This window comes from Bubalus bubalis, chromosome 4 (assembly GCF_019923935.1).
Source record: "Bubalus bubalis isolate 160015118507 breed Murrah chromosome 4, NDDB_SH_1, whole genome shotgun sequence".
Classification (NCBI taxonomy): Eukaryota; Metazoa; Chordata; class Mammalia; order Artiodactyla; family Bovidae; genus Bubalus; species Bubalus bubalis.
The window spans coordinates 74,594,814-74,738,992 of record NC_059160.1 but is presented as its reverse complement, the minus strand read 5'-3'; the positions used below and the strand labels follow the sequence as shown (position 1 = coordinate 74,738,992).

The 144,179-nt window shown below is 39.1% G+C and overlaps 1 long non-coding RNA gene across 1 annotated transcript; it reads right to left on the bottom strand.

Annotated features, from left to right (window-relative positions):
- Nucleotides 1-70,900: 70,900 nt before the first annotated feature.
- LOC112584567 lies at nt 70,901-136,817 on the bottom strand. Its single transcript, XR_003108855.3, has 4 exons — nt 136,663-136,817; nt 99,452-99,587; nt 81,916-82,027; nt 70,901-70,950 (listed from the first exon to the last, which is right to left on the bottom strand). It is a non-coding gene; the product is annotated as an uncharacterized LOC112584567 (long non-coding RNA).
- Nucleotides 136,818-144,179: the final 7,362 nt, after the last annotated feature.

Genomic DNA, 144,179 nt, shown 5'->3' with positions numbered 1-144,179 from the left:
CCTATCCTATCCTATTCATCTATGATAACATAGGTGAATGAAATATGAATCTTGACATAGGAAAATGTTTAAGTTAATAATTATTTTAACCAACCATTCCCAAATTTGGTGGCTTTAAACTATAGCAGCCATTTATCATTTCTCGTAATTCTACCAGTGACCTGGTTATTCTTCTGCTGGTCTTGGTTTATCTCTCTCATGTGATTGCAGTGAAATGATGTCTGTGGCTGGAGTCCTGTGGAGCCTCATTTGGGATGTTGATACGACTGGGCTCTTCTTTTTCATACATTCACAAAGCTTCTTCCTTCCCACATGGCCTATTTGGTGTCCTGCTATCAGGTAACTGATATCTGTATGCTGTGCTTCGTTGCTCAGTCATGTCTGACTCTTTGCAACCCGCCAGGTTCCTCTGTCCATGGGGATTCTCAAGGCACGAATGGTGGAGTGGTTTGCCATGCCCTCCTCCAGGGAACTGGTCACTCTACATGATGGCAAAAATCAGCATTCAAGATAAATAACATGGAATCTGCTAGTTCTCTTAGAAGCAAAGTTCTGAACTGACACAGCATCATTTCCACTGCATTCTTTTTGTTAATGTGAATCATAAACCAAGGTATGTTGGGAAATTAGCTCTCTAAACAGAAAAATCCCACTAGTTTGTAGTGCTACAAATGTGACATCACTGAACACAAAATGGGAAGAGATGTGTACAGTTCTCTCTCAAGAGCTGATATGAGCTGGCTCTGCATACCCCTGGCCAACCAAAAGTCATCATGGGAGAGGACTACCAGTCAAGACTACCAGAAGATGTGGTTCACTGAAGGCCATCTTTGGAGACCATCACAGGAGCAAACAGTTGAATATAAAAGACAGTTTCATAAATATCTCATTATGTTATTAGTATTCAGCAAAATGTGGTAAAATATCATATTAAATGGGTATGATCAGAAAGCTATAGGAGTATAGAGAAAATGACTTATTCTGCCAAGGGATATCAATAAAGATTCACAGTACAGACAGTGATTAAGCTGAGTCTTTAAGAGTTCAGCAGGGAGAAAATAGGAAGAAGATATCCAGTTAAGGGGGACAGTATGTACAAGTCGAGGAATTGTTACAGTAAGATGACTTGAAGAATGTATAATGTTTCCTTTCTCAACTGATTGTAGTGGATTAATCTTGGCTAGTTGAGATTTCTGTCCATTGTTCACATAAATCAGACCATGTGGCTCAACTTCTGAAAAAGTATCTGGTCCTTATAAGTAGAAAGTCCCTAGAGGGCAGATATAGACTAGGAGGCTAAAAATGTCTTCAGTGATAAGACTATGAAAATTCTTGAATGTAGTTTTAAAAGTCTAGAATTTATCCTATAGGTAATAAGACTTTATCAGATAATTTCAATTAAAGGAGTGGCATGAATTTATATTTCCTGTAGTTGCTATAGGGCTTTGGTGGCTCAGATGGTAAAAAATCTGCAGGAGACCGGAGTTTGATCCCTGGGTCAAGAAGATCCCCAGGAGAAGGAAATGGCAGCCTACTCCAGCATTCTTGCCTGGAGAATTCCTTAGGAGCCTGGTGGGCTGTAGTCCATGTGGTCACAAAGAGTTGGACCCGACAGAGCAACTAAGACGCATAGATTCTGTAAAAGATTATCATATGCTTAATGGCTTAAGAAAACAAAAAACAAAAAACAAAACTTGTTATCTTACAGTTTTGGAAGTCAGAGGTTCAAAATCTGCCTCACTGGGCTAAACCAAGGTGTCAGTAGGGCTGGGTTTCTTCTGGAGGCTCTAGGAAAGAACGTTTCCTTGCCCTATTCAGCTTCTAGAGGTTCCCTGCATTTCTTGGTTCATGACTATTTCTCCATATCACTCTATGCTCTTGCTTCTGTTATCACATCTTCTACTATACGCTTTGACCCTCTTACCTTCCTCTTTAAGGGATCTTTGTGACTATGTTGGACTCTTGAAGATACTACAGAATAATTTGCCCATCTCAAGATTCTTAACCCAATCACATCTTCAAAGTCCCTTTTTCCTTGTAAAGTAACATAGTCAACAGGTTTCAGGAACTAGATTGTGGACCTCTTTGGGGGAGCCATTTTTCAGCCTACCACACATGATCAAATTTGTGTTTGAGGAATATCACTTTGGCAGTTAAATGCAGAATTGATTTGAGAGGCATGATACAGAAGGTTAGGAAAATAATTATAGGCTGTTGTAATAGTCCAGGTTTAGCCTTGAAATAAGATGTAACAATAAGGAGAGAAAGGGGCATATGAATTTCAAAGTTATCTAAGAACTGTGATTAACATAGTTTTCATGACCAGGAAGAAGTAAGGAGTAAAGCAGTGGAAAGAATCAAAGCTGACTCCAATTTTTGTCTTCACTTAGGTGATTGTGACATAGTTAAACTATAGAGGATGCATGAAATTTCAGGGTAGGAGGACAGTTAGTTCCATTTGGGCCATGTTGTTACTCCGATACTTTCACCACCTGATGTGAAGAGCTGATTCATTGGAAAAGACCCGGATGCAGGGAATGATTGAGGGCAGGAGGAGAAGGGGACGACAGAGGATGAGATGGTTGGGTGGCATCACCGACTCAATGGACATGGGTTTGGGTGGACTCCGGGAGTTGATGATGGACAGGGAGGTCTGGCGTGCTGCGATTCATGGGGTCGCAAAGAGTCAGATACGACTGAACTGAACTGTTTGAGTAGCTTCTGGAACATGATGGTTGTGAGGGCAGAGGCCATTGGAAATTCAGACCTAGAAAAGCCCTAAGAAAGAAGATCATTCATGGAGAACACATGGAGTAGGAAAAGAAATTCCAGAATAGAAACCAGCACCTCCAGTATTTGAGAATAATTGCCAGCTAAGGAGGCAAAGATAAGAAGAAAGAGAGGTGTCCCTGAAGGGAAGAGGTGAGAGGATATCAAGGAAGGAGCTGGCAATGATAATCAAATGTCTCAGAGAGTAAAGTGAAATAAGGCCTGAAGTCTTTTGGACTATGCAGGCAGGTAGAAGGTTTTTGTTGTATTTTATTTGGAGAAGTTTTAGAGGGGCTGTGAATACTGGGGCAAGATGAAGGGTAGAGGGTCACTGGGTAATGAGATAGTAGAGAAGATAACTGCAGGAATTATTCCATGATGTTTGGCTATAAATAGAAGTCAAGATGCTGTATAGTCTGTGTATAGAGAAGCCTGTTTCCTCCAGTGATGGCAGTGGCTCTCCCATTTTGTAATTTAAGGGAAACTTGTTGAAGAGGAAGACAGTGAAAATAAAGGTTCAAGAAGATACAGAAAGATATCAAATAGAGGATGAAATGGGTCAAGAACACATGTTTAAGGGTTACCTCATGGACAGAAGTGGAGGAGGAGGTACATCCATGATAAATAAGCACATGTATGCATACATTAAAGGGCAATATGGCAAAGATGCAGAAGCTTAAGCTTGACACACTTCTTTTCTTCTCTGAGGGGGATGGCAGGAGCACCTCTCTAACCAAGGGATCCAAACTTGAGCTCACAAGCTCTGTCTGAGATAAGCATGCAAAGATTTGGATCCCAGTCCCATGTATTCCCAGCTGGATGACTTCTAATGAGTTTCTTAATTCATCTCAGTCTCAGTTTCCATATCTGCAAATTGTGGATGCTAAGATTATTATAAGGTCGAAATAGATAGTCAATGTAACATGCTTAAACAAGTGTTAGACATTATAATTATTGGTACAAACTCGAATTGACTCTCTTCTATCTTTTCTTTTACCTTCTATGATATTTTGAAAATGCTTATTTGGTTCATTTATTTATTTATTCATTTAACATTTTAAGATTTCTTCTAACAAAAAGCTTTTTAAAAATTTTAACATTTAACAATGTACCCTTTGAATATATCTGACCTTTGGCTACAACATAATTTATTTAAATAATTACATCCAGCAGAACAATCCCTCAGAGATATCTGAGAGACTGTATCCTGGGCTTATGTCCTCAAATAAATGCCCCAAATAAAACGTAATGCTCAAAAAAGAATTTAATCCATAAATATCATTTTAGCTCAACACACAAGAATATTAGACTCATGGGCATGCCATGACATTTTAAGATTAACAAAATCCTGTCTTAAATCCATATCTGGGAGAAAATTTGATATAATCTTTATGCCTGGAGCAAGGAAGTTTTACAGATTAATTTGTATGAGATTTTCATCTTATTACTTCTAATTTTGGATAGGCCTAAGGCTATCTGTGACTTTATGGGAGGGAGCTCAGGGTCTGAACTGAAATACCTCTATAAATCACTCTAACCGGCTGGCTAGCCTCAGATGCCTACTAGGTAGGTTTCCACCAATCCTACATTGAATTGAGTCTAGGCATTGAATATGGCTTAATTTATCTAGAAATAATTTTATCCCAGCAAGGCACTTTGAAAAATGGCACATATTTATAGCCTTTCATGCATGTGTGTATAAGAAAGACAGAAAGAAGAAGAGAAAGGGAGAAAGAGAACAAGAAAGGAAGCAAGAAGAAATGGGGAAGGTGCACAGAGAGGGAATAAAGAGACGTTAAAGAATTGTTTTCTAGCCTTATGTTTAAACTGTCTATATTCTTCTTTTTCTCAGTCCAGAAAGTCCCAAGATAATATGGGAGCTCTTATGTTTTAATCGTCAACGGAGTTTGAATACTGGGTGAGCAAAAGTTGCTGAGTGTTACCAAAAATATAACTCTCATGGAAGGGAGAAAGGACGTGTATCAGGAGACTAGGTAGAAAGTATGTTATGGACATAATATGCCTAAAGTTGCAAAGATAATGGTGTTGGAGCCAGGATTTGACCCCAGTCAGTCTCTGAATCCTGAGCAGTGCTCTTAGTTATTCCACTATAGGACCTCCCATTCAGATGTTGTATTAGTAATACTAGGTCAAAAATAGATATGATAATGATAGAGTGACTTCTCTCACTGAAGTTGGCCATAGTGGAGTGACCACAGTTTGATCCCACCATCAGTATGCACTGACAATGCCTATGTGGAGTTATGGAGTTGAACTATTCTTCCCTAGAGCCAAATATGTTTAGAACTTTAGAGTTATTATAATAATGATAACCCCTTTTTGTGGTATATACTCTTTTAAAATGCTGTTGAATACTTTCCAGTGTTCATGATTATTAGATTCTTTTTCTTGCATAACAATCATAAGTGACATTGTTTCTAGTTTTATTTTTCTGGTAGCATTTTTGTTAGATTTGGTTTCACTCGTTTGCTGATTTTACAGAAAAAATTTGAAAAGTTTTTTTTTTTCCTTCTCTGTGCCCTGGAACAGTTTAATATTCTAATCACTTTTCATTTAAAATTATTATAGAATTTACCCATAAAGCTGTATGTTTACAGTGACTTTTTAAAGGATACACTCTAGCAGTTCTTAATACTTAGCTACAGTAATTGGTTTATTGATTTTATATATCTTCTGGGGTCAATTTGGGAACTTTTTAGTTTTTTAGAAACCATCCAGTTCTTTGTTACTGAATTTATGTGCATAAAGTTGACCAAGTTATTATCTTACAATTCTAACCTGTGACAGTGGCTATTTCTCAATTTTATTTTCTCCCTCTCTAATTGCTTAGGCAATGCATGGTTTCCATATTTTAATGTTTGTTCATTTTTCAAAGAACAAGTTTTTAAATGCATTTATTTGTTCAAATATTTTCCTGTTTTCTGATTGATTAATTTTGGATTTTACTTTTGGTATTTGTTTTCTTCTGTTTACCTGATAATTATTTTGAGTTTCCTTTTAGATTCTTTTTTTTTGTTCTTGTTTAGTAGTTTTTTGTATTTTAGGCTATGAATTTTCTTCTGACTTATAGATACATTAAACTTTCATTTATTTCATTATTTTTAGGTATTCTGTAATGTTTGATTTAATTTTCATTAAATTTCCATTTGAATTCCTCATGAATTGAGAGATATTCTAAAATTTTCGAGTGACAAATTTTTTTTAAAAATTGTCATTAGTTTCTAATTTTACTGAATTGTGATGAAAGAATATGATCTAAACTATTTTTACTTTCGGTACTGAGGCTTTCTATCTAGCCTATGTGGATTGAATTATATCCTTTGATAAGATACGTTGACATTCTAACCCCCAGTATCTGGGAATATGACCTTATTTGGAAATAGGGTCTTTGATGTAATGAAATTGAAATGAGGTCATGCTAGATTAAGGTGGGTCTAATCCAATGATTGGTCCTTTTAAAAAGAAGAGTGATTTGGACAGAGAGATACACAAAAAAACACCTGGTAATAGTAGAGGCAGAATTTGTGATGCACTCACAAGCCAACGAACCCTGCAGATTGCTGGCAACCACTACAAGCTAGAGAGAGGCAAGAAAGGATCCTCCTCTGGATCAAGTGTCCAGTTCAGTTCAGTTCAGTTCAGTCACTCAGTCGTGTCCAACTCTTTGCGATCCCATGAACCACAGCATGCCAGGCCTCCCTGTCCATCACCAATTCCTGGAGTCCACCCAAACCCATGTCCATTGAGTCGGTGATGCCATCCAACCATCTCATCCTCTGTCGTCCCCTTCTCCTCCTGCCTGCAATCTTTCCCAGCATCAGGGTCTTTTCCTGTGAGTCAGCTCTTCTCACTAGGTGGCCAAAGTATTGAAATTTCAGCTTCAACATCAGTCCTTCCAATGAACACCCAGGACTGATCTGCTTTAGGATGGACTGGTTGGATCTCTTTGCAGTCCAAGGGACTCTCAGGAGTCTTCTCCAACACCACAGTTCAGAAGCATCAATTCTTCGGTGCTCAGCTTTCTTTATAGTCCAACTCTCACATCTATACATGACCACTGGAAAAACCATAGCCTTGACTAGATAGACCTTTGTTGGCAAAGTAATGTCTCTGCTTTTTAATATGCTGTCTAGGTTGGTCATAACTTTCCTTCCAAGGAGTAAGCGTCTTTTAATTTCATGGCTGCAGTCACCATCTGCAGTGATTTTGGAGCCCAGAAAAACAAAGTCAGCCATTGTTTCCACTGTTTCCCCATCTATTTCCCATGAAGTGATAGGACTGGATGCCATGATCTTCGTTTTCTGAATGTTGAGCTTTAAGCCAACTTTTTCACTCTCCTCTTTCACTTTCATCAAGAGGCTCTTTAGTTCTTCTTCATTTTCTGCCATAAGGGTGGTGTCATCTGCATATCTGAGGTTATTGATATTTCTTGCAGCAATCTTGATTCCAGTTTGTGCTTCCTCCAGCCCAGTGTTTCTCATGATGTACGCTGCATATAAGTTAAATAAGCAGGGTGACAATATACAACCTTGACGTACTCCTTTTCCTATTTGGATCAAGTGTAGTCCTGATGATATTTTGATTTTGAACTTTTAGACTCCGAATTTGTGAAAGAATAAATTTGTGTTTTTTTAAAGCCACCTAGTCTGTAGTACTTTGTTATGACAGCCTCAGAAATGAATGCTGTTATTGTTGTTCAAGTGATCAGTCATGTCCGACTCTTTGCAACCCCGTGGACTGCAGCACAACACACTTCCTTGCCCTTCAGCATCTCCTGGAATTTGGTCAAACTCATGTCCATTGAGTTGGTGATACTATCCAACCATCTCATCCTCTGTTGTCCCTTTCTCTTCCTGCCTTCAATCTTTCCCAGTGTCTGGGTCTTTTCCAGTGAGTTGGCTCTTCGCATCAGGTGGTCAAAGTATCGGAGCTTCAGCATCAGTCCTTCCAATGAATATTCAGGCTTGATTTCCTTTAGGGTTGATTGGCTTGATCTCCTTGCTGTCCAAGGGACTCTCAAGAGTCTTCTCCAGCATCACAGTTTGAAAGCATCAGCTCTTTGGCGCTCAGCCTTTTTTTACTGTCCAGCTCTCACATCCATACATGACTACTGGAAAAGCCATAGCTTTGACTGTACAGACCTTTGTAGGCAAAGTAATGTCTCTGTTTTTATTACACTGTCTAGGTTTGTCATAGTTTTTTTTTTTTTTTTTCCAAGGGGCAAGTGTCTTTTAATTTCATGACTGGAATATAAATATGGGAATTCTTTGTATATAAGTGATGGCTGAAGTCCTGGGTTAGTATGAAGCTACCAAGGAAAAAATAGACAGCTGCAGTGTCTGATAAATAGCCACTAGTCACATGTAATTTTTTAAATTTAACCTTGAGCTAATAGGCTTCCCTGATGGCTCTCAGATGGTAAAGCATCTGCCTGCAATGAGGAGACCTGGGTTCAGTCCCTGAGTGAGGAAGATACCCTGAAGAAGGAAATGGCAACCCACTCCAGAATTCTTGCCTGGAAAACTCCATGGACAGAGGAGCCTGGTGGGTTACAGTCCTTGGGGTTGCAAAGAATTGGACACGACTGAGTGACTAACACACAATTAAAATTAAATAAAATAAAAAATTCAGTTTCTTAGTTGTATTAGTCACATTTCAACACTCAAAAGCTGCATGTGACTTATGGTTACCACATTGGATAAGTACAGATTATAGAACATTTCCATCATCATAGAAAATAGTATTGGACAGCAGTAGTATAACAGAGTGAAAAAAGCAGAGGTTTGAAATATATCAGAACCCTAATATTATTTATATCTGTGTGATCACTAAAATAGCCTAACAAAAATAGAATGAGAAGGCACCTTCATCCATTAAGTGCCTTTTAATGGGCTAAGACTAAAGGCTTTCATATGTTATTGCTGATTCTCAAGCTCTTCTGTAACTTTGGTAATATTCATTATTTTTTTATTGAGGTTTGTTATGGTTAATTTTCCTAAGACCTCAAACTAGTAAGTGAGTGTGTTGAAATTATAACCCAGGTGTACATAATATTTCAAATCCAATGATTTTTTAGTTGCCACAGGTTGCCCATCTTAAGGGGCCTCCCAGGTTGCACTCGAGATAAAGAATCCACCTGCCAGTGCCCGAGACTTAAGACATGTGGGTTCAATCCCTGGGTCGATAAAGTCCCCTGGAGAAGGAAAGGACAACCCACTCCAGTGTTCTTGTCTGGAAAATCCCAGGGACAGAGGAGCCCGGTGGGCTGCAGTCTGTGGGGTCACAAAGACAGACACAACTGAATGACTAAGCACATTCACACTGAGCACACCCATCTTAAGAAAACACAGAGAAAATGATGCCAAGAAAAAAGAGACTTTCATGAGTGTGAATGATAAATGGCACCAAGGATTCAAGTAAAGTCAGATCAAAAAAGTGTTCATTGAATTAAAATGTTGTCACAGACTTTGTTGAGAACATTTTCAATATAGTGTAGGGACTGAAAGCCCTATCAGACTGAACTGAGAGTAGCAATACAGCCATTAAGAGCATAGGCCATTTTAACTTGTTTTTTTAAGAGATTACATGTAGGTGATTCTTCCTTTACACAAAAGATGACTCACTGAAAAGCCATTTCAGATTTTTATAAATTATATATTAAATGGCCTAAGGTTGCATCTTTCACCTGGTCTAGTCACTGAACTCTCCAAAATATTTTTTCTAGTCTGTGCACAGGGATTGGAAGTATGTGCCTTGCTTACCTAATGCAGAGTCTTGAGTATCAAATGAAATATTTAATAGTGAACTGAGAAGTGGTAGGAAATATAATTTACTATTCCTAATTGATCAGACAAAAACAGTACTTAAACAAGAATTTTATGTATCTAGTGGACTTTTCGTTTAATGTTATCAGCTCTGTATCTCTGGAGAAGAATAGAAAAATACATGAGCATTTGCTGAATTCTCCCAACCTGCCTTCCAGCTTGACATTTGAGTTTTTGATCCATGGACATCTGTGAATAGTTCTGATTTAAATTTTATTCTGGACTTCCCTGGTGGTCCAGGTGGTTAAGAATCTGCATGCCAATGCAGAGGACATGGGTTTGATCCCTGGTTCAGGAAGATTGCACATGCTGTGGAGCAACTAAATCCGTGAACCACAACTAGTGAGCCTGTGTGTCACAACTACTGATGTCCATATACTCTAGAGCCTGTGCTCTGCAGCAAGAGACACCATTGCAATGAAGAGTCTGCACACAGCCAAGAGAGAGTCCCCAGCCCACAGCAATGAAGACCCAGTGCAGTCAAAAATAAATAAGAGAAATTTTTATTCCTTGACTGATCCCATCAAAGCTGGAAGAAGAGACAACTTTTCTCCTCTCCAAGATGTTTAAAATAAGAGGAAAATAGTTTAAACTTCCTTTCTGAGAAAACTCAGCTTGCATGATATGTATTTCTAATTGTTTTGTTAACTAGATAAGAACCTATATATATAGAACCTGTGGAAAAACTTAACATTAGTTCTAAAGGAAACAAATTCCATTGATTACATTAACTGGAGAACTCATAGAATTGTTTGTTTGAGCTGTGCTAATGACTGGAGGGCAGAGTGTTGTTAGGAACTACCATGATTTTGTTAAAGTGAAGATAAGCGGGAAACGATGTGTATTTGTCACTACACCATAGAAAAACCTGAAAGGACTTCTCAGGTGCTTCTCCAGACCTGAAATTATCAGCTGAGAACATTTCCTGTCCTGAAGAAGTTTAACTCTCACTAAAGTCTTACTGCGTGTATCCTAGCTATGTCTGAAATAACTCCAAGGAAAATCCTTAATATTTTCAGTCAGAATAAATCAGAAAAGGAGTATAAATTTTGTTAGTAAAGTATTTCTTAGTATCTTCTGAAATTTTTCTAGTTGGCTTAAGGCATATGGAACCCACAACAAGTTTACTGGAAACATCAGTTATTAAATAGACATCTTACCGTAATTGAACGTTAGTGTCACACAGTTCAGACCACAGGCCCTGCCAGCCCAGAGAAAGGGTTGTTTGTAGCAAACTGCACTGACAGGAAGCAAACTTCTCAATAGGTCCCCCCGACAGTGTTCTGGCCTTAAGTTGCAAGAGAAAAGAATTACAACCACTGCCCCAGCAAGTCACCCCTGAGTTGCTATCATAGAAACAGTCTATGAGGGCCAGGTAAAATATGAAGGAAACAAAAGTCCTGGTGGGATTTTTTAAAAATCCATTATATATATATATATACACACACACATATATATATACACACACACATATATATATATATATATATATTTTTTTTTTTTTTTTGCTTGAGGTTTGTCATGTTACTGATAAATGGTCACAGTAAGGTGTTGAGGAAATCCCCAACCTCAGTCACGGGGGTAGGCCATATAGATTTGGTAGGCCATTGATTTGGACTCTATTTACTGACATTTTAGCAGAAGTGATATGAAATTCCTCCTTTTTAAAATGTGGTTTTAAGTTCCCATCTAATGACCACAAATCCATATAAGTTTGAGTGTTAGTCTCCTGACTCTCAGACAAATAGGGGAAGCTCATTATCTATGCCCCAGATAGAATATCACTGTTATGTTGGCTGTGATCCTTGACTGGCTTTTGCATGTCCCTAGTCCTAGTAGCAAGATTGATTTATGAAGTGATGCTTAATTAGCCCTTATGACAACACGGTTTCTGCCTTTCTATTTAGAGTTTATCCTCTTCTCTGTGTATTGCCCCACCTCTGGCTTCCTTGGGGTGATCTACATTTCATTCTTCTGAACCTCGAAAAGTACTCTATTCTCCTCCAATGAATAGAGAAAAAGCAAATAAATGACCCTTCTACATATGTTCACTCACCTCTACTAATAGTATCTTAAATTACAAACCCAGTAACATTATTATCTAAGGAGAATGTTTATATTTTGCCAGTCAGAACCTGTGTCCCCTGAGCCAAATGCTAATGTATCAGAGATGAGCCCTGAATGCTGTCATAGTCTTTGAGTCACAAGTTGACTTAACCTTGTGTAAAGTAAGCCCAGAGTGCGGACTTAGGCTTTTTCCTTGATCCTGGTCTGCATTGATTCTCTGTCTGGTGGCTCAGAATCCCTTCTGTGACTGGTAGTCCTTCATATATCCCAAATCCCCTAGGGACTAAAACTACAGTGCCTTGATTACTTCTTGAAAGCTCTCTTTCTCTAGGTCTGGATTTGACTTTTGTCTCTAGTGGGGATTCCTATTACATATGGACAGATTTTCTGCAGTACATCATTGTCAACTGACTGTTACACATCATACATGTCATATCATGTAGTGTATCATCAAAATAGTAGCTACTGTGTGTCTGCTGATGCTACTAAGTCGCTTCAGTCGTGTCCGACTCTGTGCGACCCCACAGACGGCAGCCCACCAGGCTCCCCTGTCCCTGGGATCCTCCAGGCAAGAATACTGGATTGGGTTGCCATTTCCTTCTCCAATGCATGAAAGTGAAAAGTGAAAGTGAAGTCGCTCAGTCGTGTCCGACTCCTAGCAACCCCATGGACTGCAGCCTACCAGGCTCCTCCGTCCATGGGATTTGCCAGGCAAGAGTACTGGAGTGGGGTGCCATTGCCTTCTTCGACTGTGTGTCTAAGGTTATTACTAAAATGAAGATAGTATTTGGGCTTCATGAATTTTTTTTCCTGAGCCAAATGCTAAGTAAGGAAATGATGAGTTTGGGTATTCTCAGGAGCCTACTGTCTTTGTTTTGTGCCTGCCAGGATTGCTAGATGTGAATGGCTGAGCTGTTGCCATTTTAAAGAAAAAAAAAAATTGTGCTCTGGTTTCCTTTTTTCCTACTCTGGATCCATCCTGGCTTGGAAGGGAGCTTGGCCATTACCAGCCCTCAACACTGGAGAGGACATTCTTTTAAATCATGTAGACCCTAAAACAACAATGTCACCACTCCCTTGGCTCCTAGCATTATGGTGACTCCTGCTTTCTGGTGACTCTTGGCTTCTCTTTCATGTTGAAGTCAGTTTGGACTGCTTCTGCATTTGTCATGCATTTGTTGTTTAATTATTAAGTTCTGTCTGACTCTTTTGTGACCCCCATGGACTGTAGCCCAATAAACTCCTCTGCCCATGGGATTTCCCAAGCAGAATACTGGAGTAGGTTGCCATTTTCTTCTCCAGGGGATCTTCTTGACCCAGAGATTGAACCTGTGTCTTCTGCATTGGCAGGTAGATTCTTTACCACTGAGTGACCAGTGAAGCCCTTGTCATGCATATCCCTTTGTAGTTATGATTTGGGGATACTGACTGCCTGCATATCAGGGATCATTCATAAGCGAGTCTCTACAACTTTTTCTTACCCCTTCCCCGTTTCCTCTCTTCACCATCTGTCCTGTGTGTGTGTGTAGGGGGGGGGTGGAGGTAGCGGGGGGTAGGGGGGTGGGGGGTGGGTAGTGGGGGTGGGGGGGTGACAGTTCCATCTAAAGTATGACCATTTCCTCTTCCAGGTTCAGCTCAGCATTAAAAAATATGAAGGAAAAAGGCAGAAAAAAACACTTTAATAAGCAAAATGAGTTAAATGTAGTAATGATGATGGTTACTTACTCAGAGAAGATATGCCATTATCTATTTGTCTTTAATGTGTTGATAGTAACATTAATACAATAATAGCAATTAATGCTAGTAATCACAAGTACTACTTTTGCACTGTCTCCTTGATTCTTCACAACATCCTGTGCTATGATTGTTTGTGTTTTTCTTGTTCGGAGGAACTTGGGGAAGTGAGTTGCTTCATCTAAGCCACAAGTCAGTAGTGATGGAATCAGGACTTGGCTCTAATTTTGTTAGATTCTATGACCTAAATGAGCTCTTCACTTCTACACCTAAGTAACCAAATGGGAAAGAGTCCTAGAAAATCTAGTGTTGGCTGGCTAAACAGAGCCATTTAAATCTTAGCCTGAGAAGTTTGTGTTTGATTCCACAGGCAATAGATGGTTAACCACAGATTTTTGAGTCTGTGGATAATGGGGTAAATTCACTTTAAGAAGACTGATTGGATATTAATGGATAGGAGAGACAACCAGATGAAAGTCAGAGATACAAAGACTCTGAAAATGTATTACAATAGAATACATAGATCTTATTTGAGAAAGTTATAAAACCTTATACTGAAAAATATCTCTAAATGGAGAGATATAGTGTGTTTTTAAACATTTATAGACAAGAAGACTCATCATTATAAACTCAGTTCTTCCCTCTCCAGTCGAGCTATAGAATCAATGAAATTCAGTCAGTACCTCACAGATTTTTGTAAAATAGTTCTTTACATATTCTAAAATGAATATGTCAAATTAAAGCAAAAAAACCCAAAACACTGCTGTAGAACACTAACTACTTGGTTATAAGACATTATGGCTTATGAGTATACATCTGAGCTTTGAACAACATAGGAATTAGGGGTGCCAATCCTCCCTGAGGTTGAAAATCCATGTGTAACTTTACAGTCAGCCCTGCATAGCCACAGTTCTACATCCTTGATTCAGCCAACCATGGATGGTGTAGTATTGTAGTGCATGTTTGTTGAAAACAGTTCACATATAAGTGTACCTGCACAGTTCAATCTCATGTTATCTAAGGATCAGCTGTATAATAATTAAGACAGTGTGGTATTTGTGCACAATAGCAGACACTGGAGACTCTAATAACAAATCAAAGTATATATGGAAACTTGATATATTACAGAGGTGGCATTAAAGGATTAAATATTAAAAAGGGAATTATATATTTGACTACATTAAATTTAAGAACTTCTATTCATCAAAGAGTCTGATACACTGTAACTGGGGAAAAGCTGATAGCTAAAGTATTACCAAGAAAGCCTTAGTATCTCAACTATATAAAGCACCTAAAGTGATAAAGAAATAACTGCTCACTTAGTAAATGAGCACAAGAAAAAAGTAGGTATTTTATAGAAGAATAAATATTTGTGATAAATATATCTGTGTGGAGGGGTGCTTAATCATCAATAATCTGAAAAGGCAAGTTAGAACCATAGTGAGATGTCATTTTACATCTGTTAATTGGAAAAAATTAAGAAGTCTGGTGGTACTAGGTGTTTTAAAAAATGTGTATTAACACTTTATTGGAGCAAGTAGCGTAAAAACATTGAAAAACACGCTTTCAATGCTATAAAAAGCATTGAAAAACAATTCAGCTTTATTTTGTAAATCTATTTATATTCCAGGGGCTTCCCATGTGAAGCTAATGGTAAAGAACCTGCCTGCCAATGCAGGAGATGAAAGAGATGCAGGTTTGATCCCTGGTTTGGGAAGATCTCGAGGAGGGCATGGCAACCCACTGCAGTATTCATGCCTAGAGAATCCCATGGACAGAGGAGCCTGGTGGGCTATGGTCTGTGGGGTCTCAAAGAGTTGGACACAACTGAAGCAACTTAGCATACACATACACACACTCATTCATATTCTGTGACCCAGAAATTATAGGCATACACCTTAGAAAAGTTTTTCTCAGATTTTAATGCTTATAGTAGTCTTGATAAAATACAGATTTGCAGTTAGCCAAAAAAAGATAAAATTTTCAAAATCCATAATTAGAAACACTGTAGAGAAACTGAAAAACATAATTTATTCATCTACTGAACAAATATTTATTGAGCAGAGCACTTACTGTATGCCAGCTAATTTTATAGCATTAAGAATACAACAATGAAAAGAAAGAAGGAAAGACAAAACAAGCCCCTGGCTGCATGAAGCTTATATTCTAGTCTACATGTTGTAAGAGAAGGGGTATTAGGCACCAAATAAATAAATATATATAGTTTATCTGATAATATGTCTAAATGCTTTGCAAAATATTTGACAGAGAAGGGAGATAGGGAATTGTGCAGATGTAGTAGTTGTAATTTTAAATATACTAATAGTTATTAGGGCAAATCTCCTTGAGAAACTGAAAATTGACTAAGAACCTGGAAGAGGTGAGGGAATGAGCCATGTGATTATCTGAGGGGCAAATTCATGTGCAAAGGCCGTAAGGAGAAATTATGCTTTGTGTGATAGACAAATGGCAAGGAAATTAGTGTGGCTAGATATGAATGATTAAGAGGAAGATAAACAAGAGATAAAATCAGAGAGGTAGAAGGGCCTCAATCATGTAAGAGCCTTGTAGACCATTAAAATGATTTTGGTTTTTATTCAGAGTCAAATGAAAAGCCACTGGAGGCTGTTAAGTAGATGAATGATATTATGTGGTTCACAGAAAACAGCATCATTCTGGTTACTGTGTTGAAAATACACTAATTGGACGAAGGCCGAGTATAAAATCAAGGAGAACAAGTAGGAAGCTACTGTAATAAGCCAAGAGAATGATGATGGTAACTGAAAGCTGTGAGAGTGACAAGACATGGATTTTTTGGTAATATTTTAAATGTAGAGCTGGTGGAATTTTTGAAGAACTGAATGTGAGGTCTAAAGAAAAAGGTTTCCTTTTGTCCTAAGACAATGGAAAATAGTGTTGCCTTTTACTGAGATAGGGAAGACTGACTGCTGAAGGAACACATTTGGGAAAAAGAGTGAAAATCTTATGGTTAGATTTGGGCGTGTTATGTTTTAGATGTTTTAAGAGGACGTGTTTGTTATATAGGGCTTCCCTGATAGCTCAGTTGGTAAAGAATCTGCCTGCAGTGCAGGATACCTGGGTTCAGATAATTGATTATGCCAGTCTGGAGTGAGGGAGAGGTCTGGGTTGAAGGTATAATTTTGGAAGTCATTACCATTTAAGTGGTATATATAGTTGTAAGACTGGCTGTGTTTTTTGAGGGCAAACTCCAGGAGATGGTGAGGGACAGAGTGGCCTGGCATGCTGCAGTGCACGGGGTTGCGAAGAGTTGGACACAACTGGGCAACTGAACAACAATAACAAGACTGGCTGAGATATCTAAGAGAAGGAGTGACAGGAGAAGACATCTAAGGTCTGAACATTCCAATGCTTAAAGCAAATATCTTAAAGGCAAATAAACAGAAAAGACAAATTGCCTACAAATGACCAATATACTTAGAGATGACTTTTCAAGAGCAACAGGGGAAGCCAGAAGAAATGGAGTAATATTTTTAAAATACTGTAAGAAAGCAAAATTATATTTTTAGAATAAAAATAGAGACATTTTCAAGAAAAATAGGGTTTACCACCAATAGGCCACTCTGTATCAATGTCTAAAGGATGCATTTCAGGAAGTAAGGAAGAACATCTGAAATCAAAGAATAGACTGACTGGGGAATAAAGGAAGATCCTCAGGTTTCCCGGCAGATATCTTAACAGTGATACTTCAGACATCAACCCATTTGGATGAAATTGGAAATCTCTTACCAAATATCAGAATTGTTCATTCCCAGAGACTAAGCTATTGAGAATGTAGATTTCTAATTGATTTTGAATTTACTGTTTGTCTTCAGCATGATAAGCAAAATGTTTATGCTGCTTCTAAATGTTATTATTTATTACCTTTATTAAATAAGTACATAATAGTGTGCACAGTTTTTTAAAACAATTTGATGCTGTTTTATTGTTGATGTTGAGTCACTCAGTCATGTCCGACTCTTTGCAACCCCATGGACTATAGCCCGCCAGGCTCCTCTGCACATGGGATTCTCCAAGCAAGAATACTGAAGTGAATACTGAAGTGGGTTGTGAACTTCCAGATGTTCAAGTTGGATTTAGAAAGGCAGAGGAACCAGAGATCAAATTGCCAACAGCCGTTGGATCAAAGAAAAAGCAAGAGAATTCCAAAAGAATATTTACTTCTGCTTTATTGATTATGCTAAAGCCTTTGACTGTGTGGATCATAACAAACTGTGGAAAATTCTTCAAGAGATGGGAATACCAGACCACCTTACCTGCCTCCTGAGAAATCTGTATGCAGGACAAGAAGCAACATTTAGAACCAGACATGGAACAACAGACTGGTTCCAAATTGGGAAAGGAGTACATCAAGGCTGTATATTGTCACCCTGCTTATTTAACTTACATGCAGAGTATATCATTCAAAATGCTGGGCTGGATGAAGCACAAGCTGGAATCAAGATTGCTGGGAGAAATATAAATAACCTCAGATATGCAGATGATACCACCCTTATGGCAGAAAGTGAAGAGGAACTAAAGAGCTTCTTGATGAAAGTGAAAGAGGAGAGTGAAAAATTTGCCTTAAAGTTCAACATTCAGAAAACTAAGATCATGGCATCCAGTCCCATCACTTCATAGCAAATAGATGGGGAAGCAGTGGAAACAGTGGCAGACTTCATTTTTTTGGGCTCTAAAATCACTGCAGATGGTGACTGCAGCCATGAAATTAAAAGATGCTTGCTCCTTGGGAGAAAAGCTATGACCATCCTAGACAGCATATTAAAAAGCAGAGACATTACTTTGCCAACAAAGGTCTGTCTAGTGAAAGCTATGGTTTTTCCAGTAATCATGTATGGGTGTGAGAGTTGGATTATAAAGAAAGCTGAATGCCGAAGAATTAATGCTTTTGAACTGTGGTGTTGGAGAAGACTCTTGAGAGTCCCTTGGACTGCAAAGAGGTCAAACCAGTCAATCCTAAAGGAAATCAGTCCTGAATTTTCATTGGAAGGACTGATGTTGAAGCTGAAACTCCAATACTTTGGCCACCTGATACAAAGAACTGACTCATTTGAAAAGACCCTGATGCTGGGAAAGATTGAAAGCAGGAGGAGAAAGGGACGACAGAGAATGAGATGGTTGGATGGCATCACCAACTCAATGGACATGAGTTTGAGCAAGCTTTGGGAGTTGGTGATGGACAGGGAAGCCTGGTGTGCTGCAGTCCATGGGGTCACAAAGAGTCAGACCCCATTGAGCGACTGAACTTAGAACTTAGGCACCAGGGGATCTTCCCGACCCAGGGATGGAAACGGTATCTTCTGCAAGTCTCCGATTCTTTATCACTGAGCCACTGGGAATTCCCAAGAAGTTGACTGGAAGTTTAAAAATAGCATATTTAAGTTAAAGTGTTAAGTCACTTGAGCTCTCTCTTCTAATCAGTTACCTGGTGGGAAAGTATTCCATTTAATAAACCCTGTACCTATTTCTAAGGGGGAATTTGGGAAAGTCCTGCAAGGTATTAAAGATGAAAATGTAGGTAATGATCAGTACATAAAAATGGCATGTTAAGATTTTGAAAATAATTTCTGATGAATTAATAAATTGTATTAACTCTTCTGTTGAAAGAAGAATATTACTAGCAAAATTCTTTACATTAACTAGATGAAAGGAGGAAATCCATTTAAATTAATATTGAACAGGTATTTGTTAATCTTTAACATTTATTTACAGTTGGTAAGTAAAAACTTCATAGCAAACAGAAGAAAATTCTTGAAGAGTATACCAAAACCTTACAGTTAGCATTATGCTCCGTGATGCCACATTTGAAGCATATCTACTACAGTTAGAAACAATGTCAAGATGCATTGTATCACAGTTACTGCTTAGTACTGTACTGGGGGCCTGTTCAATGTAATGCCAAAACAAAAATATACAAGAGATGTAGCTGTTATCAACAAAGGCACAAGAGATTGTAATTTATATAACATGTCTGATAGGGTATGTAAAAACTCCAAGAAACCAATACAAAAATTATTAGAATGAATTGGAGAGATTTAAAAGGGGATATAGATCAACATGTAAAAATCACCAGCTCTTAAAAATGCCAGCAGTGAGAGGCAGGGTACAGACAAGAGGCTGGAGATGTGGCATTGTGGCCCTGTGGCCCTGGCCCCCTTTCCCAGGGAGGATGCTCAGGGTCGGAGGGGTGGCAGTATGTGTGTGCTGCCATCATGTGTCTGCACCTGAGTCCTGGGCCATCCCTGGTGCCCGGGGTTTGATGGAGGACACAGCCATTCACAGCCCCTTGGGCTCTAAAAAGAAAAAAAAAATAAGTGCCAGCAATGACCAATTTAAAATGTATTGGAAAAAATATTTGTCATTGCAGGAAAATGTGAAATATTTAGCAACAAGCCCAATAAGGAATATTCAAGATATTCATGGGAAAACTAATGAAAATTTACTAAAGCCTATAAAAGAGTACCAGATATATTGAAAATAAACAGCTGTACACAGTATTTGAGCATGGAAAAATTCAGTACAGTTGATCCTTGAACAGTATGGGTTTGAATTGTGTGGGTCCACTTATATGTGGATTTTTTTCAATAAATGCTTACTATGGGACTACACTGTCCATGGTTGGTTGAATCTGTGAATGTAGAATCATGGACATGCAGGTCTGATCATGAAGTTATATACAGATGTTTTTTGGTACATGGAGTACTATATAGTCTGTGGTTTTTGGTTGAATCTGAGGATAAAGAACCATGAATTTAGAGGACCAACTATGGAACTTGATCATGTGCAGATTTTGGCATCTGCAGCAGGTTCTGGATTCAATCCTCAGTAGATACCATGGGAAAACAGTACCTATTTTCCCACTGTACGGGGGTCTAAGCCCCTAACTGCTGAGTTGTTCAAGGATCAACTATACTTTAACAATGTCACTTATACCCAAATTATGAATTCAATACAATCCCAATCAAAATCCTAAAAGAAATTTCATAAACTAATTCTAAAATTAATATGGGAGAATAAATGACAAGAATAACCAAGGAAATTGAAAAAACAAAATGAACAAAAAAGATCATATGCACCAGGAAACAAAATATTTAGTAAATCAGATCAGATCAGATCAGATCAGTCGCTCAGTCGTGTCTGACTCTTTGCAACCCCATGAATCGCAGCACGCCAGGCCTCCCTGTCCCTCACCAACTCCCGGAGTTCACTCAGACTCACGTCCATCGAGTCAGTGATGCCATCCAGCCATCTCATCCTCTGTCGTCCCCTTCTCCTCCTGCCCCCAATCCCTCCCAGCATCAGAGTCTTTTCCAATGAGTCAACTCTTCGCATGAGGTGGCCAAAGTACTGGAGTTTCAGCTTTAGCATCATTCTTTCCAAAGAAATCCCGGGGCTGATCTCCTTAGTAAATATATGGTAGTAAAAATAATGTGGTATTTGACTAAGGGAAAGAAAATAAATAGGAATGGGATTAAGAGTCCAGGAGTGAGGCATGCGTATGTATGAGACAGTTATCCATTATAGATAATACAATGAAATTTTATCAACCCCTAATGTAATCATGAAAATAAATCCAGGTGGATTAAATGAATAACTCTAAAATCTTTAAAATATTAGAATATAGGAGGATATGTTTATGACTTTGTAGTGAAGTGATCTTAAAGTAAATACAATAAATCCATGATGAAAAAAATATCATTTTTCAACATATTACTGAACTCCTGAATAACACAAAAGACCACATGCACAGAAAAAAAACAGACAGCGATAAATAGGAAAAAGTATTGGCAACCTATCAAAGACTATTCAGAATTTATAAAGAACCACTGATGATACATACGGGAAAAGCAATCCAACTGAAAAATAGGCAAAGGGTATGAGAATGAGTCACAGATAAAGAGTTACAAGTGGATCATAAACATACAAGATGACTCTACTTCTGGTAATGAAGGAAATGTAACCAACAATGGTGACATTTATTTATGGCATTGAAACGTTTTTTGAGAAATTCTCTTTTTCCCTACAATGTGATTTCAGTTAAGAACAATGGAATAAGTCTGTGCATATTGATACAAAAGCTTTCCAGGAAAATTGTTATTCTAAAAAGCTTCATTATGCTACATTATGTGTATGCATATTATGCTAACATTTATGTAAAACTGGCTTTCATATGCATATATGGATATATAGAGATACACTTAGTTGGATCCTATGCAAGCAGAGCCTGAGACAGTGATTGTTCTTCAAGCAGTTTATCAAGAAAGTGTTGCCAGGATAGGGGATGTGAGAAAAGCAGAGTAGGACAGGGGAAGGAAAGCAAAGCAGGAATGTGGTCTTGGGTGGAGACTTGCTCAGTCAGCCGTGGTGCTCTGGAGCACAAATTGCTCCAAGATGGTTTCCACCTTGAGGTGATTTTATGTCCCTGTGTGTCAGTTCACTGTTGATTAACTGTGGCCTACTTTCATACTCCAGGGGTATGGGGAGTAGTCACAACTCTCTTTTGGCCACAAACAATTCTTCAGAGAAAAAAGTTCAAAGTTGCTGTCAGCCAACTCTGACAGCAGCAGAAAAGGAAATCTGGGCAGGGCATCTATGACACACGTGCACACACAGGTGCAGACACACAGACGAAAGTAGGTGAGCTTTAGTTTTGCATTTGCTTTTTTAATAATCACAGTACATTTTATTTCTGATGTAATTAGAAAATAAGCTTTTTAAAAACATGTGTTTTACTTTCTCACATAGGCAATGACTCCATTGTCCCAACCCATCCAGTCTTTCTTGGCTTTCTTATCTCAAATGTATTAAAGGAACCACATTAAGATTCCAGTGAGCTTTATTCATTCTTGGATTTCTTAGGTCAAGACAGTTACAGAATAGTTCTTTGAAGCAGATATTATTTCAATTTTCTGTTTAATAATGTGATCATTCATAGTCCAATTTGTGAAATATGAGAAACATGTAATAACTAAAACAGAAATCCACTGAATATATAGTGTTCTTTCTTCCAGTACTCAGTGACTTTGATTAGAGGTTCTTATGCTGAATGTCTTGGTGCAAATATTAATAGCAAATCACTATTAATCAGTGTCCCTTTCTGCTAAAAAGGCGGGGGTGGGGGGATCTGATACTGTTCCCAGTGAATTTAAGGTTCTTGCCTCGTCATGGAAAGAATTCAAAAGTGAGGGAGGGAGGTTAGGAAAGTAAACTGAGGATTAATTTAACAAGAATACATGAGACAGGTGAGGGGACCTGGTGTCCTGCATTTCTTTGGAAAGCCAGTTATGAGGGGAATACAAATGAAGGGGCCAAATAGTCGTTGCCAAAGGAGGAATTTGAGTTTCATTCTAGTTTCATCTTCCAAAGGGAAGAACGGATTTTCGTCCATATTTACTTTAGATACAGAGAAGATAAGAAGTGTCATGGTGTTGGTGCATGATGGTATTATCTGCAAGGCTTATCTTATTTTAATGAGAGCATAATGAGCAGCAGGTTACAGTTGGACACAGGAGAGTCCTGCCTTTCCTCGCCTTTTTTGTCTTCCCCCCTCCCCACACACATCACTCAAATGTGTGGTTTCCTGTCAGTCTGGAAGTTCCTGCTTTTCTTTGTCTGCTCGTAGACCCCTGATGTTTACAAGATGCATAATTTCCTGCCACCTGCCCCCTGCCCCGCATTTCTCTGCTTATATGTAGCTACCTGCCTGCTGTAATTATACTAATTTTTATCTTTTTATTGAGGTATCGGGGCTTCCCGGGCTTCTCAGCCATCAAGAATCCATATGCAATGCAGGAGAGGAGTTTGGTCCCTGGGGTGGAGAAGATCCGCTGGAGGAGGAACTGGCAATCCACTCCAGTATTCTTGCCTGAAAAACCCCATGGACAGAGGAGCCTGGAGGGCTACAGTCCACATGGTTGCAAAGAATTGGACACTACTGAGTGACTGGGCATGCACAGTTAATTTAAAATGTTGTGTTTGAGTGTACAGCAAAGTGCTTCAATTATATGTGTGTGTGCTGTGCTTAGTCACTAGGTCGTCTCCGACTCTTTGTGACCCCATGGTTTGTCGCCCACCAGGCTCCTCTGTCCATGAGGATTCTCCAGGCAAGAATACTAGTGTGGGTTGCCATGCCCTCCCCCAGGGAATCTTCCCAACCCAGGGATCAAATCTGGGTCCCCTGCATTGCAGGCGGATTCTTACCATCTGAGCCACCATGTATGTGTGTATTGTGTGTGTGTGTATTCTTTTACAGATTCTTTTCCATTGTAGGTTATTATACAATATTGAATATAGTTCCTTGTGCTATACAGTAGGTCCCTGTTGTTTACCTGTTTTATATATAGTAGTGTGTATATAGTAATCTAAAATTCCTAATTTATCTTTCCCCCCTGCCTCCCTGGCACTTTCCCTTTTGATAATCATAAGTTTATTTTCAGTGTCTATGAGTCTCTTCTGTTTTGGAAATATATTTTGTTTATAATTTTTTAGATTCCACAAATAAGTGATATCATATGATATTTATCATTTTCTGTCTGATTTATTTCACTTAAAATGATAATCTCTAGGGTCATCCATGTTGCTTCAAATGGCATTATTTCATTATTTTCTGTGACATATATTCCATTGTGTATATGTACCACATCTTCTTTATGGACATTTAGGTTGCTTTCATGTCTTGGCTATTGTAAATAGTGCTGCTATGAATATTGGGGTATATATATTTTTTTGAATTAGAGTTTTCTCCAGTTATATATCCAGGAGTATGATTTCACAATCTTATGGTAACTGTTTTTATTTTTTAAAGAACCTCCATATTCTTCTCCCTAGTAAGTGCATCAATTTACATTCCCACCAACACAAAGCAAAGGAGGGCTCCCTTTTCTCCACACCCTCTCCAGCACGTATTATTTGCAGACTCTTTGATGATGGCCATTCTGACTCATGTGAGGTGATACATCATTGTAGTTTAGATGTGCATGTCTCAGGAGACATGGGTTTGATCCTTGATTGGGAAGATCTACTGACACAGGAAATGGCAATCCACTTCAGGATTCTTGCCTGGGAAATCCCATAGACAGAGGAACCTGGAAGGCTACAGTTCTTGAGATTGCAAAAGAATCAGACACAAATTAGTGACGAAACAACAATAACAAGAATAATTAGAGATATTGAGCACCTTTTCATGTGCCTGTTTGCCATCTGTATGTCTTCTTTAGAGAAATGACAATTGAGGTGTTCTACCCATTTTTTCGGAGAAGGCAATGGCACCCCACTCCAGTACTCTTGCCTGGCAAATCCCATGGACGGAGGAGCCTGGTAGGCTGCAGTCCATGGGGTTGCTGAGCTGGACATGACTGAGCGACTTCACTTTCACTTTTCACTTTCATGCATTGGAGAAGGAAATGGCAACCCATTCCAGTGTTCTTGCCTGGAGAATCCCAGGGGCGGGGGAGCCTGGTGGGCCGCCATCTATGGGGTCTCACAGAGTCGGACATGACTGAAACGACTTAGCAGCAGCAGCAGCCCATTTTTTGATTGAGGTTTTTTTTTTTTTTTATATTAAGCTATATGAGTCCTTTGTATGTGTTCTTTGCTGACAAAGGTCCATATAGTCAAAGCTATGGTTTTTCCAGGAGTTACATGTTGGAAATGTTCTCAAAATGGAGTTGGCAGAATAGAACAGACAATCAAAAATGGCTCGGGCAAGGCAGTTTTCACTTCTGCAGAAGGGTGTGCTGCAGATAAAAGATCTATACTGAGTGGGCAGCCCACTTGGGTTTTATTCCTAAGATGCAGGTTCCCTCCCCTGGCTCCTCATAAGCCAAGAAGCACAGAGTCCCAATCTTCCCAGATACTGTCTAGGATTCTTATTGGTCTATGGGGTCATGAGTAGTACTTGCAAGCCCTGAGTGAAGGACTGTATTCTGTACCCCTATAGTTCTCTCTCTGCACATGCCCAGGGTAAAAGCCTGTGAAATTATCCCACCAAATAGTTTTTATGAGGAAGGGGAACCAGGAAGGGGAGAAGACAAGGGACTGGCAATGAGCTATTTTTAGAAATCTTATTCAGAATCTGGGTACACACACACACAAATATATATCTTCCTATTCAGCTAAAAAAATGGATAGGAATCATTTCTCTATGCCTCATATCTTCCCCTTTGGTAGAAAACACTATATTTTCCTACATCATGTATGAGTGTGAGAGTTGGACCATGAAGAAGTTTGAGCACCAAAAAATTGATGTGTGGTGCTGGAGAAAGCTCTTGAGAGTCTCTTGGACAGCAAGGAGATCAAACCAGTCAGTCCTAAAAGAAACCAACCCTGAATATTTATTGGAGGGACTGATGCTGAAGCTGAAGCTGCAGTGCTCTGGCCACCTGATGTGAAGAGGTGACTCACTGGAAAAGACCCTGATGCTGGGTAAATTTGAAGGCAAAAGGAGAAGAAGGCCACAGAGTTAGATAGCATCACCAACTCAGTGGACATGAATTTGAGCAAACTTTGAGAGATAGTGATCGATTAGGAAGCCTGGCATGCTGTAGGTCATGAGGTCACAAAGAGAGGACTTAGCGACTGAACAACAACAACTGTCACATCATTTGCAAATATTTTCTCCCAGTCTTTCAGTTGCCTTTTCATTTTGTTTATGGTCTCCTTTGCTTTGTGAAAACTTTTAAGTTTGATTAGGTCCCATTTGTTTATATGTGTTTTAATTTCCACTGCTCTAAGAGATGGATCCAAAAAAATATTGCTGCCTTTTATGCCAAAGAGTGTTCTGAATATGTTTTCCTCTAGGGGTTTTATGGTATCTGGTCTTAACATTTAGATCTTTAATCCATTTTTAGTTTATTTTTGTATATGGTGTTAGAGAACGTCCTAATTTAATTCTTTTACATGTAGCTGTCCAGTTTTTCCAGCACCACTGATTGAAGAAACTGTCTTTTCTCCATTATATGTTCTGGCTGGCTGTGTCATAGATTAAATGACCATTGGTATATGGGTTTATTTCTAGGCTTTCTATCCTGTTTCATATATCTTTGTGTCTGTATGTCTGTTTTTGTGCTAGTACCATACCATTTGGATAACTTTAGCTTTGTAGTGTTGTCTGAAGTCATAGCATGTGATTCCCCCAGCTCTGTTATTCTTTCCCAAGATTATTTTGGCTATTTTGGGACTTTGGTGTTTCCATACCAATTGAAAACCTTTTAGTTCTAGTTCTGTGAAAAATGCCATTGGTAATTTGATGGGATTGCACTTAATCTGTAGCTTGCCTTGGGTAGTGTGGTCATTTTAACAATATAGATTCTTCTAGTCCAATACCATGGTATATCTTTCTGTTTGTGTTGTCTTCAGTTTCTTTCATCAGTATCTTATAGTTTTTGGAGTACAGGTCTTTGCCTCCTTAGATAGATTTATTCCTAGGTATTTTATTCTCTTTGATGATGCAGTAAATGGGATTGTTTACTTAATTTTGCTTTCTGCTATTTTGTTGTTAGCATATAGTAATGCAAACTTTCTATATATTAACTTTGTATCTTCCAACTTTAATGAATTCATTGATGAGGTCTAGTGGTTTTCTGGTGGCATCTTTAGTGACAGTTTACTTCTTTTTTTCCAATTTAAATTACATTTATTTTTTTTCTTCTCTGATTACTGTAGCTAGGACTTCTAAAACTGTGTTGAATAATGGTGGCAAGAGTGAGCATTCTTGTTGTGTTCCTGATCTTAGAAGAAATGCTTTCAATTTTTCACCATTGAGAATGCTGTTAGCTGTGGGTTTGTCATATATAAGATATATATATGACCTTCATTATGTTGAGGTAGGTTCCTTCCGTGCCTACTTTCTGGATAATTTTTTTCCCCCCATAAATTGATGTTGAATTTTATCAAAAGCTTTTTCTATATATATTGAGATGATCATGTGGTTCTTATTCTTCAGTTTGTTAATGTAGTATATCACATTGATTGATTTGTGGATATTGAAAAATCCTTGTGTCCCTGGGTTGAATTCCACTTGATCACATTATATGATTGCTTTAATGCATTGTTGGAATTGGTTTGCTAGTATTTTGTTGAGGATTTTTGTATCTGTGTTCATCAGTGATATTGGCCTGAAATTTTCTTTTTCTTTTTTTGATAACTTTGTCTAGTTTTCATATCAGAGTGATGGTGGCCTCATAGAATGAGTTTGGGAGTGTTCCTTCCTCTGAATATTTTGAGAATAGTTTCAGAATGTTAACTATTCACTGAATACTTTGTAAAATTCACCTGTGAAGCCATCTGGTCTTGAAATTTTGCTTATTGGGAGTAATTGTTTTAGTAATTGTTCTGTTCATGTTTTCTGTTTCTTCTTGGTTCAACCCTGGGAGATTTTACCTTTTGAATAATTTGGACAAAGCTTTTCTTCTAGATTGTCCATCTTACTGGCATATAGTTCATTGTACTGGTGTCTTATGACCCTGCAGTGCTGGTTGTAACTTCTTTTTCATTTCTGATTTTACTGATTTGAGCTCTCTCCCTGTTTTCCCATAATGAGTTTGGCTAAAGGTTTATCAATTTTGTTTATTTTTTCAAAGAAGCAGTTTTTAGTTTCATCAATCTTTCTGTAATTTTTTTAGTCTCTATTTCCTTTATTTATGTTTAACCTTTACAATTTCTTTCCTTCTGCTATCTTTGCGTTTTGTTTGTTCTTTTCTCTAGTTGTTTGAGGTGTAAGGTTAGGTTGTCTATTTGAGATTTGTCTTGTTTCCTTAGGTAAGCTTTTATCACTGTAAACTTCGCTCAGAACTACTTTTGCTGCATCCCATTGGTTTTGAATCATTGTGTTTTCATTCATTTATCACTATGTATTTTTTGATTTGCTCTTTGATTTCTTCAGTGATCCATTTGTTGTTTAGTAGCACGTTGTTTGGGCTTCCCAGGTGGCTCAGATGGTAAAAGAATCTGCCCACAATGTGGGAGACCTGTGTTCAATCCCTGGGTTGGAAAGATCCCCTGAAAGAGGGCATGGCAAGTATACTCTAGTATACTTGCTTGGAGAATCCCCATGGACAGAGGAGCCTGGTGGGCTACAGTCCGTGGGGTTGCAAAGAGTCAGACACAACTGAGAGACTAAGCACAGCACAGCATACAGCATGTTGTTTAGCCTGTGTGTGGTTGTTTTTTGCAGTTTTTTTTTTATTGTAGTTGATATCTAGTGATATTGATATTTTGTGACATCATAGTTGGAAAAGATGCTTGATATGATTACAGTTTTATAAATTTACTGCAGCTTGTTATGTGGCCCAGCATGTGATCTGTCCTGGAGAATGTTCCATGTATATTTGGCAAGTCTGGGTATTTTGCTGCTTTCAGATAGAATGCTCTATAAATATCAATTAAGTCCATCACATCTAATATATCATTTAAGCTATATTTAACCTATATTTCCTTACTGGTTTTCTGGATGGTCTGTCCATTGATGTAAGTGGGATGCTAAAGTCTGCCAGTATTATTGTGTTACTGTTGATTTCTCCTTTTATGTTTGTTAACGTTTGTCTTATATATTGAGGTGCTGCTATGTTGGGTGCATATGTATTTACAGTTGTTATATCATCTGTTCGGATTGATCCTTTGATCATTATGTATTGTCCTGCTTTGTGTCTTATAACAGTCTTATTTTTTAATTTAAAAATAAATTTTAAATTAAAAAATGTTAAATTTTTGTAAAATTAAACCTAATTTAGAATTTTAATTTAAAAACTTAATTAAGAATTTTTTAAATTTATATATTTGTTTTTGTGCCATATGGCTTGAGGATCTTAGTTCCCTAATCAGAGATCAAATCCATGACCCCTACAATGGAAATGCTTACTACTAGCCACTAGGCTGCCAGGGAATACCCAAGAGTCTTTATTTTATAACTTTTAATTAGAGAATAATTACTTTACAATATTGTGATGGTTTTTACCATACATCTACATGAATCCACCATAGGTATATATATGTCACCTCCCTCTTAACCCCCCCTCCTGCCACCCTCCTAGGTTGTTACAAGGCACCAGCTTTGGGTTCCCTGCATCATACATGAAACTAGATACCTGTTTTACATATGGTAATATATTTCTCATTGCTATTCTCTCAAATCATCCCACCTTCTCCTTTACCCACTGTGTCCAAAAGTCTGTTCTTTATGTCTGTGTTTCCTTTGCTGTCCTGCAAGTAGGATTGTCACAGTAAAGGACAGACATGATAAAGACCTAACAGAAGCAGAAGAGATTAAGAAGAGGTGGCAGGAATACACAGAAGAACTGTTTAAAAAAAAAGGTCTTAATGACCTGGATAACCATGATTATGTGGTCACTCACCTAATGCCAGCCATCCTGGAGTGTGAATGCAAGTGGGCCTTAAAGAAGCATTATTGCAAACATGCTAGTGGAGGTGATGAAATTCTAGCTGAGTTATTTAACATCCTAAATGATGATACTGTTAAAGTGCTGCACTCAATATGCCAGCAAATTTGGAAAACCCAGCAGTGGCCACAGGACTAGAAAAGGTCAGTTTTTCATTCCAGCCCCAAAAAGGAGCAATGCCAAAGAATGTTCAAAGCTACTGCCCAATTACACTCATTTCACATGCATGCAAGGTAATGCTCAAAATCCTTCAAGCTAGACTTCAACAGTATGTGAACCAAGAACTAGATATATAAGCTGGATTTAGAAAAGGCAGAAGAACTAGAGATCAAAATGCCAATATCCAGTGGATCATAGAAAATACTAGAGAATTCCAGAAAAACGTCTATTTCTGCTTCATTGACTTTGTGTGGATCACAACAAACTGTGCTGTGTTTGGTGCTCGGTTGCTTCAGTCCCGTCCAACACTTTGTAATCCCATAGACTGTAGCCCACCAGGCTCCTCTGTCCATGGAATTCTTCAGGCAAGAATACTGGAGTGGGTTGCCATGCCTTCCTCCAGGGAATCTTGCCTATGCAGGGATTGAACCTGCATCTCTTGCATCTCCTGCATTGGCAAGTAGGTTCCTTACCACTAGCACCACTGGAAAATCCTTAAAGAGTTGGGAATACCAGACCACCTTGCCTGCCTTCTGAGAAACCTATATGCAGGACATGGAACAGACTGGTTCAAAATTGGGAAACTGCTACTGCTACTGCTAAGTCGCTTCAGTCGTGTCCAACTCTGTGTGACCCCATAGACGACAGCCCACCAGGCTCCCCCATCCCTGGGATTCTCCAGGCGAGAACACTGGAGTGGGTTGCCATTTCCTTCTCCAATGCATGAAAGTGAAAAGTGAAAATGAAGTCACTTAGTCGTGTCTGACTCTTCAGGACCCCATGGACTGCAGCCTACCAGGCTCCTCCATCCATGGGATTTTCCAGGCAAGAGTACTGGAGTGGGGTGCCATTGCCTTAAGGAGTACATCAATTGGGAAAGGACTACACGTATTGTCACTCTGCTTATGTAATTTCTATGCAGAGTACATCATGTGAAATGCCAGGCGGATTAAGCACAAGCTGGAATCAAGATTGCTGGGAGAAATATCAACAACCTCAGATAGGCAGATGACAGCACTCTAATGGCCGAAAGTGAAGAGGAACTGAAGAGCCTCTTGATGAAAGTGAAAGAGGAGAGTGAATAAGTTGGCTTAAAACTCAACATTCGACAAACTAGGATCATGGCATCTGGTCCCATCACTTCATGGCAAATAGATGGGGGAAAAAATGGAAACAATAACAGACTTTATTTTCTTGGACTCCAAAATCACTGCAGATGTTGACTGTAGCCATGAAATTAAAAGACACTTTTACCTTGGAATAAAAGCTATGACCAACCTAGACAGCATATTAAAAAGCAGAGTCATCACTGCCAACAAAAGTCCATATAGTCAAAGTTATAGTTTTTCCAGTAGTCATGTATGGATGTGAGAGTTGGCACTCATGGAGAGCTGTCAAAGAATTGATGCTTTCAAACTGTGGTGTTGGAGAAGATTCTTGAGAGTCCCTTGGACAACAAGGAGATTAACCCAGTCAATCCTGAAGGAAATCAGCCCTAAATATTCATTGGAAGGACTGATGCTGACGCTGAAGTTCCAACACTTTGGTCACTTGATGTGAAGAGCCAACTCATTGAAAAAGACCCTGATGCTGGGAAAGATTAAAGGCAGGAGGAGGAGAAGGGAGTGACAAACAATGAGCTGGTTGGATGGCATCACTGAGTCAATGGACATGAGTTTGAGCATACCTGGGAGATAGTGAATAACAGGGAAGCCTGGCGTGCTGCAGTTCATGGGGTCACAGAGAGTCGGACATGACTGAGACTGAACTACAACAACAAATGATGGTTTTAATCCTAGTTTTTTTGTTTTTTTTTGTAGGAATATCCATACTGTTTTCCATAGTGGCTGTATCAATTTGCATTTCCTCCAACAGTGTGAGATGGTTCCCTTTTCTTCACAGTGTCTCCAGCATTTTGTTTGTAGACATTTTGATATTGACCATTCTGATCAGTGTGAAATGACCCCTCATGGTAGTTTTGTTTTGAATTGCTCTAGTAATGAGCAATGTTGAGCATCTTTTCATGTGTTTATTAGCCATATGTATGTCTTCTTTGGAGAAATGTCTTTTTAGGTCTTCTGCCCACTTTTTTATTTGGTTGGTTGTTTTTCTGGTATTGAGCTGCATAAGCTGCTTGTGTATTTTGGAGATTAATTGTCAGTTGTTTTGTTTGCTATTATTTTCTCCCATTCTGAGGGTTGTCTTTTCACCTTGCTTGTAGTTTTCTTCATTGTGTAAAAGCTTTTAAGTTTAGTTAGGTCCCATTTGTTTATTTTTGCTTTTATTTCCGTTACTGTGGGAGGATCTTGCTGTGATTTATGTCAGAGCGTGTTTTGTCTGTGTTTTACTCTTAAGAGTTTTATTGTTTCTGGTCTTGTGTTTAGGTCTTTAATCCATTTTGAGTTTATTTTTGTATAAGGTGTTAGGAAGTGTTCTAATTTCATTCTTTTATTTGTAGTTGACCAGTTTTTCCCACACCACTTGTTGAAGAGATTTTGCTTTTTTTCTATTATGTTTTTGCCTCCTTTTGAAAGGTTGTTGTTGAATCACACAAAGACACCAGGATTCTTGTCCCCCGGAGGAGAAGAATTCAATCCGGGGCTAGAGACGAGGCTTGATCGCTCAGAGCTTTTGTGTAATAAAGTTTTATTAAAGTATAAAGGAGATAGAGAAAGCTTCTGACATAGGCACAGAAGGGGGCAGAAGAGTACCCCCCTGCTAGTCTTCAGCTGGATGTTATATAGTCACTAGCAGTCTGTTAATGAAAGAAAGGAATGTCTTAAAATTCAGAATGGCACCAGGCCCCTCACCCATAAGATGCATTTTGGGATAATCTTGGCATTAAATGGTTTATCCTGGGCCATAAAATGATTAACTTGAATCTTGAAGAAGGGCAGACCACCATACAAATAGTGTCATTTACATAGATTAGGGAAACAATATCTGAGTATAACATACTGGTTTGTCAAGCAGGTTCTGAGCCAAGAGGTGGACCGACTTGAAGACAGAGTTTGGGGGTAAATGCATAGTACATTAGCATAGCTTAAGACAAACATTTCCATAAGAAAAAGGCATAGGTTAACTTCAGGAGAAACCAGGTGTCTTGTGGCAACACAGCATTTTAAGAGAAACCTCCTTTTAAATATGTATAGAGAAGGAAAAAAAATATCGATAATTTGTTTCCTCCTGCCACTTAAGAGAGATAAAAATGTCTGACACTTGCAGGCTATTTCCTCCGTTTGGAGACCCCTGGCCTTCCTGCCTGTTACGCTCTCACTTTGTCAAAGATAGGGTGTGCATAGGTGCATGAACTTATCTCCAGGCTTTCTGTCTTGTTCCATTGGTCTATATTTCTGTTATTTTGTGCCAGTACCATCCAACAGTCTTTATTTTAAAGTCTATTTTGTCTGATATTGCAACTCCAGCTTTCTTTTGATATCCATTTGCATGGAATACCTTTTCCCATCCCCTCATTTTCAGTCTGTATGTGTGTCTAGATCTGAAGTAAGTCTCTTATAGGAAGCAAATATATGGGTCTTTTTTTAGTGATACTAATTCTTTACCTTTTTATGTAAATGCTGTGAAAACCCACTTCTTTGCCCTCTTACTTGTTTTAGCTTGCTCATCTGCTAATTACTAATGTAAACAGGAAGGGCCCCCAACCTCTAAGCAGGTCCCTCTGAGCTTCTCTATCTAACCTCAGCCCATGGTTGTAGATACCATGTGTGGGTTTATGGGTCCCAGATGTTAGTTTCTCCTCAGCCTTTTTCAAGAAGTCTGTATTCAGCCTCCTGGTTGACCTTTCAACTTGTGCACCTTCAGTTAGCACCTCTATCTAAAGAGAACTCTTGATTCCTCTTCTACCTTCACCTTCTGCATACCTGTTCCTCATCCATCTCAGTAGAAATCATCATCATTTATTCATTTGCCTAAGCCAAAAATCTGAGTAATCCTTGATTTCTTTGTTTTCATCATTTCCCCCAGACAGTTCATCAGAAAATCCTCTTGAAGATACCCCTAAAATATCTCAGTCTTTTTTTATAGCTCTAATTACTCCCTCATCCAAGTAGCATAATATTTTCTCATGAATTATTATAATAACCTAATTACTCCCTTTCATGTTTTGCTTTCTGTTGTATACAGTAACTAGAACAGTCTTTTAAAAATGTAAATTGGATCATGTTTTCTGGATAAAACCTTGTGCTGCATTTATCATAAAATTCACATACAAAACTGTGGTTCCAACATCCCAAGAACTTTTCCCTGCTCTTTTCCCTTCATTTCATGTCATACTCCTCCCTCACTGTGCTTTAGCCATACAGGGCCTCTGCTGGTTCCATAGTACCTGCCAACACAGTTCATCATTAAGTCCTTGGTCTCTGTTAGATAGCACCTTCTCAGAGAGGTCACTGCCCTTCCAATTCAATGTAGCTGCTCAATTTCTCTTTATGATATTACCCTAGTTTAATTTTCTCTATCGTAATTTTTACTTCATATATTTTTCTTGTTTTTTTACTATCCCATCTCATTTAAATTTAAACCCTAGAAAAGTAAAGATTTTGTGCAGCCCATCTCCTCAGCATATATGTAGAATGAATTCTGCACATATGGTGGATGAATGGATGGGTGAATGCATTTAAACACGGCTGCTTTGTAAAAGGCGTTGTGGAAGATACATAATTAGTATTAACAGGGTGGTCCCTGTCACATATAGAGCTTCCAGTCTGTTTGGACACCCAAACAATAGAGGATTGCATGACTAAGCAGTGAGCTATGTGGTATTGACCATAAGTGATACAGGAGTTCAGAGAAGAGTGTGGGAAATGCAAGAGACCTAAGTTTGGGGCCTCTGTTCCAGTATTTGTGTACTGCTCCAGTATGCAAATCATTTAACTGAATGTATAGAATTTCCATTCTCATCAGTGTGGTTGCAAGCAGGAGATGAACGATGCTAAAACTGTCCTGTGGTAGTTTATGCCCCAACAACCTCTCCAGACAACATTTTTCCAGTGACATTCAAGTATGCTTTCAACAGAAATATTTTGAGTAAGTTTTAAACCTTATTCAAACTGGATATATGCTTTAGCAAATATCTGCCCTTTTTAAACAACATGCTGTTTGGGGATGACCTTAAAGATTTTTTACATTAATTCTTAGGCAATAAATTAAGGAGACATAGTGAAAACTTGAAGATATCAGCATATAAAGAACATTGGGATATATCTTTTTTTTTTTTTTTCACTTAATTGGCTAATTTTTTTCAGTCTTAATTGATTATACTACTTTGGCTTTTTGAAACATAGCCCGTTCTCTTTAGATTTCCTATTACTCATGTATTTAACACCTGTTGGAATTAAAGCCTTATTGGTATTTTAAGCCAATTAATAGTCTTGTCATTTATTCATGTGGAACTTGTACTCACTTCCCAGGGAGTTCTTACTGTTTTTACAATAGATACAACAGTCAACAAATAAATACCCCTAAAAGTTAAAAATGATTGTCTTAATCTTATGGTTTTCTGTTAAGGAAATAAACAAGGTTTAAAGAATCTGCCTGGAAGAAATGAGTGAGCAAGAAAGACACTGGAAGGAGAAGCTTAGTGTTTCTTTATCTTCTCTTTTGTTCTGGAGTAATCCTAACATTGTGAAGTCTTCAAAAATTTACTGCCTTTGCTTTTCAAATAAATGACTTGGGTGTGAAAAGCAGCACATCCGCCCTGTGGTTGAGCATTTTTTCTGAGTTGACTTATCTTTGAACTTCTCTGTAGTGGTGGGCTGGTGGCACTCCCCTGGCCTCTCTTGGAGATTCCTTTTCATTCAGTTACTTTCAGTTTACTGAAAGACCCCAGGATGGCCCCAAGAAGACTCCTCATTTCCTGATTTCAGGCTGCAGTGATCACACCTTCAAAACCAAAATTCTATACTTAGGGAAGTATATTGTTGTTGTTTAGTCACTAAGTCGTGTCTAACTCTTTGCGACCCCATGCACTGTAGCTCTCCAGGTTCCTCTATTCATAGGGTTTCCCAGGCAGCAATACTAGAATGGGTTGCCATTTCCTTCTCCAGGGGATCTTTCCCACCCAGGGAGAGAACCCTCGTCTGTTGCATTGGCAGGTGGGTTCTTTACCACTGAGCCACCACGGAAACCCCTAAGGAAAGTATACCCATGTCCTATCCTATCAGGAAAGTGAGATCCCTGTTTATTGCATTTACAACTTCATATAATGAAATCTCCAATAACCCAATCTATTCCCGAATCTTTGATCAATAGTCCCCCCTCCTAAATTCAGTTTCTAGGGAAAGTAGAAAATAGGAACTGTTTCAGGAATATATTCATTTACTTTTAAAGTATTATGATAAATAGGCATAAAATATAATGATTAATTTTTAAAAGTAAGACTCCACACTCTGTTCCGATTTATAATAAAATGAAATTATTAGTGATTTCCTCCCATCCTTCAGGGTTCTAAATAAAGAAAATATATATGAGGAGTATAATTAGATGAAAGTTAAAGTATTACTCTATTAATATTAGTAAAAGCCCTATAATGCCTAAAATGAAGCTTCTAGTAAACAAACGAGGCCCTTAAAAGCCAGTGTTCAATATATACTTTTTTTTTTGCAGACATGGGGTTAGTGACCAAGGTGAAATTGGGAGTGGGACAAGATTGTATTTACTCTTTTCTCAACTCTCCAGTCCTCCCCACACTCTTTTCTTAAGGTTTATTTTTCAAGTAATACTAGTTTATAAAATTATATTTCACATGTACAACATTATATTTCTATTTCTGTATATCCTACAGTGTGCTTACCACCAGAAGTTTAATTTTCTATCTGCCACCATACAGTTGGTCCCCTTTACACACTTCACCCCACCCCCACCCCTTCCCCTCTGGTAATCACTACTTTGTTCTCTGTATCTATGTGTTTGTTTTTGTTTGTTCATTTATTTTGTTTTTTTTTCTTGTTTGTTTTATTTTTTTATATTCCATGTATGAGTGAAATTATATGATATTTATCTTTCTTTGTCTGACTCATTTCACTTACTGTAACATATACTTTTTTCATACAAATTGAAGAAAGTACACCTGTGCTATGCTATGCTATGCTAAGTCACTTCAGTTGTGTCCGACTCTGTGTGACCCCAGAGATGGCAGCACACCAGGCTCCCCCATCCCTGGGATTCTCCAGGCAAGAACACTGGAGTGGGTTGCCATTTCCTTCTCCAGTGCATGAAAGTGAAAAGAGAAAGTGAAGTCGCTCAGTCATGTCCGACTCCTAGCGACCCCATGGACTGCAGCGCACCAGGCTCCTCCATCCATGGGATTTTCCAGGCAAGTGCACTGGAGTGGGGTGCCATTGCCTTCTCCAGTACACCTGTAGTGCAAACTTACTGATGACTTCATCCATCTAGAAGTAAAAAGATGGTGGTCTCTTCCCATTTCTATTCCTAATCAGGGAAGTCCCTGACCAGAGGTGCAGAAACCTGAAGAGGACTTATTAATTTTGAGTAAATGGACAGGGACCTAACTCCTCTAATAAAATATGCAGCACTGAGTATTCAGCTCCAAATGATTAGAGCAAAGAAAGAAGGATTCCAGGGTGGAGGTGAAAGATATGACACACACAGTCATATAGTAACACATATAGTCATATAGTAACATATAGTCTTAAAGTAACACTTTACCAAGTGTAGAAGAGAGAGGCATGTTGCCATCTCTGATGGTACAAGTTGTGCACTGAATAGAAGGTGCACAAGGGTTTCATTTATATAGAATGTGAGGTCAGTATGTCCCTGTGGACTGGGCAGTAACAGGAGAGAGTTTTACAGATTTCTTAGGACCTATATAAGAAACTAAGTAGTTATGTTACCCTGACCAAATGTTAATAATTAAATCTTCATTAGCCTCTGTTTCTTTGGTTAGAGACCACTGTTTTCCTAGTCAATAATCATTCTCCTCTATTTCCTTAGTAATAGATCCCTATTGATAGGGATAGATTTGTGTCTACATTTTTTTAAAAAGTTAAAGGCCAAAAAAAAAAAAAAAAAAAAGGTTAAAGGCCATTTCTTAGCCTTCCTTGCAGAAAGGAGTGGCCAATGCGGAATCTCTAAACGAAAAAAGTCAGTTGGGAGATATACCCTTTCTCCTTTCTTCCTCCTCCTTCCGAGAGCAAGACTGTGATTGCTGGAACTCCTGTAACTATACAGGAGGTCACCTTGTGGGTGGAAATCCACTGAAAATGAGGAAGCAGAAAGACTCTGGATCTGGGTCCCTAATGTCAGTGGAGCCACCAGATCAGCCTTGTACTCCAAGGCTTCCTGTTTACATTAGATAAAAATACAGTTCTATGTTGATTAAGCTATTGTTGGTTGAGTTTTCTCCTGTATGTATTTAATCATAATTGATAGATACTTTATCTCCAAAAATACTTTTGTGGGTGAAGAGGAATAAGCGAGAGAAAATTGGGAAACACTTTGTTAAGTATAAAATGCCACATTAATGTAATGACTTTGTAAAAATCTGGGCTCCAAAAATACCGCTTTGGGGCACAATCTTGATGAGAAAGATTAACACAAAACGGTGACGTGGGTCATTTTATTCCTGCCACCATTTTGCCCCAGACTATAGGGCATCTTCCCTAAGGCTTACCATGCTCATTCCCTGAGGTCACATCTGCCTGACCTGGTTGCATTTTCCGCACCTCAGCAGAATTGGTCTTGAGATCTTTGGGAGGAGCTAGAAAGAGAACAAATATAGAAGTAGACTGATCTTGAGATTAAGGGCTTGCTTTCCCCTAGATTTCCCAGCAGTAGAAGTCAGAGCTCTAGGAGATGCTAAGAAAGATCCTGAAGTTGTGCTGATGAGACTAGACCATAAAGACTTCCATACATGACCTAGAGGATCCTTGAACATTTAGATATTGTAACTTGGTCATCTGATAGTGATGTGTAAAAATGATCTAAAGTGAGAAAAGGAGAAATATTTATCTCTTCCTGGAGATCCCAGGAAAACTATCCTCATCCTTGGGCCTAGAGGCTGGTCAAGAAGTCCACTTTCCCTTGAAATAGGGGAAAGAGGCTATATTGCTCTAGTGAAAGCTTTGTCCTCAAGATCCTGCTGAGGACAGGAAGAGATAGGGATATCCTGGAAGCTGTTACATGAATCTCCTTTTCTTTCATTAAAGTATACTTGGTTTACAATATTATATTAGTTTCAGGTATATGGCATAGTGATTCAGTATTTTTACAGATTATTCTCCATTAAAAGTTAAGATAATGCTATAATTTCCTATTTTATACAATGTCCTTGTTGCTTATCTATTTCATATGTAATAGTTTGCATCTTTTAATTCCATTCCCCTGACTTGCCCTTCCTTCCTTCTCTCTCCTCATTGTAAATACTACTTTGTTTTCTGGATCTGTTTTGCTATATATATATTCATTTTTATTTTTTAGATTGTGCATGTAGGTGATATTATATAGTGTTTGTCTTTCTCTGTATGACTTATTTCATTAAGCATCATATTCTCTAGGTCCATTCATGTTGCTGCAAATGGCAGAATTTCATTCTTTTGTGGCCAAGTATTCCATCTCTCTCTTTCTATACACACACACACACACACACACACACACACACACACCCCTTCATCCATTTGTCTTTTGATGGACACTTGGGTTGCTCCCATATCTAGGCTATTGTAAATAGTGCTGCTATGAACATTGGGGGGTGCATGTATCTTTTTAAATTAGTGTTTTCACTTTTTCTGGATATATATACCCAGAAGTACAGTTGCTGGATAATATGGTAGTTCTATTTTTAGATTTTTGAGGAACCCCCATACTGTTTGCAACAGTGGCTATGCCAGTTTACATTCCCACCTAAATGAAAGATTTGATGCTGTAAAGTTTGTAGAAGAGAATATAGGCAGAGCACTCTTTGTCATTGATCATACATAAATCTCTTTCTGCAGTGTCCTCAACAAGCTGTCATCTAATCTCTGTATACTAGCAGAGGTAAAGGGTTTAGGAGAGTTGTAGGATTTACTGCCCTTTGAAGAGACCAGTCTGCTTTTGAGCTTCTTTCCTTTTGGTAAAACTTGTATTCTTTATAGTAAACCTCAAAGAACTTCTCTGTAGCTTCTGCTCATGGGATATAGATCTGTTTTTGAAGGAAATGAAGAGAGCCTCAGTTCAGTTCAGTCACTCAGTCATGTCCGACTCTGCAACCCCATGGACTGCAGCATACCAGGCCTCCCTGTCCATCACAAACTCCTGGAGTTTACTCAAACTCATGTCCATTGAGTCGGTGATGCCATCCAACCGTCTCATCCTCTGTCGTCCCCTTTTCCTCCCACTGTCAATCTTTCCCAGCATCAGGGTCTTTTCAAATGAGTCAGTTCTTCACATCACGTGGCCAAAGGATTGGAGTTTCAGCTTTAGCATCAGTCCTTCCAATGAATATTCAGGACTGATTTCCTTTGCTGCTGCTGCTGCTGCTAAGTCGCTTCAGTCGTGTCCAACTCTGTGCGACCCCATAGACGGCGGCCCACCAAGCTCCCCCATCCTGGGATTCTCCAGGTAAGAACACTGGAGTGGGTTTCCATTTCCTTCTCCAGTGCATGAAAGTGAAAAGTGAAAGTGAAGTCGCTCAGTCCTGTCCGACTCTTCATGACCCCATGGTCTTCAGCCTACCAGGCTCCTCCGTCCATGGGATTTTCCAGGCAAGAGTACTGGAGTGGGGTGCCATTTACTTTAGGATGGACTGATTGGATCTCCTTGCAGTCCAAGGGACTCTCAAGGGTCTTCTCCAACACCACAGTTCAAAAGCATCAGTTCTTCAGCACTCAGCTTTCTTTATAGTCCAATCTCACATCCATACATGACTACTGGAAAAACCATAAGCTTTGACTATACAGACATTTGTAGGCAAAGAAATGTCTCTGCTTTTTAATACACTGTCTAGGTTTGTCATTGTTTTTCTTCCAAGGAGCAAGAGTCTTTTAATTTCATGGCTGCAGTCTTTGTCCACAGTGACACTGGAGCCCAAGAAAACAAAGTCAGCCACTGTTTCTATTGTTTTCCCATCTATTTGCCATGAAGTGATGGGACTGGGTGCCATGATCTTTGGTTTTTGAATGTTGAGTTTTAAGCCAGCTTTTTTACTCTCCTCTTTCAGTTTCATCAAGAGGCTCCTTAGTTCCTCTTCACTTTTTGCCATAAGGGTGGTATCATCTGCATATCTGAGGTTATTGATGTTTCTCCCCATAATCTTGATTCCAGCTTGTGCTTCATCCAGCATGGCATTTCTCATGATGTACTCTGCATATAAGTTAAATAAGCAGGGTGACAATATACAGCCTTGACGTACTCCTTTCCCAATTTGGAACCAGTCTGTTGTTCTGTATCTGGTGCCTACTGTTACTTCTTGACCTGCATACAGATTTCTCAGGAGGCAGGTAAGGTGGTCTGGTATTCCTATCTCTTTAATAATTTTCTACAGTTTGTTGTGATCTACACAGTCAAAGGCTTGAGTGCAGTCAGTGAAGCAGAAGTAGATGTTTTTCTGGAATTCTCTTACTTTTTTCTATGATCCAGTGGATGCTGGCAATTTGATCTCTGGTTCCTCTGCCTTTTCTAAATCCAGCTTATACATCTGGAAGTTCTTGGTTCACATATTCTTGAAGCCAAGCTTGAAGAATTTTGAACGTTACTTTGCCAGCATATGAAATGAGTGCAATTGTGTGGTGGTTTGAACATTCTTTGGGATTGACTTTGACTTTGATTTGGCTTTGACCTTCTTTGGGATTGGAATGAAAACTGACTGTTTCCAATCCTGTGGCCACTGCTGAGTTTTCCAAATTTGCTGTCATATTGAGTGCAGCAATTTAACAGCATCATCTTTTAGGATTTGAAATAGTTTAGCTGCAGTTCCATCACCTTCACTAGCTTTGTTTACCTCCTAATCTTATCAGCACCCCTACCTTTGAACCATTGCTATAAAATTCTTCATCAAGTCCTCCCAGGTTGGGACACCCAGTTCCATGGACAGGACCCTGCTGTGGCCCCCTTTGCCTGGCAGAACAATAAAGCTTTTCTTATTCTGCTACACCTAAAACTCTGTCTCTGAGATTTGATTTGCCACCAGTACACAAGAGGCCACACTTTCAGCATCAGCATCATAGTTTATTTACACATTTACAAATTTCCTAAGCTTTATGCCATTGAGAGAAATTACTTATAGATAGGAAATACAAAGTCACTTTGAAATTGAATCTGTGAATCTGTAGAAGGAGAAATTGACACTGATACTGTGTTTTGCTCCAATACTGCCTGCTGATGGAGGCTGCAGGTCACACTATGTCATTATCTTCCAGTAATTTTTTCCTGTAGATTACTTTTAGGTACAACAAGCCACTAGTTGCCAGAAAGAAGCTACAGAAAAAGTCTTTTTCTTCTTTTTTTAACCAAAAATCTATTCCTGACTCCATCAATGTTTTTTGATAATGCTGCTGCTGCTGCTGCCACTGCTCAGTCGCTTCAGTCGTGTCCAACTCTGTGCGACCCCAGAGATGGCAGCCCACCAGGTTTCCCCGTCCCTGGGATTCTCCAGGCAAGAACACTGGAGTGGGTTGCCATTTCCTTGTCCAGTGCATGAAAGTGAACAGTGAAAGTGAAGTCACTCAGTCGTGTCCTACTCTAGCGACCCCATGGACTGCAGCCTACCAGGCTCCTCCGTCCATGGAATTTTCCAGGGAAAAGTACTGGAGTGGGGTGCCATTGCCTTCTATAAATCATTTAATCTTTTGGCCCTTGGATATCTGAATTATAAAATAGAAACAAAATTCTCTGTGCCTCCCAACTCACAATATTTCAAATTGCAGAAGCAAAGTTGCTTATTTCCAAAAATGGGCTATGGCAATTGGAGAGCCATCTATAGGGAAAAACAGAGTCCATCTCAGTTCATACACCAAATAAAATACAATTAACTCAACATTTAAATGTATGAAATAAAACTATAAATTACCAGAAGATAGACTATTTTTATAGAGAGGCTGTTGAGTTTTAATATTCATCTTTATTAATTTAAACCTGAGTATGCATAGGAGGTGTTCTGGGTAGGAGGGAGATTTCTTGTAATTACCTCACAATATAATAATAAGTGAGATAGTTCACTTATCCCAGATCTTACCCTAGGGGTAATGAAGTGAAAGCTAGGCCAAATGTCCTACGAGAGTAGCTATACACGACTGTGGGTTTTTTATTTCTATTTATGTACAGGAAAGAGCCATCTGGTAAAAACAAAACATACAGCCATCTGGAAAGAAAAAAACAACTTAGTCTCCTTATTGAGGTATAGAAAGAATCCTAAGTTCTCTAATTGTTTTGGAAGGTAATTATGTCCTCCCAAGGGTCAGAGAAACCGTGGGTGTGTCCACTGTATACTCTAATCTGATCAGCACCTGTATGCATGTAGGCTAGGTCACTTTAGTCATATGCAACTCTTTGCGACCCTGTGGACCGTATGTAGCCTTCCAGGCTCCTCTGTCTATGGGATTCTCCAGGCAAGAATACTGGAGTGGGTTGCCATGCCCTCCTCCAGGGTATCTTCTGGACCCAGGAATCGAACTTGCATCTCTTATATCTTCTGTATTGGCCAGTGGGTTCTTTACCACTACCACCATCTGGGAGGCCCCATATGAAGATGTGTCCAAAGTCTGGACTTCATGCCTTTTAAAACGTAAATACTTAGAGCTCCCATCCTGACTCCATGAGGACTACCCTGGAGGCCTAGACCAGACTGTAACCATTTGAATTAGAGCAGTTAACTAGACAGTTGGTTACAGAATCTAATTCTCTTGGTATGTGCAGAGCACAGTTCTTCTAGGGAAAATGAAAATAAACGTACCCTATCTTAGATACATGTCCATGTCTCAGGAGGCTTAGGACATTTTTACAAGGGCACTGAGAAATCAGGGAAATTTTACGTACCTATAGTGGAGAATATTTTTCTAAAAACATAAAGGCCAACACACCCCTAAAATAACTGACAGATTTGATGAGAAAATAATGAAAAGAAAGTTGAAAGACTAATGATAAGCTGGAAACCCTCTCAGATTTATAGTATATATGCTTGGCACAAAATTAATCTCTCTTAACTCTTAGAAAAGCAAACAAAAAAGACCTTTAAAATTTTTGCAGAGGGCACTAATTTTCTTTGCAAAAGAAGAATAAAACTCTATAGGAAAGGTGCTTAGGCTCTTTAGTAATCAAATAGGTTCTAAAAAAAGACTATTTGTGATATTGTCCACTGACAAACTGAAAAACAATGCCTAGAGTTAGTGAAGTAGTGGTGAATAGTCCTTTTCATACTGTATTGGAGAGAGTGTGATGTTTCTACAGGACACTTTGGCATTATGTGTTGTGGGAGGCAGATCCCAAAACCCTAAAAATGTCCACATCCTAGTGCCCAGAACCTCTGAATATATGTTATAGGGCAAAAGGGAATTACAGGTGGAATTAAGGTTGCTTAATCAGATGACCTTAAAGGGGTTATTCTGGATTGCCTGGGTGGGCCCAGTGGGATCACAAAGGTCCTTAGAAGCAGAAGAGGGAGTCAGAAGAAGAGGTCTGAGTAGAATGGTGTAGGAGGCTCTGATTTCTTGTTGCTGGTTTTGAAGATGGAGAAAGGAGGTAGAAAAGCCAGAAGCTGGCAAAGACAAGGAGACAGATTCTTCCCAAGAGCCTTTTAAAGGGACATGATGTTGCCTGACAGAATAATGCCATCCCAGTGAGACCAGTGTCAGACTGCTAGCCTATAGAACCGTAAGGTAATAAGTTTATGTTATTTGGCACCCCACTCCAGTACTCTTGCCTGGAAAATCCCGTGGACAGAGGAATCTGGAAGGCTGCAGTCCATGGGGTTGCTAGGAGTCGGACACGACTGAGCGACTTCACTTTCACTTTTCACTTTCCTGCATTGGAGACGGAAAGGGCAACCCACTCCAGTGTTCTTGCCTGGAGAATCCCAGGGACGGGGGAGCCTGGTGGGCTGCCGTCTATGGGGTTGCACAGAGTCGGACACGACTGAAGTGACTTAGCAGCAGCAAGCAACTAAATTCATAGCAATTTGCTATAGCAGTGATAGAAAACTTGTATGTTTAGATTTTAAAAAGTATTCAGTCTTTGAGATAGATATTCCATTGCATATATATTCCATGTCCTCTTTATCCATTCATTTATTGATGGATAATTAGATCCTTCTATATCTTGACTATTATAAATAATGCTGCTATGAATGTTGGGGTCCATATATCTTTTCAAATTAGTGGTTTTTTCCTTTGGAAAAATGCCCAGAAGTGGAATTGCTAGATAGAATGACAATTCCATTTTTAATTTTTTGAGGAACCTCCATACTGTTTTCCATAGGGGCTGCACCATTTTGCACACCCACCAACAGTACATGAGAGTTCCCTTTCTCCCCATCCTCACCAATATTTGCTATTTATTATCTTTTTTGGTGATAGCCATATCCCTAATTCTTTGCTCACCTTGAAACCAAAACGTAGTGAAGTTATCTATACTTGTTGTCAAAATTCTTTTCTTCCCATTACTTCTTGAACCATGTCTAAACAGGCCTTTGCCTCCCACTACTCCATAGATGCTGCTTTTGCCAAAGTCTCTAGTAACTGTCAGTTTCTTCAAATTCAGTGGTCATCTCTCTACCCTCATCCTATTTATCTGTTAACTGCATTTAACATAATTGATCACTCCTTGCTTCTTGGATATTCTTCACTTTCCTAGAAGATATCATTCTCCTGTTTTCCTCCTACTTCAGTGGCTACCTCAGACTCCTTTGCTAGAGCCTCTGTATTTCCCCAATCTCTAAATCTCCATATATTTGAATCTCCCATGAATTCAAATTCTTTTAAAAAATATTTATTATTTTATTTATTTTTGGCTGTGCTGGGTCTTTGTTGCTGCTTGGGCTTTTCTCTAGTTGCAGCGAAGTGGGGCTACTCCCTAGTTGTTGTGCATGAGCTTCTCGTTCCAGTGGCTTCTCTTGTTGTGGAACACAGGTTCTAGGGTGCCCGGACTTCAGTAGCTCTGGCCCATGGGCTCAGTAGTTGTGGCTCCTGGGCTCTAGAGCACAGGCTCTAGAGCACAGCAAAGGCTCAGTTGCTCCACAGTATGTGGGATCTTCCCACATACTATGTAGGAAGGGATCGAACCTGTGTCTCCTGCATTGGCAGGTGGATTCTTTAGCACTGAGCCACCAGGAAGCCCCTTGGAAATTCAGAATGTTCAAAACAGAATTCCTCTATCTTACTCCTCTCCTGTTCTTCAGCATTTACTCAGGGAAAGATTTGACTCTCATATACCATGTTCATTTCCTTAACAAATCCTGAAAGCTCTAATTTCAAAATACACACAGAATTTACCCACCACTTTTTTTTTTTTAAATAATAATAAACAGCAACATCTTCTCTTACCATCCTGGTCTCATCCACCAAGACTCTGTTACAGAAGATTCTTAACTATTCTCTTTATTCTCGTCCATATTTGTTCTCAACAAGGCAAGCCAGAGCAGTCCTTTAAAATGCAAGTCAAGGCACTACTCAGCAACTATCCCGTGATAAAGATCTATTTAAAAAATTTCATTCCATCATGGATTGATGCCTCTGTAAAATACAGTACAGAATGAACTACTGGAAAAATAAATTTAAAAAGACAAGCAGAGCACATCACTTATTATTTGATTCAAAAAGTATAAAATTAAATTTCAGTTACAGGTTGCTTTGTCACCAACTGATAATACACCACTTACAGATGGCAGAGACCCATGGACCCCACTTTGGGTAGCATCAGCTTTGAGAAGGCAATGGCACCCCACTCCAGTACTCTTGCCTGGAAAATCCCATGGACGGAGGAGCCTAGTAGGCTGCAGTCCATGGGTTCGCTAAGAGTTGGACATGACTGAGCAACTTCACTTTCACTTTTCACTTTCATTCATTGGAGAAGGAAATGGCAACCCACTCCAACTCCAGTATTCTTGCCTAGAGAATCCCAGGGACGGGGGACCCTGGTGGGCTGCTGTCTATGGGGTCGTACAGAGTTGGACACGACTGAAGCGACTTAGCAGCAGCAGCAGCTTTGATCATGTTAGTTCCCTGCTCAAGCCTACTAGTGACTTTCTCCTTGCCCACGGCAATAGTCAAAGACTTAATGGCGGCCTCAGAGACCTCTGTGATCTGGCCTCCTATCATATTTTTCTGCCTTTTTTCTGGCAGCTTGCCTCTTGGCCAGCCATATTAGGCTCCTGCTCTTTTCAGAACAGGCCACGCATCTTCTCACCCCTGATCTTTGCACTTTAAGTTTTCTCTGTTCAGAATGAGTTCTCCTCAGAAAGTCATATGTATCTTTCTCATCTCCTTCAGGTTGCCAATTAATGTCTCTTTTAAACACTGCCCTCTTTCACTAGTTATTTAAAAGAAGCTATATTTTCATTCCTGGGTTTCAGCACACAATACAAGACAAAAATTGCCATTTTCACCCCTTCCCCCATACATTTAACTTTATTTATTGCCTGTCTTTCCACAGTAGAACATCAGCTCCTCAAAGTTGGGGTTTTTCTGTTTTGTTCACTGCTATTTTTCTAGTGTTTAGAATATAGCCTGGGATATAGATACTCAAAATATTTATCGAGTGAATAGATAAATTGAATAAATACAGCTTAGGAGTATACCATAAGGATATACCTGGGTCTCCTGCATTGCAGGCAGATTCTTTACTGTCTGAGCTACCAGGGAAACCCAAGGATATTATCAGATAAGTGCCAAAAGTTAAATGTATAAGAATGTTCAGAGTATCGGTAATTTAAAATATTTATTGAGAATTTACAGCACTAAAAATTGTAAGCCTCCTATATGGTCATTTATAGGATATTGACTATGTGAATTATGATGAACATCTATACTTTTGTCTGCTGAGTACCTTTGTTCTTCCAGGTCCTGCCTCTGTCCATTCCCATGGCTACTATGGAGTTGCTGCATTCTAATAGCTGATTGGCACAGGTGTGGAAATTAAGTAATGAGCCCCTTCCTTGAGATTTTGAACATTGTAGCCTAAAAAGTATAGTCAGTACAGTCAGAGCAATGTTTCCTGCTGTGTGGAGAAATCCATACTTCTTTGAAAGAACATGAAATGGACCCAAGAAAGAAAACAGATGAGGAGAACAGAACTCTTAATGTTGTTTCAGTCCCTCCTCCTAAGTTTTTCCTGAGGTTCCACTGCATCCTTGCCCTTTTCTCAGTTATTTAGCCTTTCCTTGGATTCCACGATCTAATTCACCTCCTATTTTGTTAAAGTCAGTTCATATTTGTGTTCTGTTACTTGAAGACAAATGCACATACAACACTGTACTGTGTAGTGGCAGAAAAGATGATGTATATCAATGTTCATGGATTTAAGAAAATTTCCATAATAGATTCCTGGGTGGAAAAGCAAGTTTTAAGTAAACATGACCCTATCATATAAAGGAATATATATTTTAGCTTCATATGTGCATTTGGAAATGAATAACAATAAATATATGCCAAACTATGGTTATCTTTGGGTAGTGAGATTTTTGAGGACTCCTGTTTTTTTTTTTTTTTAATCTTTTCTTTTTTTGAATTTTTTTATAGTGAACATTATAAAGATAATAAATATTTAGAAATACAAAAGACTAGGCATAACTTCTCTTTACCGAGTTTATTATCCTGATATTATCACTAAAAATGCATCATATATAGGGGAGAAAGGGGAAATTATGCATAATTTTTCTGGGATTTGATCCATTTACCCTCTTGGTTACTTTAGTAATTTGATATTCATGCATACTGCCTCCTCCAGTCTCTTCCCCCAATTTCCTAATGAAAGATTCAATTAAAAATGCAATTAGAACATATATCTTGTGAAATGTTCTTTTATTGCTCATTTCTTCTCTTTTTAGAGCAAAAGATTACATGGGATTTTCTTAGAATTAAAGATATTAATTTTTTTATGCCCCAAACATGTAAATATCAGGCATTTAGAAGAGGGACACAGGGTTTCTGGCAGGGATGGTCAGGGAAACTTCATGGGAGAGGTTGGATTCAAGCAGGACAGAGAAAAAAGAATGGACACTTCAGGTTGGTGTGTGTGTGTGTAGGAGGCTCTAGAGCGAACACAGATGAGCATGTGAGAATAGTACAGAACATTTTGGGGGCCAGTGAAAATACTACTTCAAATGGAGCCAAAGGAGGTAGTTTGTGGCCAGATTGTAAGTCCTTTATGACAGTATAATTTAAAGTTTTTATTTTGTATTGGAGTATAGCTGATTAACAATGTTGTAGTAGTTTAAAGAGAACAAGATGGCATAGGAGTAGGTGGACGTGGAGTGCATCTCCATGGATACATCAGGAATACATGTTCAGACACAGAAGTGCATGCAGAACACCAGCTGACAGCAGACAGGAGTACCTAGCCAGCGGAAACGAATATATAGACCCACGCAAAACTTGGTAGGATGAAGGAAAAACCAGGAGTGTTAGTGTTGTAGCCACGCATTCTGGGAAACAAACTCACTCAGAAGGACAATGCAGATAGTGGAGTGCAGTTTATTACACCGGTGGGCCCAAGGCAGATTCTCCTCTTAGCCAAGGACTCTGACCAGTTTTTGTGAAAACCTTATATATACCCTAAGTGTACGTGCTCAAACCCACCTCCCCAAATTCCTTGAAACTAGTCTGGACAAGGTAAAAGAGAGATACAATCAAAGTTAACCCATGATTCATGTGTCATAAGCCGATAGTTAAACAGTGGACATATATCAATAGCCCTGTGGTCATATCCTGATAAACATAATGGAATTTATGACTTTGTTCTGTTACAGAGATAATTAGCATATTCTTTTAGGCAATGGAGAGTCCAAGTACAAGTCCTGAGGCTCTTTTATCTGGGAGGTCTGGTTTTCCATTGGTATGCTATTTCCGTAGACACCAGGTGCAAAGTTCAAAGTCCATTGGAGGGTGACCATGCATGTAGCCTAATGTTTGCAGCCTGGCCTGAGATGCAGTCCAGCTCTGTCTGTTTCCTCCTTCGTTAGTAGGACTGGACCTGCCCTCAGCGGGTGGGGGAACTGAAGCAGGGGTCCGGTCCCTGCATCGGGGCAGTTGCCTGAGTCAGAGGAGAAACATTTAAGGTGGAGAGTGAATCAGCTGATCTGTGGCAGCCTAAATGGAATGAGAATCAGACAGTCCTTACCACAGCCATACGTACCCCAGGTAGGGATTAGATGCCCTGGAAGGTGCAGCGGCTGGGAGCTGGAGTTTAGGAATTGTGGAGCAATCCCAGGGCAAGGGCTGCTGTTGACTGCGGAGAGACAGATCGAGGGGATGTGAGGGAGGAGATTGTGGTGGGAAATGCCTGTGGAGGAAAGCCGGGCAGCCATGGAAGCAAGGCGATACTGCTGAGTCACACGTAGCAGGTGGAGCCATCACCATAGCCTCTATCCCCCAACACGCCAGTATTGGCAGCTGAACAATAGAGAGGCTGGCCCATCAAATGCCTGACACACTGAACTACAGAGTAGGACCCCACCCAGTGTGTCCCATTAAGTGCCTGATGTGCCAATTACAGAGTAGGACCCCAGTCAGGGGGGTCCCTCTATGTGCCTGATGCACTGAACAACAGAGAAGGAACCCAGGCAAGGAAGCCCTCTTACGTGCCTGAATGGGCAGAGCTATGGAGAAAGACTGGCCAAAGAGGCCTTCTGATTGCCAGCTACAAGAGGCTTGAAAAAAGACTCCAAAAGGGCCATAACTCTTGTGGTGGAGGCAGTCCGTGTCCCTGCGCATGTGGCGCCGCCAGGGTCCCCGCAAGCCAAGCAGCTGTGCCACCTTCATGTTAAACTCTCACTGGGGCACAGCTGCCACAGGCAAAAGAAGTCTTGCATCTATGCGTACAGGGTTGCTTTGGTAGTGTCCAACTCTTTGTGACCCTGTAGACTGTGGCATGCCAGGCTTCTCTGTCAGGGAGGGGGGTCCTCCAGGAAAGAATACTGGAGTGTATTGGCTATTACTGGTTGCCGTACCCTTCTAGAGCACTATATTTCCTGCTGCCCTAGGCGCCAACTCCCCTGAGTACCTGGTGCTGCCAGAACCCCTGTGACCCAAGCAGCTGCACCACCTCCACACTTGGCCCTCACAGAGGCAAACCCAAATCCTCCAGGGCAGCCTCAGGAGCAAACCCCAGTGGACCACCCACATGTAGAGGTGGAAATAAAACCACAATTCAAATCCAGAGGCAGTGTGACTAAGAAAGAAGACCCAAAACCCCAGATTAAATCCACATGATCAACTAGGCAGACTCTGTGCTTATGGAATATATAAAAGGTCATTGAGAGCTCCCACAAAAGAAAATGCACTACTTCTGATAGCTGTGGACATTGGAGGCAAGAACATAGAGGAGTAGGACCAGATTAGAATCTGAGCTGCCCCCACAACAGGTCCAGAGATCAGCACAGTGTTGGAGGGCATCCTAGGGAGGTGAGGTGGACTGTGACTCCCTCCCCACAAGGGAAAGGACTCTCTTAGAAGTGATTCAAGAAAAACATTTATTAGTCTTATGTTTTGACTTGTTCTGTAGATTCTTTTGAATTTTTTTCTTTTTTCTCCCCCCCACCCCCGTTGTAGTCATCAATTTTATTGGCACTATGAAATCTAATTAAGCCTTTGAGCTTTTTTCCTCCTCAGTCACATTTTTAATTGTTGTTATAAACCTCTGCCTCTACATTGGGCTTTTGCAGTTCTGGGGAGTTTTCCTTTTCTCTTTTTTTAATTTTAATTTTTAGCTTTTTAAACCTATTATTATTTTTTCTACATTTATTCCTTTGCTTTTCCTACTGTTCTTTTCACCTTGCAGTTAATCTTTAATGTATATAAATCTTTATCTACCTCTATTTAACTTTGCATATCTATTCTTTCTTTCCTTTCCTCTCAACATATTTGTTAGTTTTATTTTCATTGCTTTATTCCCCAATTGGCACCTTGCTTTAGTTTTGTTTTCCAGTTTGTGCTTTAGTTAGCTTTGTCCAGGTAGATATAATTTTTGGTTTCCTTTGTTCTCCAGGTCAATCTATTGTACTTTATTTTTGTTAGACTGTTCTGATTTTGTTTATGGGTGTATATGTATATGTGTATATTAAGTCATACTTTTTTATTGTTGTTATAAACCTTTGAATCTACGTTGGGCTTTTGCAGTTCTGTGGAGTTTTCCTCTTTTTTTTTTCTTTCTTCTTCCATTTTTTTTCTTTTCTCTTTTTTTATAATTTTAACTTTTAATTTTTAAGCCTATTATATTTTTATACATTTATTCATTTGCCTTTCTTACTGTTCTTTTCCCCTTGCAGTTAATCTTTAATGTGTATAAATCTTCATCTACCTTTATTTAACTTTGCATGTCTATTGTTTCTTTCTTTTTATTTTTCCTTTCCTCTAACATATTTGTTAGTTTTGTTTTCATTGCTTTATTCCCCACTTGGCACCTTGCTTCAGTTTTGTTTTCCACTTTGTGCTTTAGTTAGTTTTGTTGTTAACTGATAAATATAACTTTTGATTTCTTTCATTCACTGAGTCAATCTATTGTACTTATTTTTGTTTGACTGTTTTGACTTTGCTCATGGTGTATATCGGAGAAGGCAATGGCACCCCACTCCAGTACTCTTGCCTGGAAAATCCCATGGATGGAGGAGCCTGGTAGGCTGCAGTCCATGGGGTCGCTAAGAGTCAGACATGACTGAGCGACTTCACTTTCACTTTTCACTTTCATGCATTGGAGAAGGAAATGGCAACCCACTCCAGTGATCTTGCCTGGAGAATCCCAGGGACGGGGGAGCCTGGTGGGCTGCCGTCCATGGGGTCGCACAGAGTCAGATACGACTAAAGCGACTTAGCAGCAGCAACAGCATGGTGTATATGTATATGTGTATATTCCATGATTTTAATTATTATTTGCCTGGTTTTGTAACTGCCATTTGTTTGGGGTTCGTCTTTGGTTCCTCGTTTTTGGATATTTGTTTTAATCTCACGTAATGCCATAACAGACCACTTGTGGAATCTTCATTCCTGACCAGAGAGCAAGCCTGGACCCTTTGGAGTGTGAGCGCTAACTCCAAGACCCTAGACTCCTGGAGAACTAACCCTAGGGAGTATCAAATAGTGAGAACTCACACAAAGGAAACCACCTGAATACAAGACCTGGCATCACCCAAGCACCCAAGCACAGTAGTACCCTGTGAAGGACACCTCATCTAAACAACAAACAAAACAGAAATACAAACCCAATCATCAGCAGACAGGATTACCACCTCACGAAGCCTTGCCCATAAGAGGAAAAACAAACAAACAAAAACTCAGCACAAATCTCACCCTATAGGAAGCTTACACAAACCACTGGACCAACCTTAGGAGGGCAGAAACCAAAAGGAAGAAAGAATTCAACCTTTAAGACTGGGAAAAGGAGACCGCAAACACAATAAGTTAAAAAAAATAATGAAAAGGCAGAGAAATGCTACACAAATGAAGGAGCAAACTAGAAACACAGAAGTCCAAATAATGAAGAGGAAATAGGCAAACTCCCTGAAAAAGAATTCAGAATAACGATAGTAAAAATGATCAAAAACCTTGAAAGGGAGGAGGAGCCAAGATGGCAGAGGAGTAGGATGTGGAGAACACTTTCGCCACCACAAATTCATCAAAAGAGCATTTAAACGTCGAGTAAATTCCACAAAACAACTTCTGAATGCCGGCAGAGGACATCAGGCACCCAGAAAAGCAGCCCAACTCTTCGAAAGGAGGTAGGAAAAAATATAAAAGAAAAAAAAAGAGACAAAAGAGGGAGGGACAGAGTTCCGTCCCGGGAAGGGAGTCTTAAAAAGAGAGAAGTTTCCAAACACCAGGAAACCTTCTCACTGCCGAATCTGTGCCGAGCTTTGGAAGCACAGAGGGCAACATAAAAGGGAGGGAAAAAAAAAAAATAAACAATTAAAAATTGCAGATTGTGAGCCCTATGGTAACTCCCCCAGTGGAGAAGCAGCATAGACGCCTGCACACGGCATTAGCAAGCGGGGGCTGGGCAGGGAAGCGCGGCGCGGGCTGTGTCCCTTAGTGTAAGAATCGGGCCAAATGTCCTGAGCGCTATCTGAGTGAAATAATTTGGGCTAGCAAACCAGCCTGTGGGATATCTACCACGTGAAAAGCCAGCCCTAACCTAAGACACCGACAGGCCCGCGCACAGAACAAAGGACTGAACAGAGATAGCCGGCTGCAGACCTTCCCCCTCCGGTGACAGGCAGCCAGAGCTGGAAGGGGGCAATCGCAGCCCCAGAGAGACACTATCTATAAAACTGTAAGCAGGCTTCTTTGCTAACTAAAGCTTCTTGGGGGTCTGGACGGTCAACATCTGCCTGAGAAGGTGCGCCGGTTTTACACCCAGATAACCGAGTGGCGGGGAGGCGATAAGTCGCAGCATTGGCACCCGCCAAACACCTCATCACCTGAGCTGCTCGGATCTGGGAAGAACACAAAACGCAGGCCCAACCGAGTCTGCGCCTCTGAGGACTACCTGAGTGCCTGAACCTGAGCGGCTTGGACCTGGGAGCTCAGCCCAGGCCCTGCCTCTGGCTGTTCCCTGCGGAACAACCTAGAGCCTGAGCAGTGTGGGCAGGGAGGCTACACGCGCCGTGAGCGGGGGCAGACCCTTTGTGGCTGAGGCACTGCGAGCGCACGCCAATGTTATCTGTTTGCAGCATCCCTCCCTCCCTCCCCACAGCACGGCTGAACAAGTGAGCCTAAAAAAAAAAAAAGAAAGAAAATAGTGTCCTCAACCGTTCCCTTTGTGTCAGAGCGGGAACCAGACACTGAAGAGACCAGCAAACAGAAGAAGCTATAACAGAGAGAAACGCCTTGGAAGCTACAGGCCATAGATTAAAACCCTGTGGTTACTACGGATTACATAGGAAGGGGCCTATAGATCTTGAGAAATATAAGTCAGACTAAGGAACTAGCCAAAAATGGACTGAACCCACAATACTCACAACAAAACCAGAGAAAGACCTAGATATATTTTTACTATTTTTACGATCAATCTTTCTTTTTTTTTTTTAAATTAAAAAAAAAAAACTTTAAGTCCTCTATTGTCCTTTAATTTTCACTTTTATAACTATTACTTTGCAAAAAAAAAGACCCTATTTTTTTTTCTTCTTCAGCAAACTTCATATGTATATTTTATAATTTTTTGACCGTATTTTGTTTTTTTTTCTTTTTTTCTTTTCTTTAACATTGTATTTTTGAAATTCCAAACTCTACTCTAGATTTTTAATTTTAGCCTTTTGGTATATGTTATCAATTTTGTACCTATAGTTTTTTTTTTTTTTATAATTTCTGTGACTTTTTTTTTCTTTTTTTCCCCTCTGTTTCTTTCTCTTCTTCTTTTATATAACATCATATATCTGCAATTCCAAACTCTACTCAAGATTTTTAATTTATGCTTTTTGGTATTTGATATCAATTTTGTACCTGTATTTTCTTTATAATTTTTGCAACATTGTTTTTGTTGGTTTGTTTGTTTTCTCTCTTTATTTTTCTTCTTTTTTTTAACGTTGTATTTTTGAAATTCCAAACTCTACTCTAGATTTTTAATTTTTGCTTTTTGGTATTAGTTATCAATTTTGTACCTGTAGTTTCTTTATAATTTTCGTGACCTTGTTTGTTTTTCTTTGTTCGTTTTTTCTCTCTTTCTTTTCCTTCTTCTTTTCATTAACATCGCATTTTTGAAATTCCAAACTCTACTCTAGATTTTTAATTTTTGCTTTTATGTATTTGTTACCAATTTTGTACCTTTAAGAACCCAATCTTCAGGACCCATTTTTCACTAGGGTACGAGATTACTGGCTTGACTGCTCTCTCTCCCTTTGGACTCTCCGTTTTCTCCACCAGGTCACCTGTATCTCCTCCCTAACCCCTCTCTACTCTACCCAACTCTGTGAATTTCTGTGTGTTCCAGATGGTGGAGAACACTTAGGGAACTGATTACTGGCTGGATCTGTCTCCCTCCTTTTCCTTTCCCCCTTTTATCCTTCTGGCCACCTCTGTCTCCTGCCTCCTTCTTCTCTTCCCTGTATAACTCCGTGAACATCTCTGAGCGGTCCAGTTGTGGAGTGCACATAAGGAAGTGACTACTGGCTAGCCCACTCTCTCCACTATTGATTCCACCTCATCTCATTTGGGTCACCTCTAACTCCCTCCTCCCTCTTCTCTTCTCCATGTAACGCTGTGAACCTCTCTGAGTGACCCTCACAGTAGAGAAACTTTTCATCTTTAACGTAGATGTTTTATCAAAGGTGTTGTATAGAAGGAGAAGTTTTGAAACTACTGTAAAAATAAGACCGATAACTGGAAGTAGTAGGCTTAAGTCCAAACCCTGACTCCAGGGAACTCCTGACTCCAAGGAACATTAATTGACAGAAGCTCATCAAACGCCTCCATACCAACACTGAAACCAAGCACCACACAAGGGCCAACAAGTTCCAGGGAAAGACATACCAAGCAAATTCTCCAGCAACAAAGGAACACAGCCCTGAGCTTCAAGATACAGGCTGCCCAAAGTCACCCCAAAACTATAGACATCTCATAACTCATTACTGGACATTTCATTACACTCCAGAGAGAAGAAATACAGCTCCATCCACCAGAACATCGACACAAGCTTCCCTAACCAGGAAACCTTGACAAGCCACCTGTACAAACCCACACACAGTGAGGAAACGCCACAATAAAGAGAACTCCACAAACTGCCAGAATACAGAAAGGACACCCCAAACTCAGCAATTTAAACAAGATGAAGAGACAGAGGAATAGCAAGCAGATAAAGGAACAGGATAAATGCCCACCAAACCAAACAAAAGAGGAAGAGATAGGGAATCTACCTGATAAAGAATTCCGAATAATGATAGTGAAATTGATCCAAAATCTTGAAATTAAAATGGAATCACAGATAAATAGCCTGGAGGCAAGGATTGAGAAGATGCAAGAAAGGTTTAACAAGGACTTAGAAGAAATAAAAAAGAGTCAATATATAATGAATAATGCAATACGTGAAATTAAAAACACTCTGGAGGCAACAAATAGTAGAATAACAGAGGCAGAAGATAGGATTAGTGAATTAGAAAATAGAATGGTAGAAATAAATGAATCAGAGAGGATAAAAGAAAAACGAATTAAAAGAAATGAGGACAATCTCAGAGACCTCCAGGACAATATTAAACGCTACAACATTCGAATCATAGGGGTCCCAGAAGAAGAAGACAAAAAGAAAGACCATGAGAAAATACTTGAGGAGATAATAGTTGAAAACTTCCCTAAAATGGGGAAGGAAATAATCACCCAAGTCCAAGAAACCCAGAGAGTCCCAAACAGGATAAACCCAAGGTGAAACACCCCAAGACACATATTAATCAAGTTAACAAAGATCAAACACAAAGAACAAATATTAAAAGCAGCAAGGGAAAAACAACAAATAACACACAAGGGAATACCCATAAGGATAACAGCTGATCTTTCAATAGAAACTCTTCAAGCCAGGAGGGAATGGCAAGACATACTTAAAGTGATGAAAGAAAATAACCTACAGCCCAGATTATTGTACCCAGCAAGGATCTCATTCAAGTATGAAGGAGAAATCAAAAGCTTTTCAGACAAGCAAAAGCTGAGAGAATTCTGCACCACCAAACCAGCTCTCCAACAAATACTAAAGGATATTCTCTAGACAGGAAACACAAAAACGGTGTATAAATTCAAGCCCAAAACAATAAAGTAAATGGCAACGGGGTCATACTTATCAGTAATTACCTTAAACGTAAATGGGTTGAATGCCCCAACCAAAAGACAAAGACTGGCTGAATGGATACAAAAACAAGACCCCTACATATGTTGTCTACAAGAGACCCACCTCAAAACAGGGGACACATACAGACTGAAAGTGAAGGGCTGGAAAAAGATTTTCCATGCAAATAGGGACCAAAAGAAAGCAGGAGTAGCAATACTCATATCAGATAAAATAGACTTTAAAACAAAGACTGTGAAAAGAGACAAAGATGGTCACTACATAATGATCAAAGGATCAATCCAAGAAGAAGATATAACAGTTATAAATATATATGCACCCAACACGGGAGCACCGCAGTATGTAAGACAAATGCTAACAAGTATGAAAGGAGAAATTAACAATAACACAATAATAGTGGGAGACTTTAATACCCCACTCACACCTATGGATAGATCAACTAAACAGAAAATTAACAAGGAAACACAAACTTTAAATGATACAATAGACCAGTTAGACCTAATTGATATCTATAGGACATTTCATCCCAAAACAATGAATTTCACCTTCTTCTCAAGCGCACATGGAACCTTCTCCAGGATAGATCACATCCTGGGCCATAAAGCTAGCCTTGGTAAATTCAAAAAAATAGAAATCATTCCAAGCATCTTTTCTGACCACAATGCAGTAAGATTAGATCTCAGTTACAGGAGAAAAACTATTAAAAAATCCAACATATGGAGGCTGAACAACACACTGCTGAATAACCAACAAATCACAGAAGAAATCAAAAAAGAAATCAAAATTTGCATAGAAACGAATGAAAATGAAAACACAACAACCCAAAACCTGTGGGACACGGTAAAAGCAGTCCTAAGGGGAAAGTTCATAGCAATACAGGCACACCTCAAGAAACAAGAAAAAAGTCAAATAAATAACCTAACTCTACACCTAAAGCAACTAGAAAAGGAAGAAATGAAGAACCCCAGGGTTAGTAGAAGGAAAGAAATCTTAAAAATTAGAGCAGAAATAAATGCAAAAGAAACAAAAGAGACCATAGCAAAAATCAACAAAACCAAAAGCTGGTTCTTTGAAAGGATAAATAAAATTGACAAACCATTAACCAGACTCATCAAGAAACAAAGGGAGAAGAATCAAATCAATAAAATTAGAAATGAAAATGGAGAGATCACAACAGACAACACAGAAATACAAAGGATCATAAGAGAGTACTATCAACAATTATATGCCAATAAAATGGACAACGAGGAAGAAATGGACAAATTCTTAGAAAAGTACAACTTTCCAAAACTCGACCAGGAAGAAATAGAAAATCTTAACAGACCCATCACAAGCATGGAAATTGAAACTGTAATCAAAAATCTTCCAGCAAACAAAAGCCCAGGTCCAGACGGCTTCACAGCTGAATTCTACCAAAAATTTAGAGAAGAGCTAACACCTATCCTGCTCAAACTCTTCCAGAAAATTGCAGAGGATGGTAAACTTCCAAACTCATTCTATGAGACCACCATCACCCTCATACCAAAACCTGACAAAGATCCCACAAAAAAAGAAAACTACAGACCAATATCACTGATGAACATAGATGCAAAAATCCTTAACAAAATTCTAGCAATCAGAATCCAACAACACATTAAAAAGATCATACACCATGACCAAGTGGGCTTTATCCCAGGGATGCAAGGATTCTTCAATATCCACAAATCAATCAATGTAATACACCACATTAACAAATTGAAAAATAAAAACCATATGATTATCTCAATAGATGCAGAGAAAGCCTTTGACAAAATTCAACATCCATTAATGATAAAAACTCTCCAAAAATCAGGAATAGAAGGAACATACCTCAACATAATAAAAGCTATATATGACAAACCCACAGCAAACATTATCCTCAATGGTGAAAAATTGAAAGCATTTCCTCTAAAGTCAGGAACAAGACAAGTGTGCCCACCTTCACCATTACTATTCAACATAGTTTTGGAAGTTTTGGCCACAGCAATCAGAGAGAAAAAGAAATAAAAGGAATCCAAATTGGAAAAGAAGAAGTAAAGCTCTCACTGTTTGCAGATGACATGATCCTCTACATAGAAAACCCTAAAGACTCCACCAGAAAATTACTAGAACTAATCAATGACTATAGTAAAGTTGCAGGATATAAAATCAACACACAGAAATCCCTTGCATTCCTATACACTAATAATGAGAAAACAGAAAGAGAAATTAAGGAAACAATTCCATTCACCATTGCAACAGAAAGAATAAAATACTTAGGAATATATCTACCTAAAGAAACTAAAGACCTATATATAGAAAACTATAAAACACTGGTGAAAGAAATCAAAGCGGACACTAACAGATGGAGAAATATACCATGTTCATGGATTGGAAGAATCAATATAGTGAAAATGAGTATACTACCCAAAGCAATCTATAGATTCAATGCAATCCCTATCAAGCTACCAACAGCGTTCTTCACAGAGCTCGAACAAATAATTTCACAATTTGTATGGAAACACAAAAAACCTCGAATAGCCAAAGCGATCTTGAGAAAGAAGAATGGAACTGGAGGAATCAACCTACCTGACTTCAGGCTCTACTACAAAGCCACAGTTATCAAGACAGTATGGTACTGGCACAAAGACAGAAATATAGATCAATGGAACAAAATAGAAAGCCCAGAGATAAATCCACGCACATATGGACACCTTATCTTTGACAAAGGAGGCAAGAATATACAATGGATTAAAGACAATCTCTTTAACAAGTGGTGCTGGGAAATCTGGTCAACCACTTGTAAAAGAATGAAACTTTCTAACACCATACACAAAAATAAACTCAAAATGGATTAAAGATCTAAACGTAAGACCAGAAACTATAAAACTCCTAGAGGAGAACATAGGCAAAACACTCTCTGACATACATCACAGCAGGATCCTCTATGACCCACCTCCCAAAATGTTGGAAATAAAAGCAAAAATAAACAAATGGGACCTAATTAACCTTAAAAGCTTCTGCACATCAAAGGAAACTATTAGCAAGGTGAAAAGACAGCCTTCAGAATGGGAGAAGATAATAGCAAATGAAGCAACTGACATACAACTAATCTCGAGAATATACAAGCAACTCCTACAGCTCAACTCCAGAAAAATAAATGACCCAATCAAAAAATGGGCCAAAGAACTAAATAGACATTTCTCCAAAGAAAACATCCAGATGGCTAACAAACACATGAAAAGATGCTCAACATCACTCATTATCAGAGAAATGCAAATCAAAACCACTATGAGGTACCATTTCACACCAGTCAGAATGGCTGCGATCCAAAAGTCTACAAGCAATAAATGCTGGAGAGGGTGTGGAGAAAAGGGAACCCTCTTACACTGTTGGTGGGAATGCAAACTAGTACAGCCACTATGGAGAACAGTGTGGAGATTCCTTAAAAAACTGGAAATAGACCTGCCTTATCATCCAGCAATCCCACTGCTGGGCATACACACTGAGGAAACCAGAAGGGAAAGAGACACGTGTACCCCAATGTTCATCGCAGCACTGTTTATAATAGCCAGGACATGGAAGCAACCTAGATGTCCATCAGCAGATGAATGGATAAGAAAGCAGTGGTACATATACACAATGGAGTATTATTCAGCCATTAAAAAGAATACATTTGAATCAGTTCTAATGAGGTGGATGAAACTGGAGCCTATTATACAGAGTGAAGTAAGCCAGAAAGAAAAACACCAATACAGTATACTAACGCATATATATGGAATTTAGAAAGATGGTAACAATAACCCTGTGTACGAGACAGCAAAAGAGACACTTATGTATAGAACAGTCTTATGGACTCTGTGAGAGAGGGAGAGGGTGGGAAGATTTGGGAGAATGGCATTGAAACACGTAAAATATCATGTATGAAACGAGTTGCCAGTCCAGGTTCGATGCACGTTACTGGATGCTTGGGGCTGGTGCACTGGGACGACCCAGAGGGATGGAATGGGGAGGGAGGAGGGAGGAGGGTTCAGGATGGGGAACACATGTATACCTGTGGCAGATTCATTTTGATATTTGGCAAAACTAATACAGTTATGTAAAGTTTAAAAATAAAATTTAAAAAAAGAAAGAAAAAAAACCTTGAAAACAAAAAAATGCAAGAATCAATTATCAAAGACCTAGGAGAACTAAAGAATAAACATACAGAGACAACACAATTACTGAAATTAAAAATACTCTAGAAGGAATCAATAGCAGAATATCTGAAGCAGAAGAACGAATCAGTGAACTGGAAGATAAAATGGTGAAAGTAACTTCTGAAGAGCAGAATAAAGAAAAAAGAATGATAATAACTGAGGATAGTCTCAGAGACCTCTGGGACAATATCAGATGCAACAACATTTGAATTATAGGGGTCCCAGAAGAAGAAGAGAAAAAGTAAGTGTATGAGAAAATTTTTGAAGAGATTATAGTTGAAAATTTCACCAACATGGAAAAGGAAATAGTCAATCAAGTCCAAGAGGCACAGAGTCCCATACAGGATAAATCCAAGGAGAAACATGCCAAGACACACACTCATCAAACTGACAAAGAGTAAACACAAAGAAAGAATATTAAAAGCAGCAAGGGAGAAGCAACAAGTAACATACAGGGGAAACCCTATATGCTTAACAGCTAATCTTTCAGCAGAAACTCTGCAGGCCAGAAGGGAATGGCAGGATATATTTAAAGTACTGAAAGGGAAATGTCTACCCCCAAGATTACTGTACCCAGCAAGGATCTCATTTAAAATTGATGGAGAAATAAAAAGACAAGCAAAAGTTAAGAGAATTCAGTACCACCAAACCAGCATTACAACAAATATTAAAGGGACTTATACAGTTGATAAATACAATAGAAGAAAAAGGATCTACAAAACCAACCCCAAACAATTAAGAAAATGACAGTAGGAATATATATATATCAATAATTACTTTAAAAGTAAATGGATTAAATGCTCCAACCAAAAGACACAGACTAGCTGAATGGATACAAAAACAAGACCCATATATGTGCTGTCTACAAGAAACCCACTTTAGACCTAAAGACACATATAGACTGAAAGTGAGAGGATGGAAAAATATATTCCATGCAAATGGGAAGCAAAGGAAAGGTGGAGTGGCAATCCTCATAGCAGACAAAATATACCTTAAAATAAAGAAGATTACAAGAGATAAGGAAGGGCACTACATAATGATCAAGGGATCAATCCAAGAGGAAGACATAACAATTGTAAATATCTATGCACCTAACACAGGAGCACCTCAATACATAAGACAAACACTTAACAGACATAAAAGGAGAAATTGACAGTAACACAATAATAGTAGGAGACTTTAACACTCCACTCACACAAATGGACAGATCATCAAAACAGAAAATTAAAAAGGAAACACAAGTCTTAAATGATATATTAGATGAGATGGATCTCATTGATATCTTCAGGGCATTCCATCCAAATGCAGAAGAATACCCCTTCTTCTCAAGTGTACATGGAACATTCTCCAGGATAGACCACATCTTGGGTCACATATCAAACCACAGTAAATTTAAGAAAATCGAAATAGTATGAAGCATTTTCTCTGACCACAATGCTATGAGACTAGATATCAATTACAATAAAACTGTAAGAAACACAAGCACATGGAGATTTAACAACATGTTTCTAAATAAGAAACAGGTTACTGAAGAAATAAAAAGGGGAACCAAAAAAGTTCTAGAAACAAATGACAATGAAAACACAACAACTCAAAACCTATGGGATGCAGCAACAGCAGTTCTAGGAGAGAAGTTTATAGCAATACAATTCTATCTCAAGAAACAAGAAAAGCATTGAATAGACAACCTAACGTTACACCTAAAACGTTTTAAACTGGAAAAAGAACAAAAAAAAAACCCCAAAATTAGCAGAAGGAAAGAAATCATAAGGATCTGAGCAGAAATAAATGAAAAATAAGTGAAAGAAACAGTAGTAAAGATTAGTAAAACTAAAAGCTTGTTCTTTGAGAAGGTAAACAAAATTGACAAACCTTTAGCCAGACTCATCAGGAAAAAAGAGAGAAGAATTGAATCAACAAAATTAGAAATGAAAAAGGAGAGGTTACAACAGACAATGCAGAAACACAAAGGATTATAAGAGAATATTATGAACAACTATATGACAATAAAATGGATAACCTGGAAGAAATGGACAGATTCTTAGAAAAGTTTAATCTTCCAAGACTGAACCAGGAAGAAATAGAAATTATGAACAACCCAATTAGAAGCACCAAAATTGAATCTGTGATCAAAAATCTCCCAAAGAAAACAAAAGCCCAGGACCAGATGGCTTCACAGGAGCATTCTGTCAAACATTTAGAGAAGAGCTAATGCCTATTCTTATAAAACTCTTTGAAAAAATTACAGGGGAAGGAACACTTCCAAACTCATTCTATGAGGCCAACACCACCCTGATGCCAAAACCAAAGACAACACAAAAAAAGAAAACTACAGGCCAATATCATTGATGAACATAGACGCAAAAATCCTCAACAAAATTTTAGCAAACAGAATTCAACAACACATCAAAAAGGTCATACACCATGATCAAGTTGAGTTTATTCCAGGAATGCAAGTATTCTTCAATATATGCAAATAAATCAATGTGATTTCCATATTAACAAATTGAAAGATAAAAATCATATGAAAATCTTAATAGATGCAGAAAAAGCCTTTGACAAAATTCAGCACCTATTTATGATTAAAACTCTTCAAAATATGGGCATAGAAGGAAGCTACCTCAACATAGTAAAGGCCAAATATGATAAGCCTACAGAAAACATTATTCTCAATGGTGAAAAACTGAAAGCATTCACCCTAAGATCAGGAACAAGACAAGGGTGTCCACTTTCACCATTATTATTCAACATAGTTTTGGAAGTCCTAGCTACAGCAATCAGGGAAGAAAAAGAAATAAAAGGAATCCAGATCAGAAAAGAAGTAAAGCTCTCACTGTTTGCAGATGATATGATGCTGTACATAGAAAACCCTAATATAGTATCAGAAAATTCAGTTCAGTTCAGTTCAGTCGCTCAGTCATATCCGACTCTTTGCGACCCCATGAATCGCAGCACGCCAGGCCTCCCTGTCCATCACCAGCTCCTGGAGTTCACTCAGACTCACGTCCATCGAGTCAGTGATGTCGTCTAGACATCTCATCCTCTGTCGTCCCCTTTTCCTCCTGCCCCCAATCCCTCCCAGCATCAGAGTCTTTTCCAATGAGTCAACACTTCGCATGAGGTGGCCAAAGTACTGGAGTTTCAGCCTTAGCATCATTCCTTCCAAAGAAATCCCAGGGCTGATCTCCTTCAGAATGGACTGGTTGGATCTCCTTGCAGTCCAAGGGACTCTCAGGAGTCTTCTCCAACACCACAGTTCAAAAGCATCAACTCTTCGGCGCTCAGCCTTCTTCACAGTCCAACTCTCACATCCATACATGACCACAGGAAAAACCATAGCCTTGACTAGACGGACCTTTGTTGGCAAAGTAATGTCTCTGCTTTTGAATATGCTATCGAGGTTGGTCATAACTTTCCTTCCAAAGAGTAAGCATCTTTTAATTTCGTGGCTGCAGTCACCATCTGCAGTGATTTTGGAGCCCAGAAAAATAAAGTCTGGCACTGTTTCCACTGTTTCCCCATCTATTTCCCATGAAGTGATGGCACCGGATGCCATGATCTTCGTTTTCTGAATGTTGAGCTTTAAGCCAACTTTTTCATTCTCCACTTTCACTTTCATCAAGAGGCTTTTTAGTTCCTCTTCACTTTCTGCCATAAGGGTGGTGTCATCTGCATATCTGAGGTGATTGATATTTCTCCCAGCAATCTTGATTCCAGCTTGTGCTTCTTCCAGTCCAGCATTTCTCATGATGTGCTCTGCATATAAGTTAAATAAACAGGGTGACAATATACAGCCTTGATGTACTCCTTTTCCTATTTGGAACCAGTCTGTTGTTCCATGTCCAGTTCTAACTGTTACTTCCTGACCTGCATACAGATTTCTCAAGAGGCAGATCAGGTGGTCTGGTATTCCCATCTCTTCCAGAATTTTCCACAGTTTATTGTGATCCACACAGTCAAAAGCTTTGGCATAGTCAACAAAAGAGTCTGAAATGCAGTACTTGGATGCAATCTCAAAAACGACAGAATGATCTCAGTTCGTTTCCAGGGAAACCATTCAATATCACAGTAATCCAAGTCTATGCCTCAACCAGTAATGCTGAAGAAGCTGAAGTTGAACGGTTCTATGAACACCTATAAGACTTTTTAGATCTAACACCCAAAAAACATGTCCTTTTCATTATAGGGGACTGGAACGCAAAAGTAGGAAATCAAGAAACACCTGGGGTAACAGGCAAATTTGGCCTTGGAATACGGAATGAAGCAGGGCAAAGACTAATAGAGTTTTGCCAAGAAAATGCACTGGTCATAGCAAACACCCTCTTCCAACAACACAAGAGAAGACTCTACACATGGACATCACCAGATGGTCAACACCGAAATCAGATTGATTATATACTTTGCAGCCAAAGATGGAGAAGCTCTATACAGTCAACAAAAACAAGACCAGGAGCTGACTGTGGCTCAGATCATGAACTCCTTATTGCCAAATTCAGACTTAAATTGAAGAAAGTAGGGAAAACCACTAGACCATTCAGGTATGACCTAAATCAAATCCCTTATGATTATACAGTGGAAGTGAGAAATAGATTTAAGGGCCTAGATCTGATAGATAGAGTGCCTGATGAACTATGGAATGAGGTTCGTGACATTGTACAGGAGACAGGGATCAAGACCATCCCCACGGAAAAGAAATGCAAAAAAGCAAAATGGCTGTCTGGGGAGGCCTTACAAATAGCTGTGAAAAGAAGAGAAGCGAAAAGCAAAGGAGAAAAGGAAAGATATAAACATCTGAATGCAGACTTCCAAAGAATATCAAGAAGAGATAAGAAAGCCTTCTTCAGCGATCAATGCAAAGAAATAGAGGAAAACAACAGAATGGGAAAGACTAGAGATCTCTTCAAGAAAATCAGAGATACCAAAGGAACATTTCATGCAAAGATGGGCTCAATAATGGACAGAAATGGTACGGACCTAACAGAAGCAGAAGATATTAAGAAGAGATGGCAAGAATACACAGAAGAACTGTACAAAAGAGATCTTCACCACCTAGATAATCACGATGGTGTGATCACTGACCTAGAGCCAGACATTCTGGAATGTGAAGTCAAGTGGGCCTTAGAAAGCATCACTACGAACAAAGCTTGTGGAGGTGATGGAATTCCAGTTGAGCTATTCCAAATCCTGAAAGATGATGCTGTGAAAGTGCTGCACTCAATATGCCAGCAAATTTGGAAAACTCAGCAGTAGCCACAGGACTGGAAAAGGTGAGTTTTCATTCCAGTCCCAAAGAAAGGCAATGCCAAAGAATGCCCAAACTACCGCAAATGCACTCATCTCACACGCTAGTAAAGTAATGCTTAAAATTCTCCAAGCCAGGCTTCAGCAATATGTGAACCGTGAACTTCCAGATGTTCAAGCTGGTTTTAGAAAAGGCAGAGGAACCAGAGATCAAATTGCCAACATCCACTGGATCATGGAAAAAGCAAGAGAGCTCCAGAAAACATCTATTTCTGCTTTATTGACTATGCCAAAGCCTTTGACTGTGTGGATCACAATAAACTGTGGAAAATTCTGGAAGAGATGGGAATACCAGACCACCTGATCTGCCTCTTGAGAAATCTGTATGCAGGTCAGGAAGCAACAGTTAAAACTGGACATGGAACAACAGACTGGTTCCAAATAGGAAAAGGAGTACGTCAAGGCTGTATATTGTCAGCCTACAATAAATAATATTGTATATTATTTAACTTATATGCAGAGTACATCATGAGAAATGCTGGACTGAAAGAAACACAAGCTGGAATCAAGATTGCCGGGAGAAATATCAATCACCTCAGATATGCAGATGACACCACCCTTATGGAAGAAAGTGAAGAGGAACTAAAAAGCCTCTTGATGAAAGTGAAAGTGGAGAATGAAAAAGTTGGCTTAAAGCTCAACATTCAGAAAACGAAGATCATGGCATCCGGTGCCATCACTTCATGGGAAATAGATGGGGAAACAGTGGAAACAGTGTCAGACTTTATTTTTTGTGGGCTCCAAAATCACTGCAGATGGTGACTGCAGCCATGAAATTAGAAGACGCTTACTCCTTGGAAGGAAAGTTATGACCAACCTCGATAGCATATTCAAAAGCAGAGACATTACTTTGCCAACAAAGGTCCGTCTAGTCAAGGCTATGGTTTTTCCTGTGGTCATGTATGGATGTGAGAGTTGGACTGTGAAGAAGGCTGAGCGCCGAAGAGTTGATGCTTTTGAACTGTGGTGTTGGAGAAGACTCTTGAGAGTCCCTTGGACTGCAAGGAGATGCAACCAGTCCATTGTGAAGGAGATCAGCCCTGGGATTTCTTTGGAAGGAATGATGCTAAAGCTGAAACTCCAGTACTTTGGCCACCTCATGCGAAGTGTTGACTCACTGGAAAAGACTCTGATGCTGGGAGGGTTGGGGGGCAAGAGGAGAAGGGGATGACAGACGATGAGATGGCTGGATGGCATCACTGACTCATTGGACGTGAGTCTCAGTGAACTCCAGGAGTTGGTGATGGTTGAGGCCTGGCGTGCTGCGATTCATGGGGTCGCAAAGAGTCGGACACAACTGAGTGACTGATCTGATCTGCTCTGATAGTCGTTAAAACAGAAATAGATGTTTTTGTGGAGCTCTCTTGCTTTTTCCATGATCCAGCGGATGTTGGTAATTTGATCTCTGGTTCCTCTGCCTTTTCTAAAACCAGCTTGAACATCAGGAAGTTCATGGTTCACATATTGCCTGGCTTGGAGAATTTTGAGCATTACTTTACTAGCGTGTGAGATGAGTGCAATTGTGCGGTAGTTTGGGCATTTGGCATTACTAGAGCTAATCAGTGAATTTAGCAAAATTGCAGGATACAAAATCAATACAAAGAAATCACTTGTATTTCTGTATACTAACAATGAAAAATCAGAGAAATTAAGAAATCAATCCCATTCACCATTGCAATACAAAGAATTAAAAATCTAGGAATAAACTTACCTAAGGAGACAAAAGAACTGTACACAGAAAATTACAAGACACTGATAAAAGAAATCAAAGATGACATAAACAGATGGAGAGATGTTCCACTTTCCTGCATAGGAAGAATCAATATTGTGAAAATGACTATACTACCAAACACAATCTACAGATTCAGTGTGATCCTTATCAAATTACCAATGGCATTTTTCACAGAACTAGAACAAAAATTTTCAAAATTCGTATAGAAACAAAAAAGACCCATAATAGCCAAAGCAGTCTTTAGAAAGAAGAATGGAGCTGGAGGAATCAACCTTCCTGACTTCAGCTTATACTACGAAGCTACAGTCATCAAGACAGTATGGTACTGGCACAAAAACAGAAATATTACCAATGGAACAAGATAGAAAGCCCAGAAATAAACCCATGCACCAATGGGTACCTTATTTTTGACAAAGGAGGCAAGAATATACAATAGGGCAAAGACAGCCTCTTCAATAAATGGTGCTCAGAAAACTGGACAGCTACATGTAAAAGAATGAAACTGGAACACTTCCTAACACCATACACAAAGATACACTCAAAATGGATTAAAGACCTAAATATAAAACCAGAAACTGTAAAACTCTTAGAGGAAAACATAGAACACTTGATGACATAAATCAAAGCAAGATCCCCTATGACCCACCTCCTAGAGTAATGGAAATAATAACAAAAGTAAACAAGTGGGACCTGATTAAACTTAAAAGCTTTTGCACAGCAAAGGAAACTATAAGCAAGGTGAAAAGACAACCCTCAGAATGTGAGAAAAAATAGCAAATGAAACAACTGACAAAGGATTAATTTCCAAAATATACCAGCAGCTCATACAACTCAATATCAGAAAAACAAACAACCCAATGAAAAAGTGGGAAAAAGACAACCTAAACAGACATTTCTCCAAAGAAGGCATACATATGGCTAACAAACACATGAAAAGATGTTCAACATTGCTCATTATTAGAGAAATGCAAATCAAAACCACAATGAGCTATCACATCACACCAGTCAGAATGGCCATCATTGAAAAGTCTACAAACAGTAAATGCTGGAGAGGGTGTGGAGAAAAGGGAACGCTCTTGCTCTGTTGGTGGGAATGTAAATTGATACAACCACTATGGAAGACAGTATGGCGATGCTCTAAAGAACTAGAAATAAAACCACCATATGACCCAGCAATCCCACTCCTAGGCATATACCCTGAGGAAACCAAAATTGAAAAAGACATATGTATCCCATTGGTCATTGCAGCACTATTTACAATAGCTAGAACATGGAAGCAACCCAGATGTCCATCTGCAGATGAATGGATAAAGTTTTGGTACATATACACAATGGAATATTACTCAGCCATAAAAAGGAATCAATTTGAGTCAGTTCTGATGAGGTGGATGAACCTAGAACCTATTATACAGAGTGAAGTGAGTCAGAAAGAGAAAGATAAATATCGTATCCTAATGCACATATACAGAATCTAGAAAAATGTTACTGAAGAATTTATTTACAGGGAAGTAATGGAGATGGAGAAGGCAATGGCAACCCACTCCAGTACACTTGCCTGGAAAATCCCATGGATGGAGGAGCCTGGTAGGCTGCAGTCCATGGGGTTGCGAAGAGTCGGACACGACTGAGCGACTGCACTTTCACTTTTCACTTGCATGCATTGGAGAAGGAAATGGCAACCCACTCCAGTGTTCTTGCCTGGAGAATCCCAGGGACGGGGGAACCTGGTGGGCTGCCGTCTATGGGGTCGCACAGAGTTGCACACGACTGAAGTGACTTAGCAGCAGCAGCAGCTATGGAGAAACAGACATAGAGAATAGACTTATGGACATGGAAGAGGGGAGGAGAGGGTGAGATGTATGAAAAGAGTAACATGGAAACTTACATTACCATATATAAAATAGATAGCCAACGGGAATTTGCTATATGGCTCTGGAAACTCAAACAGGGGCTCTGTATCAACATAGAGGGGTGGGATGGGGCGGGAGATGGGAGGGAGGTCCAAAAGGGAGGGAATATACATATACCTATGGCTGATTCATGTTGAGGTTTGACAGAAAACAACAAAATTCTGTAAAGCAATTATATTTCAATAAAAAAATCAATGTTGTAGTAGTTTCAAGGGACTCGGGCATATGTATATGTGTATCCATTTCCCCCAAACCCCCCTCCCATCCAGGCTAGCACATAACATGAGCAGAGTTCCATGTACTATGCAGTGGGTCTTTGTTGGGTATCCATTTTAAATATAGCAGTGTGTACATGACCTTCCCAAAGTCCCCAGCTCTCCCTTCCCGCCAACAACCATAAGTTCATGTTCTAAGTCTTTGAGTCTCTTTCTGTTTTGCAAGTAGGTTAATTTGTACCATTTTAACTGTTGGTCCATGTTTATAAATAATAGCTTTTACTTTATGTACCAACCCAGTTAATAGTGGCTATCTGGAGTGCTTTTAGAAGAGTCCTGAGTAATTCCTGTGGAAAAAAATCCCTGATGAATGAATGGTGTCTGTCCTGGGCATGAAGAGTGAGAGTGACATCACATGTGCTTGGTTATGTCAAACTCGACTGAAGACAATGAGAAACTGAGGCTTAGCTTTGTTTTATTCTCACTTAGTCTACTTCTTGAATTCTGATCCATGTTCATGTTTTGACTCCCACGCAGACTTGTCTACATAGATATGAGGGTGAAACTAGCTTTTTGTATTAGTTGTGTTCTTAAGATATATTGTTCTGTGAAGTTTCAGTTTATTTCATTCTTGTCTGATGAGTTGCTAAAACTAGTAAGCCCATCTTTCTGACCAAGAATTCTTGTAAAAACTCAGTAATGACACTTCTCATTATAATGTGACTTCCTGTGTAGTTTGCCTATAGGTACAGGATCTGCTAATCACGCTAGATGAGTATGTCCAATATGTGAGAATTGTGCTTCTCATTATAAACATGTTCATTGGCATCTTAATGTCTTTCTCTGGCTCTTGTATGTTTTGGTAGCATGGGTAAATTTATCATAGTTTGTTGAGAGCAAGTGTCAAATACTTGAAAGGGAAAGGCTGGATCCAGGCACCCTTCCCTTAGAGGACACAGAGTCTGTGCCATTTCCAAAAGTGTGCCTGTTTTCTACTGGTTTTAATTAACTCCTCTAGCTCTATTGGTCACTCTTTGTTTTTATTATGAAGTATTTGGCACATATAAAAGAATACAGTAACATAATAATGAAATGTACACCCATGACTTCTCCTCCCCAAAACAAAATAACACATTACCAATGCATTGCTTGTATCATGTTCTCTCCTCCTGCCTCCCTCCAAGAGGCAACCATTATCCTGTAAATTGTAGGTATCATTCCTTTGCCTGTTTTAATTGGCAGTTTTAGCACTTACATATACATATACATATATATATATATATAATCATGTAGTTTTGTTGTTTTGAGCTTTATTAAAATGGTGTTATACTGTTTGTAGGCTTTTGCAACTCATTTCTCCCATCTACAGGCATGCCATAGAGACATGACAGATTGGGTTCCAGACCACCTCAATAAACCAAATATAGCAATAAGGCAAGTCACAGGAGTTTTTGGTTTCCCAGTGCATATAAAAGTTGCATTCATACTACTATATTTTAGTCTATTAAGTGTACAATATCATTATGTCTAAAAAATAATGTACATATTGTAATGAAAATATTTTATTGCTAAAAAAATGCTAATCCTAAACCGAGCCTTTAATGTGTTGTAATCTTTTTGCTGGTAGAGGATCTTGCTTTTATGTTGATGGTTGCGATTTATCAGGGTGGTGTTTGCTGAAGGTTGGGGTGGCTGTGGCCATTTCTTAAAATAAGGCATCAGTGAAGTTTGCTGAACCAGTTGACTCTTTCTTTCATGAACAATTTCTCTGTAGCATGCAGTGATGTTTGATAACATTTTATCCACAGTAGAACGTCTTTCAAAATTGGAATCAGTCCTCTCAAACCCCACCACTGCTTTGTCAACCAAGTTTATATAATGTTCTAAATACTTTGTTTTAATTTCAACAGTCTTCACAGCATCTTTACCAGGAGTAGATTCTATCTCAAGAAACCACTTTCTTTGCTCATTCATAAGAAGAAACTCCTCAGCTGTTCAAATTTTATCGTGAGATTACAGCAACGCAGGTACATCTTTAGGTTCCACTTCTAATTCTCTTGATATTTCCAACATATATACACCTACTTTCTCCACTGAAATTTTGAATCCTTCAAAGTCATCCACGATGATTGGATTCAACTTCTTCCAAGTTTCTGTTAATTCTGGTATTTTGACTTCTGCCCATAAATCATGAGTAATCTTAATGGCATATAGGGCTGAATCCTTTAAAAATTTTTTTCAATTTTCTTTGCCCAGATCCATTAGAGGAATCACTGTCTCTTGCAGCTATAGCTGCACAAAATTAATTTCATAAATATTAAAGTGTGAAAAGTGAAATTACTGCTTGATCCATGGACTACAGGATGGATGCTATGTTAGCAGACATGAAAACAAAATTAATCTGGTAGAGCATCTCTGTCAGAGCCCTTGGGTGACCAGGCACATTGTCAGTGAGCAGTAACATTTTGAAAGAAATGTTTTATTTGGAGCAGTGGGTCTCAACAGTGGGCTGAAAATATTTAGTAAATAATATTGTAAACAGATGTGCTGTAATACAGGTTTCACTGTTATAATAATAGAGCACAGAAAGTGAGAGTGAAAGTTGTTCAGTCTTGTCCGACTCTTTGCAACCCCATGGACTATACAGTCCATGGAATTTTCCAGGACAGAATACTGGAGTGGGTAGCCTTTTCCTTCTCCAGGGGATATTCCCAACCCAGGAATCCAACCCAGGTCTCCTGTGTTGCAGGAGTATTCTTTACCAGCTGGGCCGGGCAGAGTAGATTTAGCCCTTAAGGGCCCAGGATTTTCAGAATAATAAATTAGCATTGGCTTCAACTTAGAATCACCAGCTGTCTTAGCCCCTAATAAGAGCATCAGTCTGTCCTTTTGGTGGTTTGTAATCAGGTGTTGACTCCTCCTCTTTAGCTGTGAAAGTCCTAGATGGCATTTTCTTCTAATATAAGCCTGTTTTGTCTACATTGAAAATCTGTTCAGTGTAGCCACCTTTGTAAGTCATGGAGACATCTTGTTTCCTTAAACCTCATAAACCGACCTCTCTTAGCTTCAAACTTTCCTTCCGCAGCTTCCTTACCTCGTTCAGCCTTCATAGAATTGAGGAGAGTTACAGCCTTCCTCTGTATTAGGCTTTGGTTTAAGGGAATGTTCTGGCTGGTTTGATCTTCTATCCAGACCACTAAAATTTTTTCATATCTGGAATAAAGCTGTTTTGCTTTCTTGCCTTTCATATGTTCACTGGAGTAGCACTTTTAATTTCCCTCAAGAACTTTTCCTTTGCACTCACAACTTGGCTAGCTGCCATAAGAGGCTGAGCTTTCAGCCTATCTTGGCTTATGACATGCCTTCATCATTAGGCTGAATTATGTATGCTGCTGCTGCTGCTAAGTCGCTTCAGTCGTGTCTGACTAGCTTTTGGTTTAAAGTGAGACATGTGCAACTCTTCCTTTTGCTTGAACACTTAGAGGATGTTGTAGGATTGTTAATTGGCCTAATTTCAATATTATTGTGTCTCAGGGAATAGGGAGGCTTGAGGAAAGGGAGAGAGACAGGGAATAGCTGGTTGATGGAGTAGTCAGAACACATACAACACTTATTAAGTTCACCATCTTATATGGGCATGGTTTGTGGCACCCCAAAACAGTGCCAGTAGTAACACTAGAGATTGCTGATTATAGATCACCACTGCAAATATAATAATGATGAAAACATTTGAAATATCAGAAGGATTACCAAAGCGTGATAGAGACATGAAGTGAGCAAATGTTTTAAGTCTGTAGGATCTACCATCTCCTAGTGCTAGCTCGCAGACTGGGAGACCACAGGCAGGGAGAGAGACCAAACCTCTAATAATAAGAGTGGTCCTGAGAAAGTAAATGCCCTCACAAAAGTGGGTAATGTTTTTATATAGCACTTAGGTTCAAGGCTTCCTACTTGTTACTTTAAATTCCTTATAACAAGATTGAAAGTGAAAGTGAAAGTGAAGTCACTCAGTCGTGTCCAACTCTTTGTGACCCCATGGACTGTAGCCCACCAGGCTCCTCCCTCCATGGGATTTTCCAGGCAAGAATACTGGAGTGGGTTGCCATTTCCGTTATTTTATCTATTTGGATGCTCAGAGAGCTTAAACAACTCTCTGAAAATCCTATTGCTATTTGAACCCTGAATTTATCCCACATTCACACACTTTCCACTCTAATACCCACAGGGACTTCATTAACAAAGTCAGCTAAGGTGATGTAAGGGGGTCCAATCCAGTGGGTAAAGATTGAATCAGGAGAACCTTGTGCAAGGAGATGCCCAGGGCTCTCTGATGTGTTTAGAATTCAGAAGTCCATCAGTAGGGTAGGTGAGTGAGCATGGAAAATGCTTGGAGATGCAGGCAGAGAATTTGTGAGCAACTTGAGTTCCTCTTCCTCAGAGTTGAATTTACAACAGAAATTAATAAATTTACTAAAGTTTAAGGAAAGTTAAATAACTTGAATATGTGTAGTATACCACCAATAAGATCATGTTGAGTAAACCAGTGTGCAGCCAAAATTTCTCCAGGTTTTACTAAATTTTGTTAGAAAACACATTAGTGATATAATGTTCAAATCCCTCTGGTTAATTCTCCCCTGAAGCAGGGCTTGGATTCTTTGAAACAAGGCCCAGTGGGTTCTCCACCAGCTTTATGGGAACCCTCAGGTGATGTGCCCAGAAATGAATCTGCTCACCTGGGACCACTGCCTTTCTGGCATGCACCTGCTGGGTGTTATCTCAGGAGATTCTCCATGGTCACCTGGGTGTCACAGAATTTGTAAGCCTCCTGCCTGTCACCATCATTGAGTTCTGGAGATTTATCACAAAGTGGGCAGAGGGATCAGTAAGCACCCTCGCCCCTGTGGTAGGGGCACCAAGTCCCACCTCAACCAAAGAAATTCACTTTTATCCAGTTCATAAGGGGTTTGACTCTCTCTTTTTTTTTGGTTGTTGTTTAGTTGCTAAGGTCTATTAAACTCTTTTGTGACTCCACGGACTGTAGCCAATTAGAACTTCTAAAAGTTGTTTGAAGACAGTTTCTCTGGTGTCCCTCTGGTGAAGGATTCCGCTATGTTCCAAGGTAAAGTGGGCAGAGGCTCAGTTTCCTGCTCAAAGTAGAATTCTGTCACCTGCAGAACAAAGCACTTCTGTTCAGACTCTGAGTCTCACAGACTTGCTTATTAAAATAATTTCTGCCATTTTGGCTTCCAGCTTCTTTCTTCAGAGGTGTTGGGCATGGTCCCTGGGTTAGACTGGAAATAAATAGCCAGTCCATCCACTCCTCATCTCTGTCAGAGTTCTCAGTTGCAGCTAATTGAAATATAGTGTGAGCAGAAAAGGAATTTATTAGTGAATACAGGATATCTCAGGAGGCCAGAAACCAGACTGGGAGGCTCCCCAGCCAGGATAGATGCCCAGAATTGCACTAAAGAATTGCTCTGCTAGAAACTGCTCACTTGCCTCTGCTGGCCACAGACTCACTGCTGGTGTTCAGTCTTGGCTAGTGTGTGACCTTAGCCACCCCTCCCTCTGGCAACTGGAATTGCCTGCTGTCTGTTGCTCTAGAGTAAACCCCAGGTGGTACTTGTTTCTCTGCAGTGATTCAATGCCTTTCTGGTGTATGTGTTTGCTGGGGCCTATGTTGTAGCCCAGTGTCATAGCTGCCAAGGAGGTGGAGAATTCTCCAAGTATAGCATGTTTGATGGTGCTGAGAAGCCCAGAAAAGTGACAACATCTTCACTTAGCCATCATTACCCTCAGATTCCCATCCTGTCCCCATTTCCTACCTCTTGCATTTACCCCAACCACAGTTTCCTTTATCTTCAACCATTCAAAACCAAAAAATTCATTAGAATTGAACTCTCCGAGGCATCACCATCAGCTCACTAAACAAGCCCAGACATGACTAAACTTCAGCAGTATAAACAGCCAGTATCAAGTTGAAACCTCTAAAGTGTACACACTGAAACAACCATCTATTTCCAAACTAGTCCACAAGACCACGGGATCCTAGGAAAGAATTGCCCATGACTAGTAGGGAGCACAAACATGTTTTCATTAGAGTGAAAGTACAGCTTACTTTATATGCCACATTCAATCAGGAAGGACACAAAAAATGTATTTCTTTCTAAAAAAATTCTTTAGTCAGTGTTCAACATAGCTGTTCATTGAATGGATCAAGGTGCTGCTATTAAAAGCAGTGAACAAAACACAAAGTCCTGTCTGTGAAGTGCTCATATTCTCGAGGGAGGAGCAGGCCATGAACAAGGAATCAAACATATAAATAACAATCTCAGTGATAAGAAAATAAAGCAGAGTTAAGGGAAAGAAGTGCTCATTATATTGGGTGATCAGAGAGGTGGTATTTGAGCAGAGATGTGAGTAATGGGATAGGGCAGGTATAAAGTGATTTGGGAACAAAAGACCCTGAGACAGAAACACCTTCAGGCATTAGCATTAGAGGAAGAAGGTCAGTTTGTGTGTGCTGGAGGGAAAGCCAAAGGAGAAATGAAAAGGAGAAACAGAAATCTGAATACAGGGGATCTTGTAGACTACCATTAGAGTTTAGGCTTTTATTTTAAGGATGATAGGAAGCCATCGGATGGTTTTAAGCTGATCAGTGTGACATGATCAGGTTAACATTTTTAAAAGTTTCACTGGCTCCAGTATAAATGAGAGATATGTGGGGCTAAACTGAAAGTGAGGAAGCCTCTCAGGAGGCTTTGCTGTAGCCCAGGGAGAAAGCATGTCAGCTTGGACTCCAGGGGGAGAGGTAGAAGTGAGATCAAATTAGTTTTAGAATGTATTTTTCCCCCAGACTTGCAAAGACTTTCTCATGCTTTGCATGTGAAAATGAGAGACAGAAAGAATCCAGTATATATTTCTAGGATCCACTTTGTGGTTGATTATATTTTTAAAAAAGTGAATATAAGGATATTTCTCTGTATGCTTTTCCAGAACTTGTCATTCCCCATTAGGAGGTGGCATCTATGTCTTTTCCCCTCAAAACTGGGTGGATTTTTGTTACGGCTTTGACTATTAGAATATGTAGAAGTGACACATGTGACTTTTTAGGCTAGATCAGGAAAAGTGATGCCACTCTACCTATCCTCTCTGGGATGCGTACCCTGGTACTCAGCTACCGTGGCCAGACCACATAGAGAGGTCCAGGTGGAGAGAAACCAAAGGCGCTGGTCCTTAGCTGAGCTCCCAGCCAGGAGCCAGCATCGACTCACTGGCCATGTGAGTGAGTCATCTTGAAAGCATGTTCCAGGATGAGTTCCTGGATCCTTCTGATTACTCGAGGGATTGATTTTGACTATACTTGTGTCTTGAACTGTTAGCCAGAACAAAATAGCAAGGTCTAAGTGACTCTGAGCTCAGCTTCCATTTTGCATGATTCATAGAGGTCTTCTTCCTGTTTTTTTTTTTTTTTTTTTTTCCACTTCAGACAATACATCTTTGGTAACTAATGTGAATCCGGTTTTGTGTAATTCCACATCTGTTCTTACTCCTCTGCTGCCCTCTTGGGGCCACAAACCACATTGCCCCACTTGTATGTCAGGCAAAAAACAATGAGCACTTGTTACCTGGTGGGTACTATTTTGAACAGTTCATGTATACTTACTCCTGTGTTCTTGACAACCCTATGTGGTACAACCCTATGTGGCACTTTAAGTGAGTACCACTTAAAGATGTGGTACTCATCTTTAAAGATGAGAAAACATGGATACATAGATACAAGAAACAAGTTACCAAGGTGCAAGAATCAAGGTCCTATAATGGCCAAGCTGGAATTTGAACCAAGAGTCTAGTGTTGCACTATCCCCCTCTTCTTTGGTATGGCAAAGCTGATCCAGTAGGCATCCATGTGAGACTTGTGTACTTTCGTAACTTGTAAAAATAAATGTACTTTGAAGTATGGGTTTTTATCTCTTGACTGGGTGATGACATTAGCTGCCTAACTAATCTCCCCATTGCTAGTCTTTCTCATTTCAGTCTATTTTCCATACAGTAATCAGAGGGGTCTCTTAAAAAAATGATGAATGAAGGCATGAGCTAAGGAATATCTTATCTTTTCATCTTATCTAACTTGATAAAGGACAGAAATGGTATGGACCTAACAGAAGCAGAAGATATTAAGAAGCAGTGGCAAGAATACACAGAAGAACTATACAAAAAAGATCTTCACGACCAAGATAATCACGATGGTGTGATCACTCACCTAGAGCCAGACGTCCTGGAATGTGAAGGCAAATGGGCCTTAGAAAGCATCACTACGAACAAAGCTAGTGGAGGTGATGGAATTCCAGTTGAGCTATTTAAGATCCTAAAAGATGATGCTGTGAAAGTGCTGCACTCAATATGCCAGCAAATTTGGAAAACTCAGCAGTGGCCACAGGACTGGAAAAGGTCAGTTTTCATTCCAATCCCAAAGAAAGGCAATGCCAAAGAATGCTCAAACTACCACACAATTGCACTCATCTCATATGCTAGTAAAGTAATGCTCAAAATTCTCCAAGCCAGGCTTCAGCAATACGTGAACCGTGAACTTCCAGATGTTCAAGCTGGTTTTAGAAAAGGCAGAGGAACCAGAGATCAAATTGCCAACATCCGCTGGATCATGGAAAAAGCAAGAGAGTTCCAGAAAAACATCTATTTCTGCTTTGTTGACTATGCCAAAGCCTTTGACTGTGTGGATCACAATAAACTGTGGAAAATTCTGAAAGAGATGGGAATACCAGATCACCTGACCTACCTCTTGAGAAATCTATATGCAGGTCAGTAAGCAACAGTTATAACTGGACATGGAACAACAGACTGGTTCCAAATAGGAAAAGGAGTACGTCAAGGCTGTATCAGAGAAGGCAATGGCACCCCACTCCAGTACTCTTGCCTGGAAAATCCCATGGATGGAGGAACCTGGTTGGCTGCAGTCCATGGGGTCGCGAAGAGTTGGACATGACTGAGTGACTTCACTTTGACTTTTCACTTTCATGCATTGGAAAGGAAATGGCAACCCACTCCAGTGGTCTTGCCTGGAGAACCCCAGGGTTGGGGGAGCCTGGTGGGCTGCTGGCTATGGGGTCACACAGAGTCACACATGAATGAAGTGACTTAGCAGCAGCAGCAAGGCTGTATACTGTCACCCTGCTTATTTAACTTCTATGCAGAGTACATCATGAGAAACACTGGGCTGGAAGAAGCACAAGCTGGAATCAAGATTGCTGGATTCAATAACCTCAGATATGCAGATGACACCACCCTTATGGCAGAAAGTGAAGAGCAACTAAAAAGCCTCTTGATGAAACTGAAAGAAGAGAGTGGATAAGTTGGCTTAAAGCTCAACATTCAGAAAACTAAGATCATGGCATCTGGTCCCATCACTTCATGGGAAATGGATGGGGAAACAGTGGAAACAGTATCAGACTTTATTTTTTTGGGCTCCAAAATCACTGCAGATGGTGATTGCAGCCATGAAATTAAAAGATGCTTACTCCTTAGAAGGAAAGTTATGACCAACCTAGATAGCATATTCAAAAGCAGAGACATTACTTTGCCAACAAAGGTCCATCTAGTCAAGGCTGTGGTTTTTCTAGTGGTCATATATGGATGTGAGAGTTGGACTGTGAAGAAAGCTGAGTGCAGAAGAGTTGATGCTTTTGAACTGTGGTGTTGGAGAAGACTCTTGAGAGTCCCTTGGACTTCAAGGAGATCCAACCAGTCCATTCTAAAGGAGATTAGTCCTGGGTGTTCATTGGAAGGACTGATGCTAAAGCTGAAACTCCAATACTTTGGCCACTTCATGTGAAGAGTTGACTCATTGGAAAAGACCCTGATGCTGGGAGGGATTGGGGGCAGGAGGAGAAGGGGACGACAGAGGATGAGATGGCTGGATGGCATCACCAACTTGATGGACATGAGCTTGAGTGAACTCCGGGAGTTGGTGATAGACAGGGAGGCCTGGCATGCTGCGATTCATGGGGTAGCAAAGAGTGGGACACAGATGAGCGACTGAACTGAACTGAACTATACAAAAAATATAAGAGCCAGTCTTACCAAAGGGGTAAGATGAGTGAAGCCAGCAGATAGCCTAATACTCTTGAAACCACAATAAAAAATGGAGTCTATTGATGTGTGGTTATAACACTTAATATGCATTTTTTATCTCTGAGTAAATTTAGCTTTTATCTTATTCACCATCACACTTACCCTGCAAGGATGAAAGCACATCTTCTCTATTTTATAAGAGGAGAAATTGTACCATACAAATAGTGCTCTGGCATAGATGGAGTTACCCAAAGAATGTAGCTGAGGGTGGTCAGTGTCATGCAGAATAGAACTCTGACTCCAGAAATCTAACTGGTTTTCAGAAACCGAATGAGGTGCATTAAGTGGAACCCTTTAAATATAGTCTGAACCAGAAGGTTAATATTTAAAGCAGATAAAGGTGCTCAAGCTGTGTAGAGGACAGTAAATGTAGTGGGCATGTGCTTGGCTGTGTGCAAAGACTGTGGAAGCATAGCTGAGAAACCTCTTGGGCTCAGCTTCAAAAACATTCCTGGAAAGCATATGTGGTGTCAAGAGCCATTACCAGCAGTGGAATGGGGAGTCCAGAAGTTGCCAGTCCCAAAGCCATAGTCCATATTGTACTTTTTCCAACATCCTTGAGTTACTTTCCTTATCTCTGGGTAGTCGAGGCTTCTCTACACATGAAAGAAAGATAAAAATAAAAAATGTTGTTATTCACACAAAGTGAACTCAGGATCTCACCTGGAGCAGCGACAGAACTGCAGCGTCTCCCTGCCACAGCCACCAGGTTTGCCGCTTTGCTTTTCCGCCCATGTTTAGTGTAACAGACCACTGAAGTTTAACCTTCCTTGCCTTGAAAGTGGGAGTGGAGAGAGGAGGTGGCTTATCTGGTGTATATTCCAGGGGTTCTTTTCTGCAATCAGAGTTGTGCACCTGCTGACTGACTTGCCAGTTGACATGTAAACAGAGAGATAAAAAGACTCAAAAGAGGCAGCAAGACACTCCGTCAGGATTCTTAGATCTGTTTCCTAAGCCTCCTCCAGTCCTTTTTTACTGAGCAAAACCACTGTTATAACCTCAGCCTGAATCTAGATCATTACCGGGGAGATGATTTGAGATAAAGATTTCTTTACGGTTAAGTAGATTTTTGTCTCCTTGTTTTGTTGTGTTAAGAAGCCTCCAGGGTGACTCCCATGCAAGCAGGTCTGTTGCAAGCAATGCTGGATATAGGTTTGTCAGAGAAATTGGAATTTATTACATAGAATTAACATTATTTCCTGTATTCTTTCAGTATTGGTCATTTGGATTCCTCCAAAGTGTTTTGTTTTTATTTTGCTTTAAACATAAATAGGCTTTAGACTTGTGGAAAAAACAATTTACTATGATCACATTTGGCCCTGAAGATCAAACTATTTCCAGATCCATCTGTTCTGACAGACATAAGTGATTATTCTTGCTCTGTTCTTTAAGACTCCCCAAATGTGTTTACCTGCCATGCCATTTCTTTCTCTTTATTTTCTACTATGAGCTTTAAAAATCTGTAGTCATGAATCTATAGGTCTAAGACTGATGCTGTTGCTTATTTTCATCTCTGCCTTTCATCACTGGAAGAAAAAATTGGTATCTTTGTGACAGTGTAATTACTCCTACCTCTGACATCCCTGCTCCATGGTGATATCTGTAAGGAAATAATTTGAATGGAGAGTAATACACATGTTCTGGGATTAAGGGCATAACAGGTATGAACTCGAAGACTCAGAAAATTTGAGATGTTGAAGCAGTTGAAGCAGCTCATAAACTAGCTGAGTCCCTAATTTATGAATGTAGTGCCTTGAATTTTTGAAAATCTTTGTTCTTAGTGTTCTACTACATTTTGGAATCTGTGGCTTGTCAGTGGAAAATACGATGCTCTAAGAGCCAGCCATGACGGTGGACTGGGTAGTAGTGATGGGTTATCTTTAAAGACACTTCTGCTTCACTCATAATAATGTCCTGTTCCTCCAAGCTACTATACTCCTCTTTATTTTTCTAGACTATTGGGTTCCAAGATACCTAGTCTGATTTAGGGTCAGTCTTTCAAGAGATCGCTGACTTCCCTGGTGGCTCAGAAGGTAAAGTGTCTGTCTTCAATGCGGGAGACCCGTGTTCGAGCCCTGGATTGGGAAGATCCCCTGGAGAAGGAAATGTCAATCCACTCCAGTATTATTGCCTGGAAAATCCCATGGACAGAGGAGCCTGGTAGGCTACAGTCTATGGGGTTGCAAAGAGTCAGACACGACTGAGCAACTTCAACTTCACTTTCAAGAGATCACTAAGGTGTATGAAGTACAAAGCATAGGACCTAATTGGGTAGCTTTATAGTGAAAAGCTCTGATTTAGCTATTAATAGGTAGATCCTTTCATTAATATCAGCTGACCAATGGACTATAACACACTATAGCCTAAATGTTGATAATACCACTCTGTACTCAATTAAGTTTTCTTTCATTTGGTCAAGTGTGACATAGTGTCCCATTCAGTGCATACTTGCCATTCTTGCTAGTCATATGAAGGCATACTTCAAGACTGGAAAATTGGTCCAGAAAGTTCCAGTTGATTCAGAGTATAGTTTGAGACCTCCATGTTTGTATATTTATGAATCTATTATTGATCCTGACCCACGCAACTGGAAGGTGAGGTAGAGAAATGTTATTGCATTCAAGTCAAAAGGCTCACAATGGGGAAATAAGTCTAGCTCTAGGGAAGGTACAAATGATGGAGACTACAAGCCTAGAGAAAAGGCACCTCTGTTTAGATCTTAGAGTCCTTAGGCATATATTAATTTGAAAAATATTTATTGGGTTGGCCAAAAAACTCACTTGGGTTTTTCTGTAAGATATTATGGAAAAACCTAAACAAACTTTTTGGCCAATCCAATATTTAGTAAGTTCCACTTGGCCCAGGATCAGAAATGAGTAAGATTAAAGATAGAGAACAGTGACTTTGTAACAAGGATTGATAAAATATCACTTGTGTCATCGTAGGTATGACTTTCCTCTGAAGGGCAAATTTGTGGAAAGTTAGAATGGATGGCCCTAGAGTGGGATAGTGAAACACCTCTTTATTAAAGGCAGTTTTTGGCCTTTCCTTTTGGAATTATTTAAGCAGTTAACTCCTATTTTCTCTGGGATTTGTCTTTTTGCTGAATCTGGCTCAGTAGACCAATCTTAATATGCCATTGCATAAAACTGTAGTAACACTACCTACTTTGAAGAGTCATTGTGATGATTAGAAAATGTTAGGTATGATACACATAGAAATACAGCCAGGACCCCCAAAGCCCCTTTGTCACAGGTTGGGTTCTTTAAAAGCAGAACCTGGGATAGATTTGAGCCAAATTCTCATTGAGAGAATGTTCTTCTGGAAAAACCTATAACAAAGACAGAGAGGCAAAACAGGAAAGGGCCCATTGTTCACCATGGATATAGTCACACATAAAATCTAGTCTTGACCTGACCACTGGAGGGCTCTGGAGAATAAATGGCACACAGAGTTATGATTAGAGCAGATTGGCCTTTTGTATTCCAAATGAGTCAGCCATTGACATTTGGAGACCCTGATGCTGGGAAAGATTGAGGGCAGGAGGAGAAGGGAACGACAGAGGATGAGATGGTTGGATGGCATCACCGACTCAATGGACATGGATTTGGGTGTATTCCAGGAGTTGGTGATGGACAGGGAGGCCTGGCATGCTGTGGTTCATGGGGTTGCAAAGAGTCAGACAGGACTGAGCGACTGAACTGAACTGAGTGGAAGGTGGTGGTTGTGTTGATGGTAGGGTGATCTCCTAGGCATATCTAGGTGAGCTGACTTCTGTTAGCCAAAGGCCATTCTCATGTACGTCTAACTTCTGATCCTCAAATGAAAACTTGTAACCCTTAGGATGATGTCCCTGAGGACTCCATTCTGTCTTCAGTACTTACTTCTTTGATCTCCGGTTAAAAGGCATCTTTGAGCTCCACTTAGAGTATCAAGTTTTTGTGAAACAGAAGCAGTATTCTTTAGGATTCTAGTGCAGTGCTTGACAGATATTAGGGGCTCTATGGATGCTAGCTTCTGTTTTTTAATCTTTGGTCTCTAAAACTGTCTCTGCTGCTGCTGCTGCTGAGTCACGTCAGTCGTGTCCGACTCTGTGCGACCCCACAGACGGCAGTCCACCAGGCTCCCCCGTCCCTGGGATTCTCCAGGCAAGAACACTGGAGTGGGTTGCCATTTCCTTCTCCAATGCATGAAAGTGAAAAGTGAAAGTGAAGTCGCTCAGTCGTGTCTGACCCTCAGCAACCCCATGGACTGCAGCCTTCCAGGCTCCTCTATCCATGGGATTTTCCAGGCAAGAGTACTGGAGTGGGGTGCCATTGCCTTCTCCAAAACTGTCTCTAATTTTAGAGAATCACTGGCAAAACATCCTCCTGTCAAGCCATGACAAGAAGAGACTGTAATCAAAGCACTTAGCATTTAGTACATGGCTAAGAAGTGCTCATTAGCTTTATCTCAGGATCATTCATGCATTTTGAACTTTCCTATGGTATAGAAGAGCTAACTGCAGTCAGTCAATTATCGCGGATATTATTAGCAGTAATCACCATAAATATTAGATGTATTTACAGAAGATAGTTAAGTTTTACCTTTGAAAAAATATTTTATTTCTGATTCTTTTAAAGCACGTGCACTAGACATTATCACCCAATTTGGTACTTAAATATCTGTATTTTTCTTTTCTTTCTTTTTTTTTTTTTGAATGGTCCTAAGGATAAGGACTTTCTTTTGTATCCTTTGACTGTCCCCATACCATCTGCCCCTGTCATTTGCTCACTGTCAGAAGCAAGACAAGTGCTCAATTAAAACTTATCTTGATTAAGTACAATAGTGGGCAAATTAAAACATCAATGAACCAACTGAAAATAATCCCTTAAAAAAGAGACAACATGAGGAATTTTTTCTAGAATTTTCTGCCAATAATTGTGCCAAAACTATTTTAAATGCTCATATAGTTTTGCCCACTAATTGTTTCTATGAATGTATCCTTAAAAACTTGGAACCAAGACCTATGTCCATAAAAAAAAATAAATTGTTACATTCAAAGGTCATTAAACAAGAATAAGATACATATACTGATGAAAAAAGTCCAAAGTGTAAGTGAAAGAACAAATTGCATATATATACTTTATATACACACTCATATATGTATACTTCATATATATGTGTATATAAATTTTTGTGTTTAATTGTGAGATAAAGATTAAACAGACTTTTTTTCTAGTGAATCAATAATCATAGCACCATTTGTAAATAGCCTGATTTTTCCCCACTATATTGAAAATGTTAATTTTGTTATATATAATCATTGGTAATTGGATCTTTTACTGGCCACTGCTGATTTGTCTTTCTTTATCAGCATCACATTTAATCTGATGACAGTAATTTTGTAGACAGTTTTAATAGCCATATAACAAGTACTGCACCCTCCTTGCTTAATTTTCTTTAAAAAAATGTACAGGCAATCTGCTACATTTATTTTTGTATTAATGTGCAAGTTTTCTCTGTAACTTACAACTTTCTGCTTTAGTTTTAAAAAATTAAAGCATTTTATCTGATTGAAATTGCATTCAGTTCAATTCAGTTCAGTTGCAAAGTCGTGTCCAGCTCTTTGTGACCCCATGGACTGCAGCATGCCAGGCTTCCTTGTCATTAAAAAATCAATAAACTAAAAGTAATATCAGCCCCATTATCCAAACACAAAGATTCTACACTGTACCATCTTTGCATCTGCACTATTATTATTAGTTAGAAAAATATCATTGCTATCTGCCAAACAATGATATCTTAGTGTTGTTTTATTTCTATTACCAACAATGAATATAAGTTTTATATACATATTGATTAGTTATAAATACAATAATTTTAAATTTCTCTGCTGTATGAATCACAGGCTAGAATCAAGATTGCTGGGAGAAATATCAACCTCAAATATGCAGATGATACCATGCTAATAGCAGAAAGCAAAGAGGATCTAAAGAGCCTCTTGAAAGTAGTAAAAGTCGCTTAGTCGTGTCTGACTCTTTGTGACCCCATGGACTGTAACCAGCTAGACTCTTCTGTCCACGGGATTCTCCAGGCCAGAATACTGGAGTGGTTAGCTGTTCCCTTCTCCAGGGGATCTTCCCAACCCAGGAATTGAACCAGGTCTCCCACATTGCAGGCTTCCCTGGTGGCTCAGATGGTAAAGTGTCTGCCTGCAACGTAGGAGACCCAGGTTTGATTCCTGGGTCAGGAAGATCCCCTGGAGAAGGAAATGGCAATCCACTCCAGCACTCTTGCCTGGAAAATCCCATGGATGGAGGAGCCTGATGGGCTACAGTCCATGGGGTCGCAAAGAGTCGGACACGACTGAGTGACTTCAATTTCTTTCTTTCCCACATTGCAGGCAGATTCTTTACTGTCTGAGCCGCGAGGGGAAGTCCAAAGAGCCTCTTAATAAGAATAAAAGGAGAGTGAAAAAGCTGGCCTGAAACTCAACAGTCAAACAACTAAGATCATGGCATCTGGTTCCATCATTTCATGGCAAATAGATGGGGAAAAAATGAAAACAGTGACAGGTATTTTCCTGGGCTCCAGAATCACTGTGGACAGTGACTTCAGCCATAAAATCAAAAGGCACTTCTTGAAAGAACAGCTATGACAGACCTAGGCAGCATAGTAAAAAGCAGAGACATCACTTTGCCAACAGAGGTCTAATAGTCAAAGCTATGATTTTTCCAATAGTCCTATATCAACGTGAAAGTTGGAACATAAAGAAGGCTGAGGGATGAAGAATTGATGCTTTCAAACTGTGGTGTTGGAGAAGACTCTTGAGAGTCCTTTGAACAGTAAGAACATCAAACCACTCAATCCTAAAGGAAATCAACCCTGAATATTCATTGGAACGACTAATGCTGAAGCTGAAGGGGGCAATAGAGGATGAAATGGTTGGATAGCATCAGGGACTCAAATGGACATGAGTTTGAGGATACTCTGGGAGATAGTTAAAGACAGGGTAGCCTGGTGTGCTGCAGTCCATGGGGTCCCAAAGAGTCAGACAGTTAGCTACTAAACAACAGAAACAATTTTACATTTTTAAAGTATTTTATCCCTCCCCCCCTTTTTTTTTAAACCCTCCCTTTTTATGTGGAGTTTTTGGTCAAGTTATGTAAGCTTCTAATACTATAAAGATATTAATGCTTTTAGTATGTTCTCTAGGCATTTCTACAACTAGATACTAAGCTCATGATTTTCAGAGTTTGTATATGAAGTTTTGTATTTTCATGTAGTGTAATCTTTCATTCTCTCCCTTATGTCTTTTATCATTTTTAAGCTTAGTAAATCGTTTTGCCTCTAGACACTTGATAAATATTCATGTAGCTTCTTTCTTCCAACTAATTTCTAATTTTTTATGCTTTATTGCTTTTAAAAAATTTATTTATTTTTTAATTTAAGGATAATTGCTTTACAGAATTTTGTTGGTTTCTGTCAAATATCAACATGAATCAGCCATAGATATACATATTGATTTTTTATATTTACTTCCTTAATTTTTCTACAATTTGTTTTGGTTGAGTGAAATGAAATAAGGTTCTAAATAGATTTTTTCCAAATTGCTAACTAATCACTCAGACAGCAGTTATTGGCCAAACCTTCACTTTCTTGTTGATTAATGGTGTCTCCTTTATTGACTATTACAATGCTATATCTAATAGCTTCTACTTCTGGGCTGTACATTCTGTTTATTTTTAGTCTAGTGATAAATTGTTTTTATTTTAAAGACTATAGAAATCCTATAGTCTGTAAAGACCCTATATATTAGGGTATACGTTATAGAATTAGTCCAATCTTAGTTTGTACTAATTTTCTTTATTCTATCATCTCTATTACTTTCCTGATTTATTTTGGAACAATTTGGTTGTGTGTGTGAAGTTTTGATATTGTACTTTCTCAGAGTACACTGAAGGGTTTGAAAATGGAAAGTGCAAGCAGGTTGATTGTGGTAGTAAATAAGTGGTTAGCATAGCCACATGGACACTTTGATCAAGTTCTATAGCATGATCCTGTTTTGTCATCATTATAGTCATCATCAAAATTTCATAATAAGCACAAAATGATCACAACATTTTCATTCTCAATCATAAGATCAGTTCAGTTCAGTTGCTCAGTCGTGTCCGACTCTTTGCGACCCCATGAATCGCAGCACGCCAGGCCTCCCTGTCCATCACCAACTCTTGGAGTTTACCCAAACTCATGTCCATCAAGTTAGTGATGCCATCCAGCCATCTCATCCTCTGTTGTCCCCTTCTCCTCCTGCCCCCAATCCCTCCCAGCATCAGGGTCTTTTCCAATGAGTCAACTCTTCGTATGAGGTGGCCAAAGTATTGGAATTTCAGCTTCAGCATCAGTCCTTCCAATGAACACCCAGGACTAATCTCCTTTAGAATGGACTGGTTGGATCTCCTTGCATTCTAAGGGACTCTCAAGAGTCTTCTCCAACACCACAGTTCAGAAGCATCAATTCTTTGGCTCTATGTTTTCTTCACAGTCCAATTCTCACATCCATACATGACCACTGGAAAAACCATAGCCTTGACTAGACGGACCTTTGTTGGCAAAGTAATGTCTCTGGTTTTTTTTTTAAATTAAATTTATTTTAATTAGAGGCTAATTACTTTACAATATTGTATTGGTTTTGCCATACATCAACATCTAGTTTGGTCATAACTTTCCTTCCAAGGAATAAGCATCTCTTAATTTCCTGGCTGCAATCACCATCTGATTAATTACTGGTTAGGTGCTAGGTATTGGGGGTACCAAAGGTAGAAGGCTTCTTCAATATGGCATAAGGCTTAACATGCTCTTTTGTACCTTCAGGTTTTATTCTCTCTGCTTGAAATGTCATGCTTTCTGCTTCTCATCTTCATAAATTCTTTCTAATCCATGAAGATTGAAGTTTTATATAACTCTTTCTGTTGCTCTTCAAAGACCCTGGCAGTTAGACACTTCCTTCTCTTTAACCCCAAGTACTTTGTTTATACTTCTCTAATCACCTTGTCTCTTTGAATTATAGCTACTTGCATATGCTCCTATTCTTCACTTTAGTCCTTGAGTACATGAACCTCAATTTTTCATTGTTATAAGCTGAGTGCTAACTATTGAGGATACATTTCAGCATTTGCTTACTGAGTGAATATGCAAATGAATAAAATAAAACATTTTTATTTCCCGAACATTTCTATAAGAAAATTATTGAAACAAAATTTCTCAGAAATTTTCAAACATTCTCATATGTTTCAAACATTCCGAAGTCAACTAAATAGAACTCAGTGAAACTAAAAAATGTTAAAAAGTGGTTGTGTGCGTATGTGTATGTGTTTTGTAGGCAGTAATTTCCTCCTAAGATTTCAATATGACATGTGTGGGTTAGTTGGCTCATCACTTTTGTTTTCCAAATAATGTTCAGCTTTAAAAAACATTACCCTGAAGCACAGGTAACTTTGTGAGCTGGACCGAAATGTCATCACCAAGCTGGACTTTCCCAGGTAGAAGGCCTGTGTGCTAAATAGAAACTGCAAAGACTACCTATGAAAAACATTTTCATGTCAGCAGAACTGACTTATGTGTGGATGATGTTGATAATTCTCTACCTGGTATTTACTTCTTCCAAAAAAGTCTTCCCTGTCCAGCTGTGAGGGGACTTAGCACTCTCACCATTGTATTATTCTGTTAGGAGTGCTGAAACAAACTAAATCATTATAACCTTGAACAAAAAATTAGGCATGTGTTGTATTATATGTTTTAAAATGGCCATTTTACCTCTGAGCATATTCCAAATCTTTTATAAAAGAAAACTCTATTTTTTATTCCATATCCACAACATTGAACAAAAATTCTGATTCCAGCTGTCCTGGACATGAACTTGTCACCCACTGGTGCTTTACATCTTGGACTTGGTCCTTGGTTTCATTAATCTGGTTCTATTTTTGGCTCTTCTTCCTCGGTCTTTCTAGTTTTTCACTTTCTGGGAGTTTTAAGTTGTCTCCAGTCATTGCAAATAAATACCATTTCTAATATCTTTACGCCTTGGAAACTTCACACCCTGTTGTGCCTAGTAGTAGATGAAGCTTCTTCAAGCTTACTCTGACACAAGTAGGAGTTAAATCCTATAAGATACCATCAGTCAGGAAGACAAGGACTGCAGATGGCTGATCTAGGGGAGACCAATGCTTTGGGAAAATGTTAAATATTATGTATTTCTGGCATCACAATCAAGTCAGGACCATGACATTAGGAATGTAATATTATTCTAAGATCCTAGCATTAAACATTACATTTTGTTTATGACAATTAAACTGAGGGATGTGTAGTAAAAGGGTTTGATGAACTCCATTGTACTACAGTGATCACCCCACAACCAAGAAAGATTCCCACATTTCTCTGAGAGCCTTCCCTATCAAAGTGTATTTTATTAAAAGTCTATTCTTTGTAAGAAATATATGTAGAGCAGAATGAATGTTAGAAATGATGTGCTAAGAAATGACAAAGTTATCACAATATTTGACTTATAATTTATAAAATACTTTCATTTACATGTTATTATTTGGTTTACTTGTGTCTAACCTTACTCTACTAAAATATGTTCTCAACAAAATAGATTATTAAAACAGAGTCAAGCCATGTTATTATTTTTTTTTAAGCCATGTTATTATATCACTCCTCTGCTCAAAACTCTGTAATAGCTTCTCAGATTTAAAGTCTAAGGCTTTACATTGAGGTTGACAGTTCTCTCTGGTATTCACTCTCCCCCCAAATCTTCCTTTTTTGCCTATAAAAGGGTCTCAAATTCTCACCATTAGTATTGTGCATTCAGCTTAGGGCCACTAAAACCAATTAAGTCAAGTGATCTAGAACCTATGCTGTTGCTCTCATGATCTAGTTCCTCTTCTCAGATCTTAGCTCAGTTTCACGACTCATTTAGTCTAGGCACCTGGGCCTCCTTGCTCTTTTTCTATTAATAACACTGTACATCTGGGATAAACCCCTTCTTGACCCTGAGCTATTACCTTTTTTATATGTTGTCACAGTCAACTTGCTGAAGTTTTGTTAAGAATTTTTACATCTATTCTCATAAGAGCTTTAGTTTTCATTACTATCTTTGCCTGGTTGTGTTATCAGATAATGCCGGTCTCAGAGAATGAGTTGGAAAGTACTGTTGTTCAGTCACTAAGTCGTGTCCTACTCTCTGTGACCTCATGAACTGTTACATAGCACTCCAGGCTTCCCTGTCCCTCACAATCTCCTGGAGCTTGCTCAAACTCATATTCATTGAGTCACTTATGCCATCCAACCATCTCATCCTCTGTTGCCCCCTTTTCCTCCTGCCCTCAATCTTTCCCAGCATCAGGGTCTTTTCCAGTGAGTTGGCTCTTCACATCAGATGGCCAAAGTATTGGAGCTTCAGCATCAGTCCTTCCAATGAATATTCAGGTTTGATTTCCTTTACGATTAACTGGTTTGATCTTCTTGCTGTCCAAGGAACTCTCAAGAGTCTTCTCCAGCACCACAGTTTGAAAGCATTAATTCTTCAGTCCTCAGCCTTCTATATGGTCCACCTCTCATATCCATACATGACTATTGGAAAAACCATAGCTTTGACTATATGGACCTTTGTTGGCAAAGTGATGTCTCTGCTTTTTACTGTGCTGTCTAGGTTAGTCATAACTTTTCTTCCAAGGAGCAAGCATCTTTTAATTTCCCTCTTGTTAAATTTTTTAGAAGAGTTTGTTTAGAATAGGTATTATACTTTGCTTAAATGTTTGGTGGAATTCACTAATGAAATGATCTGGTCCTAGATGTTTTTGTGGAAAGGGTTTTCATTCAACTTTAATAGATGGCATTTAAAAATAGATTTGATTTCGGTGCTCTCGCAGGAGGAGATGAAGACATGTCCTTCTACTCCACCATCTTGAACCATAGATATAGGGCTATTCACTATCTGTTCTTTTCTGTATAAGCTATGGTAGCTCACACTGTTCCAGAAATTTGTACATTTCAGCAAGGTTAGTTGCATTCCTTGGCATAAAGTTGTTCATAATATTTCTTTATTTTTCTTTTAATAGCAGTAGAATTTGTCATGTAACTTCTCTCCTTCCTGATATTGGTAGTTTATGTCTTCTTTTTCTGATCTTGCTTATGAGAGTTTTATCGGTTTTATTGATTTCCTAAAGAGTAAGTTTCTTTTTTTTAATTGTCTCTCTCTCTTCTTTTTTTTTTTTGTGATTTCTATTTCATTATTTTCTACTCTGATCTTTATCAGTATATTTTATTCTCCTTACTTTGGGTTTTATATGCTTTTATTTTTTTGGCTTCTTAAGACAGAAGCTGAAGTCATTAATTTCAAACTTTTGTTCTTTTCTAATATAGGTGTTTTAGTTCTATAAATTTCACAAAAATTTGGATATTTTGTGTCTTCAATTTCATTCAGTTTAAAGTACTTTCTAATTTTCCCTTTAACTTCTTCTTTGATCCATGGGGTGGTTAGAAGTGTTATTTAGTTTCCAAATATTGGGGAATTATCCAGAGATGCTTTGTTATTTATTAAAGTTATTATCAGTTCAGTTCAGTTCAGTCACTCAATTGTGTTCCACTCTTTGCGACCCCATGGACTGCAGCATGCCAGGCCTCCCTATCCCTCACCAACTCCCGGAGCTTACTCAAACTCATGGCCATTGAGTCGATGATGCCATTCAACCATCTCATCCTCTGTGGTTCCCTTCTCCTCCCACCTTCAATTCAGCTGTGGTCTGGGAGCATACGTCTGATTTGATCCTTTTATATTTACCGGCACTTACTTTATGACCTTTAATGTAGCCTTGAGCTCTGTAGACCGTGCTCTTGTTTCAGGGCCTTTGCCTTTGTTGTGTCCTCTGAAGGGAATGTTCTTTCCCCAGAACTTCCTACCTGGCTTGTTCCCTCAACACTTTTAAGTCTCTGTTCAAATGTCATCATCAGCCTTGTAAGGACTTCCCTGACCACCACATGTGAAATGTGATATGCGTTGCACCAGATACTCTTCACCCTTCTTTCTTGATTTAGTTCTCTCTGTTGCACTTGGGTGTGTGTGTGTGTGCGTGCGTGTGTGTGCGTGCGTGTGTGTGTGTTTAAATATCTTCCCTTTACTAGAGCGTAAATTCCATGGAGGCTGAAATCTTCATCTGATCTACTCACTAATGTATTCCCACCACCTGTGATGGTGCCAGGCACATAGCAGGTGCTTTATAAATATTAATGAATTTGATTTTTTTGAAAAAGCAATAAACCTGTGGGATTGGTAGGGATAATTTTATTATCACCATTTTATCAACATAGTAGCAAACTAGTTAAATGTAAAATGCAGACACTTTATGCTCTCTGCTTTTATAATAATTCCTGCCACTTAATGTCAGTTGCTTTGTAGCCATTTTGTGCCAGGTACTATGCTAGAGGTCAAGCATTCCAAGATAAGTGAGCATGACTCTGGTCTTGAAAAGGTTATTAGGGGCTGGAGCTCAGGCTGCATGGTGAGTAGCTAGAGGTGAAACTGAAGAGTAGGAAAACTTTATTATATACTGCATAAAATGCCAAGATTTTAACTGGGTGGGAAGTCAGATGCTGGAGCACTTAAGAAAGGAAATAGCATGATCAAATTTTCTGTTTTGTGTTAAAGAACTGTTCTCAGTACCATAGAGAAGAAGAAGCTTCTCAAAGCTTCCAGTCTGATAGAAAAGACTAACAGTAAACAACTAATCAAATACAAATCCACTGTAGTTTCAAGTGGTCATAAAGGCTTTGAGGGAAAATAGAGGAGGGTAAGGGAGTAGAGAGTCGTGGTGGGGGGAAGGTGTATTGTAAATAAGGAAGTCAAGGAAGATTCTACTAGGGAAGTTACAATTGTAGAGATATAAATAAAATTAAAAGGGGAAAACAGTCCTACAGAGTTCCAGGCAGAAGAACAAGGACCACCACATTGCAATGCTTGTGACACGGAAATGAGCTTTTCCTGCTTTAAGAAAATCAAGGAGGCCAAAGTGACTGAAGTTGAGGGAATGGTAGGGAAGCGTGATGTGCAGTAAGGACAGCCAGGTAAGGGATAGATCATGGTGAGTCAGAGACTATACTGGGTTTTATTCTAAAGTAATGAGAAGCCATTGGAGTGTTCAAATCAGAGAAGCAGTAACATCTGACACTTTTAAAGATACCTCTGATGGATATATGGAAGATAGACTATGGCAGGGCATGAAAGGAAGCAGGAAAGGCAAGAAGAAAGCAGGAAAACCAGTTAGGAGACTGTCTCAATAGAGCAGGTATAAGATAATGGTTGAACCTAGAGTCTGTAATGGAGGTGGTGGGATATGGAAATGGTGTTAATAACTTGCTAATGTGCTGGATACGTCCTACTCAATTCCTAAAGTTTTGGCAACTGGCCAGTGGTAGTGCCATTTCCTGAAATGGGGGCCAGATTGTGGAAAAATGTTTTTAATGGACTGGATTCTGTCTTTCTCCCAGTTTCTGTTTGGAAACCCTAATTCCCAATGTGACTGTAGTTAGAGATAGGGCCTTTAAAGAGGAAATTAAGGTTAAATAAGTTCATAAGACAGGCTCTAATCTAACATGGCTTGTGTTCTTATAAGAAGAGAAAGACATCAGGGATGCACGTGCACAGAGAAAAGGCATGTGAAGTAAATGAGAAGGAGGCTGTCTGCAAGCCATGGAGAGGGACTTGGAGAAACCAAGCCATGGAGAAACCAACCCTGCTGGCACCTTGATCTTAGATTTCTAGCTTCCAGAACTGAGAAAATAAATTTCTGTTGTTTAAGCCTCTCAGCCTATGCCATTTTATTATGGCATAGCAATACCCAAGCAAACCTAGCAAACTAACCCAGAAGTGAAGAGGATAATGAAACACTCAAGTTCTCTATTATACATGTTGAGTTTGAAATGCTTATTAGACTTTAAGGCAGAGAGGCTGGGTAGGTGGGTGGACATGTAAATCTGAATCTCAGGGAAGAGGTTGAAGCTGGAGATGTAGTGGAAAGTCATTAAAGTAAATTGGTATATTGTGTCCAACACTTGCAAGCCCATGGTCTAGCCTTCTAGGCTCCTCTGTCCATGGGATTCTCCAAGCAAGGATACTGGAGTGAGTTGCCATTTACTTCTCCAGGGTGTCTTCCTGACCCAGGGATTGAACCCGGGTCTGCTGCATTGCAGGAAGATTCTTTACCAACTGAGCTACAAGGGAAGCCCAACTGCCATCAGTGTCCCAGTCCTGACTTCTTACTGTCCTCTTAGTCACTGTTCCCCAGGGGAGGAGGGTTGACATAACTAATTGGTCATTTTGGAAGACAGATGCACTATTCATAGTTAATTAATTCTGTGTATCTTTTGGGGATATCTACCTTCAGAGAATATACATTTTCTAATCTTTTATATTGTGAGTTTTCCAAAGTCTGTTTGCTTTGGGAGAAACCTGTGATTGTCTAACTGTAACTATCTCTGCATGGGTTTGTCACTAAAATATTAGCAAGGCCAGTTATCTGTGACTCAACCATATTCTCCAGTATATTAAAAATCAATAACAAAGTGACATTTTCATCTCCTCTTCTTGACTGTATATCTATTCTGTAATTGATTCTGAACTTGACAGTGTATTAGATAAGTCATGTATCCAGTAGATACTGGAAGAGAAAAATCACTAGGGCCAAACAGAAAGTGGGGGCTTTCCAACATGAAGATAGACAATGAAAGAGGAGTCATCAAAGAAGGTTGAGAGATTAAAACTAGAGAAAAATCAGGACAGTGTGAGGGCTGGAAACCAAGTGAAGACCGCATTTTAAGAAGCACACCACAGTCATCTGTTTCAGAGGATGCTGGTAGGTTGATTTAAATGAAGATATAAGAGACTGGTGGCATTTATTATGACTCCTCTCTCTGGTTAGTGTTATGAAAGGGAGAGAGAGAAGCCATAATGTCAACTGGCTTCAGTGGAGGCAGAACATCAGCACAGCGTTCCACATTGAGTCACTTAGTTAAATCCTGTACTCAGTCACTCCCTCCGGAAGGCTGACCAGTTGTTGGGTTTTGCCTGGAAGGCAGCAGTTTTCTGGGATGCAAGACTCTTAGTGCAAAAATAGGGGAAATTTGGTGGGGCAAACTGGAAGGAATTGGTTGCCCTATTCACAAGCAACACTTACCTCTTACACATACACGCACACAAACACACACCCACAAGCTCCAGTAATCGTACATAGTCATACTCATATCAGTATGGCCAACTATCTTGTACCTATCATGGTATATTCTGCTGGCAAAGTATATCCTTAATGATGTAGGTATGGATTGAGGGAAAACAAAAAAATAGTGAAGAGGAAAAGTGACTCACCCATCCAGTCACAGGTAAGGAGACTAGCAGCAAGCCTATTTGTAGTTATTTAAGATGAAAATAATGATATCCTGATGTAAGGCAATGATAGTGAGATGAATGAGAGTGCATGGATTCCAGGGGGTGAGGTTCCTCATCAGATGTGTGGGAAGTTTATTCTTTGGGCATGTAAGTAAATGGTATTTATCAAAGAAGGGAATGTGAGGTTTGTAAGAGAAAAAGGATGAGTTTGGTTTTGAAATGTAAAGTCTGGAGTGCCTGGGGGTTGAGGGGTCACCTGGAGAGTTTGTACAGCGTAAATTTTAAGGGTTTGAATTTGAGCCTTTCTGCCTGGATTCAAATCCTAGCTCCATCAACCATTACTAGCTTTGTGACTTTGAGTAGACTTAATCTACTGTACTTAAGCTTTCTCTTATATCAAGTGAACAGAACAATGGTGTCTGCTTGATAAGTTGATAGTGAGAAGCTGACAGTTTCTGGTACTGTAAGTACCATCAATTTCATAGTAAGTGATGGCTACTCTTCATAGACTGAAGAAACTGGAAATATGGGAATGGGATTAGTTAAAAGGACTGAGCTAGAAATATAGCAATATGGACACAGAGAAATGGAAAGTCCAGAAGAACATCTGATAGAGCAGGCAAGAGATTGGAGAATGTGTGCATGCATGATGTTGTTGTAGTCGTGGCAGTAGCGAAAGGGCAGTTAGACACTATACCTTGGTTTAATGGTTTAATGGTGACTGTTGAAGAAGATAGTATGTTGTATCATGGTATAACTTTAAGAGATATTAAGATTCTTTTCTCAATTTTCACTTGGAGTTTTTAAGAAGTTATCTATTTCTTCATAACAAACCTTGCCAAAATCTACTTAATATTATCTGCTCATAAATTACTACATCTTAGCAGTTTGGGCAGGGAAGGTCTGAGATCTGAGGAGCCAGGGCTCAGCTGGGTGATTCTTTTGTTGCCCTGCCTGGGGTCACTCCTGATACAGCTGCAGTCATCTGTCAGCGCAGCAGAGACAAGAGGACCTCACCCACATTTCTCGAGGTTGGTTCTGTGTATTGACTGCAGTGGTCTCTCTCCTCATGGAGGCTGGCCAGGCTCTCTTACGTGGTGGTCTCAGGGCAGCACAGTGGTTTGATGGCTTACTTGTCATGTCGCTACCAGAGGCTTACCTAGTAGGGCCTCAGGTGTCCTATTACAATGTCCCTGCTGCCAGTTATGCCCAGAATAGGCCTTGTGCGTGATACATGATGGGTATGATAAGGGTAGGAGTGAGTTAAGGTGCAGGTTGGTCCAGAGTCTGTACTCTGATAAGATATTGCCTATGGTCAAACCCTCCCTTCATGAGAATATGGCGGGCTGGCCAGGTACTCAAGTGAGCATAGGGATAGAACTAGAGAAGAGAGTATACTGAAACCTGAGAGTTAGAGAGGAAAGTTAAGGCCAAGCTGTACACTGGAAAAATTGAATTTGAAACACAATGTGTAGACCACTCAAGAACACAAAGCCTCAAAGACCAGGACAGCTTGGAAATAATACCTGTTGCTTTCACAGCTCAGCTCTGCTTTCCAGTGGGGTGTGCTGTTCTGGCTTAAAGGAAGGCAGGTACTCACTGTGGTGGTAGACGAGGGACTTGGTGCCCAAGAACAGTGCCAGACCTGATGATGCCCTGTTCTCTGCTCCAAACTCCTGTGGGGCCACTGAAGTCATTTCTCCTCACTCTTCTCACATGCCAGTCACAGCCATTAACTAAATAGAAAGTGAGAGAAGAGTTTATTGGTTCAGTGAGAAGTGAATATGTTTTCTGTTTGGTATGCATCTTCTACTTACTACCACTGTATCTGCTTTATTCACATTATTTTTAGGTCACAGTAAATGACAGCAGATTAAAATCGAGGCAATACAGTGGAGGCAGAGGTCCAGGACACCATGTTTCCCTTGGTGTCCAAGTTAAAGATGACCCTGTGTATTATGGACCACAAAATCTTTTGGAGGCTACGAAAAAAATTGTTTCTCAAAGTTTTAAAAAACCAAACCTTACTTGATCCCAGATCATGCCTCCAGTTCCTACCTAGCACCTCTGATTTTCAAATTTCTTTTTGAATTCAAATTCAAATAAAATAATACATTAAATGGTACTTTGAAGCACAATTCTGGTATCAGATTTCCTGAGATCATATGCGTACAAGCTGTGTAACTGTGGTAAAAATGATTACCTCTCCTATACTTCAGTTTCCTCAAGTGTAAACTAAGGGCAATAATGGCATCAACCTCATGTAGTTGTTGTAGTGATTAATGCATGTATAGCTTTTGAAACAGTGCTGAAAACATGGCTAGCATTCAAACTGGCTTAGCTGTTATTGTTGCTGTTGCTTTATTGTTTTTTCTTTTTGTATGCCCCAATTAAAGTATTATAAAAATATATCCAAATATTCCCACTTTAAATGCTTACTGTTAAATTGGAGAAACAAACTATGTATACATAAAATATTTAAAGAATAGTTAAAAGATGATACTGGATGCTTGGGGCTAGTGCACTGGGACGACCCAGAGGGATGGTATGGGGAGGGAGGAGGGAGGAGGATTCAGGATGGGGAACACATGTATACCTGTGGCGGATTCATTTTGATATTTGGCAAAACTAATACAATTTTGTAAAGTTTAAAAATAAAATAAAGACAATTTAAAAAAAAAAGAAAGAAGAATAGTTAAAAGGCCCTGTTTGAGAAGAACAAATATTTAGACTAATTACCCATACAAGTAGTGAGAATGATCAGTATGGGGAAGAATATTCAGTGAGGGGACATGTCACTTAGAAAGAGGGTCTTGGGAGGGACCTTGAAGAAACAGTGTTTTGGCTTTGGATTCTGTGGAGAATTAATGACCAGTGTGGACGACCTAAGTTAGCCAAGTTCCTGTCTGTCCCCCCAAGGTCAAATGTGGATGAGGGGAAGTGGTAGGCTGTTTTCTATTATTCAGACTTGATTCTTTTGAAACATTCTCTCCATTTTTTTGGGTGTGCAGGTCAAAAGTTCAGTGACTTGTCTCTGTGACATAATACCAGTTTCCTCATATTGGGTTGCAGTTTTCGTTGTTATTTCAATAGTTGAATTTCCCACAACACTATCAATTTCTTTTCAAGGAAGTACAAGAGCCAATTCAAAGAAAACAGTGTTGGCCCTTCTTGGTGAAAAGCAAGGAATTTCTTAAGCTCTGAACACTGTTTACTTCTTTGCTTACTTTGCCCACTTTGTCCAGATTCCATTCTCTGGTGGAAATATGTGCATACTTCTACAATTATTTTCTTTGTGTGTCTAAAATTTTACGTGGCAGTTTTGCTAAGAACTACAGTTTTTTAATTTAATCTCATTAGAGGCAGTAATGATTTATTTTCACTCTTAGTACAAATAATATTTGGTCCTTCTCTCTCAAGATTTTAATACAGTGGTGTATTTTGGTGAATGTTTTAATATATTGGTGTGAAAAAAAAATTCTGTTATACTTTCTACCTCAAAAAGGGTCTCCCTGATGGCTATACTTTCCACTTTAATCCACACACAACACTACACGAATTGTCTTGCTAAAGCACAAGTCTGATGTCCTTTCTAAAACTCTTGGTGGCTCCCTGTCACACATAGAATGAAATCCACACTCCACTGTGTGACATCCATCACCCTGTCCAGCTTCCCAGGCCTCCATCATCCTTGCTGTTGTTCACTGTTCACTCTGCTCTGACCCTGAGAAAAGGGAGTTCTCATTCACACCTCAGTGCCTTTGATCATGCAGGTTCCTCTCATTACACTGGCCTTCCCTCTTCTCTTCTGGAAATGTTCTGATCATGCATCAGTAACTTTTCTGGAACTGGCTGCTCCAGATCTAAATAATTGTTTTCCCTCAGGCTCTCCCACCTTTTGACTCATACCTCCAGCTGGTTGTTGCTCTTTGGTGGGCTTCTGTTGACAACAGAAGCCATTGTTTACTTAGAAGTATTGAGATAATTGACTTGACAGAATAAAACTGCCTTCTGGATCAATTAAAATTTCAGAAAAGTACATTCTGGAGCATCCAATTTGTCCAACCACCCACCCATACATTTGCTGTTCTTGGATTCTCTAGATTAGTTCAATTCAGTTGCTCAGTCGTGTCCGACTCTTTGCAACCCCATGAACTGCATGAATTGCCAGGCCTCCCTGTCCATCACCAACTCTCGGAGTTCACTCAAACTCACGTCCATCGAGTCGGTGATGCCATCCAGCCATCTCATCCTCTGTCATCCCCTTCTCCTCCTGCCCCCAATCCCTCCCAGCATCAGAGTCTTTTCCAATGAGTACTGGAGTTTCAGCTTTAGCATCATTTCTTCCAAAGAAGACCCAGGACTGATCTCCTTTAGAATGGACTGGTTGGATCTCCTTGCAGTCCAAGGGACTCTCAAGAGTCTTCTCCAACACCACAGTTCAAAAGCATCAATTCTTCAGCACTCAGCTTTCTTCACAGTCCAACTCTCACATCCATACATGACCACTGGAAAAACCATAGCCTTGACTAGATGGACCTTTGTTGGCAAAGTAATGTCTCTGCTTTTGAATATGCTGTCTAGGTTGGTCATAACTTTCCTTCCAAGGAGTAAGCGTCTTTTAATTTCATGGCTGTAATCACCATCTGCAGTGATTTTGGAACCCCCAAAAACAGATACTCTAGATAACTGACTTTTATTAGCATTTTCCTAGAATTCACATCGGAGAAGGCAATGGCACCCCACTCCAGTACTCTTGCCTGGAAAATCCCATGGATGGAGGAGCCTGATAGGCTGCAGTCCGTGGGGTCTCTAAGAGTCGGACAAGACTGAGTGACTTCACTTTCACTTTTCACTTTCATGCATTGGAAAAGGAAATGGCAATCCACTCCAGTATTCTTGCCTGGAGAATCCCAGGGATGAGGGAGCCTGGTGGGCTGCCGTCTATGGGGTCGCACAGAGTCAGACACGACTGAAGCGACTTAGCAGCAGCAGCAGAATTCACATAATACATTATGAGCATACAGGTTGAAAATTAAAGGCACTTAACCTATCTAGGTGCTCCTTTGGTATCCAGGATTCTCCCTACACCATATCCTTCAACACATCACTAAGGTTGGTCTCATTATACCCACTTGACAATGAAACATAGATTCTTAAAGTCAGATGATGATGTACTGAGGCACGTGGAGGCAGGGAAATGCAGTGGATGTAAGCCTGGTGTTTGAAGCCAGACTACATGGATTCAGAACCTACACTGCCTAGGTTTGAATCCTGGCTCTGCTCTTTACTAGCATGTACCATTTACTCAATCATTCTAACAGTGAAGGACTGTTTCTTTCACTGTAAAGTATGATAGAAGTGTCTTCCTTGGTGGATTTTATTTTTCTCAGGACTAAGATGAGTTAACATATGTAAGACACTTAGAACAGTCTGGCATGTAATAAACATATGTAAGTGTTCAGTTCAGTTCAGTTCAGTCACTCAGTCATGTCCGACTCTTTGTAACCCCATGAACTGCAGCATGCCAGGTCTCCCTGTCCATCACCAACTCCCAGAGCTTACCCAGACTCATGTCCATTGAGTCAGTGATGGTCAGTGAGTCCAACCATCTCATCCTCTGTCGTCCCCTTCTCCTCCTACCCTCAATCTTTCCCAGCATCAGGGAGGATCATTTCAAATGAATCAGCTCTTTGCATCAGGTAGCCAAAGTACTGGAGTTTCAGCTCCAACATCAGTCCTTCCAATGAACACCCAGGACTGATCTCCTTTAGGATAGACTGGTAGGTGTTAGCTGTTGTTATTATCATTATTATTTAGTATTAACTTTAATGAGCATAGGAACTAAAAAGTGAATGAGTCAGGACTGGACACAGATTTGTTTGGCTCAAAAAACTGTCAGTTTATACATTTCAAACTGCCTCCTGCTATGCCCATTTGCCTTGAGATTAAAGAATAGAATGACAAATTCTTTTCATCTTTTCTCTCAGGGATCCAAACCTTTTATCAGGTTGTTTCAGTCTCAGATGCCTGACCACTATTTCCTGCATACTTTCTGGAGACTGAGGTCTCCCGAAGCATTAACATGAGTGGGGTTGGATTCTGAAGTTACTTTGGTTTAAAGTGTACAACCAGTCCATCATGCATGCTTTTTGGAGGTTGAAGGCTCCGGAAGCTTTAGCATGAAGGAGATCAAGTTTTGCTTCCATACAAGGTCATGATGAAAACCATGGGTCTCTTACAAAAATTGTTCTGGGCCAGTTTGCTCTGCCTGTAATGTCACTGGTATTTGCCTACTGGTGTTTAGACTGACTATACCAAGCCATGGGGGTACAGAGGACTCAAACCAATCTGATGTGCTTCTTCTAGCACATGCAGCAGCTCTCTCTACCTTCCTTTCCCCCATTAAGGAGCGAAGGAAGGTTTTGTAAAGTTGTAGGAGTATGTCTCTTCCTCCCCAACTGCCTTCCCCCTTCTTCTGTTCCTCAGAAAGGCATGGGCCCCACATTGCCCAGGAAGAACAAAGCAGAGGTGAGAGGCAGATAAGAAGGTGTTATGTTTGGCATGACTGGTTTAGGCTTAGGCTTGTGCCTAAATAGCCATTTAGGGTAAATTTTTTATATCCCTTGAGTGTTAACTTGCTGTGTTTGCATCATATGACAACATAGTTAAACCAGAGTTTATAAGATCTGGTCCCTGAGGGTAGCATGTTTTTTAACTTAGCTGAATTCAGTTAAATCCAACAAATTCATTCTGGATTTCAGTCTATGACATCAGAGTAAGTTCTGTGGACATACATTTAAGATAAGGCCAGTTACTTCCAGAAGTTTAAAGTCTTGTTCGGGAGACAAACAAATAAAGAAATAATTGTAAAGACCCTGGTCCTGGGAAAGATTGAAGGCAGGAGGAGAAGGGGACGACAGAGGATGAGATGGTTGGATGGCATCACTGACTCAATGGACATGAGTTTGGGTAAACTCTGGGAGTTGATGATGAACAGGGAGGCCTGGCGTGCTGCAGTCCATGGGGTCGCAAAGAGTTGGACACGACTGATCGACTGAATGGAATGGAATGTGTTAAATTCTATGATCATGCACCAGGAGAAATGACCCTGATGATTGGCTGGGGATGGTGGTAGTAGGGGGAGTTGTCAAGGAAGACTCTGTCTGAAGAGAATATAGGATATCACAACATGGAAGAAGCAAAAGGAGAAGCAAGAGCTTGGAGATGTGAAAGCACCTGGGTGATTCAACTGACTGTAAGAAGGGTAGCTTGAAAACGTTCCAGATATTTTATAAGATTAATGGTTTACAACAGCTCCATAACATATGTTCTGTTGTTATTTCCATTTTACAAATGAGGAAGCCAACTTCCCCAGTGACAAATTTTGAACAAGGCAAGCTACCTCCAAAGAAATATACAATCATTAGTCATTAAACTTTACTACTATCTTCTATACCACCCCTCTTGTTTGATTTTTCTCAACTGGGACTAGCCATTGGAATCATCTGGGAGATTTCTGGAAATATTCAGATCCTGGTCCTTTCCCCAGACAATGACTTTGTGTCTTTTCTTGGTAAATGGCTTAGTTATTCAGCCTGATGCTCAAAGTTGAGCTTGGGAGTAATGATAAAGAATCTGCCTGCAATGAGGGAGACCCAGGTTCAATTCCTGGGTCAGGAAGATCCCCTAGAGAAGCAAATAGCAACCCACTCCAGTATTCTTGCCCAGAGAATCCCTATGGACAGAGGAGCCTGATGGGCTACAGCCCATGGAGTCGCAAAGAGTTGGACCCATCTGAGTGACTACACTTTATTTCTCTCGTCTTTATTTTCCACATCCAGTTCATCTCCAGATTCTTTCAATTTTCCACCAAAATTTTATCTCAGATTCTTCTACTTGTGTGTCTACTTCCATTTTCAGCATCCATAACCAGAAACCCCCTAACCAACTGATCTCTCAGTCTCTAATCCATTCTAATCCATTCTCCAGATCACAGCCACAGCGATTGTATCATCTCTGGCTCGGAGTCCTCCAGTGGCCCCAAGTTGCCCTTGGAATTCAGTCTAAACCTTCAGCATGATTTACAAGGCCCTGTGTCACTAAACCCATGCCTGTTCTCCGGGTTCATTTCATACCACCCTTCCTCTTGTCCAACTACGTGGATGCTGTTTTATTTCCTTCACTCTGAGAAGCTCTTTTCCACCTTACGGTCTTCCCACTTGCTGCTGTTCTTTCTGTGGGAAGGAACCTGCCTTCTCTGGTCCCAGAAATTCCCTGACACTCCTTGATGAAATATCCCTTCTGTCACTCTCTTTTAGTGCACACTGTTCTTTTCTTTGATTGTATAATTTCTTAATATGGTTTCATGCAGTTACTTGTTGAAGTCAAAGTCCCAGCACAAGACTGAATGTTCCATGAGGGTAGGGATTGCACCTGACATATTCACCATTGTGTACCTTACATGTGGCCCACTGTATGGTCCAGAGAAGTTGTGCAATACAGTTTTAATGACTAATTGATAGGCAAACTGGATACAGAGATGAAGGAGATTTGATAAAAAAGGTCATTGGATTTGGAAAGGAGGCCGGTTAGGATATACACTTGCCTGCTTTCAGTTGAATGATGGGGAGGAAACCAAACCTAATAAATCCTGAAGTTGAATGAGAAAGCAAAGAGAAAATAAAATTAATGTCATGTGGAGGTAATAATAGTTACTATGTTCCAGACTAGACCATGAACTTGGCACTGTGCATCCATTATTTAATCATTATAGTAACCTTACAGGGTTCTGTTATCTTCATGCTTTGGATAAGTTAGAGAATCTCAGAAAGGTTAAGTAATATGACCTGAGTCACATATTAGACTATAGCAAAACTTCAGAGTTTATTCTCTTAACCAGGGAGCCAATGGCTCTTGAGTGTGCAGAGGAATCATGGCATTGGTTTATTGAAAACCGCTATGGTCAAGAGATTGAAATCAGCCAGCCCTGAGTTGAAGCCTCTGCCAGCATGTCTGTCTGGCTTGCCTTAGATAGTCCCTCAGTAAGAATCTAGGATTTTTTTTTTTTTTTTTTTTTGATGTCTTAATTCCTTACTTCTTATGGTGGCACTTTTTTTACTTTTTTTTTTTTACTTTGTTTTAACATGTTTCACAGTTGATCACAGTGCCTGGTTTTTAACTGCCCTTTATCTCAAAATCTACTTGTATAGAGTATTAGAAATGTGTGTGCTCTTATTGCTTTTTTTTTTTTTTTTTTTACAATGAATAACAGTCTATCTGGAAATAGACTCCATTTTGTTTTCCAAATTCATATTAATTTAATGTGTTAGTCAAGGTTCTCCAGAGAAACAGAACCAGTATATATGCACACACATATATAAAGAAATTTATTTTAAGAAATTGGTTTCTGCAATTATGCAGGCTTGGTGTATCCAAAATCTGATGGGGAAGATCAGCAGGCTGAAGAATCAGTAAAGAGTTATAATTTAAGTCCAAAGGCAGTTTGCTGGTAGAATTCCTTCTTGCTCAGGGGAAGTCAAGCCCTTTATTCTAGTCAGGTTTTCAGCTGATTGGAAGAGGCCCACATACCTTAAGGACGGCAATCTGCTTTGCTCAAAGTCCACTGATTTAAATGTATATCTCATACAAAAAACACCCTCATAGGAACTTTAAGAATGATGTTTGACCAAATATTTGGGCACTGTGGCTCAGCCAAGTTGACACATAAAATTAACCATCACACTTGGCATTTTTCAAGTTGGACTTTGCAGAACCGTATTCTAGTTGTTAATAGGTTACCAGGAAAAATGAAGCAGAGGAGTTCAGTAGTTCACTGATTAAACATATTTGTCTTTTAAGAAAAAGACATAAACTTTTAAGAAAATTAAACATGCATTAATTTTTTAAAACACCATCCTTGTAGAGAAGGGGGACAAAAAGAAGCAAATGCGGAAAAATATGAGAAACCTATTGAAAATGTGTCCATTTTCCCAGTACCCCTCAACTCCCCCATCCTGCAACACAAAATGAGTGCAGCCCTGTTTTGTATGTGTAAATATAGTATGTGTGTATATTGATGTATGTCTGTATGTTACACATTCATCTGTTAAAGACTGGAAATTCCTGAGGTCAAGAAAACTGCTCTGTGTAACTGCTACACCAGGAAGCTAAGGCTTCCATAACTATGTGGTGCTTCACTTGCAGCACCCTCCTCCACCACCACATTGGGAGGAAGTGGGGCTGGGCTTGTTTCCCTAGAAATCCCAAATCCTGAACCCTGCTTCTCAGACCTAAACTATGCAGAGATGTTTGTCTAAATACTAAAAATAAGTCATCTGGCCCTGGTTCCTGGTGGCTCCCATTTCTACATTGCAGCAACCACTTGAATGATCAGACCCTGTATCTGAAAAACAGCTAGAACTCTTCTAACTAAGAACTTAAAAATCCACCATCACTCGTGGGTTGTTTTTCTTGCACTTATTTTCTGTTTAAAGATTTAGATACTCCCAGGTAGTTTAACATTAAAGCTGTTCTCAGAGGATAACTAATCTTTTATTCTCCCTAATTCCATAGTCTATAGTCTACTAGGATAGATGAAGAGATAACCATCAGAGACTTGCAATGGAGACATCATAACCTCTGCCCTCTTTCCCTCCCCTGACTGGGAAAGGAACAGTAGAGGTGGATGCGATTTAGAAGATGAATGGTTATAAAAACCAGAAGTGGGTAAAGTCTCCATAGACTTTGAGGGTAGAGAAGAGATCCTTTGGGGAGTTGGTTTGGGCTAGATCTAGAGCTGGTGCAGGTTGATGCCTGGGCCAAGGCAGAGCAGGAAACCTTGCCCCTAAAGGCTGAGAGTACAGCACTCAAAGCTATGGTTTTTCCCAGTGGTCATGTATGGATGTGAGAGTTGGACTGTGAAGAAAGCTGAGCACTGAGGAATTGATGCTTTTGAACTGTGGTGTTGGAGAAGACTCTTGAGAGTCCCTTGGACTGCAAGGAGGTCCAACAAGTCCATCCTAAAGGAGATCAGTCCTGCGTGTTCATTGGAAGGACTGATGTTGAAGCTGAAACTCCAATATTTTGACCACCTGATGCGAAGGGCTGACTCATTTGAAAAGACCCTGATGTTGGGAAAGATTGAAGGCAGGAGGAGAAGGGGACGACAGAGGATGAGATGGTTAGAAGGCATCACTGACTCAATGGACATTAGTTTGGGTAAAGTCCGGGAGTTGGTGATAGACAGGGAGGCCTGGCGTGCTGCGGTTCATGGGGTCACAAAGAGTCGGACACGACTGAGTGACTGAACTGAACTGAACTGAAGACTGTTGGCATGAAAAGTAAAACTAATTTAGAGAAAGAAAAAGCAAAACAATCTGGAAACCACAATCTTGCAACGGGGGCTTAGGAGGCAGAAGAGAAATGTCAGAGTAGGATGTGCTACATTTCCATACTACACTACTGAGAGCAGGAGGCTGGCACTTTTTTTCTTCTGATGAATTGAACACCCCCACATAAAGGAACATCAAACCTTTTCAAGCTCACAACAGATTGCTTATTCTAACATCCCAGAGTAGCTGAAGGAGGCCTGCAAAACCCAGTAGGAAACAGGAAGGCACTAGCTTGCTCTTACATGGGAATCTGTGTATAACCCTTGTTTTTCTCTTTATTAAAAATGCTTCCTACCTGGCAGACTGAGCAGAGTGTGGCCAGCAGGGCAGGGCTGACTATTGGCTGCTGTAAGGTTGTACCACCTATTTACCTTCTCATTTCAGCTACATAGTTCCAAATGGTGCAGGGAACCACAGCTAGTTGGCCAATCTGACCATTCTCTTGACACCAGCACTCCTGGATTCTCTCCCCTTGAGCTTATCTATTCATTAAACAGGAAGAAAACAATATAGACTATTATGGAGCAAAATCAAGGTTTCATTGCCACTGCCAGTAAACTGGACAGTAAATGTAAAAGTTAATGGTGCTTGAATTAGCTGGAACGTCATCTCGAAACCCATTCTATGACACCTCTTTAAGTCCACACCATTTGAAATATGGTGTCTGTAGGAATGTAGCTCTCTCTGCATATGCAGGTTATTCGGGAGGGTTTACAGTATGTACATGACAGTGACAAATGGCACCGTTAGTTTCTGAGGGAGACCACAAGAGAAGGATTGCATTTATACTGGTTGTTAAAAACTGTTTAAATTCTTAGTAAGCGATTGCTGAATAATTGAACCACAACCCACATTTCTATTAAACTAGGTCAAATTTAAGTTTGTGTTGCTTGGTTTTTGGTAAAGTAGGCTTTTGTGGTAAAGAACCAGCACAGAAGTACTGTTTAACAAAGGACACGATGGGACTCTGGCATTTATGCTAAATGTGCCTCTAGTCATGACAGTTTTCTATCGTATGTTATTGCACTTTAATTTGGTTCAGTTCAGTTCAGTCGCTCAATCATTTCCGACTCTTTGCGACCCCATGAATTGCAGCACGCCAGGCCTTCCTGTCCATCACCAACTCCCAGAGTTCACTCAAACTCACATTCATGGAGTCGGTGATGCCATCCAGCCATCTAATCCTTTGTCGTCCCCTTCTCCTCCTGCCCCCAATCCCTCCCAGCATCAGAGTCTTTTCCAATGAGTCAACTCTTCGCATAAGGTGGCCAAAGTACTGGAGTTTCAGCTTTAACATCATTCCTTTCAGAGAACACCCAGGACTGATCTCCTTTAGAATGGACTGGTTGGATCTCCTTGCAGTCCAAGGGACTCTCAAGAGTCTTCTCCACTACCACAGTTTAAAAGCATCAATTCTTCGGCACTCAGTTTTCTTCACAGTCCAACTCTCACATCCATACATGACCACTGGAAAAACCATAGCCTTGACTAGATGGACCTTTGTTGGCAAAGTAATATCTCTGCTTTTGAATATGCTATCTAGGTTGGTCATAGCTTTCCTTCCAAGGAGTAAGTGTCTTTTAATTTCATGGCTGCAATCACCATCTGCAGTGATTTTGGAGCCCAAAAAAACAAAGTCTGACACTGTTTCCACTGTTTCCCCATCTATTTCCCATGAAGTGATGGGACCGGATGCCATGATCTTCGTTTTCTGAATGTTGAGCTTTAAGCCAACTTTTTCACTCTCCTCTCTCACTTTCATCAAGAGGCTTTTTAGTTCCTCTTCACTTTCTGCCATAAGGGTGGTGTCATCTGCATATCTGAGGTTATTGATATTTCTCCCAGCAATCTTGATTCCAGCTTGTGTTTCTTCCAGCCCAACATTTCTCATGATGTACTCTGCATATAAGTTAAATAAGCAAGGTGACAATATACAGCCTTGACATACTCCTTTTCCTATTTGGAACCAGTCTGTTGTTCCATGTCCAGTTTTAACTGTTGCTTCCTGACCTGCATACAAATTTCTCAAGAGGCAGATCAGGTGGTCTGGTATTCCCATCTCTTTCAGAATTTTCCACAGTTTATTGTGATCCACACAGTCAAAGGCTTTGGCATAGTCAATAAAGCAGGAATAGATGTTTTTCTGGAACTCTCTTGCTTTTCCCATGATCCAGCGGATGTTGGCAATTTGATCTCTGGTTCATCTGCCTTTTCTAAAATCAGCTTGAACATCTGGAAGTTCACAGTTCACGTATTGCTGAAGCCTGGCTTGGAGAATTTTGAGCATTACTTTACTAGCGTGTGAGATACATGCAATTGTGTGGTAGTTTGAGCATTGCACTTTAGGAAGTAAATAAATCAGTAAATAAATGAGTCGATATCACCTGGAAACTCTGATGCTCCAAGCACTGTACCCAGATTGATTGAGTCACTTAACCTTCCTTTGCCTTAGTTTCCTCATCTAAAAATGTGGGCATGATACTAAGACTTACTCCCTGGGATGTTTTAAGAATTAAATTAGATAATACATCTAACATGTAACAGAACCAAGCACATAGTGAGGACCTAAATAAACAGTGGCTATTATTTGAGCCTAGGAAATTGTAAACCATATTCGCTTTGCAGAGGTAGGAGAGGAAGCTGTATTGCTCAAGTAATTCCCCAAGATCACCAGGGTAATGAAATGATGCTTTAAGGACTGGCACATGGAAGGTACCCCAAGTGTCTTCTTCCTCCCACTTCCCTGATCTAGGTAAGGCAAGAGTTCAACAGCAGAGGACTTACTAGGTTGAGAACACTGACTGCCACATTGTGATGATGCCCACTGTGGGAGGAGGCAGCTCCTCATAGGTTTATCAGGTCAGCAAGAGTTCATAACTAGAGTAAGTTCTAAGGGTTAGGGATGACAGGATCTAAAGTGTGAGAATATGCCAAGGTGTTAAGGGAAATGGGGTTTGAAATCAGGAAAGTTGGAAAATGATGGAGAAACCAAGAAGATGAGGCACACAGGGACTTATTTTCCTCTTAGTTATTTTAACTAGGGGTGCATTCCTCAAATTGGAATCTGAAGACCAGAAAATCATGGGTGTTCTCTTTTGGGTTAGGGGTTGTGTTTCAGTTATTCAGCAGTTGATTACTGAAAACGTTAACAGTTTTTAACAACCACTGTAAATGCAATTTTTCTCTTGTGGTCTCTCTCAGAAACTAACATTGCTATTTCTCACTGTCATGTACATATTGTAACTTCTCCCCAAAAATCTGCAAATGCAGGTGGATATTATTGTAAAAGAAGTCTGTGCCTGAGTTAAAAAAATCCTAGACAGAGATCATTCTCTGCTTCTGATATATAATTGTGTTGATTAGTGCCCTCACACTAATCCAAACTTCAGAACTACTCTGTAAATTAATCCTTTAAATTATATCAAATTTAACTCATCTGTGATGGTATCAGTTGATTCAGATGATAGGTACTGCACAGCTCAGCTCCAGTTCTGCACCTGAGTGCTCACAGGGTTCCTTAGGTGTAGTGGTACAAATTTGTATGTGGCAAAAGTTAAATCTAAAAATACTTCAAACTCCCTGAATTGCCATATGTGTTAACTCGATTGTTATAAAGCTCAATTTGAGAGCTACACTACCAACATTTTCAATCCCTCAATACTTTAAGATTTCTTTCACTTCAATTCTTAGAGTAATTTTTCTCTCTGTGAACGTCAGATATTCTGATACTGAGATACCTAATTCTTAGCTCAGATCACATCACCTAGTGTGTCACCAGGGTGTCTCTACACACTGGTTAAGATGATGATAAAGCCCCGGGTGGAGCCACCAGACAGAAAAAGACTGGATCTTGGGATGATCACCTGGAGGGAAGCTGCCCAAGTGCTTGACACTTGCTTAGGAGAGCAAGAAGTCAACTTCTATTGTGTTAAGATTCTACTTTCTCAAACTTTCTCAATCCAACAATTTAGTTGGAATAATATATCTATTCTGATACTGCTACATCTGATGTCTTAGCTCAGATAACAGAAAATCATGCTTTCTTTTATGAAAATCATGCTTTCTTTTTTATCCAAAGCAACAATGTAGTTATGTTGACTATTATCTTGAATATTTATGAGCATTGACTAAAATATCAGTTATTATTCTAGTAGTTTTAAATGTATTACCTCATGCTGATCTCACAAGAATCTTGAGATATAGGATTTTAAAATCCTCACTTAAAAGATGAGGAATCAAAAAGATTATGGCATAGAGAGGGGAAATATTTTGCCTAGGATCAGATGACTATTTGGAACCTAGATTATTTTGATTCAAATTTATAGTTCACCTGTGAATTTTCAATCTTGTAACAGTTGTACATCAAAATCACATGAGGTGCTCACAGCAGAGACTAATTCTTGCTCACTGAAATCCACTTACTGGCCCAGTAGCTATACTGTATTTTCCTCCCTTCCTTACAGTTAGGAGCGACCATATAACAAAGTTCTCCTTAAAAGAACAAGAGCAAAAGGGAAAATCCATGCCACTTTTAGTCAGATGCATTTGAACTTTCCATATGAGCTCCTCCATGCCATTCTTCTTCCACCTGGTGGAAGATCAAATACCAGTGAAACTATTCAGTATGGAGGAGCCAGCCATAAAATGGAAAGGGTCTCGGTTACTGAGTGACGGCGTGAAGGGGAGCCTCCCCACCAGCCTCACTCTGAGCAATTTTGTGAGCAGAAAATTAATTTCTACTGGACTTCCTTGTGGCTCAGACGGTAAAGCATCTGCCTACAATGCAGGAGACCTGGGTTTGATCCCTGGGTCGGGAAGATCCCCTGGAGAAGGAAATGGCAACCCACTCTAGTATTCTTGCCTGGAAAATCCCATGGATGGAGGAGCGTGGTAGGCTACAGTCCATGGGGTTGCAAAGAGTCGGACACGACTGAGCGACTTCACTTGGTCTTGGTCTTGGTGTTAATCTACTGATATTTTGGAATCTGTTGGTTACTACAGCCTACCTTACCTTAACTAACACAGAGTAAAATACAGTTTCCTGGTCTATACTCCAGACTTGGTCAAACTCTCTGGAAGGAAACCTAAGTATCTACAATTTTTTGTAGATATCCCATGTGATTCTGATATATCTGGTCTTTGACAACAATATACTTAATTCCACATTCCTGTCTAAATCCTTCTGTTGCTGCTGCTGCTGCTGCTGCTAAGTTGCTTCAGTCGTGTCCAACTCTGTGCGACCCCATAGACAGCAGCCCACCAGGCTCCCCTGTCCCTGGGATTCTCCAGGCAAGAACACTGGAGTGGGTTGATTTCCTTCTCCAATGCATGAAAGGGAAAAGTGAAAATGAAGTCGCTCAGTCGTGTCCGACTCTTCGCGACCCCATGGTCTGCAGCCTACCAGGCTCCTCCGTCCGTGGGATTTTTCCAGGCAAGAGTACTGGAGTGGGGTGCCATTGCCTTCCCCAAAATCCTTCTAGTTAGGTATATTAAGGAGAGGTTTTCCATTTACAGTTTTGCCTGAATTTTAAAAAATGCCATGAATCAACAATGTTTAATGGTTTAGAAAAAGTTTCACTTATGTTGTGATTTGTTTTGAATTCAATCCATTTGATCCAGGGAATTCAAGATGTATTTCTCATGATCAGGAGTCTAGCCTATCTCTTCCTTCCCTGTCTCCTACCACCAATCCATCCATCCATCCACCCATTATATCTATCTCCTGTCTCTTCTACACATCTATATTTGCATTTATCTTTCTACCTATCAGAGCAGAACTTACCCCAAAGTATTTTCCCTCAATTTTATTTTATATATATATAAAATTTTTTCACTGTGTAATTCCTTGGAAATAACATGCAGCAATTAACAAGAGTGAAGCAGCTGTTCATGCATTTGATTATTTTAGAACTGTGACTGATCTCTAGATCTTAAGGCGGAGGGGGAACATTAAGAGATTTTGTACTTTAAAACTGAGATCTTGTTTTCTTACATTATTTCATCCTTTAAAATGTATTTTTTTCTGAATAAAATTGATTATGGAATCTTATCAAACTGATAAGTTTGATCTTTTTATCAAATGCCTTGAATGTTCATAATAGGATGACACCCTTATTTGTTTAGAGGGTAAATGAAGATAGACTTTAATATCCAGATCTACTGCTAATTAGTAGGGAAGCATCATATAAGGATGGCAGGGACTTTACATAAATTAGGTCCTTTAATTCTCTAGAATAATCTTACGAGCTAAATCCTGTGTTTATCCTCATTTCATATGAGGACATTGAGGCATGGAAGCATGAAAGAACATGCCAAAAGTTTCATAGCAAGTAGGGGGTGATATTGGGATATGGACCCATGTAACCTGCCGTCTATGGGGTCGTACAGAGTCGGACATGACTGAAGCAACTTAATAGCAGCAGCAAGCTGGTTTTAGGCTCTGTGCCTTTAACCACTATCCACACAGCATATTTTAAGAGGCATATGATTTTCCTTGGGGGCTTCCGAAGTGGCTCAGATGGTAAAGAATCTGCCTGCGATGCAGGAGACCAGGGTTCAATCCCTGGGTTGGGAAGATCTCCTGGAGAAGGGAGAGGCTACCCATGCCGGTATTCTTGCCTTTAGAATTCCATGGATAAAGGAGCCTGGCAGGCTGCAGTCCATGGGGTCACAAAGAGTTGGACACAACTGGACAACCAACACTTTCACTTTCATGATTTTCCATACCACTCTATGGGTATGTTAATTTTATTGCTTCATAACAAATTACTACAGATTTCAGAGCTTTAAACAACACATACTTCTTATCTCCCAGTTTCAGTGGTTCAGGAGTACAGATTCAGGTTAGCTGGGTCCTCTGCTTAGGATGTCACAAAGCTACAGTCAAGGTATCAGGCAGGTCTGGAGTCTCATCTGAGTTTCAAGTTCGTCTTCCAAGCTCATCTAATTGTTGGCAGAATTTGTTTCCTTGTAACTCTAAGAACTTATTATGGCAACTAGCTTCTGCAGAGCCAACAAGAGACTCTCAGACCTCAGTGAAGTCTGAAATCCTCTTTAAAATAGCTTCCAACTGATTAATTCAGGGTCACTGGGTATAATCTCCTTTTTGATGAATTTGTCAGTTAATTTAGGACTTTAATTACATCTGCAAAGTCCCTTCACTCTTGCCATATAATGTAACCTAATCAAAGATGTAACCTAATCATATTTGTAACACCAGGGGCAGAGAGCTTGGGAGTTATCTTAGAATTCTGCTATGACATGGCACAATGAGTATGTCTGATCCCTTTTTCTGTGGGTGAAGGAGATAGGTAAATACCATTATACTTAAACAATGAGATGATATTTCCCTTAGGGCTTGACTCATCAACCTCAGCTTATAAAAATATCAAGGATTTCTTTTAAAAATGTTTATACATAAAATTCTCCTTCTTTAACTCTGTCTAGAACTCTTCCCATTGAAGGAAGGTTGATGGTATAAATAAATTACTCTTTTGAAATTATTATTATAAATTTACTCTGCTGATTAGTTTTCTAGGATATTTCTTAAAATCACCTAATCAATTTAGTCATAAGATCAGTCACTGGGTGAAAATCAAACTCCATGGTGTGGCCAACCAAGATGCCCTCCTATGCTAATCAAACATTCCAAGTTATCCTTATCTCTTATCACTGCCTTCTCCTCCCATCATTTTATTCCAAGTCACTTTTATGCTTCTGGACCTGTACATGATGTACCTATATACAGTTGACACTTGAACAACATGGGTTTGGACTGCATAAGTCCGCTTATATGTGAATTTTTTGTTTTTAGTAAATACGTGCTACAGCACTGCATGATCTGGGATTGGTTGAATCTGTGGATGTGGAATCACAGATATGAAGGGCTGACTATGAAGTTATACTCAAATTTTCAACTGCGCTGAGGGTCGGTGTTCCTAACCTTTGCATTGTTCAAGGGTAAACTGTACCCTTGTACTAAAATTTCCATGCTTAATTTTACCTGGAATGCCCTTTATATCTCACTCCCATCTCCACACCAGTCTGCCAGTAAATTCTCTGTTTCTTCAAGACCTGGCTCATATGTCCCTTCTTTTGTAAAACATTCCCCAGTTCCCAAGCAGAAAAATAAGAGTTGAAGCTATAGAAAAAGGACTTGAGTTCTAAGTCCAGCTGAAAAGTAAAAATGAAGGGTAATACTGATTTGAATACTGAAGAGTCCAGTTTCATTCTGGGTTTAAGTATCTTCTAAAAAATACTTTAGAAGAAAATAAAGTGCTAAACTAAACATATAAATGTGGACTCTTAACATGTGTTCTACCATTGAAGAAGTTGAGTGGTAAAATAATGTCAACTCTGCCTTCTGGGATTTCACTTGCTCTTCTGACTCTCCACTATGAAAGAAACCCGAGCTCTGTGAGGATTTCATTCTTGTCTGAATGGAAGGATGCTTTAAAGGGGGGGTAGTGCTGAAAGGACAATAAAGTCAACTTTGAGATACTCCTATTATCCAACCTGGAGCCATTGGCATTAATAAATAATAATTCATAAACAAGTTGAGTTCATGATTTTATGAATTCATAATGATATTCAAAATTGTAAAGGGTAAAGTTCACAAAAGACATTGTAATACAAAAAGAAGTAGATATGCTTAATATTTTATTAATTTTAGGAGAATGGTGGAATTGATGGGAGTTTATTCTTTCTTCTACTGAGTATATGACCCTTTATAAAGCATAGATATGTATTTTTCTTCACTTCTATTTGTAGGCAAGATAAAGAGAGTTGTGAGTAATCCCAGGAGTTCTGATAGAGTAAGAACTATACCAAGAATAAGAAAGATTGTGACAGTAGTATAGGAATATATGTGTAGAAAGAATGTTTTGAAAGAAGATAGATTCACCACATTACTCAAGAGTAAACTCAATCTTTCATTTTCCAGGAAACGAAACCTCTTGAATGATGGTCCAATTATCAAGAGAAGCTAACAAGGCATCATCGATTCTAATAATGCTAATGAATCATGCCAAAATTATTATACTAGTGAAAGGACATACAGTATGTCTTGCTGGCCAGGTAAACTTTTAAGAATGTTTCATTTCAGGAAAATTTGCCTGATTGCCAGTCACAAAAACAATGCAAAAGCTGTAGGCTCATTGAAAAGACCCATTGATTTAATAAGTGCCGTGTGACTCTAAAAAGACAAAGGGAGGTAGGGATGGCAGAAAGATGATCACTGGACTAAGTCTGAACCACTCTGGAGTTTCAGTCAGACCCCAGGTCCTGACTAAGAATTAATTGATCAATAACCCAGAATTTGCAGATTTAGCTGGTCTGAGATAGTATTTCTTTTCTTGATGGTTAAAAGTTACTTTAACAGTGGAAAGGTATTAACTAATTAGAGAAATATGAATAAATGAGTCAATAGTTTGTAATATGCTAAAGAGGGTACAACCATTACAACTTTAACCATTGAGATAACTTATGTTCTACTTTTCCTGTTATTCTACTTGTCTGCTTTTAGTGTACAATATTATTTACTTATATTTTGTTTATTTATTTAGCATATTGCTTATTATCTACCTCACTTTTTCTCATCCTTTTCCATCCTTGCCAAGTAGGAGGGCAAGGGCCATGGTCCACATTTTTAGCCACTTTTGGAGGTTTGATTGACAATCAGAATTTGTAGATATTTAATATATACAGCTTAATGTGTTTAGGATAAGTATACCCCTGTGAAACCTTCCCCACAGTTAGTGCTGTAAACTTATCCATCGTCTCCTAAACCTTCCTTGTCTGTTTTGATCACCTCTGCTGTATCTGAAAATCCCAGATAAAACACATCACACAGTAGAGGTTCACCACATGTTTATTAAATAAACAAAAACTGTTGTCTTTTTATAGTTTTTATCTTTATGTAAGTTGTTTTAAGGTTTTGAGTCACTTAGAAAAAATTAACATATTTAGACTAATGTCTAGCATTCCAAAGACTCATGTGGACTCAGTGATACATCATTTTTGGAGGAAACCAGACCACTTATGGAGGAGTCAGAGGGCTCTGGTATGCCTTGCCCTTTCTGCCATGTGATTACATCCGCCCAGCCTTTCTACCTTTAGAAAGAGCAGGGGAAGAGAGAGGAAGCTGGAAAAATTAAACATTTATCCAAGGAAAAATGCATATGGAAGAGTCCATTTTAAAAAGGAGTGACTTTAGTATCTAACATTGGCAAATTTGAAAGTGTTTTCCACCCCATGGTACCAAGTAATATGGATGTTTATGAGGAAGAGTAGATCTGTGATAGAAAATGAAGAAGCTGAATTTTCTTCATATACCTAAGAAGTTGAAGTTTCTGTCTCTGCTACCTATGGGGCATATTCAAGCCCCACCAGGTGTGAGGGGGATGACCTCAGTCTCAATCTGATTCTACAGAGTGGGATGATTTCCAATACACCCCAGCCTCCTATCCTCAGGTGTGAGCAAAGCTTGACTGTCCTACAAATTGGCCCTGGAGAAGGAAATGGCAACCCACTCCAGTATTCTTGCCTGAAAAATTCCATGGACAGAGGAACCTGATGGGCTACAGTCCATGGACTTGCAAAGACTCGGACACAACTGAGCGACTTCACTTTCTTTCACTTTCCTACAAATTGGCGCTATATGTAAACTAGCATAGCCTTAGATATTGCTGAAAATGATGGACAGGGAAGCCTGACAAAATGCAGTCCATGGGGTCTCAAGGGGTTGAACACGACTGAGCGACTGAACTGAACTGATTGGAGCAAGGGAGTCATTTAAGTCTGGAAAAGGAAGAATTCTATCTGACCCAAGTTGAGGAAGGGGAGAATGTGATAGGGGATCCTTGAGGGGCACATACATACAGAAAGGAGTAACTGGGGGTGGGAAAGTGAACTCTGCTATGCTCATGATATGGTCTTTTTCTCCATGTTTTTTCCTGTATGAATTCACAGAAGTTAGGTGCTCAGTGTAGAATAATAGGATCAAATTCTATGGGATCACACCAAGCAGCTCCTGGAAGATGGCTCAGAGCCCAGTGCATGCAGGTTTTTCTTTTGAAGCTCATTCAACTCTATTAAATAATAATTTGGTTCCCAAAGGTATCACAGCATAAGAACAGTCAGAATTGGCTGATTTAAAAGATGATTTTCATCAATTAGGCATAACTGGGGCTCAACAACACCCATACCTAAAGAAACAAAACCTAAATATTATAATAGAATACATCAAAAAAGCTGTAGGTGAGAAAGTAGAAATAAAATAATGAGCTATATTAGACAAAAAATAGACTTTAATAATTTTAAGACAATGCAGAACATTTTTATAATACAATTATTTCTGGAACTATTCTGAAAAGTAAAAGAGAAACTGCAATTATTACAGACATACTAGAAAAATGTAAATAAACATTCTAAACAATGTTCCTCCTTCCCAATTAGCTCTTAAAATCCAGAATAATTGCACTATGTTTTGGCCAGATTATGAAGATGACTTTCTCAGCTCTCTAGTTTACTGTTACCAGTTTAGAGAGATTTGGAAGTAGTCTGAGGAAACATGCTGGTATTTCCTGCTGTACAAATGCAGTATTAGTCGTGATCATCCTCAAACCAACGAAGACCATTTTGGATGTAGAAATATCAAGTTGATTCTAAATAATATGTATAGTTTCTCTCAAAATTCCTCATTTATGAAATGAAAATTAGAGATTTTTATTCATTAGGGAGCCATGTAAGGTGCCATGTCATGCAGAGGATAAGGATAGACCAATTGTGTTCAGTTCCAAGCCTAATTCAAGCCATTGCAGCAAAACTAGTTAAAATAATTTCTTTAAACCACGAAAATCAGTAATTCACCACCTCTTCCATGTACACATTCTATCACAGGAAAAAAAAAAACCACATTGTGACTTAAGTGAGAAAGAAAATAGAAATGAGAAAGGGGTAGTTGGAAGAAGGATGGTAGAAGGAACAGCAGAAATTTGAATTGTTTTACTTTACACACAGTTTTTATTCTTAAGATGAAAATACCCTCCATTTGTGAGGAGATCTCATTGGCCTAAGGTCAGTAATCCAGTGCTGTGCTGGTTCCTGCCTGTGCACACGCACTCTCTCATCATTCCTCCTCGACCAAATGTGCACTTGCTGATTGGAGTGAGGGAGGTGGTCCTGGTTTAGGGAGATGTTCACTGATCTATATGCAAATTGAACTCAAGACCTTGGCCTCATTGATTCAGGACTAGCTCATTCCTCATTTTCTGGATAGCGATTGCATTAATCAGACAATATTTTTCTCAAACGTCACCAGGAGAGGAAGCATCACAATTTATCACTGCCAGCCTATATCAATGTTTAATTGAATGTTTAACCTAAATCAATAATTAATTAATAAACGTATGTAGGTGAACATTGTTGAGAAGGTGTTTGGGGATTTCATTCTTATAAAACATGACAGTTTTCCTCTCTTAACTTCTTCCTGTCCTCATTTGTACATATCTTATTTGTTTTCGGAATAAATTCATTTTTGAAAGTAGCTACCCAGAGATCTCAAACTGTAAAATTAGAGAATCTCCAAAGCACGAGTTTGTTTTTTTTTCCCTGTTTCTTAATGTCTTTTGCCCTCTAGTGGTAAAATCAGGGGACTTTCTGTATTTTCATTTGAATCCTCCAAAGCAAAACATTTCATTAAAATAGAATACAGAAAGCATTCATCATAATTAGCTATTTATTGGAAATAAAGTGCTTCAGTATAGTTTATTCGATACTAAGAATGTGAAGTAACCATAGAATAATAAAGAATATTGTGGTTGGCAAAATTGGCCTAACCTTTCTAGAGCCTTTATCTTATTTCCATTTCTCCACCTTCACTTTTTAAAATGAAAACTTCATAATTGCACAAGTACTTACTGCATACGAGCCAAGTCTTCTTTGCTGCTAAATTACGTCTAATACCTTGCCCAGAAATGGAGTTCCCTGAAATCTGTTTCCTTGAACAATATACACAAAATTAGACTGTAAGAAACTCAATATCCACTGGGGTTGAATTATCACTAGAACTTAATTTACAGAAAAATTACATCATTACCTGGATCATATCCTCTAAAAATATGAGCAATAGTTGGAAAATTAAAATACTGAGTCAGAGAGAGGGAACATACTGATCGGGGGGAGCATTTATGTAAAGAATGTATCTTTCCATGTACATATTTTAGCTTTTCATAAAGTAAAATGTATATTTAATGTTTTTGTTTTGAGAAGAAAATATTGTTTTATTTGAAGAGGGTGTAAACTGTCCCTTTTAAAACAAACTTTTGTAACCATAGATGACAGAGTTTTTAAATACCTTTTTATTCTTTTCGGTAGTTTTAATTTTTAAACTTTTTACTTTGAAATAATTTCAGGCTGATAAAAAGTTGAAAAAAAGTATAAAATGCAGTACAAAATTCCCATATGGTCTTTAGCCAGGTTTCTCAAATGTTAATAACTTACTTAACTATGTACAATTTTCAAAATTAGGAAATTAGCATTGATACTATGCTATTAATTAATCTATAAGCCATCATTCAGCTTTTGACAATTATCTCTAATGCTCTATGATCCTCATTCCAGATTATGATTAAATTCATAATGATTGTATTCATATTATATATATGTGATAAGAATACCACAGAAGTGATATTATGAGCTTCTCAATGTATCATACAGGGAGTCCATGATGTTGATAGATCCTATTATTGATGATGTTAACTTTAATCAGTTGGTTAAGGTAAGTGTTTGCAGGATTTCTCCACTGTAATCCTTTTCCCCTTCATACTTAATTAGTGTCTTATAAAGAGATACTTAGGAGAAAGCAATGGCACTCCACTCCAGTCTTGCCTGGAAAATCCCATGGGCGGAGGAGCCTGGTGGGCTGCAGTCCATGGGGTCGCTAAGAGTCGGACACGACTGAGCGACTTCACTTTCACTTTCATGCATTGGAGAAGGAAATGGCAACCCACTCCAGTGTTCTTGCCTGGAGAATCCCAGGGACGGGGGAGCCTGGTGGGCTGCCGTCTATGGGGTCACACAGAGTTGGACACGACTGAAGTGACTTAGCAAAGAGATACTTTAAGACTGGTAAATATACTGTTTCTTATTCTGTATTGGCCCACTATTTGCTGATCAGTGATTTTTACATGTTCATTATTTTCTGAACATTTATTAATTAGAATTCCATAAAGAGTGCATTCCCTTCTTTACTATTTATTGAGTATTTAATTATTTATGTATATTGGTATGGAGCTTGGATATTTATTTTACTCTATATGTTATAATTCATTGCTATCATTATTTATTTTATTCTTTAAATTGGCCCAGATTTGATCATTGGAAGCCTCTTCCAGTTGACTTCTGTGTCCTTTCAACATGTGTCTATTGTTGTTGTTGTTATTTTGAGTACTTAGACCATAAAGTGTCTGCCTACAATGCAGAAGACCCAGGTTCAATCCCTGGGTTGGGAAGATCTGGAGAAGGAAATGGCAACCCACTCCAGTATTCTTGCCTGGAAAATCCCATGGATGGAGGAGCCTGTTAGGCTACAGTCCATGGGGTCTCAAAGAGTCGGACACGACTGAGTGACTTCACTTTCACTTTCTTTTTCTTTCTTGTATCTCAAGGTTTTCCAAGCTAAAAATTTTATGCTTTTCCTGCCCTAGCCTTGGGATCAGTCATTTCTCCAAGAATCCTTATTTTGTTTTGTTTGTTTTTAAAATTAGAGAATGGTGTCTGGAAATCAAACTCTCTTTGCTGTATGCATTCTTTGCTGTTGGTATCATTGATTCTAGGCCCTTTCAGCAAACAAAGCCAGAAATATCTTTGTATGTGTAAACATGCACACATATGCATCATCTAAACATGCACATATATGCATCATCTAAATCTATGTATCCATGTGTGATTCTATCAATCATCTACCATCATCACGAGTTTTTACATTTAATCCAATCCGACACCCCAGGGTTTATTCTAGCCTTCCTCTTTTCCTCATTTGTAACCCCTTTCTCTGACAGTAAGAAATCTGGAAAAAAAAAAAAAAAAGAAATCTGCCTCTCATCACTCAGAGTTTACTTACTTATCTTAACAATCCTAAAATGTACATGAGTTCATTTCAGAATTACTAACTCATGCCATTTTGGTAAATGAAGGAACTTACTAATAGTGTATGATGTTTGTAGATGTTTCCTTTTGCCTTTTGTCTTTAATCTCAGAGTGTATCATCCAGATAGTGATTTTCAAACATTTATTTCAGTTTGTTGTTTTCTCTTCCACTCCTTTCAGTGTAGTCTGTAATAGAGTTAGGCTCATCTGTTATTGTTTGTATTATATTTTGGGTTCTTCCCTCGTTCTGCTTGACTTGAATCATGTATTTATACTGTCATGGTTTCTGAAAGTCAGAATGGCACAGTGTCGTACCCAGAGAACTGCTCCTTCTCTGCCTCCATAATGTCTGTACTCAGGACCTCTCTCCCTTATCCCTTATCTTATTAGATTCTGGGTTATCTTTTCTATGTTTCTTTTGGCACAAACAAGCAGATAAATGTTTGTTTTATTTCTCTCTTTTCTCTCATGAAAGGTGACACACAAAAGGCACTCTGTTGCACTTTTTTTTTGGGGGGGGTGTCTTTTTTAACTTAATGTATCTTGGAAAACAATCCATGTTAGTTCATAGAAATCCTTTTTTACTTTTGTCTGTTACACAACTGTTCACATGTACATAACTTATTTAACCACTCTCCTGTATTTAGATAATTACATTGTTCCCAATATTTTGTAACATCAGTGTTGAGGTCAGTAACTCGTTGCAAGTGTATTTTTGGATTATTGGAGGTATATCAGGGTAAATTCCCCAAAGTAGATTTGCTGAGTTGAAGGGTCAATAGTTATGTGATTTTCTTAGGTATTGCCAAATTTCCCTCTGAGAATGCTGTACCAGTTTATGTATGATAATGCCTGTATCCCTACAGACTGTGTTGTCATATTTTTAATTGTAACTAGTCTGATAACAATGTCTCAGTATAGTTTTAATTTGTATTTCTGTAATTATTAGTGTGGCTGAACATCTTTTTCTATCTTTAAAGGTCATTTTTATAACTCTTTTTGCGAATTGTCTGTTTATGTCTTTTCTCATTTTAATGGATAAAATTTTTTTCTCTCAGTTTTAAGAGTTCTTTATCATCAGTGCTTGTACTTTATCTGTAGTTTAGTCTATGTTGTAAACATTTTTCCAAGTTTTTTAGTTGTGTTTGACTTTATTTTTTTATCATGCAGAAAAAATTATTTCATATAGCCATTTATCAGTTTGTTTTAATTGCCTCTGAATATTGAGTCATAGTTAAGAAATCTTTTCCTACACCAAGGCTAAAAGAGGAATTCACCAATGTTTTCTTCTAGCACATAAAATTTCAAAAAATTAGATCCCTATTCCTTTTGGAGTTTATACTTATACATGGTATAAAATGTAGAGCTAAATTTGTTTTATTCCAAATGATTATTCTGCTGTCCCAGAATAATCTATTAAAATTACATATTCTCCTAGTAATTTGGGATGCCACCTTATCATATACTAAATTTCCATATGCACTTGGGCTTATTTCTTGGCTTTCTGATCTACTCTCTTTGCTTGTCTATTCATGTGTCAGTGTCACACTGTTTTAATGAGATGACTTTATAGATTGTTTTATAACTGAGCTAGACCTTCCTCCTTGCCTTTTCTTTTTAATGTCTTTTTGACTATTCTTACATGGGTTCGTTTTTCCACGTGATTTTTTAAATATTAATTTGTCTGCAATAGTGGTAAAGAACTTGCCTGCCAATGCAGGAGATGTAATAGGCACAAGTTTGATCTCTGGGTGGGGAAGATACCCTGGAGGAGGAAATGGCAACCCACTCCAGTATTCTTGCATGGAGAATCCCATGGACAGAGGAGCCTTGCAGGCTACAGTCTGTAGGGCTGCAGAGAGTCAGACATGACTGAAGTGACTTACCACACATGCACCTCCATAAAAACGTTTATTCATGTTTTTGTTGGGTTTGTGTTAAATTTTTCATTAACTTAGGTAATTGACAGTTTATGATGTTGAATCCTAAAAAACTGGGAGTGTCTTTCATTTGTTCAAGTCTCTTTTCATAGCTTTCAGGAAGTCTATGTCTTTTTATACCTTTCATTTAAAGTTTATTGCGAAGTGTTTAATCTTTTTCTTATTGTAAATTGTAATTTTTATATGTCTTCTAACTAGTTATAAATAATATATCTGTAAAATAATTTTGGTATATAATGCTTTTGTTCTGCTACCTTTAACTTATTTTATCATTAGTACCTTTTCTTGACTTGAACCAGAAATAAATTTTTATCATGTTAATAAGCCTTTGAGATTTGGTTCATTTATTTATTTGTTAACCAATTCTAATACAAGACAGATATAATTTTATTCCCATATTAAAATAAAGAAGCTGAGACCAGAGATAGAGACAGATGAACCTAAGGTCACAGAGAGCAATGGGCAAAACTAGCTTTTTAATCAAGATTCTGTGCTTTTAACCACTGCATAATATTTTCTTCTCAAGGGTGGACTCCCCAAATGTCTCCTTTTAGTTTCACTCAATTCTGTGAACACAGAAGACTATACAAGATTTTGTAACTATAAAAGCCATAAAAGCTCAGCCCTGGTCTACCTTCCAACGTGTTCCCAGCATGCAACCAGTGTGATCTTTCAAAAATGAAAATAATTTATGCCATCCCCCTTCCTTAAATCTTTCAGTGCGTGGATGTTGGTCTCAGGATAGAGACAGAGCTCTTTTGCATGACCTCTGCTTTACTCTCCACACTCAGCGTCACCCCGTGTTTGCCACACGGGTGCTGTAGCCACAGTGAAGTACCTGCAGAACTCGTCCTCCTGCATCCCATTTAGACAGCATCTCCTCTGGGATGTCCGTCCTGATCCCTGTGTTGTATATCCCTTCCAGCCCTCTTAGTGCCTCATGCTAACCTTGGCCACATTGCTTTTTAAGCACTTATTTATTGACTGTCTTAAAAGCTCTTGAAGGCACAGACTATGTCATTTAGATTCCAGATTGTACCATCCCTCAAGCACTTAATATGTATTGCTGAGTGAGTGAAAGAATAAATAAATATTGTTTTAAAACTCCAAAAAAATTACTGCATACTCATATATATACTTTAGAACATGTTATTTCCTGAATGGGCAATGATTTGCTTAATATCCTCAGGATTGTCAGCGTCATGGACTGTCATGAACTTTTCAAGTTTTAAAGAGAAGCCTCAAATCAGTTATCTATGTTTGTTTTTTTTTTTAAGAAAATAATTAACTGACATTTTTTCTTACCATTTACTTTCTTTTCTGTATGGGAATGATTTGAAGTTGTCATCGGGATGAGTATTTCCCAGCCTTTTATAAAATGCAAATCTGAAAATCTTCTTTGCAAATCTGACTGCCATTTCTAAAAGGCATCACTTTCTGTCAAAAGTCTTGTCCCTCTCTGGCAATCAGTGTTTAACAAGTACCAGATGTATTCTCTGAACTATTTTTATTGGCATTTGGTAGTAATAGGAGGTGTTATTTATTGAGGTATTATTTATGTCTGTTAGACATAAGCATATTATATACAGATTTTTTATGAAGCAGATTTAGTTTCACCATTTTACACTTAAAGAAACTGAGGCATACAGAAGTTATGTAACTTGTCCCTTGTACCTTAGACACAATTAGTAATAAAAGGAACTTATATTGACCTTTAGAGGAGCTGAAACAGAGTACCTATTAAATTGTCACAGACCACTTCCTTTATCTGTATTTCACTCTGCTACACCTCCTGGAACATGTAGTGTTGTTTGTGTGCTGTATGTATGTCTGTTTTATCTCCTAAATAAGATCCTAAGATTCTTCTTTTGAGGAAGTGCCTTATTTCTTTAGGCTCCACAATTTCTAGCATAGTGCTAGACACTATTTAATAAGTGTTATCACTTCATAAATACGTGCTTTAATTCTTCCCCTGGTCTTAGGAAATTGTATATAGGGGTTTTAACAAGTTAGAGTAAAGCATATATTTTCCTTTAAATCTCAAAATTTGTTGATCCAATAAATGAATTTATGATTGAAGAGAGCCCAATGACATCACTCATCTGCTGTCCCTCTTTCCCTACCAGATGGGTATAGTGATGTTTTGAAGTATACTAATGAAACTGGGTGGCCTGCAGCCTATTTGCTTTGCATCAACACTGGTTAAGACAGCATTTACTTAACTCATTCTCTTTCCTAGCTTCCTCTCTTGAGAGCCAGGACACTCTCAGGGTGGGGTAGGAAGTTTGTTGTCACTGTATGAAGGTGTAGCCAAGCCTCAAGGACATCCTCTACTCAGCTGTGTACTCCAGTTCTCCTGTAATGATGAGTACCTTTCCCAGCTGAAATGTCTCCCTGTGCTTGGGAAGTTAAAAATATTCTTTCATGCCACAATGGATGGGGTTTTGGAGGTCATGGTGGTGCCAGTCATCAACTACAAGAAAATAACATTACCAAGACCCTCCGTCTTTCATGCAAATAGATGCCAGCAAGCTACCAGACTTGCCTATACATGTCTGAATTTACTGAATGTATGTTTACAAATCATATGTGAAAAGTTACAATTCCATTATTATTCTCTCAAACTAACATTAAAATCAAGAAACCTAAAAGGAAAATGATTGTGTATATTAAATTTCTTCATCAAAGCTTCTATTGTAAGATAAAGTCTTCCTAGGAGAATTCCCTGGTGATCCAGTGGTTAGGACTCTGTGCTTTCACTGCTGAGGGCACAGGTTCAACCCCTGGTTGGGGAACTAAAATCCCACAAGCTTCACTGTGAGGCCAAAAAAATAAAATCTTCCTAGAATTTTGTTATATTATCCTTTTTACTAATAAGTGCTTTTTGTTCTAATCATTTTGGATTACAGAAATAATACATGTTCATGATAGAACTACTGAAAAGCATAACTATATTTTAAGTATTTAATAATTCACAATATCTTCACTCATTGTTAATAGTTTGGTATCTTTTCTTTGTCTAAGTAACTACCTGGATAAATAGACTTCAAAATGGAGACATAACTAATGTTGATATGCATATATAGATCTGTAGTTTATTTCCACTGACTGAACTCATGAACATTTTTCAGATCACTTAAGATTCTTCAGTGACCTTTTAAGAAAGCTTTATGATGTTGTGTAACTACATTATGTTCCATTTAATGATATGACAAAGATTTTTTGATGCTTTCACTGAGATGAACACCAGATTGCTCTTCCAAATCTTATCTGAATAAGAGAGAAAAGTACACCATGAACTGCATAAGACAGGGAGATTTTCTAAAAAAAGAAAAACCGTCATCTGCCCAATAAAACCCTGGAATTAAAAAATAAGGAAAAATAAATCCTTTTTTTATAAAAGACCCCAGAACGTAGTTGCTTATCTGAGCTTCATCAAAGTGATGCAAGTCCAGTGGAGTCCTATTTGTGTCTGAAACCCCTCACCATGGTACACGGGCAAGAAAATGACTAGAGGATATCTTTGTCAGGTTTTCAGCTAATTCATTTTCTTAGGCCAAGCTGCAAATATCACAGATACAAACCTACATGCGGTATTCTGGCTGTTTGTGGTGGTTATCAACTAGTGGGGAGACTAAAGGAAAAGAAAATTAGGAAGCCAAGTGATGTTTTCTAAGCCTTAAAACTGACAGAGAGAGATTGCCTCTACTTACACAAACAATTTACCTTTTCTTTTTTACTGTGAGAAGCAAACACTTGCTTTGAGATATATTTACCCAGAGAAAAATGGTGACTAATTTGTCAACCAAAATATCATGAACTAAAAGGAATTAGATTAGTCCTAAAAGAAGTTAGATGGGGGGATGTAGCAAGAGGAATAAAAGAAAAACTTCACTTTGGTATTCTGTAAAATGCAGCATACAAGGCTTTTATAGCCTGGAAATGCAAATAAAATCTTACATACTATTGTATACTTGTTGATGGTCTTTCTAGTAGTCATGTACCAGTGGTAAAGCTGGACAATAAAGAGGGCAGAGCACTGAAGAACTGATGCTTTTAAACTGTGGTGTTGGAGAAGACTCTTAAGAGTCCCTTGGAAAGCAAGAAGATCAAACCAGTCAATCTTTAGGAAATCACCCTGAATACTCTTTGGAAGGACTGATGCTGAAGCTGAAGCTCCAGTACTTTGACCACCTGATGCAAACAGCAAAGACCCTGATACTGGGAAAGATTAAAAGCAGAAGGAGAAGAGGGCAAAAGAGTATGAGATGGTTGGATGGCATCACCAATTCAATGGACATAAACTTTGGCAATCTCTAAGAGATGGTGAGGGACAGAAAAGCCTGGGGTGCTGCACTTCATGGGCTTGCAAAGAGTCAGACATGACTTGGTGACTGAACAACAGCAAAACCTATTAAATTGAAAAGGTTTAAAATACTTCATATAGACATGGATGTGGACATATGGAAACGCAAACTTCCGAGGAAACGCAGACCAGTTGTATAAGTTATATAACAACTTAAAAAGCTAAAAGTATATATGCCATCCAGTGGAGTTCAGGGAAAGCCAGAGATAAAATAAGGTATTTTTTTGTTTGCTTTATAGTTTAACTTAATGAGTTACTTCAAGGTTAAATGTCTTGCATCCTTTCTAAGACTTAGGAGAGAGATTCTGGATCATAGGTGTACAAGGGCAGGACAATGGGAAAATTTATCTTCTGCATACGTAATAAAGGGGCGCATTGTCAGTAGCGAATGTAAAAACAGAAATATAACCAACTAAAAGCCAGTCTTCTTTCTTATTATCACCATAAAACAATAGTCCTTGAAAAAGTTTTTTGTTTGTCTGAGTTCTTTACAATTGCTGTGATTATTACACATTTTAAAACTACTTATCCTTTGATTATCATGTTTCCTATGTGGAAATTAATTCAGGGAATTTTCAGTTATACATTCAATCCCTAGCAGTCATGGACCCAGATACATTATATATCAGGGGATAATGAAATTGAAGGGAGGTTTTCTAGAACAGGATAGATTTCACCGAATTGGTAGGTGAAGGGAAGGAGCCAGTGGAAAGGGACGGATGGAAGAGCAGGGGTGTATATAGTTAATGCATCAGAGTCTATAGGCTTCTGTAGTTGTGGCTCCCTTTGCTTCACACTCTTGAGTGACTCTGGACCTTATTGTGACTTTGCTTGACCAATAGGACGATAACCCTTGTAATGGAGAAAAGAGACTTGTAAAGTGCTTGTCCACAGGAGCTTGCTCTATTTTGTGGCCTTTAGGGGCATCCTGCAATTGCTAACACATAAATAGGCCCAAACTAGACTCCTGGATGATGAGTAATACATGGCCTAGCCAATTTTATCACCCTAGCTGACATCAGTCCAATTTACAGACATGTGAATAAGAGACCATTTTAGACTATCCAGTTCCAGACAAGCCTCCAGCTGGTCACTGAGGTGTGAGTAAATACAGCTGAAATTAGCCCAACCTGGCTCTTCTTAGAAGAAATATCCAGTTTACCTTTAGACTTGTGAGCAATGATGTATGGTGGTTATTCTAAGATACTAAATTTTGAAGCAGTTTGTTACACAGCAAAAGCTAACTGATACAAGGTTCTTGAATAGGTAAGGATAGGATAGAACTCAGAGGTAGAAGGGATAGATTAGTACTGAACATCAAATAATATATACAGAACTATGTTCAAATCCCCTAGCCTCCATATACATGCACACATGCTTGCATGTGTGCACATGCATGTGCACACACGCTTGCATGTGTGCACATGCATGTGCACACACACACACACACACACACACACTCCTTCCCCCACTTCAGGATCAGGGAAAGAATGCAGACTCTGAACTGAGACTACCTAAATGTTATTTATTTTTGTCAGAGTATAGTTATTTACATTGCTGTGTCAGTTTCTGCTGTACAGCAAAGTGAATCGGTCATACGTATACATATATCTTCTCTTTTTTTGATTGCCTTCCCATTTAGGTCACTGCAGAGAACTGAGTTCCCTGTGATATGCAGTAGGTTCTCATTAGTTATCTGTTTTATACACAGCAGTGTATATATGTCAGTCCTAATCTCTTAATCCATCCTACCCATCTCTATCCCCCTGCCACTGCCTTTCCCCCTGGTATCCATATGTTTGTTCTCTATGTCTTGTGTGTCTATTTCTGCTTTGCAAATAAGACCATCTATACCATTTTTATAGATTATATATATATATATATATATGCATTTAATACATGATATTTGTTTTTCTATTTCTGACTTCACTCTGTAGACAATTTCTAAGCTCATCCATGTCTCAGCAAGTGATGCCATTTCATTACTTTTTATGGCTGAGTAATATTCCATTGTGTATATGTACCACATTTTCTTTATCCATTCTTCTGTTGATGGACATTTAGGTTGCTTCCATGTCCTGGCTATTTTTTAAGCATGCTGCAGATTATATTGGAGTGTATATCTTTTTGAATTATGGTTTTCTCTGGGTATATGTCTGGTAGTGGGATTGCTTGGTCATATGGTAGTTCTATTTTTAGTTTTTTAAGGAACCTCCATACTGTTCTATATAGTTTCTGTGTTAATTTACATTCCTACCAACAGTGTAAGAGGGTTCCCTTTTCTCCACACACTCTCCAGTATTTATTGTTTGTAGATTTTTTTGATGATGGTCATTCTAACCAGCATGAAGTAATACCTCATTGTGGCTTTGATTTTCATTTCTCTAATAATTAATGATGTTGAGCTTCTTTTCATGTGTTTGTTGGCCATCTGTATGAGACTACCTAAATATAAATTTTTATTCGTTCTTTAGTGGTTTTGTTTGTGGGCCATCTCTATGAGACTACCTAAATTTAAATCCTTGTTTTTGTTCTTTACTGTTTTGTTCTTCACTGGCTGAGTGATCTTGGGCACACATCTTATTCATCTGTAAAACAGAGTTGATAGTATTTACCTCATAAAGGTGTTGAAAAGATTAGGTGATCTCATACATGTAAGGACTAAGCTCATAATAAACACCTTTTAAATGCAAGCTATGTAGGTACCTCAGTGAGGATATAGCATAATCTGAGATGAAGTGGTAGGGAAAATTGAGGGAGTGTTTATCAGCTAACATCAAATCTTCAAAAAATGCAGGATGTAGGATGTTATCATACAGTAAAATGAAGAGCAACAAGAATTTGAGGATAAAGAGAATGGTGGAGAAATTTTAAGAAGGTGGTTTTACAGGAATTTTTTAAAATAGTTGAGTAGAAATGATAGTTCAGTTCAGTTCAGTTCAGTCACTCAGTCGTGTCCGATTCTTTGTGACCCAATGAACTGTAGCACACCAGGCCTCCCTGTCCATCACCAACTCCCAGAGTTCACTCAAACTCACGTCCATTGAGTCGGTGATGCTATCCAGCCATCTCATCCTCTGTCGTCCCCTTCTCCTCCTGCCCCCAATCCCTCCCAGCATCAGAGTCTTTTCCAATGAGTCAACTCTTCGCATGAGGTTGCCAAAGTATTGGAATTTCAGCTTCAGCATCAGTCCTTTGAATGAACACCCAGGAGTGATCTCCTTTAGGATGGACTGGTTGGATCTCCTTGCAGTCCAAGGGACTCTCAAGAGTCTTCTCCAACACCACAGTTCAAAAGCATCAATTCTTTGGGGCTTAGCTTTCTTCACAGTCCAACTCTCACATCCATACATGACCACAGGAAAAACCATAGCCTTGACTAGACGGACCTTTGTTGGCAAAGTAAAGTCTCTGCTTTTGAATATGCTATCTCGGTTGGTCATAACTTTCCTTCCAAGGAGTAAGCGTCTTTTAATTTCATGGCTGCAATCACCATCTGCAGTGATTTTGGAGCCCCCCAAAATAAAGCCTGACACTGTTTCCACTGTTTCCCCATCTATTTCCCATGAAGTGATGGGACCAGATGCCATGATCTTTGTTTTCTGAATGTTGAGCTTTATGCCAACTTTTTCACTCTTCTCTTTCAGTTTCATCAAGAGGCTTTTTAGTTCCTCTTCACTTTCTGCCATAAGGGTGGTGTCATCTGCATATCTGAGGTTATTGATATTTTCCCCAGCAATCTTGATTCCAGCTTGTGCTTCTTCCAGCCCAGCGTTTCTCATGATAGTTCAGTTGAGATTAAAAAGTAAAAATTTATGGGGGACATACTCAGTACAGCTGTAATTTTCTGCCACAATGCTCAGTAGCTCAGGAGGAGGATTGAGGAGAACAACGGGATTTGAATGGCAGAGAAAGAAATGGTAGCATCAAGGGGCCACTCTAGAATAATAGAATATTCTAGTATTCTGTTGCTAAAAATAGCTGGCTATGAGGCCTGAGTTGGCATGGAGGCAAGAGAGACCATAAAAGAACTGATTGGCTGAGAGAACAGTATGAGGTCAAAGGGCAAGGAGCAGGAGTCATGCAGTCATATGTGAAAGCAGAAGGCTACAACTTTCTTGGTGGATAGTATCATTTTTATCCTTAGTGACTTGTTCCATTGCCTAGAGCCTGTGGTCTTATTATCATATGGTTTTGTGTGGTTTTCTTTCAGGAAAACTTATTCTCTCAAATCCTGTAAGGGATACCAAACTTTAAAAGAGAGCTCTGGGTTAAAAATCCAGCCCATTGTGGTGGCTCTCCTCTGAGGATGCTATGCTATTGTATCAGCTGTCTCGACTACTGAAACTTTTCTACAGGTGACCATTATTATCCTGCATGTCAGAGCAGCAAGAAAGAGGATTTTCTCTAGCACTCAGGGGTGAATCTGGGGGTCTGTGTTAATTTAGCCACATTCAAGCATCCCCCACTCTCCTGAGTGAGCCTGTGAACTCCTGTTCCTCTTCTCTGCCTTCATAGATTCTGTCCATTTTCCAAACCCAACCCATGTTCTCAGCCCCGCAGAGTTCTTCCTAGTTATTCCAGCCCAATACAGTGTCTCCCTTCTCAGACCCATTATAACAACTCATCTGACACTTAGCACATGACATATTTTATTCCAGGTAATTTTTTTAACCTAAGAAGCAATACATTTTACAGCTAGAAGGGGTTTCAGTGAATACCTAATTCAACTCCCTCATTTTGCTAATGAGAGAATTGAAACCTAGATGGGACAACCAAGACTAGAATCCAGCCTGCCTTTGTCATTATTTGGTGATTTTTCTACTGTTACATCTATGCCCTGAGAGGACATCAGGTTCCTTAAGATAAGAACTTTAAAAATCTATAGCGTTTACATGGTGAGATCCTCAGTAGATGTTCACCTACAGTGACATGGTGCTCTACCAAGCTACATGAGTCAGCTGGAAGACAAAGAAATTCTTACGTAGAACAGATTTTACAGTTAAAAAAATCAGATTTTTTTCAAACCCTTAGATGTATAAAGTTTTCCAAATGTATTAGATAATTTTTGTTTGTTATATAGTTTTGTTCCTTTAACTCACTGTTAAGGGTGGTCTTCTTTAAGATGTACATGGGCCAGTTTTGACCAGTATAGATTACAGATAGAGGTTTGAATCCCAACAGAAGAAAATTCTCCTATCTAACCCTTTAGCCAGTTAACTGGAAGAAGCTTACCTTTGTGGTTATTGATTTTAATTGCATTTCAGAAAAAAAATCAAAGTCAATTTAATAAAAGCATTTTTTACGGTTTAACCTAATTTGGTAGTATGGATTGAAAAAAAAAGGAACCAAGCAAAAGCAAACTGCAAGAACACGTACTGGGAGCTGAACAAGTACTGCTACCAGAAGTTACCAATTTCCCGCATTTTGAATTTTAATTATATCAAAAAAATCAATCTATTACCCAAGATTAGTCAGCCCCTATATGAGGCCTGGCACTCATCACTTTGAACTACTTCACTGAATCTATCTGAAAGCTGAGTATGGAGCCTGCATTCTCAGTCCAGCTAGTCCACCTGAGACCATGTTAAGATGACATTTTCCAGATTCGCTCTATCAAAGCTTACTGTGAACACAATCTAATCAGCTCTACATGCACATTTCAAGGTGGTGGTTCTGAAATCCCAGGAAAGGTTTGTGAGCTTCCTGAAACATAAAAATCCTTCAAGTGATCCTTCCCCTGAGCTCAGTTGGGGTTTTCCGGCCATGAAGACCTTCTTCCTTCTCTCCACCACAGCATTCCTCCTACTTCTCCCTCCCTTCCATCAGAGAAATGACAGACACTCCCCACTCCCTGAAGGGAGTTTTCCTAGTTTCACCCACAGGAGCCAAAAACCTAAAGGAAAACATTTATTTGTTTACAATGTAACTTGCAGAGAGCATTTGCACAGAAGAATGTTCTTACCCTCTTGGTGCTAGTCCACCGTGTATTTGTTTTCCAGACTCATTCTTCCCCAAATGACTACAACTTGTGCTGGCATTTCTCTGAAGGTATCTTCAAGACCTCTTTTAGATGCAGAAAAGCTACCTGAATTTGCAGGCAGCTTCCTGTTGGGCTCACGTTTTGCAGCATGCTTGCTTGATGTGCAGAAGGTGGGGAAGGTGTTTGAAAAAACAGGAAGCAGCTGTGAATGTGCGACTTTATTCCTGGAAGCTGAAGGCTCTCTTGAGACAGCTGGACTGTATGTGCTTCCTTCTTTTTCACCCATGAACACTTTTACAAAGCTATTAGATACTCTAAAGACCATGAATGGGCTGCAAAGTCTGGTATATCCATAAACTTGGGTAGTTCTGTTTTCCCTTGTGCAGGTTTCTCTGTTTGCTAGGGATATTGATATCCATGGAATGCCTGCAAGGTCAGCTTTCAGAAATTATTGTTACTGTGGTTAAAGAAACACATAACATGAGCTTTACCTTCTTCACAAATTTTAAGTTTTCTGTGTGGTATTGTTAACTATAGACATGATGGTGTATAGCAGTTCTCTAGAACTTTTCATCTTGCATGACTGAAACTTTATACCCATTTAACAACAACTCCCTATTTCCTCCTCCCCCAGCTCCTGGCAACCACCATTCTACTTTCTAGTTCAGTAAGCCTGACTACTTCAGGTAGTAGAATCATGCAGTGTTTGCCTTCTGTGAAATGATTTCTTTCACTTAGCATAATGTCTTCAATGTTCATCAATGTTGTAGCATATGACAGGATTTCCTCCTTTTTTTTTTATGGCTGAGAAACAATCCACTGTATGTATATAATGCATTTTATTTATCCATTTGTCTGTCAATGAACATTTGTGTTGCTTGGCTATTACAAATAGTGCTGCAATGAACATGGGAGTGCAAATATCTTTTCAAGATACTGAATTCAGTGTTTTTGGATATGTACTCAAGTGGGATGGCTGGATCGTATGATAGTTCTATTTTTTCTTTTTTGCCACAGTGCACTCCATGAGGAATCTTAGTTCCCTGATCAGGGATCGAACCCTGCCCCCTGCAGTGGAAGTGCAGAATCCTAAACACTGGACTACCAAGGAATTCCCAGTCCTATTTTTAACTTTATAAAAATTTCCATATTGTTTTCTGTAGTAGCTGTATCATTTTACATTGCTACCAACAGTGAATAAGGGTTCCAGTTTCTCCATATACTTGTCAACACTTGTTATTTTTTGTTTTTTGTATACTGGGTGTCTTCATCAGTTAGAGGTGCTGTAACTGAAATACCATAGATTGGGTGGTTTAATTAACAAACATTTATTTCTCACAATTCTGGAGGTTTAGAAGTCCAGGATCAGGGCGCTGTCAGATTTGGTGTCTGGACCCTTACTCCTTGGAAGGAAAGTTATGACCAACCGAGATAGCATATTCAAAAGCAGAGACATTACTTTGCCAACAAAGGTCTGGTTAGTTAAGGCTATGGTTTTTCCTGTGGTCATATATGGATGTAAGAGTTGGACTGTGAAGAAGGCTGAGCACTGAAGAATTGATGCTTATGAACTGTGGTGTTGGAGAAGACTCTTGAGAGTCCCTTGGACTGCAAGGAGATCCAACCAGTCCATCCTAAAGGAGATCAGTCCTGGGTGTTCATTGGAAGGACTGATGCTAAAGCTGAAACTCCAGTACTTTGGCCACCTCATGCGAAGAGTTGACTCATTGGAAAAGACTCTGATGCTGGGAGGGATTGGGGGCAGGAGGAGAAGGGGACGCCAGAGGATGAGATGGCTGGATGGCATCACTGACTCGATGGACGTGAGTCTGAGTGAACTCCAGGAGTTGGTGATGGACAGGGAGGCCTGGCGTGCTGCGATTCATGGGGTCGCAAAGAGTTGGACATGACTGAGTGACTGAACTGAACTGAACTAAACTGAAGGGCCTATTTCCTATTCCTAGAAAGCTCTCTGGTCACTCACTATGTCTTCACATGGCAGAAAGAGTGAACTCTGCACTCTTCACTCCCAAGCAGTGGCACCAATCCCATCGTAGGGGCTCTACTCCCATGACCTCATCCAAACCTAATTGCATCTTAGATGCCCTGCCTTTAACAATACAATCACTAGAAGAATTGGGTTTCAGCATATGAATTTGGGGAACACACAAACATTTAGTCCGTAGCAGTGATCATTCTAACTGGTTATAGTGATATAGTACTTCATTGTGGTTTTGACTTGCATTTCCCAGATGACAAAGTGATGTTGAACATCTTTTCATATACCTCTTGACCATTTGTATGTCTTTTTTTTGAGAAATGTCCAAGTCTTTTGCCCAGTTTTTAATCAGGTTATTATTAGGTTTTGTTTGCTTGCTTTTTGCTGTTGAATTGTAGGAGTTCCATATATATGAGGTTAAGCGCTTGTCAGATATATAGTCAGCAGATGTTTTTTCCCATTCTATAGATTTCCTTTTCACACTTTTGATTGTTTCCTTTGCTGTGAAGAAACTTTTTAGTTTGATATAATCCCACTTATGTTTTTGCTTTTGTTACCTATGCTTTCAGTTGTTATTTCCAAGAAGTCATTGCTAAGACCAATGTCATAAAGCTTTTTCCCTTCTCTTCTTTCCTAAGAGCTTTATAGTTTCATAAAACATATAGTTTTATGTTTGTCTTTGACCCATTTTGAATTGATATTTTTGTGTGTTGTAAGATGGTAGTCTACTTTCATTCTTTTGCATGTGGTTGTCCAACTTTCTTAACACCATTTGTTAAAAAGATTATTCTTTCTCTATTATGAATTCTTAGAACCTTTGTTGAAGACTAGTTATCTGTATATGCACAGGTTTATTTCTGTTCAGTTGCTCTGTGTGTCTGTCTTTATGCCAATATCATACTGTTTTGATTGCCATAATTTTGTAATATATTTTGAAAATAGGAACTGTGGTGCCATCTTTGTTCTTTTTGAAGATTGTTTTGGCTATTTGAGGTCCTTTGTACTTCTGTATGAATTTCAGGATTGTTTTTTTCTATATCTACAACAAAATACCATTCAGATTTTATTAGAGATTGCACTGAATCTGTTGATTACTTTGGGTAGGATGGTCTTTTTAACAATGTCTTCTATTTCATGATCATAGGATGTCTTGCCATTTATTTGTGTCTTCTTTAATTTTTATCAGCAATATATTATAGTTTTCAGTGTGTAAGTTTTTCATGGCCTCAAGTTTATTCCTAAGTATTTTATTATTTTTGATGCTATTATAAATGGAATTGCTTTGTTAATTTCTCTTTTCCATTGTTCATTGTTAGTGTATGAAATATAGCTGATTTTTTTTGTCCTACAACTTTGCTGAATTTATTAGTTCTGTTTTGTGTGTGTGTGTGTGTGTGTGTGTGCATGCAATCTTTAGAGTTTTCTGTATGTAAGACTGTGCTTCCCTGTTGACTTATTGGTGAAGAATCTGCCTCCCAGTGCAGGAGATGAGAGTTCGATTCCTGAGTCAGGAAGATCCCCAGAGAAGGAAATGGCAACCCACTAAAGTATTCTTGCCTGGGAAATCCCATCGACAGAAGAGCCTAGTGATCTACAGTTCATGCAAAAGAATCAGACACGACTTAGTGACTAAACAACAACAAAATATGTAAGATCATATCATCTGTGAACAGAGATAATTTTACTTCTCCCTCTTCATTTGGAGGCCTTTTATTTCTTTTTCTTGCCTAACAGTTCTGACTAGACCTTTCAGGACTGTGTTGAATAGAAGTGACAGGAGTGGGCACCCTTGTCTTAAAAATCTTTCAGTTTTTCATCTGAATATGATGGCTATATATATATATATATATTGCACTTTTTATGTTGAGGTTATTTCCTGGGAAAGGAATATGGCTAGGCTGTATATTGTCACCCTGCTTATTTAATTTATATGCAGAGTACATCTTGCAAAATGCTGGAATGCATGAATCAAAAGCTAGAATCAAGATCGCTGGGAGAAATATCAACAATCTCAGATATGCGGATGGATGATAACACTCTAATGGCAGAAAGCAAAGAGGAAATAAAGAGCCCCTTGATGAGGGTGAAAGAACAGAGTAAAACAACTGACTTAAAGCTTAACATTCAGAAAAAGATCATGGCATCCAGTCTCATCATTTCATGGCAAAAAGAAGGGTAAAAAGTGGAAGCAGTGACAGATTTCATTTTCATGGACTCCAAAATCACTGCAGACAGTAACTGCAGCCATGAAATTAAAAGACTCTTCCTCCTTGGAAGAAAAGCAATGACAAACCTAGGCAGCATATTAAAAAGTAGAGACATTACTTTGCCGACAAAGGTCCATATAGTCAAAGCTATGATTTTTCCAGTAGTCATGTACAGATACGAGGGTTGGACCATAAAGAAGGCTAAGCACCAAAGATTTGATGCTTTCAAATTGTCATGCTGGAGAAGACTCTTGAGAGTACCTTGAACTGCAAGGAGATGAAACCAATCAGTCCTAAAGGAAATCAACCTTGAATATTCATTGAAAGGACTGATGCTGTAGCTCATCCCTAATACTTTGGCTACCTGATTTGAAGTGAAGTGAAATTGCTCAGTCATGTCTGACTCTTTGCAACCCCATGGACAGTAGCCTGCACCAGGCTCCTCCATCCATGGGGTTTTCTAGGCAAGAGTACTGGAGTGGGTTGCCATTGCCTTCTCCAGGGAATCTTCCCGACCCAGGGATCGAACCCAGATCTCCCGCATCGTAGACAGACACTTTACCATCTAAGCCACCAGGGAAGTCCAGATTTGGAGAGGTATTTATTTTAAAAGATCCTGATGCTGGGAAAGATTGAGGGCAGGAAGAGAAGGGTGTGACAGAGGATGAGATGGTTGGATGGCATCACCAAATCAATGGACATGAGTTTGAGCAAACTCAGGGAGATAGTGAAGGACAGGGAAGCCTGGCGTACTGCAGTCCATGAGGTTGCAAATAGTCAGACATAACTTAGCAACTGAACAATTTCCAGCTATCCAGTTTTTTTCATTTCAGTTCAGTTGCTCAGTCGTGTCCAACTCTTTGCGACCCCATAAATTGCAGCACGCCAGGCCTCCCTGTCCATCACCAACTCCCAGAGCTCACCCAAACTCATGTCCATCGAGTTGGTGATGCCATCCAGCCATCTCATCCTCTGTTGTCCCCTTCTCTTCCTGCCCCCAATCCCTCCCAGCATCAGGGTCTTTTCCAATGAGTCAACTCTTCGCATGAGGTGGCCAAACTATTGGCGTTTCAGCTTTAGCATCAGTCCTTCCAATGAACACCCAGGACTGATCTCCTTTAGGATGGACTGGTTGGATCTCTTTGCAGTCCAAGGGACTCTCAAGAGTCTTCTCCAACACCACAGGTCAAAAGCATCAATTCTTCGGTGTTCAGCTTTCTTCACAGTCCAACTCTCACATCCATACATGACCACTGGAAAAACCACAGCCTTGACTAGACGGACCTTTGTTGGCCAAGTAATGTCTCTGCTTTTCAATATGCTATCTAGGTTGGTCATAACTTTCCTTCCAAGGAGTAAGCGTCTTTTAATTTCATGGCTGCAATCACCATCTGCAGTGATTTTGGAGCCCAAACTGTTTAATATAATGAAGTGGTGTTGAATTAGTCAAATGCTTTTTTAATATGTATTGAGGTATGTTGTGATTTTTAAGCTTTGTTTTGTTAGTGTGGTGTATCTTATTGATTGGTTTTTATATGTTGAACTGTCTTTGCATCCCAGGATAAATCTCACTTGTTCATGTTATATTATCCTCACTAAAAAGTGCTACTGAATTCAATTATTTCTAGTATTTTGTTGAGGATTTTTGCATCTGTGTTTATCAGGGATATTGATTTGTAGTTTTCTTCTCTTATAGTATCATCTGGCTTTAGTATTAAGAGTAATGCTGGTCTCATAAAATGCCACTGAAAGTATTTCCTCTCTTCTTCTTCTTCTTCTTTTTTTTTTTTGAAGAGTTTAAGAAGGATTGGTGTTCATTCTTGGCTAGCCAACATTTGGTCCTGTTCAAAACATCCATAAGACATTTGGTTCCATGAGACATTTGGTCCCTAAGCCAAAATAAAATGTTGCCTCTTTTCCTTTCTGATTTTATTTGTTTGAGTCTTCTTTTATTTATAGTTAGTTTAGCTAAAATTCTGTCAATTTTGTTGATCTTAAAAAAAACTCATTTTTTTTCTACTTCCTGATTCATTCATTTCTGCTCTAATCTATATTATTTCCTTTCTTCTGCTCATTTTAGGTTTACTTGGTTCTTCTTTTTCTAGTTCCTTGAGGTGTAGATTTAGGTTATTTATTTGAGATGTCTTTCAATGTATTTATTGCTGTAAAATTCCTTCATAATACTGCTTTTGCTGCATCCCATGAATTTTGTTATGTTGTAGGTTTTTTTTTTCACTTGCGTTAAGATGTTTTCTAATGTCTTTTTTGATCTTCTGTTTGGATTTCTAGCCATTATTGAAATCAGGGTATTGAAATCTCCTATCATTTTGTTACTATCTATTTTTCTTTTCAGTTTGTCAATATTTTCTTTATATATACCTGGTAATTTGACCCTTTTGTCATTATGCGATGTATTTTTTTGTCTCTTGTGATAGGTTTATTCTTAAAATTTATTTTGTCTGATGTCTCTACTGTTTATACTGTCTGATGTCTATGACTGTCTCTACTCTTTTGGTTAGCGTTTACATGGGATAGTTTCCCCTCCTTTCAGCCTATGTATGTTCTTAAATCTAAAGAGAATCTCTTACAGACAATGTATTGATTTTTAAAAATTCATTTAGCCACTCTATGTCTTTTGAATGGGGAGTTTAATCCATCTACATTTTAAGTATTATTACTAGGGAAGGACATGCTATTCATATATTTTAATATTTTATGTCTTTTATGGGATATGATAAATTCCTTCAACACTCAGCATTAAGCTTACTGGTTCAGTTCTGGGATCCACACCTTTAGGAGAGGCAATTTTGTCAAAGAAGAAAGAAACAACCAGGAAGGAAGGAAGGAAATATCTAGAAATCATGATGTGATAAGGAAAGGTTGGAAATACTGAGGATATCTTGCTTGGAGAAAAGAGTACTTATGGTTTATTATAGCTGTCTAAAAATAGTTGAAGTTTGGGGTAGGAAATTGAATTTTTTATAGTTGAAGATATGAATATTCAAGTAAAGAAATTAAATAGGGGAATAGATTTTGGCTGAATATATGGGAGAAATTTTATTATCTCTCTGAAAATGGCATGAACTACTTCTTGACAGAACATGCTTATCACTGAATGCTCCAAATATTATCATGAGAGCCACTTACAGGTGATTTTATTATAGGAAGGAATCATGCATTCAATAAAGGGTTGAATTAAGTGGCTTCCAAGTTTGCTTTTATCTCAAAAATTATGCTTCTAAGAAGCATCATCTCAGATTTTTTCATTTCCTAAATTATACTTTTCCACACTT